Source organism: Sarcophilus harrisii, chromosome 2 (assembly GCF_902635505.1).
Source record: "Sarcophilus harrisii chromosome 2, mSarHar1.11, whole genome shotgun sequence".
Lineage (NCBI taxonomy): Eukaryota > Metazoa > Chordata > Mammalia > Dasyuromorphia > Dasyuridae > Sarcophilus > Sarcophilus harrisii.
In genome coordinates this window covers 140,763,580-140,907,758 of record NC_045427.1, presented here as the reverse complement: position 1 = coordinate 140,907,758, position 144,179 = coordinate 140,763,580, and the positions used below count along the sequence as shown (strand labels likewise).

At 37.5% G+C, this 144,179-nt stretch overlaps 5 protein-coding genes across 14 annotated transcripts in view; 3 read left to right on the top strand and 2 right to left on the bottom strand.

Annotated features, from left to right (window-relative positions):
- The window catches only part of MIS18BP1 (MIS18 binding protein 1), a 66,056-nt gene extending 61,900 nt beyond the window's left edge, over window positions 1-4,156 (bottom strand). For 2 of the 3 annotated variants that reach the window (XM_031950959.1, XM_031950962.1), the window contains exons 1-2: window positions 4,075-4,156; window positions 1,475-1,539 (exon numbers count right to left, since the gene is read on the bottom strand). The gene's annotated coding sequence lies outside the window, so the exon portion shown is untranslated. The remainder of the gene's footprint in view (window positions 1-1,474; window positions 1,540-4,074) is intronic. The other variant, XM_031950961.1, reaches the window with a different exon arrangement.
- Window positions 4,157-9,455: 5,299 nt separating this feature from the next.
- LOC116421432 (zinc finger protein 2-like) lies at window positions 9,456-24,204 on the top strand. 3 transcript variants are annotated; one of them, XM_031950976.1, is made up of 5 exons: window positions 9,456-9,535; window positions 21,565-21,650; window positions 22,046-22,172; window positions 22,776-22,889; window positions 23,452-24,204. In XM_031950976.1, the coding sequence occupies exons 2-5, from the start codon at window positions 21,618-21,620 to the stop codon at window positions 24,183-24,185; spliced, it is 1,008 nt and encodes a 335-aa protein (XP_031806836.1). In that variant the 5' UTR covers window positions 9,456-9,535; window positions 21,565-21,617; the 3' UTR covers window positions 24,186-24,204. The 3 variants fall into 3 exon arrangements, with proteins under 3 accessions (XP_031806836.1, XP_031806838.1, XP_031806837.1); XM_031950978.1 differs by having other exon boundaries at window positions 22,004-22,172; XM_031950977.1 differs by having other exon boundaries at window positions 9,465-9,956.
- A 279-nt stretch (window positions 24,205-24,483) lies between these two features.
- Window positions 24,484-40,994, top strand: LOC105749079 (zinc finger protein 2-like). 3 transcript variants are annotated; one of them, XM_031950974.1, is made up of 5 exons: window positions 24,484-24,571; window positions 36,411-36,506; window positions 36,894-37,020; window positions 38,738-38,851; window positions 39,775-40,994. In XM_031950974.1, the coding sequence occupies exons 2-5, from the start codon at window positions 36,474-36,476 to the stop codon at window positions 40,770-40,772; spliced, it is 1,272 nt and encodes a 423-aa protein (XP_031806834.1). In that variant the 5' UTR covers window positions 24,484-24,571; window positions 36,411-36,473; the 3' UTR covers window positions 40,773-40,994. The 3 variants fall into 3 exon arrangements, with proteins under 3 accessions (XP_031806834.1, XP_012395537.1, XP_031806835.1); XM_012540083.3 differs by lacking the exon at window positions 24,484-24,571 and adding an exon at window positions 28,247-29,146; XM_031950975.1 differs by lacking the exons at window positions 24,484-24,571; window positions 36,411-36,506 and adding an exon at window positions 28,247-29,146.
- A 25,226-nt stretch (window positions 40,995-66,220) lies between these two features.
- Window positions 66,221-143,975, top strand: LOC111718641 (zinc finger protein 184-like). Its single transcript, XM_023494810.2, is given in 12 exon segments — window positions 66,221-66,571; window positions 66,924-67,050; window positions 68,154-68,267; window positions 68,893-69,799; window positions 95,403-95,561; window positions 96,310-96,644; window positions 106,808-106,896; window positions 108,912-109,038; window positions 113,803-113,916; window positions 115,196-116,008; window positions 120,936-120,948; window positions 139,972-143,975. Coding segments are annotated over 12 exon segments (3,753 nt in total). The 5' UTR covers window positions 66,221-66,463; the 3' UTR covers window positions 140,819-143,975.
- On the bottom strand, window positions 82,801-96,580 carry LOC105749077 (zinc finger protein OZF-like). 4 transcript variants are annotated; one of them, XM_031950965.1, is made up of 6 exons: window positions 96,349-96,580; window positions 95,390-95,817; window positions 93,242-93,330; window positions 88,522-88,648; window positions 88,054-88,149; window positions 82,801-85,956 (listed from the first exon to the last, which is right to left on the bottom strand). In XM_031950965.1, exons 2-6 carry the CDS (start codon window positions 95,439-95,441, stop codon window positions 84,380-84,382), a joined length of 1,941 nt encoding a protein of 646 aa, XP_031806825.1. In that variant the 5' UTR covers window positions 95,442-95,817; window positions 96,349-96,580; the 3' UTR covers window positions 82,801-84,379. The 4 variants fall into 4 exon arrangements, with proteins under 4 accessions (XP_031806825.1, XP_031806824.1, XP_031806826.1 ...); XM_031950964.1 differs by having other exon boundaries at window positions 95,390-95,777; XM_031950966.1 differs by having other exon boundaries at window positions 95,390-95,777; window positions 96,485-96,578.
- Window positions 143,976-144,179: the final 204 nt, after the last annotated feature.

Sequence of the window (144,179 nt, the reverse complement as noted above, 5' to 3'; positions counted from 1 at the left end):
TGATCAATCAAGTGAATATTGTATGATGTATTTAGACAAGAAGCCATCTTAGAAATCGTCTAGTCCAACTTTAAATTTACAGATGATAAAACTGAGGTTTAAATGAGTTTTAATGACATGCATAAATATGTTGGAGGCTTCAACACAGGGCATATATATTATATCTTTAATTCAAATATCTTTTTCAATGTGTGTGTGTATCAACAATTAAAAACCAATTTTGACCATTCCTGTTGAGCACAATTCCCTTGTAATCCAAAAACCACAGAGAGCTTCTAAAAACCTATGTTGTTTGTGTCTTAAATAGTATTTCTGAAATTTTGTGAAAAAATTTCATTCAGTTATAGGAATTGAGAGAAAACCTTATTATATCGTTTGACTCCAGCCCTGCATCTGAGAGACTGGACCATTTCTACCTTTCAAGGAATTACACCAGTTTGTTCTTCTTCACACAACTTGAAAAAATCACTAATCTTTCTTCCAATTAGAAATTCAAATTATCCATTTTAACTAACTGTCCATGTTTGATTGTTGTAAATGTATAAATTCTGTCTCCCCTTGTAATCCAGGTCTAGTACCGAAACTGAGGAAGGCTAATGGTCTGGATTTGTTAAGCAATTGGCATACATTGCTTAATAAGTTGAAAAGCTTAGAAGTTACAAATTGTTTCTTAAGTCATTTTGTCTTTCACCCAACACAAATGCTGCCTCTTATCTTCTTGCTGTTCTTCCTTAGTCCCCTCAAGATTCTATATTTCTCCAAAAAGGAAACACTGAAAACAAGGGAATGCCCGCCATGTTTTTGATACCCAGGTCTTAAATGAATTGTACTTTTTTTTTCTCTTTTTCTCCTGAGATGCAATATTTTTCCAAAGCATAGCATCTCTTCTCAGCTGGGTCATATCCAGGAACCAGAGTACAAATTCTTTATGTCCCCCAGAAATTGCATTTATTTGATTAATTTGTAAGTTTTATAGTAAACATCCCTGCATTTATTTGATTAATTTGTGAGTTTTATAGTAAACATCCCTTATGGATAAGAGAGCCAAAAACCCAAGAAAGTATATAAAATACTGCATGATCCAGGGGACTAGAGAAACAGTGTTGGCAATTAGATCCAATTAGGTAACTTTTCCTTAGTTGAAAAGGTTTCTATTTGTTTCTGTCTATGGCCAACATAATTATCAATTATCAATTAAAGGCTGCTGAACCTTTACAAATTAATCTGTCACAAGACTGTGACTAAATCCCAAGCACTGCTACCCAACCAGCAACTAGATCCAAGCACAAAATGATCAGGAGATAATTTTCACAGCATTTAGCCACTGAAATTAGCCAAAAGTGTCACCAAAAAGGAGATAAAAGACTGAAGATCTCGTTTTAAACAAGTGTGGATGGAGGTCAAGAAGAACTTTGTATTGATCTGCAGAAAGTGTGCTGTATTTCTACCCATGTTGGTACCAGGTCACACTTACATATGGTGAAATTATCTGGAGAAACATTTCTATTCTTCAGTTTATCTGGGGGAATGAATTCTTTACTGAAAGAAAGAAAAGGAAAAAACAAATAAGAGAAAGGATATGAAAAAAATGGAGAATTCTAACCTATGTTGGGAAGTAAAGGAGTGTGATAGAGAAAAGGAAGAGGGGAAAAAAAGACCATTGAATGTGTGCAGTTAATCCATTATGTGTGTTGGAGAAGGGCCTGGACCATCTCAAACAGCTTGGGTACCAAAGAATAAAGTTAGAGATTCACAGGCTGCATCAGCTTAGAGATCAGGCCCCCAGCAAGAAAGAACAAATGGATAAAGATATATATATATATATATATATATATATATATATATATATCTTTACCCAATGTACCCAATGCTAATGGCAATGTCAGGCCATTGGACAAAATATAGTCTGAGTGAGCCCCATATTTTAACTGCAGGAGACAATGAGGTCCTCCTTTAAACTGTCACCTGAAAATTATTCTCATCAGCAAATTGCCTGCAGGCCAGCATCCAATCACCTGAAAACCATTACCAGAAAACCTCATTTCCCAAAAATGCTATAATGGAAAGAGGAGGAGATGACACTTATTTCCTCATTGAAATGTCTACCAATCAGGATTGTCTTATTCTCATATGTAAATTGTTCTACTACTCTACAAAAGCTGCCCTGGTGCCAGTAAACTAAAATCCTTTTTGTCTTTATTTCCTGACTGCCTTTAATTAACTAAAGTGAGGCCTGAACCAGAATTTCCCTATCATACTGGAAAGCAGAGTGAAAATCAAAAAAAAAAAAAAAAAAAAGATTTTGACACTTTAGAGCACAGGGCTGAATTTATTAATAAGATGAAAAATTTAAAAGAAAATAAAAAGTTTTGCATTTAGGTTCAAAAATTCAGCTTCTAACGATACAGTGGTTAGATAACAATCTGAGAAAAATATCTGGGGTATTTAGTGAATGTGAGACTCAATAAATATCAACAATTTAATAGTTATTGTGAATCAACACTGTGTGCAATGTATGGAAGCAGTGTGATACAGTGAAAAGGGTATTTGCTCTATGGTCAGAGAGCATGGATTCAAGTCTTGTCTCTTACTATTTTTGTGACCTTGGGTTTAATCGACCTGGACTTCAGTTTCCTCATTTGTAAAATGAAAGGATTGTTAAATCTAAATAGTCTTTGAGGTACTTTCAAGTTCTAAATCTTTGAATCTATTTGTATGATGCAATGCAGCAGTTCCCCACCCAAACCTTTAGAGGGCATAAGTTTCTGAAATAAGGAAGTGATAATTGAACTATCTTCCTTTTGGTCAGGCTGTATTTGAAGTTGTTTTTTCATTTCTGGGCATCACTTTCTTGAGAGGACTCAATAAGCTGTAGAGCACCCCAAAGATGGCAGCCATGTAGGCAAAGGACTTTGAACCCAGAGACAAGTAGGGAGTAGGAACTGAGGATGTCTGGTCTGGAGAAGAGAAGATTCAAAACCGGGAGAGAGGGGAGCATAACAGCTATTTCCAAGTATTTGAAAGGCTCTCACATAGAAGAATAATTTGACTTTTTCTAGGTAGACCCAAAGGACAGAACCAAAAGCAATTAAAGAGATAAACTTAATGATCAGAGCTGTCCAAAAATAGAACAGGGTAGGAGATTCTTTTCCTTTGGAAATCTTCAAGCAGAAGGTGTGGGACCATTTTTCAGATATGTTTTAGTTTGGGGGGGAGAGTATGTGTGGGAAGGAGGTCTCCTTTTGGGTTTAATTTGGAATAGATTGCTTTCTGAGATTTCCTTCTAAGATTCTGTAATTCTCTGGGAAAGGTAAGATATGTGAGCAATTAGACATCATGATTAGTGAAAACTGATTTTCATCAAAAAATGTGTTATTTAATCATTTAGTCATGTGTGATTCTTGATGACCACATGGACCACAGCACGCCAATACTGGCCATAGAGTCTCCTCAGCAAAGATACTGCAGTGGGTTTGCCATTTCTACAGTGCATTAAGGCAAGCAGAGGTTGAGGGACTCGACTCAAGAGTCACACAACTTGTAAGTGCTTTAAAGGTCAGATTTGAACTCAGGCCTTCTTGACTCCAGGCTCTACCTACTGAGCCACCTAACTACCTCATCAAGAACACATCATACAGAATCTCAATTGTTTTGGACACAGTAATATTATTTATAGAACAAGATAATACTTTAGATATAATATGCCTAAATTTCATCAAAAAAAGAATTATAATGTCACACATCCCCCAAGGAAGCAAAACTCATCAGTCAACCTCTATAGCCTGTGCCACATTGCAGATTAAACTAAATTTATAGGATTCACAGATAAGACTGAGAACTTACATGTCAAGGAGTCAGGGACATCTGAGACACTTATCTAAGGAATACTTAAGGCCTTAAATAAATTTCACATTCCATGGGACAGATTTTGATCAAGTGAAGTTACTATTAACTAAAAGTTGGAAGAATAAAAGGAAATTTAAAATTCTCATGACAATATAAAATGTCATATGACTAGATGAGCATGAGATTCTGGAAAGGGGCTCATGGGTAGAGAAAAGGATGAGGGCATACCTGTCTCATTTCGGAGTGATGGTTAACGTTATTTAGGTCTCTGCAGAGCTGAAAAAAGTTGAGCCAGGAGTGGAGTTGTACTAATTCATTCCTTCAGTGAGCTTCATAATAGGCTCTCCCAAATGCTTACATCATAAAGGCTGAGTTTACTTTGTGTCTCTAGAGCAACAACTGAAGGAAGAGGAGGAGAGGAAAGCGAAGTATCTGACACAATTTCCCATACTATGTTTATGGACTAGATAGGTAACTGTAGGCTCTATGTTAGTACAATTAAGTAGAGTGGACATTGTTTGAAAATGACCAAACCCAAAGCACCTGTTGATGGATTAATATTATCAAGGAGGGAGATAACTTTTTTCCTTTATTTTTTCTGGTTACACATGTATATTAACTTTTAAAATATACATTTCTTTATGAATTATGTTGAAAGAGAAAAATAAGAACAAAAGGGAAAAACCATGGGAGAGGAAAAAAACAGAAAAAAGAAGTGAACATAGCATATGTTGATTTACATTCAATTTCTCTCTGGATGCAGATGACGTTTTCTATCCAAAGTTTTTTGGGCTTGTCTTGGAACACTGACTTAATAAGAAGAACCAAGTCTTTCATAGTTGATCATCATATAATCTTGCTGTTACTGTGTATTATGTATTTCTGGTTCTGCTTCACTCATTCTGTTTTCCTCAGCATCAGTTCGTGTAAATCTTTCTAAGTCTTTCTAAAATCAGCTTGTTCATTTCTTATAGAAAATAATATTCCATTACCTTCATATACCATGACTTGTTCAGCCATTCCCCAAAAGATGGGTATCTACTCATTTTCCAATTCTTTGCTACCACAAAAAGAGCTGCTACAAACTTTTTGTACATGTGGGTCCTTTTCCCCAAGGAGGGAGATTTCAAATGGTTTATTCTGGGTCCTCTGCTATTCAACATTTTTATTTATAACTCGAATGAAAATGTTAAGCAGGACTACACTGGACCTTCCCTAAGGTTCTCCAATATTCTTAAGGAATCTCAGGAGTATATAATTTTTTGACATGGGTTCCAGCCCTGACTAATGGCACTCTGCTGTTTGCCCTATTTTTACCCTTTCCTTACAGTTTATTTTTCTACATCCCACCCTATTTCTTCCATAATATTCCTATCTGTCACCATCCCCTTTACTGAATCTATTTATCTTATCACTCTTTTAGTTATACTTATGTTCTCTGATCACCTTACCTAGTATTGTCAGCATTCTTCCCCCATCTCTGTCCCTTTCTCAATCTTCCTTTCACATCTCTTAGTCTCTTTTCAGATTACAATTTTGTCTTTTTAGTGGTTACCCATATGTTGGATGCCTCATAGGTTTTTTATTTTATACTTCATCATCTACTTAGAGGACATTGTTTTTCTTGGTTTGCTTTGCTACTATGGAAAATAAATTTGTATTGTCTTTTGGTTTCAGATTGGGATAGTAGGCCTGAGACTCAAGAATCAATTCCAAAGCAGAACATTTCTAAACACATAGAATCATCAGATTGATCAAGAATATAGACTGCAGAAACATAGAGAAATTTCTCAACCTGGGATAACATGGAAAAAAATCCTTTTCCCATGAGTGAGGTATCAAGGAAGTATTGATATCTGTCTTCTCTGACAAAAAAAAACCCATGAAGAAGAGATACCATGAATATAATGAATGTGGGAAAGTTATTTTTAATAATTTATCCCTTCTTGAACATGCAAGAGAATCATACTAATGAAAAACATTACAAATGTGATGAGTTTGGAAATGTTTTTATTGAACTGCTTATCTACTCAACATTAAAGAATTCATACTAGAGTCCCTATGACTGTAATGAGTGTGGGAAAATCTTCATCTTGAAAGGTATTATTAACATCAGCCAACACATGCTGAAGAGAAGCTTCATTAATGTAATAAATCTGGGAAAGCATTCTTTGTCTTCTTATCCCTCTTCTGATATTAGAGAATTAATGGTTGAGGAAAATGTTATAAATGTATTGAATGTAGGAAAGTCTTCAATCAGAGAAGCCATCTAATCATCAGCATCTTAAAAATTCATACTTGATTTGAATATGCTGCTATAAATATTTTGGAATATATGGGGACATTCTTCTTATCAATGGCTTCCTTGAGACTTAAACTCAGTAATGGAGTCTTTTATTCAAAGGGTATGAGCATTTTAGTTACTTTATTTGCATAATTTCAAATTGCTTTCCAAAATGGTTGTATTTCATCCCCCCACTAACAAAGTATTAGTGTCCCTATCATTCCATAACCCATTCAACATTGACTATTGCCATTTTGGGAGGGAGAAGGTCGTCTTTGCCAATTTGCATGGGATAAAGTAAAACTTCTAGTTTTAAACTAAACTAAAGTTAGTTAACTAAAGTTAAAGTAGTAGACTACTTTATTTTGTGAAAGACTTTTTTCTGCCTCTATTGATATGATCATGATTTTAGATCTTTGGAGATTTTATTTTATTAATTATACCGATTACTTTAAAATGTTGAACCATACTTGCATCTCTGATGTAAATCTTCCTTAGTCATAATGAATGAAATATTGGATAAATTGTTGTAGTCTTTAGCTTTTATTTAAATTTTTTGAGTCAAGGGCAGCTAGATGGTGTAGTGAATATAGCACCAGCCCTGAAGTTAGGAAGCTCTAGTTCAAATCTGACCTCAGATACTTAAAATTTACTAACTTTGTGACCCTGGGCAAGTCACTTAACTCCAATTGTGTCACACACACACACTTTTTGTGTGTTTACTAATAACATTGGCTTTCTTTCTGTGTTTTATATTTCCCTGGTTTAGGTGTTATTTTCCCTCAGTTATATGTCAAAAATTTGTTAGCATTTATTTTTACAGTATTTTGAGTTTCAAATTTTTCTTTCTTTCTCTCTCCCCTTCTCTCTTTCTAAAATGGTAGTCAAGTTGATATAGTTTATATATGTTCTGTCATATAAAACATTTCCATGATAGTCATAGTTGTGAAAGAAGAAATAGATCAAAGGGGGAAAAATTTGTGAGAAAGAATAAAGTGAAAAAAAATGCTTTTATCTGTATTCAGAGTCCATCATTTCTGTGTCATGACATGGATAGCATTTTCATTATGGGAATTTGTGTTGATTCTGCGTATTTATTACAACAATTTTGTTTTTATTTTATTTTTTTTAATTTGGGGGATGAGCTGTTTGGAGAAAGATAAATTAGGGATAAAGTATATATTTTTTAAAAATAAAAGAGGGTCACTGAATCTTTTTATTTTTCAAAAATACACAGAAAGAGGTATGTACAGGAATAAACCTTTACATAGTGTCAACTACTTGCCAAACACTGTGCTAAGTGATTTTTATGTTTCCAAATATTATATGATTTGTTTTTCACAACAACCTTGGGAAACAGGTGCTGTTATTACTTGCATTTTATGTCTAGTTGAGGAAACTCAGGCAATGACAGATAAATGATTTGTCAGGATTATATAGCTAGTAAATGTCTGGGGCTAAATTTGAACTCAGATCTTCCTGATTCCAGTACAGTTGCTTCTAAGAGAACAAAAGGAAGGTTGCCCCCACAGTAAAGTAGATCAGCTTTGAAATTTGCATGCTAAATTTTATTCTGCATTTTAAAAGGAACACAAACTGTATGTAATAGATATGCAGAGTAATGGGTAATCCTCTTTCTATTCTGTGTATATGGAATGCCCATTTTATTTGATGTTTCATTTCAAGGATAATAATGGTTAAATTTAACAATTTCAATGACAAGCAATGAATTCCATGAATGCTTGGTGTGGAAGGGGGAAAGACCTCTAAATATAAAGGGAAGGAAGTTTGAATGACCCAAGATTATTCTGCACCCACTAGAAATCATGAAAGGAAATGGAATAACATATTCCAATATCACTCTAGTCTAAAAGCCCATTTCCCCCTTTTTTTTTTTTTTTTTTTTTTTAAATTTAATAGCCTTTTATTTACAGGATATATACATGGGTAACTTTACAGCATTAACAATTGCCAAACCTCTTGTTCCAATTTTTCACCTCTTACCCCCCCACCCCCTCCCCTAGATGGCAGGATGACCAGTAGATGTTAAATATATTAAAATATAACTTAGATACACAATAAGTATACATGACCAAAACATTATTTTGCTGTACAAAAAGAATCAGACTCTGAATTATTGTACAATTAGCTTGTGAAGGAAATCAAAAATGCAGGTGGGCATAAATATAGGGATTGGGAATTCAATGTAATGGTTTTTAGTCATCTCCCAGAGTTCTTTTTCTGGGCATAGCTGGTTCAGTTCATTACTGCTCCATTGGAAATGATTTAGTTGATCTTGTTGCTGAGGATGGCCAGGTCCATCAGAACTGGTCATCATATAGTATTGTTGTTGAGGTATACAATGATCTCCTGGTTCTGCTCATTTCACTCGGCATCAGTAAGCTTTTCTTTTGAGTGATTATTTATAATATTTTCAGCATCAGAATGACCAGTTTTACATAAAGTTTGTGGACATTTATGTTTTCTGCCTGTGGTGTACCCGGAGATGTTTTATTCATTAAGACTTGCAGAAAAACTCACCTATTCAACATACAATTTGCAAGAAGTTTGGATTACAGTGAAAGTTTGGTTTTTCCCCTGAGGCAATTGGGGTTAAAAGACTTGCTCAGGGCCACACAGCTAGAACTTGTTAAGCGTCTGAGATCTCATTTGAACCGAGGCAGCTCCTGACTTCAGAGCTGGTGCTCTATCCACTGCGCCACCTAGCTGCCCCAAAGGGAAAGTTTATATCGCTAAACACTCATCAATTCAAGAAAGACCGGATCAATGAATAAGGTATACCGCTGCAAATAAAAAACCCTGGGAAAGTAACGGGACAAAAGCCCCTAGCTAAACATCGAAAATCAATAACCCCAAAAATCAAAGGGATGATTAGCAAAACTTTAAAAATTAAATTAATAAAATTAAATTAAATTAATAAAATTTTAATTAATTAATTAAAAAAATTTAAGATAAAAAAAAAAGCATAAGAACCACAGAATTTACCGCTTAAATGAGGTGGTTGTCTATGCATTTTTAAAACGCTTCATTGGCCCTTTTCCATTTGTGCATCCCTACTATCACCTTCTCCAAACCTGTTGGGTACTTTTGCATTTTGGAATATCGTATTCCAAGATCTTTGGATTTACCTTCTTTTAGAATGGACACTGCCTCCTTCAAATAAAACCCTATTCTTATAACAAATACACACAACAAAACAATCCCGTGGTAAATTCCGAGTCTCCACATATCACCTCCGCCGAGAGAGCTCCAGCTGGGACCACATTTCCCAGAATCCCTCAGAGAGCCAGTTTCCCAGAATCCGTTTCGGCCGAAGACTCCCGAAACGGAAGCGGCGCGGCAGGTGCAGTCAGGGTTGGCCTCTGAACAATCTTCGTTCTGGAGGTAAAGTCCGTTCTGCGTTCGCGGACGTCTCGGGGTGATTGTGTCACGCGGGGCCGCAGGGCAATGGGGCGCGCCTGCCTTGAGGCGCGGCGTGGGGCGGGGAAAGCCCGCGAAGCCTCTGCGAGCCCCGCCCCCCCCCCCCCCCCCCCGGGAGACCACCGACACCGGGAGCATCCCGTGCCCCGCGGCCGCAGAGGGAACCGGATCCGGATCCGGGGGCGCGGGGTCGCCGTCCTCCGGCCTTCGGGCCTTGACCGCCCCTTGCCCCATCCTCTCTCTCGTTAGTAAACGCTGCTTTAGCGCCTCTCGTTGCTAAGCCCCGGCGATACAGAGAGAGGCCAAAGACACGCCCTTGCCCTCGAGGAGTTTGCAATCTAAAGGAACAAATTCGGGATTCTCCCGGCTGTTGGAAGCTAACTGGGTAAATCCTAAATGATGAACCGAGAATTGGCGCTAGAATTGAGAGAGGCTAGGGAAGGGGGGGTTTAATGCGGACTTGTAGGAAGCCAGAACGTGGCAGACGAGGAGGGAGGGCGTTCGTGGCGCGGAAGAGCCAGAAGCTGGGGTTCCTTGTTTGTGGAGGAGCCGGCGTGGCTCGTTGTGAAGACTGCGTGCGGGTACCGGGCTGTGAAAGGCTTTGAAGGCCCGGGCTTTTTGGTGTTGGTCCTGTGGGGGATGGGCACCCACTGGCGTTCCTTGAGTAGGGGTGGGTGTCATGGTCGAATTCGCGATTTAGGATCGCTTGTGGAGGATGGACTGAAGCGGAGAGAGGCTTCTCTGCCCCGAGCGTTGCCAAGTTTTGTTTTGTTTTGTTTTTGCTTCTTTAGAAGGTACTCTCACTTCTGAACTATTTTCCTTACTGTCGGAGGCAGGATCGTGGATAGAACGTGGGAGCTGTGGAAGCAGGAAGAGCAGCGTTCAGTTCCCTTCTCTAATACAACCTACCGGTGTGAGGCTGGGCAAACCACCTTAACTTTTCAGGGGTCTAGTTTTAAACGCTTAAATTTGGCAATAGTAAAAGATGTCTGAACTTAATAACCCAAAATTAATTCAAAATCAAACCCACAATGAATCTCAGGTGTGTCTGGCGGAACTTCCCTAGAGCCTTGGTTCTGCGTACACAACATGCTTTGCACTTGGAATGCATAAAGCCTGCCAGAAGCAGCTTGGCTCAGATTCAAGAGGCATCATATAAAAAAATCTGGGTCAAAAAGGGGCTACCAGTGGGAAAAGTTTTCAGAAGCCTAATTTAGATCACCTTGGTTTCTCTAATCTCTTCCACTCTCAGCCCATACTAATATTTATACATTCAATAGAGCGCTGTGGAGGTTGAGTCCATCCTGGAACCTTGTTGTTGACTCCGGCGGTAGTGGGGAAATCTGTTTCAGAAATATCAGTTTGGCGGCTATATGATGACTGGAGGCATTAACTAATGTGAAGGCTATTGCAGTAGTCTAGACAAGGGGTAATGAGGACCTGAAGTAGTATGAAGACAAGGAATAGAAATAAGAGTTGTTAAGGTCATATTGAGATCCAGGGCAAAACCTTGTCTAGGAGTGGCAATTTTCAGAAGTTACCAAGGATCCTAGTTGGAAAGGAGACCGCTCAGAAGCAAACAGCAGCAATATGACTCCAACCCTATGTGTGGACAGGTGCCTGTCTCCCAAATGCACTAATCAGAGACATCTTAAGGTACAAAGAGAATGCATTTATTTAATCCCTGCAGGGAGAAGCCCAGCCACACACTTGGGAGCCATCTCAGCTCCCACGCTGTACTCATGAAACCTGAGAAGCTTTGGCCTTGTCAGGATTTAAATAGCAAGACACAAGATTTTTCATGGGATAGACTAAAAGGAAGTAACCATCCTTGACCAAGGATCACCAATATTGTCTGCTTCCTGTGGGTCATATCACTTCCTGTAACTTCCTGTCACTTAGGTCTGATCTTTTAGAGATCATGTGACTTCATGTAATCCAGGGCCCAAGACCTGATCTTCTGGCTCTGGGAATGGGAATCTTGTGATTTAGGTCTAATTTCATAAACTGAGAAAACTTCATCCAACCAGTCCCATTCACCTAGGAACAGAGCAGGGTCTCTTGTTACGTAGACCCAGATTTAGGTCAGAAACTTGCAGAGTTCAGACCAGCAGGGCAATGCCAGACATCGTCCAGGGTCAGACATTGGTCTGACTTGGGAGCACCTGAAATCTTATAGATCCTCAACCTGAGCTCTCCTTGGGATAATACAAAATTCAGTGTCCCAAGAAGACCATCTAGACCACCCCCGCAGAAGAGCAAAAGCCTGGTCCTAACATCATGTCAGAAAATAAGCTGGAAGAATGAGCAAACAAAAGAACAAAAAAGTCTCACCCTGAAAAACTATCATGGGAACAGGGGTATTGAAGACACTAACCTAGAGAAGAATATGATTCCAAGATAACCATAAACAAAGCCTCAAAAAACCCCCAAAAAGCTCAGACACAAATTAATTACATGAAGAGATGAAGCTAGACATTTTAAAAGTTCTAAAATGTTTTTATCAGTGAAATAAAAGCACTAAAGAAAAATATTGGAAATTAAATGAGAGTAATGGAAGAAATAATTGGAAAGAGAATTAACAAGAGATTCAAAACCTTGCCCATGCAATAAACTCCCTCAAAAATCGAATGGATTAAATAGAAGCTAATGATTCCATGAGACCAGAAAAAAATAATAAAGTCCAAAGGCCAAAAAAATTTAAGAATCATTAGACTACCATGATCTGAAAAAAAGCATAGATATTGTACTTAAAGAAAAAAAAAATTTAACTGTCTCCATTTCTTGGAACTAGAGGATAAAATGAAAATTTAAAAAAATTATCAGTCTTCTAAAAAAAAACCTTCAAAATTAAAATTCTGAGGAACATAATTTCAAAACTAAGAGCTCTTAGGTCAAAAGAAAAAAGAAAAACAAACCTGTACGCATCCAGAAAGAAGGAATTGAGGTACCAAGTAGTCATAGTTGGGATCACACATGATTTAGCAGCCACACTCTAAGGAGCGGCAATCTACAAATATTATATGCCACAAAAAAAAAAAAAAAAAACAACAGGAATAAACAGTGTTAAAAGACTAAACAAGAATAAACTGTCTCTATTCTGATATGAAGAAATGATACTTAAGATTTTTCTGAACCCTGGCATCTTGAGGAGTTCTAAAGAGAACTTAAGTCTAATTGAAGTGGTTCTGTTATGTTAATGGTTTTACAAAGAGAATGAAAAGGGGGGGGGGGGGAGGGAAGAATATACTAAATGGGAGGAGGCTAAAGGGAAAGAAAGACTGGGGAAATTATATAATCAGGATGCTCAAGGAGACATCTGTATAAACAAAGAGTAGAGAGCAATTGACATGACCCACATTTACTTGAATTGGACAGAGAGGGAAGAACACAGAGTTGGTTACAGAAATATTTCACTCAGTAGGGAGTAAGAAGGGAAAGGAAAAAAGGGAGAACTTTGAAAGAACTAGAAACTCTCATAAATATAAGAAATAAGTACAATTCCAGAAGACTAATGATGAAATTCACTACCTGCTTCATGATAGAGGTGAAGGAGACATATTTTTTGGACATGATCAATGCTGAAATTTGTTTTGCTTGACTATATATGTTTGTAATGGGGTTTGTCTTCCTTTTGTTCTGTTTGGGTGGGAGGAGAGAGATTTTTACTGATTGAAAAAAATTAAATACAATTAAAAATAGAAATGGGGAAATTTGGATAGTAGATTTCTTTGGGGGAAGATGAGTTCCATTTTGGACATGTTGATTTTGAAATGCCTGTGGGACATTCAAATAGATAAGTCATCTAAGCAGTTGAAGATGGGAGTCTGGAAGCTTAGTAGAGACTTTAGGCTAAGAGAGAGATTCGTAGATAGCTTATCTACAAAGAAATGATAATCTAATTCATGGAACTTGTTGAGATCACCAGAAGTGCTTAAGGAGAGAAGAGGAATCAGAATAGAATCCTTAGTATGACTCCAGAGTGAGGAAGATGATCCACCAAAGGAAACTGAGAAGTGGTAGTCAGTCAAGTAGTAAGAGAATCAGGAATGAATAGTAGTATCACAAAAAGAAATTATCTTTTTTTTTTTCCTATTTATTTACTTATTTTTTTTAATAGTCTTTTATTCACAGGTTATATGTATGGGTCACTTTACAGCATTGACAATTGCCAAACCTCTTGTTCCAGTTTTTCCCCTCCTTCCCCTCACCCCCTCCCCCATATGGCAGGATGACCAGTAGATGTTAAATATATTAAAATATAAATTAGATACACAATAAGTATACATGACCAAATCGTTATTTTGCTGTACAAAAAGAATCGAACTCTGAAATATTGTACAATTAGCCTGTGAAGGAAATAAAAAATGCAGGTAGACAAAAATATAGGGATTGGGAATTCAATGTAATGGTTTTTAGTCATCTCCCAGAATTCTTTTGCTGGGCATAGCTGGTTCAGTTCATTACTGCTCCATTGGAACTGATTTGGTTCATCTCATTGCTGAGGATGGCCAGGTCCATCAGAATTGGTCATCATATAGTATTGTTGTTGAAGTATATAATGATCTAAAAGAGATTATCTAGAAAGGGATAATGAAACAGCAAAAATTTCAGAGACTACCCAGGATGAGAAATGAGAAAAGGCTATTGGATTTAGCAGTTTAAGAGTAAGTTAAGAGTAAGAGATCATTGGAAGCCCTAAAGAGGACCTTTCAATCAATAGGTAGAACTGAAAGCAAGGTTGCCAGAGATTGAGAAGTTAGCGGTAGTGAGGCAGTGGAGGAAAACATTCCTAAAAGGTTGGCCGTGAAGTAAAGGATAGTAGCTTGAGAGAATAGCAAGGTCAAATGAAGACTTTTAAATGATGCAAGGGAGACCCAGACATATAAGGGTCATGAAAAGAATTAGTGAACAAGAATAGATTGAAGATGAAAGTAAAAATGATAAGGGGTGGGTGCAAGTTCTCAGAGGATACAAGAGGGAATGAGTATCAAGAACACAGGTGGAAGGATTAACTTTGGCAAGGAGAAGACTAGCTTTTTCTTTAGAGAGGAGCAAAAAAAAAAAAAAAAGATACAAATGAGGAAGTGTAAGAGTTTTAACATAGAAATAGAAGGAACTCAAAGTGTACACCTCTTATAAGGAAAGTAGGAGGAGGTGAGATCCTATCTGAGAGAGAGTTGACAGGAAATGTGGATGATTTGATGAGAAATTTGGAGTAGCCAATGTAGAGTGTAGTAGAGAATCCGATAAGGATAAAAGGACTCCTGTGCTGCAGTGAGTGAGGGACAAGTTAAGATTAGATTCAGTCAGCAGATTACATGATTTGCTCCAAGATCCTTTAATGGATCACAAGTATGATCAGAGAAAATAGTTGAAAGAAGCAACTCAGCTTTCGAGTATAACAAGGCATGACTGGAATAAAACAAAAGGGCAAAAACCTTGGTGGAAATTTTGACTTAATATTTGAAGACAAGTGCAAGAGATAGAAACATTTATTTAATACTTATCCTAGTTAGTTACTGCCTCTTTGCCCGTTTAAGCTTTAAAGATAAGAGATGCAGTAACACATATCCTCTACCTTAGGGGTCTTAGCTTGGCAACCATATACTTATTAATTTTTTTGTTTGTTTAGTAGCTTTTTATTTTTCCAGATACATGCAAACATGTTTTCAACATTCACCTTTCCAAAACCTTGTTTTAAATTTTTCTCCCACTGTTCCTGACCCCTATTAGAAAACATGAGAAAGTGGGGAAAAAAAGCAAACAATAAGAAGAAAAAAAGGTTAAAATACTATATTCTGATCCATATTTAATCGTTTCCATAGTTCTTTTTCTGGATGCAGATGACAGTTTCTATCATGTCTGTTGGAATTGCCCTGAATCACCTCATTGTTGAAAAGAGCTGAGTTCATTACAGTTGGTTATCACACGATCTTGCTGCTGTGTATAATATTCTCTTGGTTCGCCACTTAACACCAGTCATGAACTTATTTTTGAAAAAAATATTTTGATAATAATGGTAACTAAACATTTATCTGGTGCTTCCTATATGCCAGGCACTGTGCTTTACAATTATTATCTCATTTAGTCCTCACAGCAACTCTTGAGAGGTAGATACTATTATTGTCCTCATTTTATAGTGGAGGAAACTGAGATAAAGAGATTAAATGACGAGGCTATGGTCACAAAGCTAGTGAATGTCAAAGACTGGATTTGAACTTCATTCTTTCCGACTTTGGGCCCGTGCTGTATTTACTGTACTTACTACCTAGCTGCCTATATTTTAGAATAGTTGATTTCCTAAGAAGTGGTACGTAGGCTTCAACAAATTGCCAAAAGGAGCAAACGTTTAGAAATCATGTCCTATTCTTTCTTATCCTTTCAGTTTCTTTATGTGCAATAACACAGAATCAAAAGGAAGTTGCCTCATGTAAGTATGGAAGACAGAATTTTGATGTACTCAATACCGCATAACACCTATATAACTACAAAATCCAAATTTTCTTTCTAGAAGGGAAAGTGAAAAGTATAAATTGTTCTTCAAGTTCTTACTTCATTCTGCATCAGTTCATAGAGATCTTCCTAGTTTCCTAGGTTCTTCTGGAACCATTCATTTTGTCATTTCTTATAGCATGATATGCCCATGACCTTCGTATACCACATCTTATTTAGTCATTCCCTAATAGACTTTAGTTTTCAATTTCTGACTTATGAAATGAGTTCCTATAAATGTTTTTTGTGCATATGAATCCTTTTTTTAATGTGGAAGGGTAAGAGAAACTGGTTTCTAATGTTGCAAGTTATCAGATTGAAGAAAATGTTTCTCAAAAGAGTAGAAGAAATACTCTCAATGAAGAAATGGGAAAAAAGAAAGTGAAAAAATAGGAAAATTTCACCTAGAAGTTGAAGAATAAAGAAATCTAGTAGACAACAAAGAAAGAAGTGCCAAGGAGAATACCATTAAGTAATTGGGGCTACATGAAGCACAAAGCTGTCCCTGAAGAGGGAAGAATTGGGCCATATTTGAAAAAAAGTAACATTTGCTTCCAAGAATGATGATAAGATCTGTAGGTACCTTCATTTGGGAAGTCATCCAGTAATGGTGAGAAAAAGAAGATAGCAGTGGTGTTAGGTGGTACTCTGCTGAGGATTAGCAAATCAACTATTTATCAATTTAATATGATGAGTACAAGAGTACAATGAGTACAAGAAAGATTTGTTGTCTTCCAAGAGAACATATGTAGGACATGATAGAGCATTTTGCTCTATTTGTTGAGCCTGATGACCATTCTCTATTTTTGGTGATTGATGTGAAAATAAATAATACTCCATTCTCTCTCACCCTCTCAACTGAAGATTTCTCCTCATGTTATACTAAAAAACAAACAAACAAACCACATGTGGTTGGTTCTTTATGTATGCCTTCTCTGCTTCTCTACATCTCAAAATACGTCATCTCACATTCTCTTCTTTGTTTTAATCTATCATGAACGATGACTCTGCTTATTAAAACGTCTTAACTCCAGTTAGACATTTCCATTTGACTTGGAAATTTTCTATCTAGATATTCTAGAAGCATCTTAAGCTTATCATGTCTGAAACTGAACTCATCGCTTCCCCCAAACTATACATATATTCTTGATTCTGTCATCTCCTGTCTTCTCTGGTAGATGAAATATGTAATCTCTTTCCAGTCTTTAGGCTGTCTTTATTTATTAACTCCTTCCCTGTTGCCTAAAACATATTCCAGACCCTCCCTTCCCTCCAAAAAAATCTCACTAGATCTTAGCACACTCTTTTGTACAGTCACACACTACTCTTACCTTTATTTTCTGTCCTTTCACTCACTTCTTGACCCTTTACAATTTATCTTCTAATTTTGATGGAAATTACTCTAAAATTGCCAATAATCTCTTAATTGATCAAACTGATGATCTGTTCTAAGTTTTCATCCTACTTAACCTTTATGGTATATTTGGTACTGTTCTCTGTGTTCTTTTGTGAAATTCTTTGTTCTTTGTTAATTTTTCTTCTACCCACCTGGCTTCCTCAGTTATCTTTGCTGGTTCCTCATCAATATCATGCCCCTTAATTGGGTATTCTCCAAAGTGTCTTGAACCTTTTAAAATTTTTTTCACACTCTCACTCAGTGACCTAGTGAACTTGTAGGAGTTTAATGATAATTTCTAAATATATATGACTCCTAAATCTATATATCTAGACCTATCTCTCCTGAGTTTCAATTACACATTTTCATTTGCCTGTGCGAAATTTCCAACTGGATATTTCATAGGCACCTCAAAATCAATATGGCTAACATTGAACTAGGTACATTTTGCCCCAACCCATCCCTTCTTAGAACTATTTCAGTGCAGCTAGATGGATAGAGCCCCAGCCCTGAAGTCAAGAGGTCCTGAGTTCAAATGTGGCCTCAGACACTTAATACTTCCTGGCTGGATGACCCTGGGCAAGTCACTTAACCCCACTTGCCTCAGCAAAAAAAAAAAAAAAAAAGAACTTCCCTATTTCAAGCAGGGCTTCTAAAACTTGTAACCCTAAGTAACTAAGTATTAAAAAATAGCTATACAAATCAAACATTTATTGATAATAAATCATAATTTGCAACTCATTAATGTTCAGTTACAAGACCCCACATGAGGTCACAAACCACAGTTTAAAAAGCTGGGCCCTAAATAACATCAGGTATCTTTCTAGTGAGATTTGTAACCTTGATGTTAACTTTGAAAGTTCACTCTTCCCATCCATTCATTTGCCAGTTCATATGATTCCTTCTCCCACATCACTTTCATCTTTTCCCTTTTTTCCATTCAGAGGGCCCCTACCCTAGTTTAGCCCTTATTATCTCTTGCTTCAACTTTAGCAATAACTTTCTACTAATGTGGCTCCCTCCCTCAGGATTTTCCTCTCTCTAATCTCTTCTTACAGTTGCCAAAGTGATTTTTCCAGAATACAGACTATCTCATCCTAGAGCCAAAATGGAGAAGAGATTTCTGTTTGCAGAGATAAAAGATCCACAAGTATTTCATGTGTTTTCAGATTTTTTGCTATATTGCATTAATTTTTCTTCCTTTTTAAAAATTTGTTATACAAGGAAGCTTTTTAGGAGTGAAAGGGAAAGGATATTGAGGGAAACTATACTGATATACAAAACAAAAGACATTAATAAAAGCTTTTTTTTTTTTAAGTAAATATAGAGAAAAAAAATTCCAAGCTATATATAATGAAGATTTGTGGTTTCATATGCAGTTGTATATTCTATAGTTAAAAGATAATCCTTGTTAGAGATAAAATATCAGACTAATCCTTTGTCCTGGTTTATGTGCTTCCGTATCATATTCTTCCTCAACATGATATCTGAATCTTCAAACTCAGGCCTGGATATAAAGCTTGACATTCGTACATTGAAGCAAACAAAGCTTCAAATGTTGATTTTTCACTTGATACAAGTCTGAACACAACGAGGGCTTCCAGTATCTATCTTCATCATTGTCAGCTTTTTTTCTTCCCTTTCAACCACAGGAGCAACTTTTTGTTCTTTCTTGTTGGTGGTTTCCCACTCAAGAACCACTATTACCAGTCACTCCTAATTCCCAGGTCCTCTGAAGAATCTCTGTCTAGTACAGTGCTTATACCAGTCTTACCTCAATCAGAGGTCTTTAGAGCTCTCTGGCCACCACTTCATCAGCGGTGGTTTTATGTACAAGGACAGTCACATGCAAGCTTAAGATCTTTTATTCCACATGTACACATCCTACCCTTCTGACCTGCTCACTCTTAGTGAGCTCCTGACTATCTCCTAGTAAACTGCTAGTAAGAAACTCCACCTACTTCCTGGTCCCCACAGCTTATATAGGGTGTATGAGGTCACACGCACAGCTAATCAGAGAAGGAGACACCTCCCATTGATTCACATCTCAATGCCACCAGAGTTTTCACTCACAAGGCAGTCCTGCTTTACTGTAATCTTCTGGTTCTATCCTCTGAAGGCAAGTAGAATACATCTAATCTCTCTTCCATGCAAATCCTTCAAATATTTGAGGACAGCTGTCACATCCTTCCTAAATTTCCTCTTTTCTAGGCTAAACACCTTATTCATTTCCTCAGACCTTCCTCATGGGACAGAAAATCACATCCAGGGATCTCAGGCTTCGAGGTCTTAGTACTTCCTGATTGCACTGTCTGTGTTTCCTCTTTGGACCCTTACACTTGCTAAATTGAACATTCACCATAACATACAAGGACTCTTTTTTCCCCCTTAGTAGTATTTTATTTTTCCTAAAACACATATAATTTCATACATTCATTTTTGTAAGACTTTGTGTACCAAATTTTTCTTCCTGTTTTGTTTCCCCCTTCCCCAGGACAGCAAGCAATCCAATATAAGTTAAACATGTACATTTCTGTTAAACATCTCCATATTTATCTATACAAATGTAGAGAGGAATTTAGGACCTTGGAGATAGCATATAAACTAATGGTGAGGTAGTCTAGGGAAGAAGTCAAGAGACATCCAAACCAGATAGGTGGCCCTCAGCAATGTAGAATCTGGCAGTCCAGAAGACTTGCCATCCAGTATGACTTTGGTGTTAGGTTTCTGCTTTCAGAGCCTGTCTTTCAGGTTCAGGATTGGGAATCTCTTTAGAAAACAGACTGAAAAGGAAGCTGGTGAAAAGGAGAGGAGTTATTTGGGGATGGAAAGTGGTGAGGTTGGAGGAAAGTGAAACTGGCACTTGTGGCCCAACAGTGGAAGGAAATGATTTTCTCTCTGTTATTCATATTCATTGTTTCTTACCACACAATCATAATATATGATTTTTAAAACCTACATAAGAATTTATGGTTTCATACGAAGTATTTTTTGGCTTTTTTTGTGTTAGAATCTTTGTGTTTAAGTTCATAATAAAAAAATTTAAAAATCACTAGAAAAGGTAGAGACCAAAAAACATGATGGAAAGGAAGAGGGATTTCAGCTATTCATATATTTGCTTATTGTATCCACAAAGGTCTAGAGAACATGCCATACAAGGAATAATTGGAGGAACTGTTTTAAGAGGAGATGTGGAAAACTCTTAGTGGAAAAGGATTAGACTCATTCGGTTTGGAGAAGCCAAGGAACTGTAGGGTGGGAGTTATAAAGAAGCAGATTAGTAAGGAAAGATAAAATTCCAATGATTGAAACTATCCAGAAATAGAATAGGTTGCTTTAAGAGAGAACAGGTTCTTCCTTACTAGAAGTTCTCACAAGTTGAGTGATTGCGTGTCAGGTATGCTTTTAAGATATTTTTGGTCAAGTACAAACTGAATTGGATCACCTCTGAGTATCTTTTCCAATTCTGAGATTCACTGTTTCTTTGATATATGAGCTATTAGTAAAAATAATGAAACAGATTTGGGCAAGTAGTTTCTGTAATCGTTCCTGTAGCTTTTTTAGTCTCATTTCATAGATAACAAATAAGCTAAAGGATTTGCCTTTGGTCACATAGATAATTACTGGCACAACTATCCAATTTACTCTTTTATCTTGATGTCTGTGTGGCCACTTTGGAAATCAAACTCTTGATTCTTTATATCAAGTGTGTGAAACAGGAAAGGGAATGAGAATTACTCTCCTTGAATTAAAGGAAGTTATCGGTACTGAGATGTTGCTGTCTAAGTTTCAAATCACGTAGCCAGTTAATAATAGCTCATTCAATTTAAGGCATGTTTCTTGTGTCAGAAACCACCCCCTGTTCCTTGTAATATTCTACAAGCCTGGGAACAAGAATTGGCAAACCATAATCTTCTTGATCCTTTCTTGTGTCTTACCCAAGGAAAGGGCAGGACAACTCTGTCTGGGCTCATTCAAATCTATCTTCTGTGTGATGTGAAAAAGATAGGAAAATCACACCAAACAGTTATTTATAGTGGTTTAGCCTGTTGATCCTGGGAATTACAAGATCAGATCCCTCATGTCCTCTTTCTTCCCCTAGCCCTGCATTCTCTTGACTTTATCTATCTCCAAGAGGGGAATACAGAAGAAGAAATGGCTCCTGTGTTCCTGACAACCAGATCCCAGGTAAATTGATCTTTCCTAAAACGTAGTTACAATTTCTAGAATGGCTTCCTTTTTCTTCCCTCATTATGAAGCTTCTCTGCTCAGTTTATCCATCTAGGAACAAGATTCCCCAGTTCTTCATCCCTAAGAAACTGCCCCCCATCTTGGTGCATGAAAAATTATGTAAGGAATGTTTCCTCCTCTGTTGCCTTCCCTCAGTGTGGCTTCTCTCAGTTGACTTGGAGACAAAATGCTTTCAGCCTTATTTCTTATTCACAGTACACAGGACGGAAATCCTTAAACATTATTTGACCTACTTTCTTTCTATCCCATCTAACTCTTTTAAGTGCTTTTTATCAACTCCTTTTCCCCAGGAGTGAGGAGTCCATGGATGAACAAGAATGTATTTGTTTCAGGAATCAGTTACATTCAAGGATGTGGCTGTGAACTTCACCCAGGAAGAGTGGGGGCAACTGAACCCTGCACAAAGGGAATTGTACAGAGAAGTGATGTTGGAGAACTATAGAAACCTTATGTCATTGGGTAAGGATAACTTCATCCTAAATTTCAGAAATATAGGGAGGGGCCACCATCATGACAGTTCAAGGGATATGAGTGTCTCAGAGGAAATTGCTAAGACTTGTGCGGCTTTTCATTTGCTCATCTGAGTTTTACTTTGTGATTCAGGTCAGAGATTTCTAATCATTTTTGAAAGATCCATGATGGATTGGGTTGAAAATAAGTGGTTTCATTTCTTATTCCATCCTCTTGTCCCATTTTGTTCCTTTACTATTCTCCATTCCCAGAGGTTCTGGAAATAAGCCTTGAGCCTCCTTCAGAAAATCATTCAACTCCTGGCTTTGCTATCCTGTCCTAACTCAGTAGGGTGGTAGCAAGTTATGGTAGAAAAAGGGAGGAGTTAGAAGAAAATGGATTCATCCCAGTCAGTTCTTGCACTTAAATTACTTTGTTTTAGCATTTGTTTACTCATATATAAAGTAAAAATGTACTAGATTATATAGTAATTTTCACATTAGATAAATATATTTCCCTTCTCTTTGCAGAAAAAGGGCTGGAATTGACTTCTGTGAAAATTCTGTGTCTCCAGGACAAACTGCTAAGTCTCATTCCCTTCTCTATAAACAGGACTCCCTATTTCCAAACCTGATGTGATCTTTCAATTGGAGCAAGGACAAGAACCTTGGATGCTTGATGTGCAAGGAACTGAAGGGAGAGAAGTCCCAAGAAATACCTCTTTGGGTGAGTAAGAGATAGCCAGTGATTTTAGGGAAATAATAGCTTAGGTGTTTAGTGAGAACTCTTGGTGACATTGAAGCCTGCTGAGATTGTTTTGCGATAGACCCAATCAGGGATATTTTTTTCTCACCCTGTATTGGTGGACATGAGAAATGCGTTTTTCCTTAACCATATTGCTTCTGCTTCCTCTCATTTTAAACTGCATACCCCTTATCTCTCCATATGTTCCAAATCACATCCTCATCCTTATGTATTCCTTGTTATTCTTATTCATCAAGTTCCCCCACTTTTAAGGATGCTGAAATGTTAACTCTGTTTCTAAATAAGCTCAATAATATTTTTTGTTTACCTTGCTGATTATTTTCCCCTTTCCTTAATTCTTAGCTCTTTGCATTATCCCAATTCCTTAATTTCAATCCTATTGATGCTTGCCCAGTGACTCTGTAGACATTTTTAGAATCAATATTCATATTCTATCAGATTATTATAAACAGCACAAAATAAATTAATTTATGTTCTTTATTATACTTATTATTATTATATTAATTTATATCTTTTCCTTTAGTTTCAGGCTGGGAGAAAAAGCCTAAGACCTATAAGTCAGTTCCAAAGCAGAACATTTCAAAAGAAATGAAATCAACAGAGATATTAACAGAAAAATCCACAAGAGAAATTACAGTACCTGAGGTTAGATTGGAAAACTCAGAAGAGAAGATGTTGGAAAATTCTCTTTCCCAAGAGAAAAATTTCAAGAAATTTTCAGTAAATGCCTCCAAAAATTCCAATAAGGACAGAGGCTCTGAATGTAATATATGTGGGAAAACCTTCAGACATATAAGTAGCCTTCGGAGACATCAAATTACACACACAGGAGAAAGACCCTATGAATGTAATGAATGTGGGAAAGCTTTCTTTGACTGTTCATCCCTTACTATACATGAAAGAATTCATACTGGAGAAAAACCTTATGAATGTGATGAATGTGGGAAAGCCTTCTTTGACCGTTCACATCTTAATCGACATCAGAGAATTCATACTGGGGAAAAGCCCTATGAATGTGATCAATGCAGGAAAGCCTTCTTTGACCGTTCATCTCTTACTCAACATCAAAAAATTCATAGTAAAGAGAAGCCATATGAATGCAGTCAATGTGGAAAAACCTTCATCCAAAAAAGGAACCTTAAACGACATCAGATAACTCATACAGGAGAGAAACCCTATGAATGTGGTGTATGTGGGAAAATTTTCAGTCACAAATCATCTGTAATCCAGCATCAGCGACGTTATGCCAAAGAATAACCCTGGGAATTTTAGAAATTTTGGGAAAACTTCAGCCAAAATTGTCACTTTATTAAATGCTAAAGGATCTAGGCATGATGAGAGACTACATAAAAAATTAGGGTCAATCTCCCATATTTTAAATAAACCTATTATTTAAACTTAGTACTATTTTTGATTTAACTTTTCTCCCTTTCTCTGCCAAGCAAAAGAGCAAGTGGCCTGTGGGTAGCATATCATGAACCTGGTGTCAAATACTAAGTACAAAATGAACTGAAAACTTTTCCAAAAACTGAATCTTCTTGGCCTTGTTGGGCCTCATTCTGAGAGGGACACAGATACTCAAGAGGAAACTTAAGGTCTTCTTCTCTTCCTAAAGCATACACCTTCCTTGGCACGATGTCCAGGTAGGTCATGTTTTCTTAATGAATAACAGCTTGATTCTAAGGTTGGGTGGTCTGGGGCCAGCTTGACATCTCATATAAGGCTGAATCAGTCAGCAAGCATCTGTGTTCTAGACACTGAGCTAAATCCTGAAAATGCCAAGAAAGGCAAAAAAAGCCCTTGCCCTCTGGGAGCTTAATTCTGAAAGAGGCATTATAGGTACATGCAAGATAATATGGGTCAGATAGAAGTGGAGAATGTATCAGAAACTGGGAGGTCCAGGAAAGGCCTCCTGAAGATAGGAACAGGCTTGAAAGAATCCAGGGAATAAGGAGGTGGGGGTGAAATGGAGGGTAAAGCATTCCAAGCATGGAAGCAGCCATTGTAAAGACCCAAGGCAGGAGAGAGCTGGTAGGACAGTATAGCTGTTGCATCCAGGGGAGTAAAGTGCGGGAAGACTAGCATAGTAAGTAGGGGCTGGGTTGGGTAGTGTTTTATTTTATTTTATATTTATTTATTTAGCTAGCTAGCTAGCTGAGCCAATTGGAGTTGAGTGACTTGCTCAGGGTCACATCTAAGAAGTGTTAAGTGTCTGAGGCAAGATTTGAACTCAGGTCTTTCTGATTCCAGGGCTGGTGCTCTATCCACTGCACTACCTACTTAGGCTTTGTGTAGCGTTTTACACACCAGAAGATTTATATTTGATCCTGGAAATAGAGAGAAAGGAGAAAACTCAACCTTGAGAACTGAGTGGAATATGAATTAGAATATATTCTCCAATGGAATTAAATAATTTATAGCCCAGTAGTGAATGTAATGTTGCCCTCTATCTCTTGTGGGAGTTCCAGATATTTAAAAAAAAAAAAAAAAGCTGTTAATTTTCACATTAGGTGTAAGCCCATTAACTTTGCCTTTGATGCCCTTCTGTTAGCCAACAACTTTACAGTCACTAAGCATCAAATCCAGCTTCCTTGACCTAACATTCGAAGCTTCCCACAATTTGGCCCTATCTTGTTGAACCAATCTGTTTCTTACTTTTTTTCATGAATTCTCCACTTCAGCCAGACCTACCAACTGTGTTTCCCATTTCTAAACCTGATGTGATCTTCCTATGAGAGCAGGAAGAGATGGATGCATGGGATAAAGAGAGAATTCCCAAGAAATATCCACTAGTCATTTAACATGTTTATAAGAACTAGGCACATTCCTCCTACTTTTAACCCCAATGCAATTCTTTTCTTCCACTTCCACCTTTCCTCATTTTACAGATTAGTCTGCTTTTGAAAGATGCTAATACAGTAGTAATTTTCCGTATCATTTTTCCACTTTTAGCATTTGTCAACTTTTGGCCTTTCCAGGCCATATTCTAGTCTTCCTATAGTAGGATCATGCACACTTTTGATTGCTGTTCTCTTTAGCAGCCATGCCAGAGATGTGGATAGATCCTCCATCTTCCATCTGTGAGGAAGAACACGCCATCTCCTCCCCCTTCTACCTCTGCTTCCTCATTATTATTTCCTTTTCCTCCTTGGTGGACCCTGCCTAGTGTCCTGTATATCAAATGGTAGCTTAATTGGCAAGTAAGTTGGACAACTCCTATAAGGGAAGTGGATAAGATATTTGGCATTCCTGCTGCCTGAGACATGTAAGGCTGAGCTTGAGGGAAGTGAGTATCAGCGATTTTATCAGAGCTGTGACCAGTTGTGGTGATGGAGTCTGAGCTAGTAGAGTAGCTGAGCATGGATAACCCAATTGGGGATGTAGGGGAAGGGATTCATGGATTGGCACAAAGTTAAACTAGATGACTTTTAAGTTGCTTTTGAACTTTTAAGAATACGTGATTTTGTGATAGTTAAAATTTTATGAAATGTTTTTATTTCTATATCTGTTTGCAGTGTTTTAAGTCACCATTTGAGTGGAAATAGGACTGCAGTTTAATTTTTTGCTATTTTATCTTTAATTTGATATTAATCTTGGCACTGAGAAAAACAAATCAGAATCTAGAATAGTATCAAGTTCAGTGTTGCTTTGGCAAACTAAATGAACTGCAATGTACTTTATTTCTTATAAAGAATCTAGAATGTAGATCTATCCCCAAAGGGACTCAAGATCTTACAAAGTAATTACATCACTATGTAAAGGCCCAGACAATGTAAAATGGACAGGTGCTACTACAAAGCAAACCTATGGGATTGCTGCAGATAGGAGGAAGTGAGATAGATGAAAGATCCTCAGTCTACCCGCCTACCACACCATGAGGCAATTGTGTGGAATCAAACATGAACAGGTCGTTTGACATACTTAATTGTACTGCAGAAATCTTAAAAACCCTTTGAAATTATTATAGTACTTTAGACAGGATGGTAATGTCATTAAAAGAACAACAACAAACAAACAAACCTTGAGGTTTTAACTATAATAGTTCCAAGAACTCAAAAGTTGTTTAGTTGTTTTAGTTGTGGCTGATTCTTTGTGACACTTTTGGGGTTTTCTTGGCAAAGATACTGGAATGATTTGTTATTTCCTTAGCTAGCCTATTTTACAGATGAGGAAAGTTAGGCAAACAGGGTTAAGTGACTTGCCCAAGTCACACAGCTAGTGTCTGAGGCTGATTTGAATTCAGATCTTCCTGACTTCAACTCACCACTCTATCCACTGTACAACTTAGCTGCTCTAGTAGTAATGTCATGTTAAATTTTGACTGTTCCAAGAACTAAAAACAAAAAATTCCTACTAAGAGGACTATTAAAAAAAAAAAAAAAGATCAGGTCATATGTGCATACTTAAGTGTTGAATTTTAAGTTTTTAAAAAAATTCTTTGTAAAAACAAAATAAAATTTATTAAAATATTACCCTATCTGGACTCCTCATACCTTCCTACCCCCTATATTCCTACCCCCTATATTAAGTTCTATCAGCTTGATCTTGGAAAAGAAACATCTCTTGTATGTATATGCTCCCATTTTCTATTGTCACTGCCACAACTCTAGTCAATCATTCAATCTTATCAATCTTTGTTAAGCAGCTACCATGTGCCAGGCATTGTGCTAAAAATTCTGGATACAAAAAGAGGTAAAAGGCAGTCCCTGCCCTCAAATATAATGTTATGGGGCAGACTGTATGCAAACAAATATATACAAAGTAAGCTGTGTGCAGGATAAGTAGGAGATAGCTGCCTGAAGAAAGCAGAGGTCTTTAAGACCTCTTTAAGAGGGCTTAGAGAAGGCTTCTAATAAAAGATGAAATTTTAGTTGAGACTTAAAGGAAGCCAGGAAGGTCAATAGTCAACATAGGAGGAAGAGCATTTTAGATATGGAGAAGAGTCAGAGAAAATGCCTTGCGCTGAGAGATGGAGTGTCTTGTTTATGTCAGTTATCACTGAATCAGTGTGTTTTGGGGAGTAGGAAGAATGGAAAGGTAAGAAAATGCTGGCTTGTGAAGGTCTTTGAGAACAAAACAGACTCATCCCCCAGTATCTGGGCAATTACAGGAGCCTGCTGTCCTGCCTGAAGGTTCTTCCCCCTCCAGGCTGTCCTCCACTTAGCTATCCAAGTGCCACCTCTCTTTATTCAGTAAACTCCTGTTGTTCTCTTCTACTTTCAGGACCAAATATACAATCCTCTATTTAAGGCCCTGTAAAGTAGGGCCAATTTCCAGTCTTTGTAAGCTTTATTCTCCATGTGCTCTCACAGTCCTGTCACACTGACTTTTTCTCAGGCATTTTCCCTGGAAAAATTTTCCCATCCCTTTTGCCTAGAATGCTCAGTCCTGGTCCCCAACTTCCAACTTTCCTGGCTTCCTTTAAGTCTTAGCTCAAATTCCAGTTTTTGTACAAAGTCTTTCCTTAGAGTCCCTAAATGTAGTATTCTTATATCCAAGTTATCCTATAAATATCTTATTTATACATAGTATTTTGCATATTGTCTCCTCCTTGACTATAGTGAGTTCATAGAGACAGTATCTTTGACTTTGTATCATCTGCTCTTAGTACAATGCATGGCATGTAAATGCTTAGACTTGACATATATATTTGAATGGGAAAAATTCTTTAAATGGGCTAGTGATGCTTTGTTAATAGGGAAAATAGGAGTAAGCTGAATAATTCAAGTTCTGAAATGCAGCCCCTATACATTTGAATCTGTGAAATCTAATTACACTTTAGAGTTGTTCCATTTCCAGTGGTTGACTTTAGGTCGCATACCAATGAAAAGATGTCCATTACAGAAGAATGTACTTGAAAATGTTAAGATATTGCTGCGACTTCTGTGGCTGAGTTTCTGTGACTTGTCAGGCTAAGGCACCATTCTTAGAAATGATCTCTCACTAACAACCTTCCACGCCCAGCTGCTTCATCCTCAAGGTAATGCAAAGGCCTTGACAGAAATAGAGACTACATTTCCCAGAACTCGTGGAGCTACATGGCCTCCCATTCAGACTCGATTTCCCAGAATCCATCTTCAGGACGGACTGGGGCGGAGCCCTCTGGGAAATGTAGTCCGAGAGTGGAATTTGGGGCGGCTTGAAGTGGTAACGGGTGCGCAGGCGTGATAGCGTGTTGGACCCGAAGTGTAGGACTTTGGACCATCCTAGGTCTAGAGGTAAAGGCCGCTCCGTCGGCGCGCGCTTGCATAGGTGGGGAGATTGAGATTGTGTCTCGAGAGGCCTGCGGGAAGCCGGGGGCGCGGAGCCTTAAGGCTGGGAACGGGGTGGAAGGTGTAGCAGCTGGGGGCCGGGCTTGCCCTCTCTCCTCCCAGGCAGCAGTTACGACTTCTCTCGTGCCCACCCTCGTACGTGTTCTTGTCCTTTCGCGGGTCACCGTGGGTGGCGTCGTGCGTGCAGGTTCCAGTGTGGGTCTGGGTATCTCCGCACCCTTCTGGGCTCCAGGCTGCCCATGCGCAGGCAGTTATTTAGCGCTTCCTGAATGCGGGAGCCCGCGCCTAGAGCCGGGAGGGTCAGCAGCGTCCGCAGGGGCTCCTGCCCCTCGCCTCTGAGTCCCCTGCCCCCGCGCTCCTTGGACCAATGAAACACGTAGAATTGCCCAAGAAACCGATGAATAAAGATTTAGTGGCTTCCCCCTCTTCCCAGTTCCCCCGTTTCACCCCAGTCCCGACCTCATCACCGCCCCTGCCCGGCTGGCCTAACTGCCCCAATTACCCCCACTCATCCCCTTCTATTCTGAGTTTTATCGCTCTTAACTCCGGCGGGCGGGGGTGATTCTGCCTTACCGCTCACTCCAGCCAGGGGGCAGGGTGGGAAGCGCCCGGACAGACCGGCCCGCCTGCCACAAGCAACGCCCCCGACCCCTGCAGGGGCAAGCCTGCGGGCTTGTGCCCAGGAGTCCTTGTCGGAGAGGTGTCTGCACAGCCCCTGTGCCTGCTTTCGGAACGCATTTTATGTTAAATGAGATGTTTGTAAAGCCTTCATACGGCGCCTGGTACGGAACAGGGGTTGGATAAGTGCTTGGCTTCTTCCCCGGGTCATCAGACGCCTTTTAGGCATTGGGGATACAGAGGTGAAAAAAGAAACGGGCCCCCCCCCCCCCAGGAGCTTTCGTTCTCCTCGGGGTTGTGTGGTCAGTGTGATCTTACACCCGGGGAGAATCTCAGTATTTCTCACTTTCCCAGCTTACACATCCACCCAGCGCATTCAGTCAGTGATCTGTGAATTCTGTACGGATCAGCAGTCTGAGACGCAGCCCAGCGGCTACTCTTGGGTTGTCATTGGTGGGGAGAGCACCGAGAAATGACGCCTGCTGCGATAAGGGGTCCTCTGCCCTGCTTGGCCCACATCTGGAGCATTCTGTTCAGTTGTGGACGTCCCATTCTAGGAAAACATTGATAAGCTGGGGAGCTTCTAGCCAGAAGGCTTAACGGGACACAAGGAGATTTGTTGGAGGATAAGAGATATTTGTGTTGGAAGAGGGAAGGATTATCATATTGAAACAGGATTAGTGAGGGAGAAACATTAAGTGCCTGCGGTGCCAGTCACTGTCAAGTGCTTTATAAGTTTTATCTCCTTTGATAAAGATAAGGTAGAAGTTGCAAAAGAGTACAATAAAGCTCATAATAATTAAAATGAACCAAAAGTAAAATAAATTCCTTGGGAATGAATGAGCTCCCGCTCACTGAAAATCTTCAGAGATGGCTATGTTTGGATATATAGTATAGAGAAAAGTCTTAATTCAGAAATGCATTTGACAAGATGGTCTTTGAACTCAGATTCCGGATTTTGTGTGGATATATTTCTTTTCAAAAGCCTTCCTTCAGACCTCAGCTCAAATTATCCACGATGAAGCCGCCTTTTCCCTTATGAAGCTTTTTTTTTTCTTCTCTCGTTGTTCATTTTACCATCTTTCTGAAATCATACTATTTTTATGTAGTTGTGTATTCTGTAGGAGAATGTAAGCTCCTTGCAGGTAACAATTGTCTTGTTTTTGGCTTTGGTTCTTTGGTGTATTGACCATATTCATTTAATAAATGTCTGTGGAATTAATAACAGAGTGATAGATTTCAGTTCGATGAATAAGAATTGCCTAAATTTTACATTTTACCAGTCTTTTAGTTTAAAAAGAATTTAATTTTTGTAGGAATTGAAGTGAAACCACCAACCTATAGTTTCTGGATTCCATACTCTTCCCTTTTTTAAAAACCAGGATGTTAGCTCATTGAGTTGTCTTCCTCTTATTAATCTTTAAATGGCATGAAGTTGAAGCTTCTTGCCCTCTTGCTCTTCAAATGTCACCTCTTTTTCTTCATCTTCCCACCTGAAAATATGACTTTATATTCCCTGAAAGGGGGAGGAAAGGGAATCTGTGTTGGAGTGGCAGCAGAAAAAGAAAAGGAGGAGACATACTATTGATTGTTCTCATCATTTTAACTTTTATCATGATTGTCATTATTGTCCTCAGTTCATATCTCTAAATAGATTCTAAACTCCAGGAGAACAAGGACTTGTATTTTATACTTTCTTGTATTTCAATGCCTATTTCTTCATTGATGGATTGACTACTTACTAGTCTTTGAAACTCTTCTCCTGGTTTCTATGACACTGACTTTCCTGGTTCTTTCTTCCTTCATCCCTCTCTAAAGTTTCCTACTCTGCCTTCTGTTACTCTCCCCCACTGTCAGTATTCAGTAAGGCTCTGCCTTCAGCCTTCAGAGCTTCGCTTTCTATAGTTGTTTATGGTAAGAACATCCATTGTAAATGGCTTTAATTATGGTTTCTATGTTGATGACTCCCCAATCAACACTCCTAATTCTCAACTTTTTTCACTGGAACGCTAGGCTTTTGATGGGGGAATGGAGGAAGAAGGCTTACTATTGTGGAGGAAGACATAACCAAGTCACAGAGTTGGTTGGGGAGGACTGCTACTAAGAAAAGAGGGCAGAATTGGATATAATAAATTTGAATGGCATTCTTTATAGAGGTAATAGTTGAATAGATGACATTGGAAACAGATGAGATATCTTTAGCTGATGGCAATATAAAAAGACTGAAGGCAGAACCTTGGGAAACAATCCTATTTGTGGCACATACAAGAGAGCTCTTAAGTTCACTGTTTATATCGAGGACAGCATTATCTTGGAATCACCCAGATTTGCAACTTCAGAGTTGTCCTTGATTTTCCCTTGTCCCAGTATCCAACCAGTTACCAGATCTTATTTTCAATGTCCATAACATCTGTAGCATTTGGATCCTTCTCTCCATTCAAATGACCATACCCTAATTCAGGACCTCATCATCTCTTGTCCAGATTTGACAATGGCTTCCTAATTGATTTTCTTCTCTTAAATTTCTCCCATTTCCTATCCATTAACCACACAGTTGCCACAGTGATATTTCTTAAAACACAGGTCTGATCTATCACTTCTTTCCCTCTGATTGATATTTAATGTCTTTCACAAATTAGCCTCAGCTTACTTTTCCAACCTCATTATATTTAGCTCCCTTTCTTGTGCTCTGAAGTCCAGCCAAACTGATCTTTAGTCAGCCAACAAACATTTATTTGTTTGTTTGGCTGAGGCATTTGGGGTTAAGTGACTTGCCTAGAGTCACACAGCTAGGAAATGTTATGTGTCTGAGATCAGATTTGAACTCAGGTTCTCCTGAAGGGGGAGGGAAACTGTGTTCCCTTTAAAATTATCACTCTGATACTGTGTTCCTCTTTGATCTCAGGCCCTCCTGGGGAAGGCATATCCCTCTGGTTAAGTTAAGTATAGTTATTCAATTAGAAATCTTGGTCCAAAAGCATCCTTTTTATCTTTTGAGGATGCCAGACCCTTTGAATTCCAATCTGAGATCTGGGCCCAGTATAGATAAACATCTAGGCCTGGGAACTTTGTCTTCCTTTTCAACCTGAAATCTGAGCCTCAAAGATTCTTTTTTAAAGGGCAATTTCTGAACTCACTCTTTGCAGAAGGTCCAAAGCAGCTTGCTCTGCTCCTAGGACCTGCCAGCTAAAAAGGTTTTCTCTTCTCAGTATCAACCTCCATTTCCCTAATAGGACTTTGCCACTAAAGAAGTCAGTCTCTTAGCAAAACTAGCTTCCTATCCAACAGTAAGCTTCCATTTTTACCAATTAATATTTCGGGTTTCATGAATTCTTTCATGAAGAACTTGTGCCTGCTAAGTGAAATGAGCAGAACTAGGAGATCATTATATACCTCAACAACGATACTGTATGAGGATGTATTCTGATGGAAGTGGATTTCTTCAACAAAGAGAAGATCTAACTCAATTTCAATTGATCAGTGATGGACAGAAGCAATTACACCCAAAGAAAGAACACTGGGAAATAAATGTAAACTGTTTGCATTATTTTTTACCTTCTGAATCCAATTCTCCCTGAGCAACAAGAGAACTGTTCGTTCTGCACACATATATTGTATGCTAGGATATACTGTAACCTATTTAACATGTATAGGACTGTTTGCCATCAGGGAGAGGGGGTGGAAGGAAGGAGGGGGAAAGTCAGAACAGAAGTGAGTGCAAGGGATAATGTTGTAAAAAATTACCCTGGCATGGGTTCTGTCAATAAAAAGTTATTAAAAAAAAAAAAAAGAATTTGTGCTGACTAAAAAGGGATTTTAACAACTCTCTGACTGCCACTAAACTCATCACCACTAATCTTATCACTCCTGACTTCAGGGCTGGTGCTTTGTCCTTCTGCTGCCCTCAACAAACATTTATTAAATGAATACCTGTTATGTGCCAGGCACTACAAACATGACATTTTTTTCTCCTGTCTCTGCCTTTGACAGTCTATCATGCTTAGAATAAATTGACTCTTTACCCGAGTCTTTTAGAATCCCTTGGAGAGTTTTTTAAATCTCAACTTGGATGCCATGTCCTGTATCTGATCATTTCTACATTTTTGTTGTTGTTGTTGTTGTTATAGCTGCTCGGGTTAATCTTTCAAAATGACCTTAACTACTCTGTACGTATTTTGTTTATATGTGTAAATCTTGTCTCTCCCCCCCCCCCCAATTAGAATATAAATACTTTGGGTTTAGGAATGGTTTCATTTTTTTTTTAAATTGTGTATCTCCATTGTTTTTTGGTACTTAATAAATGCTTGTTGATTGATTAATTGATAATTTGAAGGCTTAAATTCAAAGAAACACCAAAAACCTTCTAGTAAAGGATATCAGCAAGTTTCAAATGAAGTGGAAAGGCAGAAATGTAGTTGTACTTACTAGTCCTTGGCTATCATAGTCTTTAGGACCAAACCTGGAGAATCAATGATGATCCCAGTATCAACATTCAGCACAACATCCAGTTCCCCCAAGCTGGTACAACTTCTGGTTCACATGTGGGATAAATGGCTCCTTCATAACCGCCATACCATGGCAGTTCAATGTTACTTACAAAGCCATTAGTTTTAAAGGAAGTCCATTTATTTCATATGTTATATAGGTAACTTTTTGGGTATAGGTTGGACTTGATTGCCATTAAGACCCTTCTGAGTCTATGATTTTCTGAAGTCAGCAAGTTCTTACTGAGATGCGTCTGAGAGGTTTCCTGTCTCTGATGTTAGAGGCAGGAAAATTCAGAGTATTGACCTGCAAGGATCTGGCCAGATAAGTGTGGAGCATGGAAGTTTTCAGAAAAAGGCAATGTACTATACATGTTTAGAGATCTTAAAAAACAAACCAACAAACCTAGAGATCAATGAAATTCAGAAAATGGGAAAAGAAAATGATCTTGATTAGTTAAGAAAGAAAGAAAGAAAGAAAGCTGCCAGAAGAGCCATATATGGAAATTAGTCCCTCAAGTCAGATTTTTAAAAGACATAAGAGCCAGAATGAGATAAGGACAACTAAAAAAGTTAAGAACTACACAAAGGATTTTTTCCCTCAGTAATGTTGGAGGCAAAATGAAGATCAAAGAAGGGAAGAACCTCTTTGTTCAGGAAGAATAGAATTACAGATAACAGACAACAGTGATAAACTTGGACTACTCTACTCTTACTTTTTCCCATTTTTCTTCCAAGGAAGACACTTTTTGAACTGGGAACCCAATAAAAAACTGGTTCAAAGGGAATAAAAATCCAAATCAATTGATTGTCAGTGTTGTAGAGCTTTGGAAGATCATGGAGAAGAGCAAATGTTTCAATTTTCAAAAAAGGGGAAAGGATGGATTTTGCAAAATGTGGCACAGGGAAGTTAATTTTGATTCCTGACCCAAAAAGCTCTAGAATGTATTATTAAGAGGATTACATGAGAACAATTAGAAAGGGAAACAGGGATCACTGAAACCTAGCATGGCTACAGCAGTTCATGCCAGCTTTCCTTTTCATATGGAATATCTGAGCCAGCATATCATGGTGGATGTGACCATTCATAGGAAAGCCTAGATTCAAATATGATTTCTGACACATTCTAGCTGTGTGACTATGGACAAGTCACTTGAATTACTGGAATGTTTTTAGTACCAGTCATTTTTCATACAGAAGTTACAGGTGTATAATTCTATTTTTCACCCTACCAAAAAGAATGCTTGAACAGGGGAATTATAAAGCTATTTTGTATGCTGAAATTGTTGTAAAGCATTTAACAAAATCTCTCATGATGAGCTTGTAGAAGATGGAGAAATGTAGGCAAGATCCAGGCTTCTCAAACTGTGGTTTGCGACCTCATAAGGGGTTCTCATAACTGAATTCGTTGTGAAATTATGATTTATTATCAGTAAATGTACCTTTTATATATGCAAAATTTTCTTGGCTGAAAAAGGATTGCAAGTAGAAAAAGTTTAAGAAGCCCTGGGCTAGATAATGATAGAGTTATATAGATTTGCGGAGCAGAAGTGAGTGCAAGGGATAATGTTGTAAAAAATTACCCTGGCATAGGTTCTGTCAATAAAAAGTTATTTAATTAAAAAAAAAAGAATTATATAGATTTGGAAGTGGCTGACTGGCCAAAGAGTACTCTAATAGGGTAATAAAAACTTATAAGAAGTTTTCTCATAATTTGTCCATGGCAGCTGGGGAAGTCGAAACATTTATTCTTTATTTGTCATGTGAAATAGGGAAGAGAGTGGGAAATATTTTCCCTTGAAAATGGTAGAAAAAGTTGAATCTTGTTAAAAATCACATAGCTATCTGTCCTGATTCAGAAACAGGGCTTTTTCCCCTATAGTACATTGACACAGAGTCAAAGTCCCAAATATTAATATTCTTTATTTACCCTTTTCTCTGATGTTGAGATTGGGCAAGACAGCCACACGTGTGCTCATTCTGGCCTCCATCTTTAGAGAGTGTGGAAAAGGTGATAAAGTCCCATTCACCTGAGGTTTCTGGCTTGGTGAGCTTAGGAGTAAAAAGATAAAACCACACTCCCTCATGTCATCTTTTTTTTTCCCCAGCCCTGCATTCTCAAGACTGCCTTTATTTAAGAGGGTAATCAAGAAGAAGAAGGAGGAGGAGAAATGGCTCCCATGTTCCTGACAGCCAGGTCCCAGGTGACTTGGACTTTATCTGTTGAAATTCAGCCCCATTTTCCAGAATATATATACTTTTCCTTCCCTCATCAGGGATCTTTTCTATCAAGGCTGTGGCCCATCTGGGGATCAGTGTCCCCGGTATTCTTGTCTTGGAAATTGGGACCACTGTAAGAAGCATTCCCTGTTGAGGTGCCCCCCGTTAGTGAATCCCAGTGATGGGCACAATGACTCAGAGACAGGATGTTGTTTGCTGTGGGTCACACGCCTTTATCTTATTCCACACTTCACAGGACTTGTCCCTTATCTTCCTCAGAACCACCCATGTGTCTAAACTATATAAATGCCTTTAATTGACTCCCTTAGGAATGAGGGGTTTCCCAGTGAACCACAATTTTTTTGTTCTAGGAATCAGTTACATTCAAGGATGTAGCAGTGAACTTCACCCAAGAAGAATGGCAGCAACTGAACCCTGTCCAGAGGGACCTCTACAGGGATGTAATGCTGGAGAACTACAGAAACCTCATTTCACTGGGTAAGTCTTCCTCCCATGATTCAGAGTCTGCCCTCTATTAAGAAAATGCTCTTCATTAAATGGAAGTAAACATTCATTAATTAAGTAAGGCCCTGGAGATATCAAAACAGTCAATGCAATTTAAGGAGGCCTGCTGACTCTATTGCAGGGCTAATCTTAATCTGTATCCAGAATATGAGGAAGATAGTATGTAGATTAAGTTCTGTTTTACAAGGACTGTAGATCTTAAGGGTAAGAATGTGTGAGAGTTACTTTTTTTTTTTTAAATACTTTGAGGATTAGTGAAAGTGTTGATGTGGGAAAGTACTGTAGGACACCCAGATCACAAGCCTTCTAGAGATTTGTATACCTTATTCATGAGTCTCTATAAGCAACAAATTCAGTCGTTAGTCAACAAATTAATGAAGAGGCTCTCCAAACTTAGCTAGCCTGATCCTTGACTACAGCTGCTGATTCTGCCAACAGGCCCCTTTTTGAAACCTTTTCCATCTGGATACAAAGCCTGTCAGTCTCTGCTCTATTGGCCTAGACCTTGAGAACTCAGGATTAGCTCTGTACTTTGATGAAAGAAGCATGAAAAGTCTTTAGTGGAGAAGTGTTAATAGATGTTTATAGGAAATGTTTTGAACTATATGACTGTTATCTGTGAAGGTGACAGGTCCTACTGTGTGCACAAAAACTAGGTAAAGAATAGGTTCTTGGAGAGAAGGATGCTAAAAATTTTGAGTGTTTCAAGAATGAAAACAGGAGGATTAGGATACCCTATATGGTAGAAAAGGGCATCTAGGAGGTTCAGTGGATAGAGCACTAGGCCTGCAGTCAGGAAAACCTAAACTCTAATCTGGCCTCACTTATGAGCTGTGTAAAACTGGGCAAATCTTTGACCCTGTTTGCCTCTGTTTCCTTATCTGTAAAATGAGTTGGAGAAGAAAATTATCAGCCACTAAAGTTGCCCAAAAAGTGGCTTTTCTTTGCCAAGAAAATCCCAAATGGGACCATAAAGAGTTGGATACAACTGGAACAACTAAGTAATAAAGTGCAGAAAAAGCACACAAATTTAGAAAAACTAGCAAGTGATCAGACCTGGGAAGAGACAGGTGAAATGACATATTACAGACATCAAGAACTCTTTCAGATACCTCAGATGTGAACTGGACAGACAAAATGCGACAAATAATATCCAAGGGACCTTGGAGGGAAGTTATAGAACCTCTGTAATAGTCTATGATGAGATAATAGAGTAGAAAAAACTAGATTTTCTTAGACCAGAGATGTGGGGAAAAAATAAAAGTAGCTAAAGTATCTGTTCCTACTTGCAGTTTATGGGGAAATCTGGACCCTAAATAAAAAGGGGCTTCCTATTCTCAGAACCAAATAGGAGGGAAGAAGAGAGAAAGGCATTTTACAAAAAGCTGTGTCACCAAGGTTTGGGGCAAAAAAAGCTACACTAAAGAAAGTGTGTGCTTCTAAAGGAGGAATTGTGCTTAAAAAGGGAGAATAATAAAATACCAGGTAAGAATGGAATTGGGCAAGGCCGTGTCCTCTGTCCTATCATGTTCTGAGGTAGGCAACATGGACTAAATGGGACAGCTCCTTCAAATTCTCATGTTATATAAGCCTATATTTTCCCGTGTCTTTCCTTGTAGAAAAATGGACATAGGACTGACTCTAGGGACAGATTCAAACTGTTTTGTTCCATTCCCTTCTCTCTAAACAGGGCTTCCCATTTCTAAACCTGATGTGATTTTCCAATTGGAGCAAGGGGAAGAGCCTTGGATATTTGATTTACAAGGAACTGAAGAAAAAACAGTTCCAAGAAATACTTCTCTAGGTAAGTTAAAGGAGGAAAGGGAAGGAAAATAATTATTTATATGGTACCTACTATGTGTCAGGCACTGTGCCAAGCACTTTTCTACAGATATTTTGTTTGATGTTTACCTGGTGAAGGAAGTACTTTCAGTTTTTTTTTTTGTTTGGTTGGTTTTTTTTTACAGTTTTACAGTTGAAAAAACTGGGGCAGACAGATTAGGTGATTTGGCAGGATCACACAGGTGACTGAGGCTGAATTTGAACTCAAGTCTTCTTGTCTTAAAACGCAGGTTGTGCTACCAGCTGCCTGTGAATGAGATCCAGATGGATGGGACTCTGTGGAAATAATAACCCAGATGTTCAATAAGGAAGATATTAGTTACTCCAAGGATTGCTGATATTGTTATTATAATTGACCTAATCAGCAAAGGTTTTTTACATTTTATGACTTAAGAGGATAGAGGAAAGTCTCTTTTTTCCCTCAGATGTTATTCCCGTGTTTTTCCTTTTTGTGTTGTCAGCTTCCAGATTTCTTCCTCTTTATCTTTTCCAAAGACCACCCTTCCTTATTCACTCAAATTGTATCTTCTCATATCCATTCTAATTCTTATTTTTTCCTTGATATTTCTATCATTATTTTCCCTTTCATTTAAAGATGACCACAATAATATGTTACCATATTCCTGAATGGATTTCCTTATATTTTCTGTTTACATTGATCAGAAAGACAATCAATCACCTATCCCTATCTCCAGGCTTCCTGATTCTATCCTCTGCTTCCCTCTCCTCTCCTTTTCCTTGACTTTCCACAGTTTACATGAGCAGTTTGGAGATTTGCCTAATAACATGAATACTCAATACTCATTATTTTTGGTTTAATTACTATATCTCAACTAGAGAGAATACTCTGTCTTTATCATATATTACATTTGCATGTTCTCTTAGTTTCAGGCTGGGAATATATTCCTGAAATCCAGAAATCAGTTCCAAAGCAAAACATTTCTGAAGAAGAAGGATCACCAGACACATTAACAGAAAGAATTGGAGGAGAGATTTCTGTATCTGAGGACAGATTTGAGAATCAAAGAGAAAACTTTGAAGGAAAGACAAAAGAAAAACCCCTTTCTCATGAGAAAAGTTTCAAGCAAATATCAATAACTCCTACCAAAATAAACACTAAAGAGAGAGGCCATGAATGTAATCAGTGCAGGAAATCCTTTTTTGATCGTTCTTCCCTTAATCGACATCAGAGAACTCATACTGGGGAGAAACCTTATGAATGTAAAGAATGTGGGAAAACCTTCAGCCATAGCAGCAGCCTTCGGAGACATGAGATGACCCACACAGGAGAAAGTCCCTATGAATGTAGTGAATGTAGGAAAGCTTTCTATGACCGTTCATCTCTTGCTGTGCATGAGAGAATTCATACTGGAGAGAAGCCATATGAATGTGATGACTGTGGGAAAGCCTTCTTTGACAGATCATCTCTCACTCGACATCAAAGGATTCATACTGGTGAGAGTCCCTATGAATGTAATGAATGTGGGAAAGCCTTTAGTCAAAAAAGCATACTTACTCGACATCAGCTAACACATACAGGAGAGAAACCCTATGAGTGTAATGAATGTGAAAAAGCATTCTTTGGCCTCTCATCCCTTATTCGACATCAAAGGACTCATACTGGAGAGACTCCCTTTAAATGTAATGAATGTGGGAAAGCCTTTTTTGATCGCTCATCCCTTACTCAACATCAGAAAATTCATAGTAAAGAGAAGCCCTTTGAGTGCAATGAATGTGGGAAAGCCTTCAATCAAAGAAGTCATCTTAACCGCCATCAGAGAACTCATACTGGAGAGAAACCCTATGAATGTAGTGTATGTGGAAAAGTTTTCAGTAGCAAGTCATCTGTTATCCAACATCAACGACGTTATGCCAAAGAATAACCCTGGGACTATTATGAATTTGGGGAAAACTTCATTTATCCTTTTCACTTTATTCTATTACCAATATTTAAGTTGACCCCATTGAAATATTAAGATGGGGCGATCTATCTTAAATGTTTCTTAAATCTGCTACCTTTTCTGGCTACTGTTCTATTTTTTCTCCTTTCTTTTGCCTCCTAATTTCTTGAACAAATGGCATAAAGGTACCATATCATAAATTGAGACTGACATTTTTTTTTTTTTTTCTGAGACAGTTGGGGTTAAGTGATTTGCCCAGGGTCACACAGCTAGGAAGTGTTAAGTGTCTGAGGCCAGATTTGAACTCAGGTCCTCCTGCCTTCAGTCAGGCCTGGTGCTCTATCCACTGTACCACCTCATTGCCCCTAGACTGATACATCTTAAAAGCAAAATGAGGCTCTAAGGACATCACCAAAACCAGTCTTCTCTAGTCATTGTTAGGGCTCATTAAAAAGGGAAAAATGGTGAGAGAACACAGATACTGAAAGAGAAATTCCTTATAAACATACATGTTTCCTTATCTGATCATATGTATTGAGCTGCATACTAACTCATGGGCTTAGAGCTCCAAGCTTTAAGCTTGGAAGCCTCCACCTAAAGCAGAAAGCATCAGCCCTTTAAGAACCTGGAAACTCTTACATCAGGACTATAAATACTTTCAGTCCATTGTGAAAAAGTACTCAGTCAACATCGGAGTTTTCTAGCTCTTCTTATAACTTTTTTTTGCTCTAACTCAACAACTATCTTGGGATTTAACTCTTGATTCCCGATTTGGCTCTTTTCATATGCTTGTTCTTAGGATGCTTAGGTTTTATTTGGACTTTGGCCCTTTTAAACTTCAGTTAACATAAACTTCATCTTTCAGAACTACTGTTTAACAGCTTCTAGGCCTATTCAGTAATGGATATGATATAAGCTGAGCAATTGCCTCTAATTCCTATCTATTGCCTCTAGATTCTTATTACTCATTCATATTTTAACCCTTTATGCTCTACTAAAACTTTTAAAGTTTAACTGTGATTTTCTTTTATCAAAAAAAATCCAGTGGCCTATTATATTATGTATTACCTGCTGCTTCTCTACTTCATATGACACTTTTAACTGCTGCTTTCAAACCATACTTTCATGCCTCCCATGTTAATGGGACACTGTTCTTTTTTCTTTCTTGCTTATAGCTAGTTTTTCTCTAAAGGTTAGCCCTTAGTTTCCTCTCTCCAAATTTCTCCCTTAGGAAATACTACTTAATGATTTGGGTCAACACCACCATGTGTATCATTCTCAGTTCATCACTGAGGTTGCAGTCCTGCTAATGAACACAACAAGTTAAGAGATTCATCTGGCCAGGCAACCAAGCCTGCCAATAAACCAGCACTCTCCCTGTTCTCCACTTGTTCTGTACATAGAACTTCAGAATTTCCAGTCAATCTCACTGAAAACTGTTTTGAGTTTGAGTTCATTTTCATGCTCTTACACGTGAATTTTGGCCAAGTGTAGGTTGCAAGGGGCACCAAGCTGCCAGATCCAAGGGGACAGACAAGAGAGCACATCCATGAATGTGAAGACAAGTCCAATGGGGCAGGTGAAAGTGGGAAACCAGATATATCAAAACCATGAGGTGACTGGTTTGAAGAAGATTCTTTGTTCTTTATAACTGATATGAGTTGGCTTGTTATAGGGCCAGGTCATTGTGGCTTTCTTTTAAATCAGCAGGATGGGGTGACAGCCATTCCTCCTTCTGGCATCTTAAAGTTAAGTCTTTGTGTTCTACCTTCTTGATCTCTTACCTGTGCTCCTGTCATCTACTCCTAACTACTGAGGTAAACATCAACCCCTTAATCATTTTAAACCCAGAAGACAAAAACTCAGATTTCCTGGAATATTCTTTTGTGAAACAACTAATACTAGAAATACAGGTTGGCAACTTCTGCACTTGTAGAAATAGTAATAGCTAGCATTGATATAGCACTTTAAGGTTTACAGAATACTTTACAGATATCTCAATCCTCACCACAATCTGGGGGTGTAGGGGCCATTATTCTCTCCATTTCACAGATAAGGAAATGGAGACAAACAGGTTAAGTGGCTTGCCCAAGCTCACGCCACGGCACATTTGAATGCAGATTCTCCTGACTCCAGTAGTGCTCTGTGCACTATTGCACACCTAGCTGCCCCAGAATACCAAGAAGTTCAATGGTACACCGGGCTCATACAGCTAGCTAGGATGGATCAAAGACAGGAGTGGAGCCTAGCTTGTCTTAACCCAAATGCCAGTTCTGTCCACTATGCTGTGTTTCATTTCATTATTAATCTAACAAACACATCAAAACCAAACTTGTTACCTTGGATGTCCCAAATCAGTCTGACTTCCCAAATAACCATTTCTATTTCTGGCCACGGTGTGCTATTTCCTAGTTCAAATGCTGGGTTCATTTTGGATCAAGGCCAAGTTCTTTCCTTGCATTCCAATAAACACTGCCCAATTAAGGTTCTTAGTCCCTCATACTGTTCTATTGTGGACTTACTAAATTCTTTACCTTGAGACTCCCAGTCTATTCATATAGCTGCTTGGTTAATTTTACAAAACACCACCAAGATTATTCCTCACAAATTCAAAAACTTTCACATGGCCTTTTCTGCCTATAAAATTAAGTTCTGACTCAATTTAATATTCAAGTTCCACAATCTGGTGCCACCCCACCTATCCAATGTAATTCCTCCTCTACCTAGAGCTCCATGTTAATCCCTGACCCTCCTCCCCTGCACTGTTTCTGATTTTTGGTTCACAGGAATGGATGTTTCTTTTGCCTGGATTGTCCTCATTATCCCGCCTCTGCCCACTACAATCTTGCTGCTCCAAGATTCACTCCGAATTCCAGCTCTCCATAAAACCCTTCCTGATTCCTTCACCTGAAAACAATTTTTCTCTCTTCTGCATTATTCTAGCTTTCATTTGTACACAGAAAGCCTTATTTGTATTATTCCTCTTATAGAGGCAGTGTGGCAAAGTAGAGAGTTTTATACTTGAAGAAGATCTGAGTTTGAATCTTGTCCTTAACACTTTCTACTTGCTGGATGATCAGTCACACTTAAGTCACTTCCCTGACCCTCAGTTTGCTTATCTCTAAAATGTGGGGAAGGAGGTAATAATATTTATTTCACAGAGCTATGAAGCTTGAGTGAGAATGTATATAAAACTTTATAATAAGTATCATATAAATAAATGGTATAGCCTGTCTTTATTTTTAGTTATTGTTATACAGAAGACCATAGATTTAGAGCTAGGAAAAAATCTTAGAGACTGTCTAGTCCAATCCCTTCATTTTACAGATGAGGAAACCGGCAGGCTCCAATTCCCATATCAGTCTTAAGTAACAAGTAGTACAGTATTTGAGTGTCAGTCAGAATACCAAGTCCTTTAATTTCAAAATAATCTGACTAGAAGGAGTCAGGACTTTGTTGTTTTCTCAGTGCCTTGCAAATAGTTGGTGCTCAATAAATATTTGTGGAATAAATGAATGACTTGTTGCTTTCATATCCAATTGGCCATCACTTCCATTTGACCTTGATTTGCTTATTTCTCTGTTTTTCCTCTGCCACCAGCACAGAGCCTTTTGGTTTCCCTGCTTCTAATTCTGTCCCCTCTTCATGTGTTTTACACATAGCTAACAGACTGATTTTCCTAAAGTACCAGTTCTTGGCTTAAAAGCCCCAAATGCTTCCTTTTTGTCTGAAAAATCAGATCTAAAGTCTGCCTGCCATCTAAGATCTTCAATTAGGCCATATCCTCTCTAGGCCTTATCTTCAAACACTTCAGCCCTTTAGTCTCTTCACTGCTCCTCTAAATACTATATTCATTCTCACTTTTTCCTCCACTTGATTCCAATGCCTACCTTGTTCCCAATTTCTTAAGTAGCTTGTCTCTGATTTCTATCAAACCTCTTCTAAAGACTATCCCATTCTGCTCTATCTAAATTCTCCATCAGTCTCTCAGCCCTGGTCCAAGATCATCTGGTACTTTTCTACTCCTTTGGTTCCTTATTATTTCATAGTAAGATATAAATGATTGACACCTCATGACACAATATAATATTCCTTGTTTGTTTAATAATCCCCCTCTGTGGTAGAATTTCAAGTAGTCTAGGGTAGATATTTTTAGGCAGCAGGGGCTTCTTAAGACCACTATTCCTATGTGGAAGTTGCATCAGCAAGCACCTTGGGTTGGGTAAGGAAGAAAGGGGCAAAGACAGACTATGATTCCCCTACCCACATACACACCTCATTTTCCTCACCTGGAGAGAAGAGTTAGCTCTACTTGGTTTTCGACCCTGAAAGCTGCTTAGTTGATGGACTCTGGCTCCTTTTTAGTGACTGAGCGTCCAGGCAAGATCCTGTTCAGTCAATCCTCATTCTTTGAGGGTACAGGAAAATTTCACTTACAATTGCTTCTGGCTGTATGCTTGGGAATTCTAAGCCACAAAAGTTGTTGATGATTACTTATACCTACAAAAATATTTACCTTCCTTTCAGACTTCTCCATTGTTCAGTCATTTCAGTTGTGTGTAACTCTTTTTGAACCCATTAGGGGTTCTCTTGGCAAAGATAGTGTAGAAGTTTGTCATATTCTTCAGTTCATTTTGCAGGTGAGGAAACTGAGGCAAGCAAGGTTAAGTGACTTGCCCAGGGTCACACAACTAGTAAGTGTCTGAAGCCAGATTTGAACTCAGGATGAGCAGTTTTCCTGAGTTCAGTGCTCCATGCACTGAGAACCCTAGCTGCCCAAAGATGTTCAATCGTGTCCAGCTCTTGGATACCCTATATGAGGTTTTCATGTCAAAGACAGAGAATTACCTTCTCTTCTACAAGTGACAATGTTGAGTCTAGCTCTAGCATAAATAACTAAATGTGGGAAATCCAGTTTCAGTAACTCACTCTGGTCTTCCCCTGAACACACCTTGTTGCTACCATCCACAGGGATAAATACAGTGAAGCCTCCAGACCTATCCTAAAAAAATCCATATCTAAGGCTCATGCCCATGGAGTGGTCAAATATTCCTCAGAGGATTCTTGAAAGTATGGAGCTTTTCCCTTGGATCCCAAAGGTATTAGCTAAGTATTCTGGTTGAGTGTCTAGATTGTTCCTATTCACTTCCTGCCTGAGTCAGGCTGGGACCAAGGAGTGGGAAGAGCAATCATTGAAAAGTGTCCTAATCAGCCTGATCCTGTTAGGAACATTGGAAGGAGACTGATATTGAATTTCCGCTCAGATCATTAATCCATATGCTCTCATAAAAGAGAAAACTGACCATTATTTAGTAATAACATGAATCTGAGGATCTGGAATATGCTTATGGGTTTCAAAGCCAAACTTACTATTCCTAGGCCCATGGATTCTGATCGCCTTTCATATGTCACCCCAGTGTGACAGCCACCCTCACCCACTCTAATACCCTTCCTGATGTGCTAATCATAGCATCACGGATGTAGAGCTGAATGACACTTTAGAGCTAGTCCAGTTATACCATGTCATGGATGGGCAAACTGTTGGCTAACTGGTTTGTTGGCTTTTCTTTGGTAGACATTCTTGATTGATTAATTGATTAGAATGGTAAAACACTGTGTGAGCTCTTTTTCCACTTTGTTGCCAGCTCAGAGCCTTTTATGGGGGAAATCATCAGTGATTTACAAGTGTCTTTACTTTCCACCTTTCAGTCAGTCAACAAATATTGTTTTAGTTCTTGGGAATACAAAGTAAAAACAAAGTTGTGGCTCTCAAAGAACTTATATTCCATCTTTATGTTCTCTAAGAAAGTAATTTTTTTTATATTTGTATGTTTTTGTGCACAAAACATAAATATGCACACAAAAAGAATATTCCTACATTGTCAGTCACTTAGAAAGTGATGATTAACATTCTTCCTTAGAAAGAAGTCAACTCGATTTGCCTTCATGAAAGGCTTACTATGTGCCAGATACTGTGATACCAGAAAAAAAAAAATCCCTGCCCTCAAGGAGCTCACAATATAATTGTGGAGATTACATGTAAACAACTATGTACAAACAAGATATGTACAGAATAGAGTGAAGTGGGATAGTCTCAGAAGGATGTTACTGAGTTTTAGAAAGGTTAAGAAAGTAATTTTTAAAGAAAAATTCCTGTCTTTCTATTCTAGATATCTCCTCTCTCAGTGTCTTATCCTCTGTCAGTTCCTTCACCTTATGATTTTGATTTGAATTTCTTGTCTTTTGCGTAACCCTTCTCCTTTTGGTATTTATTTGTTGTGAATTTCTTGTATGGTCAATGTGGACTAAATTTGGAAGAACAACAAAGAATGGTCTTGCACAAGGAACCTAACCCCTCTAAAATGGTTTTGGTTTTAATAATAATAATAACAGCTAGCATGTATATAACACTTCTAGGCTTGCAAAACACTTTATATAATATAGTAATTATAGATATGGGCTTCCTTCTCCAATTCCCTCTGGTATTGTTGAGCCATGTCACCAAAGTTTAGCTATTGCTTCCCCTTCGGGATTATAGATGTAACCCAAAAGGATTATCTTTTTCTCTAGTACTATGGACTCAAGCCCTTCTGGTGGGTGTTCCCCTTATATGAATCACTGAATGATTAATGCCTCATTTTGACAAATGTCAATATCTCCCCAGTATCCTTTAATTGGTTGATGTCAACCTTGATATCAATAATAGGACTAACATCTTTTACAAAGAAATATTTACTGAGAAGATAAGTACAAACAAAATTGTACACCCTCTGTCCCTCAATGGGATACAGTGTTTCTTGGACACTTATTGAGTTCAACTTTAAATTGTTTCAACTAAACACTTACCCCAAAAAGTTTACTTCCAAGTATATCCTAGCCACTGGGAAGTGGCTCCCTTGTATGCAGAGCACAGTATTTTAGTTATCTGGCTGGCTAATCAGCTGCTGAGCTGAATTGCTCCTCAAGACTGAGCTAAATTATTGCACAGACCAATTCCTAATTTTAAATCCTGCCCCCCCCCCCATCACAATGAGCTATTTTGAAAATTCCATTTTCACATAGGAAGAGGGAGAAGTCTGTACAGACTAAGGGGATCTAGGCTGGAACCTTTCAGTTCAAAAACTGAAGAACTTATAGCCATGAAATCAGACCAGAAAACTCCTTTAGATCCTTCTGATACTGACACTGTTCTGGCACTGTGGGGGAAGGAAGAAGAGGTACCATCTGGCAGCTCTGTGGCTCATACCCAGAATAAGCTATGGATGGTGAACCAGGGACCAGGGTAAGGAGCAGGGAAGTGAGGAGCAGCTTTGTGACTCTGACAATGAACTTTGTGGTTTCTCAAATCCAACCTTGAGGCTAGCATGAAGCCTTCAGTGGAATAGCCTGGGCAGAGAGCTCAGAATAAAGGGAAACCTAGAGTTCTATTACTCTGAATATGCAAAACTTTCTACATAGCTGGGGACAGCCGAATGCAACAGTGGTTTATCAGAGCTCCAACCAAAAGCGAGCCCACAGTTGTATTGCTCAGACCCAAACTCACTTCAGAAGTTTACAAAGCTCAGAAGAGGAAGGTAGCCATTAGACTTTGTCCTGGATTAAACTGCGGGGCGCACTGATAATTTACTGGGTCTTCGGAATCTCTGAACAACATAATTTAGCATCACAAGAAAGCAGCTACAGGACTTTACAGGACACAAAATAAGCCCAAGCATGAACCAAACTTTCTCTCAATAAGTGCACAAAGCCTATTCCTAATGCAAAATCTAAACTGGAGAATGAGCCATCCCTTCCCAAATCCTATTATAATATTACATATTATATGTATATATATATAATATAATATAAATTATAAAGAGCTATCAAGATTACAGAGATGCCCAAGAACTAAACCTATAATAAGAGAACTTCAAAATACCCACAAGCAAAGCCTCAAAGAAAAATACATCCTGAGCACAAACTAAACTAAAATTCCCAAAGGAAATGAAACAAAAGTTATTTTTAAAAATTTATTTTTAAAACAAAATGAAAGTATTTAAAAGAAAGAATTATAAAAGAAATAAGAAATGAAAGAATTGTTTGGAAAGAGAATTAACAGATAATCACAAAAGGTACAAGACCTTATATAAACAATAGGTTTGTTGAAAATTAGAAATGAACCAATGACTCTTTAAGACAAGAAATATTAAAAATAAAGCTAAAAGAATAAAAACAACAATAAGAAGAACAGCACCATCAAAACTGACCTAAGAAACAGATTAAGAGTAAATAATTTAAGGTTCATTAAACTATCAGAAAATTTTACTAACGATAGTTTAGACATCATATTTCAAGAAATGAAAGTAAGACTTCCCAGTCTTAGAGCTACAGGGCAAAATGAAAATAAAAAGGATCCACCAATCATTTCCTAAAAGAACCTCAAAATGAAAACTTTGGGGAACACGACATCTAACACCCAGAACTTCTAGGCAAAGAAAAATACAGCAAGCAGCCAAAAATAAAGAATTTAAGTAGCAAAGAGACACACATATCATCACATACAATTTAGCAGCCATCCCTAATAAAGAGCAGAGAGTTTGTAATATGACATTCTAAGTAGAGGCAAAATATATAGGTTTACAACCAGAATAATTTACCCAGAAAAAGAATAATCCTGCAGAAAGAAAAATAGGTCATTAATAAAATAGGGCACTTTCAAGCATTCATGATGAAAAGACCAAAGCCAAGAAGAAGCTATGAAATTTTAAATAGGAGAAAAAGATAATTAGACATGAGAAAACATAGGGGATTAAACAAGGAGGATTATACCCTAATGGGCATATATACTTATCTTCTCAGAACCCTAATTTCATAGAGAATCTAGATAGAGGAGGAGGGAGGGAATAAGCATTTATATAGTGCCTTTTCTGTGATCCTTACAATAACCCTGTAAAGTAGGTGCTATCATTATTCCTATTTTACAGTTGAAACTGAGACAAACAGGGTTAAGTGACTTGCTCAGGGTCATGTAGCCCTAAATGTCTGAGGTCAGATTGGATCTCAGGAGGATGAGCCTTCTTGACTCTGGGTCCAGAGGTTTGTACACTATGGCGCCACTACTTGCCCTCAAGGAACTTTCATTCTAATACAAAACATGAAGGTAACAATATTTCATGTGAACATGACTTAAAGGAAGCCAAAAAATGGGGCGGAGTAGAGGCAGGGATGGGGGCTAGAGAGGGAAGACAGGAAAGGGTACCAGGATGGGGGGCAAGGAGGGAGAAGTCCACAGGCAGGGATGGAGCCTGGAGGGGAATGAAGGAGTAGAAATGGCTGGCCTGGTGCTCCCCTAAAATGCTCTGGGAGATCCTGGCCGGCCGGAGGAAAGTACCCCAGGGATCTCCTGGCAGAGGGAACTCCTTCCACAAGAAGGCTTCTGGGACTTGGTGGTAGAGAAGGCTGCAGGGGTTTGGTGGTGAAAGAAATGTGTCTGGTTAGTGGAGCCCAGAGAGGAAAGCAGATGTTACCCACCAAGTAGTAGTCCACTAAAGCTCTTCCTGACTTTCATAGTCTCTGCACATAATTCCTTTTATCAGGCTGACATCCTGAATTGTAGGAATGTCTTCCCCTGCCTCAATGGGACAATTTGCTCTTGTTCTCAGGTCCTAATTATCAGCTAAGAGCTGATAATTTGGAATATTGCCAAAAGATTAAATATATATGTGTACATAGTACACACACACACATATATATATATATACACATTAATTTTAATATTCCAAATTCATGATATATTTCAGTTTTGCCGGTCTCTTTCCTTGGCACTAATTAGATTCAGAATTCAGGATTAATCACATAATTTTAACAATGGAATTAAAATGCAAAAGAAGATGTAAATTCTTCTCCCTAGAGTGTGTTCCCTCCTCGATCTTTAGGGAAGACAAAAAAAGTCCTGAGCCCAAACAATTCATGGCTGAAAAGGAATGGGGGAGGGGATGTAATGGTGTTTATTCTCCTCTCCTCCCCCCCCCCCCCCCCCCCCCCCCCGTGGATGGAGGGAAAATGGAGAAGATGATGCCTCCTGGATCACTAGTCTCCTAATAAAAATAGTAGTTGGCAGATCTCTGATGATCTTGGACGAGGTTGACTATGGCATGGTGTCTGTTCTTCACTATCCAGTTCAGTTCCGAGCTGCCACTCAGCCCCCAGTGCAGTTCCCTCAGGACTTTGGTGAAGGAATTGTATTTTTTTTTTTACTGAGCTAGAATCTCAACATCTCTTCTTCTAGCTCCCCTTTATGAATAATTTCCTTGCAGCCTGAGAATCTCCATAAAGACAAAAGGACTTAGCAAGATTAACCTGGACTCCACTATCTTTTTAATAAAAATTTTTCTTAGTGATGCTGTTTAGTTGCAAATTTGTAACATTACAATTTCTCAAAAATAAAAAAAAGTTTTGGATAATCAAAAACGTAATGGAGAGATTCATGGTGGGTACAAGAGGTTAGAGAATGTTTTCAAAGATGACCTATGTACAAATCATAGCATAGGGAGATATTATGGTATGGTAAAAATATACTGTCAAAAAAAGGAAATCATTTGGCAAAAATGTCATATAGCTGGTCCTGTCCTGGTACCCACAAAATGTACAAAATAAAAAAGACCTAGAAGAAGGCATCTAGCGCAATGAATGTTTCTCTGCATGAACATCACCAAGAACTGCACAAGTGAGAAGGTATAGATGATTTCAATTTATATCAAGAGGTAGAGTCAGGATGGTAGAAGAGCAGGAAGAAGTATAACAGAATTGCCCTTCTGAATTCTTCCCAAAATGTTTATTTGGAAAATGTGTCAAACTTATCTTTGTTAGGAAATCCAATAAAAATATCATAGTGAGTTATTTTTCCTTCCCAGATTGACAAAAAAAAGAGATAGAAAGAGTGTCTATGGACACTGGGAAGCACATATACTGAGTAGGCATCAACTGTTTGGCTTTGACCCTAGGAATGGAACAAGGTCTCATTTCCAGTTTTTAGCTTAATCTGAAGCTCAAAGAGGAATAATCAGGGCAGGATTCCCATAACAAAGAGAAGCCTCTCATTCTGTCACCCTGAACTTGCAAACTTCCAATTGGCTTGTAGTGGCTGAGTCTGGCAGAAATCTACAGGCACTCCAACCAGGGCTAAGCCTATAGTTTAATATTGGCCAGATCCCAACCCAGGTCAGAACCTGCAGAGCTCTGACCTGGACAGTGATCAGACTTTGCTCTGGGTCAGACCCCTTTGGGAGCATTGAAAGCTTACCGGTCCCCATCCTAACCTGTAGATCCTTAGATCTCAGAATAAAAAAAACACTCAATGACTCAAAAAATAACACCAGGACCCCAGAGAATTTTAACCTAAATATTCCTTTCAGAGTATGTAGAGCCAATCTTAACATCAAATCTGAGATTAGGAAGTAGATTGGAAGAATTAACAAGCAACAAAAACAAAAGCAAAAGAATCCCATGGTATGTATATATATATATATATATATATATATATATATATATATACTGCAAAACATCTAGAAGCAAAATAGCAAAATCTTAAAGAAAAACACAGCTTGAGCACAAGTTCAGCTAGAATTTCTAGGAGAGATAAAGCAAAAGTTTTAAAATATTTTTATAAATGAAATAAGTCCTGAAAAAAAAAAGAGAAAAGAAATGAGACCCATGAAAGAAAGAATTGGAAGGGAATTAACAACTTGATACACAGATAATAAACTTTACCCAAGATACAAAGTTCCTAAAAGTCAGAATGAATTAGATAAAAGATAATGACTATAAGAAACAACAAAAAATATTAAAGCAAAGCTAAAAGGCTGGGGAAAAAATAGAAGAAAACATGAGATATCTCAAAGCAAAAACTGACCTAGAAAAGAGATTATTTAAAAAATCATTGGACTACCTGAAAACTCTGAATTGGGGGGGGAGAGCCTTGATATGATGGAGAGGGGAGCAGAAGGAGTGGGTGACAATTGAACCTCATAGTATGGTAAAAAGAAAGAAACACACTCACAACTAGGTAAGGAAATATTTCACTTGACAGGGCATTGTCTTTGTTTGAAGACTTTTAAGATGCCGCTAAGGTCAGAAATTGGAGAATTCTATGAGGGAACTTTTCCAGCCCAAGAGATAGCAGCATTCAGAGCACTGAGATTTCCCAAAGAAGCATTATAAACAATATGATAAAAGCAGAATTTGCCCTCTCAGTGGTTGCAGTAGGGTAGGACATGAATGATGCTTATGAACCCAATGTAAAAGGGGAATAGTGAATGTTTTAAGTAGAATGAATTCAGAATTTAGCTGTCTAGTCCGAAAATGGAAATTTCTTGGGCAGTGTTAGCTTTGGGAGTGCCCCATAGGTAATCCCCAAATCACAGACTTTGGGAGGAGAGATCATCTCAGCAGCATGCTTCTTGGAGGAAGAAAATCTATCTAAGTAGTTTATGAGCAACTTTTCTACTTGTCAAGCAAAACTAGCTAATTTAACTAGACAGGTCAGGTTCAATTGAAAAGGGATTATTTGCTAATATCCCCTAAAGTATTTTTACCTTCTAGAAGGAGTATAAACTACCAGCTGATCCCATGAATATGAGAGAGGGATTTGTTTACGACCTTGAGGAAAAGAGGAACCAGGATGCTAAAAGGTTTTCTCCCCTCCCCACCCACACCCATCTCAAGTTCATTTCATTACCAGCAGTAAGGCAATAGGCTATATCTCTTTACGGGTTCTTATTAGTCCTTTGTATGGTCTGTTCTCACTGTGGGATGAAATAAAGGTTGTTTCATGCATGATTTGTATTGAGTGCTTGTACAAGCACTCTATTTTGGGGAAATCTAGATGTGAGTTTTATTTGATCAATATTTGTAAGTGACTTCCTATAATAACTCCATGTGGAAGCAATGAAGGATGAGAAAAATTTTTTTTACCTTTTTAAGTTAAGCTGTCAGGATAAAACCTTGTTTTTGAGAGCTCAGCACCTTGTGTAGTGGGGTTGCAAAAGTTGCAAAAATAATGCTTCAAAGAGGTGTGTGTAAGGGAACAGAGGGGAAGGTTTGTGAGAATGCATTGATGTGGAATGTTGTTTTCAGAGAATAGCTAGCAATCCTGTCGGACTAGATAGTAAGAATACATGAAGCATAAATAAGGCTGGAAAAATTGATTGGAGCTAGACTGTGGAGTTCTTCAAAGTCTGGCAAAGGTTTGTATTTTATCCTATTGGCAATAGGTAGCCAAAGAAAAATTTTCATTAGAGGACTAGGCAGGGCTATATTGGATTTAATTTAAACACTGGTTGGGGAAAGTCAATTTTTAAATTGTCAGTGTGGACATGTACATCTGGGACAATAACAAAAATTATTGTTTTGTTGATTATCTAGGTTTTAGAAAGTGATGGAATAGACATTAATGATGAAGATTAAACTTAAAAGTATCTCATACATAGATTTTTATTTCTGGGAAGCCAACTGAGAAAACATTACCAGCATAATATAGGGAGCACTGTTATCAAGCCATACTCATTAGGAAAATTATTTTGGCAGCTATGTGGGATATCAATTGGACAGTCTAGAAGTGGGATCCCCATTAATTCAGTTAGTCAACAAGCATTTGTTAAGAGCTTACTCTAAACCAATCCTTTTGTTTACTCCTGGATAGATTCAAGAAGAGATTAGAATTAAATAAAAGAAACTTTAATATCAGAGGATGAATTGTGGAGGGGAAAAGAAAAAGAGAAGGTTGGGGAAGGAGATAAAAGAAGGGAAGAAGAGAGGGGGGAAAAGGAAAGGGAAAGGAAGATAGGAAATAGAGGGAAGAAGAGAGACTGATTTGGGGGTCTTAGGGAGGGGAAAAGAAGATAGGAGAATAGAATCCAATTGTATCAAACATTGCACTAATATTAAGCATACCCCTCTCTCATTATTCTCTTCAAATTCACATATTGGTAGTGTCTTTATTAAGAAGTTGTTGGGGAGTCAAGGAAAGGAAAAAGCATAAGAGGACAGGAAGGAGGGAAATGCATAGTGAGCATGAATGGGATAGATTGATCTATAAAATGGAAGAGGATATTAGAAGGGATTAGAAAGCAGAATCTAATATGTTATTTACACATTTGAAAACAAAGATTCACACAGCCTTCATAGGGGCTAGAGCAAAATTAATTTTACTTCAGATGAACTTAAAAACAGAGGTAATAATCATTATCTGAGGAAACAAAAGTAGACTGGATTAAAAGAGATAAACAGGGAAACTATCACACTATGGACAATGAATTTAGATATTGATATAGATATAGATATACACATTGAATAGCACCATATCCAAATACCTATAGAAAAAATGAAATGACTTATATGAAGAAGTAGACAATTAAACTTTTATAGTTGGGGGATTCAAAATATATATTTAAAACTTAGTCATATCAAACAAAAAGGAAAACAAGAAAAAAATTCAGGTCCTGAATAAAATTTTAGAAAGGTTACGTATTTTAGCTCTCTGTTAATATCTGATTTGGAATGAAAAAGAGTTTACATATTCAAAACTGTGTATGGTTCCTTTAAATTGGCAATGTATTAGGATTAACACATTGTAGCAAAGCATGATAAAATCATATTCACAGCATAATAAAATGATATTCAATAAAGGGATTTTAAACAAAGCAATAAAATTAATTGGAATTAAATTCCAATACTAAATAATTGGGGGATCAAAGAACAAACAAATCTTAGAAAAAAAATTTCATTATAGAAAATGGCAATAAATGAGAATCTGGGGAAAGCAGCCAAAATAAATCTTTAGGATAAAATGTATATCTTTTAAAATCTTTTTATTTTCAAAACATATGCATAGTTTTCAACATTTACCCTTGAAAAACCTTGTGCTCTGCAGTTACCAAAACCATTTGGTATTGGCTAAGGAATAGATTAGTTGATCAGTGGAATAGGTTAGGTTCAAGGGATAAAACAATCAACAAATATAGCAACCTAGTCTTTGACAAACCCAAAGACCCCAGCTTTTGGGATAAGAACTTACTGTGTGATAAAAATTGCTGGGAAAATTGGAAACTAATATGGCAGAAACTAGGCATTGATCCACACTTAACACCATACATCAAGATAAGGTCAAAATGGGTTCATGACCTAGGCATAAACAATGAAATTATTAATAAACTAGAGGAACACAGGATAGTTTACCTCTCAGACCTGTGGAAGGGGAAGGACTTTATGACCAAAGAAGAACTAGAGATCATTACTGATCACAAAATAGAAAATTTCGATTATACCAAACTGAAAAGTTTTTGTACAAACAAAACTAATGCAGACAAGATTAGAAGGGAAGCAATAAACTGGGAAAATATTTTTACAGTCAAAGGTTCGATAAGGCCTCATTTCAAAATATATAGAAATTAACTCTAATTTATAAAAATCAAGCCATTCTCCAATTGAAAAATGGTCAAAGGATTAGACAGACAATTCTCAGATGAAGAATTGAAACTATTTCTAGTCATTGAAAAGATCTCCAAGTCATTATTAATCAGAAAGCAAATTAAGACAACTCTAAGATACCACTACACCTGTCAGATTGGCTAAGATGACAGGAAAAAATTGATTGTTGGAGGGGATGTGTGGAAAACTGGGACATTGATGCATTGTTGGTGGAGTTGGAAAATCAACCATTCTGGAGTAGTTTGGAACTATGCTCAAAAGGTTATCAAACTGTGCATACCCTTTGATCCAGCAGTGTTACTACTGGGCTTATCCAAAAGTTATAAAAGGAAAGGGACCTGTATTGCACGAATGTTTGTGGCAGCCCTTTTGTAGTGGCTAGAAACTGAAACTGAATGGATGCCCATGGGTTGGAGTGGCTGAATAATTGTGGTATGTGGTATTATGGAATATTATTGTTCTGTAAGAAATGACCAACAGGATGATTTCAGAAGGCCTGGAGAACTTACACGAACTGATGCTGAGTGAAATAGGCAGGACCAGGAGATCATTATATACTTCAACAATACTATATGAAGCCAGTTCTGATTGACCTGGCCATCCTCAGCAATGAGATCAACAAATCATTTCCAATGGAGCATAATAACTGAACCAGCTACATGAAAAGAACTCTGGGAGATGACTAAAACCATACATTGAATTCTCAATCCTATATTTATGCCCCTGCATTTTTGATTTCCTTCACAAGCTAATTGTACAATATTTCGAGTCTGATTCTTTTGTACAGCAAAATAACAGTTTGGTCATGTATACTTATTGTATCTAATTTATATTTTAATGTATTTAACATCTACTGGTCATCCTGCCATCTGGGGAGGGGTGGGGGTAAGAGGTGAAAAATTGGAACAAGAGGTTTGGCAATTGTTAATGCTGTAAAGTTACCAATGCATATAACCTGTAAATACAAGGCTATTAAATTAAAAAAAAAAAGAAAAAAGAAAAACCTTGTGCTCCAAAATTTTTCCCTCCCTTTCCCCTACACCCTCCTCTAGATGGCAAGTAATCCAACATAGATTAAACATGTGCAATTCTTCTATACATATTTCCACAATTATCATGCTGCACAAGAAAAATCAGATCAAAAAAGGAAAAAAAATTAGAAAGAAAACAAAATGCAAGCAAACGACAACCAAAAGTGAAAATACTATGTTGTGATCCACTCCCTGCCCTCTCTCTGGGTGCAGATGCTTCTCTTTATCACAAAACTATTGGAACTAGCCTGAATCACCTTGCGGCTGAAAACAGCCACATTCATCAGAATTGATCATTGTATAATCTTCTTGTTACTGTGTTCAATGTTCTGTTGGTTCTACTTACTTCACTTAAATCAGTTCATGTAAGAGTCTTCAGGCTTTTCTGAAATCATCCTGCTGGTCATTTCTTAATGAACCATAACATTCCATAACATTCATATACCTTAACTTATTCAGCCATTTCCAGCTGATGGGCATCCATTCAGTTTCCAGTTCCTTGACACTACAAAAATGGCTGCTACAAATATTTTTGCACATGTGGGTCCTTTTCCATTTTTTATGATCTCTTTGGGATACAGACCCAGTAGAGAATCAAAGGGGATCCACAGTTTGATAGCCCTTTGAGCATAGTTCCAAATTGCTCTCCAGAATGGCTGAATCAGTTCACAATTCCACCAATAATATATTAGTGTCCCAGTTTTCCCACATCCTCTCCAACATTTATCATTATCTAAAATGTATATATTTGAACATTATCATCAAGAGAAAGAACAAATGAGTTGGGGAAAACAAGAAATGCAACAAATTTAAAAATTATGGCTAAACAACAAAGTGAAAATTCTAAAAAGCAAAAATAAATCACTGAATTAATAAAGTGGGATTAAAAAAAACAATAAAATGAACTATTAGCTAGTCTAATTAAAAAAAAAAAAAGAAATTGAGTATGCCCATCAATCTAGCATTGTTAAAAGTAATGGAATATTATTGCATGGTAAGAAATGACAACAGAAGTGGTTTTAGAAAAACCTGGGATGACTTGTAAAAACTGATGTAGAATGAAGTGAGTAGAACGCAGAGAACAATTTATATAATAACATCATAAAGAGCAACTTGAAAATCTAGTGAATACAATGATGAACCATAATGCTGGGGGACTGATGATGAAAGATATGACACATACTTCTTGAGAGAAAGATGATTAACTTAAGATACAGAATGAGATGTATCATTTTCACACGTGGCCAATATATGGACTTGTTTTGCTTGACTTTGCGTATTTGACACAAAGATTTTGTTTTCTTCATTTCCTTATGTGTGTGTGTGGAGAGATTTGGGGGACTGAGAGGATAGAAGGCTAGGATTATTTAAATGAATCAAAGTAAAAAAAGAAAGGAGTTGTTATGAAATAGTTTAAAAATGCACAGATCCATTATATTATCCCTGCTTTTTGAGTCTACCCAAAGCATAATAAATTCTCTTTCGTTTCCCATTTTGGTGGCATGTGAATTCTTTGTGTTTCAGGGTTTCTAGTAAAGAATATATGGTTGACGTTTTGGTCATGTATACTTATTGTGTATCTAAGTTATATTTTAATGTATTTAACATCTACTGGTCATCCTGCCATCTGGGGGAGGGGGGGGGGGTAAGAGGTGAAAAATTGGAACAAGAGGTTTGGCAATTGTTAATCCTGTAAAGTTACCCATGTATATATCCTGTAAATAAAAGGCTATTAAATAAAAAAAAAGAATATATTGTTGGCTGGGCTCTTTGAGATGATAGTCTCCTCCAGCCCTGGGACCAAGATCCATTTAATAAACTATTGAATTGGTCTCTAAAATATATATATATATATATATATATATATATATATATATATATATATATATTTGGGGAGGGGAGAATAAAAAAATGCACAGATCACAGAAAAGGTCAGTGGGAAATAGACAAGTCAGGAAAGCTTTGAAAATAACGTGATGCATTTGTTATATTCAAAAACAAAAGTTATGACAAAAGGCTTTCTATTCACTCCTGCGCTGTGTTAATTTGTGCATCATCTGTGGTGTTTAAGTTCACAATTAGGAAAAAAGATCATTGAAGCTGTTTTCTTTCTCTTTTTTCCCCCTTTTGTGTGTCACTATCAGCCCCATCAATCCCTCCCTCTCCCCACACCCCCACCCCCACTCCCAAGTCCTTCCTTACAACCAATTAGACTATAAAGCAAAACAAAGTTACGCTTTGGTCTATTTCAGTACATCCCCTGACAGGACTATATTTCCCAGAATGCACAGAGGCGAGCTCAGGTTACGCCTTGGTCTATTTCAGTACATCCCCTGACAGGACTATATTTCCCAGAATGCACAGAGGCGAGCTCAGGTTACGCTTTGGTCTATTTCAGTACATCCCCTGACAGGACTATATTTCTCAGAATGCACAGAGGCGAGCTCAGGTTACGCCTTGGTCTATTTCAGTACATCCCCTGACAGGATTATATTTTCCAGAATGCACAGAGGCGAGCTCAGGTAACGCTTTGGTCTATTTCAGTACACCCCCTGACAGGACTATATTTCCCAGAATGCACAGAGGCGAGCTCAGATCCCTTTCCCAGACTCTCTTTCCAAGCCTTCCCGGGAGCAGGCCGCCCCTGAGTTCTTTGGGAAATGAAGTCCGGACGGAGGAAGCGGAAGAGGCCCGGAGAGGGCTGAGGGAGCTTGGCCGCCCGCGTGTGCGCAGGCGCAGTTCTGCGTCCGGCGCCGCGCCGAGGCTTTGGAGCACCCTGGATCTGGAGGTAAATCCCGCGCCGCGCTGGCCGCCGGGGACGGTGTCGGGAGGAGTTGTTGCGGGGGAGCAGGGAGGGCTCCCCGCGTCGCCGAGGACCGGACTTTTCCTGCGGGCTGCGGCGGCGGGAGCCCGGTTCCGGGCTCGAGGAGCGTCCGTCCGCCGGCGTGAGAGCGGAGGCTGGCGTTTCCTAACGCGCCTACTGTGTGCCGGGCTCCGGGCTAGTGCTGGGGAGGCAGAAAGCGGCCCTTGCCCCAGGAGCTTTCATCCTCGCAGACAAGCAAACAGACAAGCTACAGACAGGATAGATAGAAAGTAATCAATAGGCAGACAGAGGCACGGTCAGTGTTTATTAGACGCCCTACTGTGTGCGCGCACCGGCTAATTTCTGGGTGTGCACACAGAGGCGGACCTTGCCTCCAGGAGCGTCCGCCGGCGAGCCTGCGGGAACAAACACAGACCGGTACAGAGGCAGTTTGGCAGTTCGCGATTGCGACGTGATACCTGTTAGATGCCTGCAGTGGGATAGGCGCGGGGCTACGGTAAACAGCCCGTTCCCTTCCACTTACACGGGGGGAGGGAGAGAAACGGCGCGCAAATCACCGTCCGCAAACGTCCTGTGTACGGGACAGAAGGGAAGGCGCTAGCCCGGAGAAAGTCCTAGGGGGGTGAAGGAGAGAGCCGGGGAGGACGCCCGCAAATGGGGAATAGCGTACTGGAAGGGGGGAGAGTAGGAGGGGGCTCGGCGATGAGAAGCTGTGAGTGCCCAGCAGATTTTATATGTAAATTGGAGACAATAGGAAGCCCTCACAACGCACTGAACGTTGGGGTGGGAGGGAGACTTGGTCAGACTGGAGCTTTAGGGAGTTTACTTTTGACAGCTGAGTGGGACATGAAAATAAACATTTATTAAGTTCTTACTAAGCCCTGGGTTACAAAGCAAGGCAGAACACAGCCCCTCCCCAGTTCTCAGGGGGAAGACAATCTGTAAAGTTAATTGTACCTATAAAGTAAATGTGGTGTGAATGAGAGGCGATTTCATAGGGAAGGGAGAAGAGGGGATGGGACTGGAAAAGACCTTTTTTGAGCTAAGCCTTGAAGGAAGCTCATTGTGGAGCACTGTGTCTGCAGGCATTTGTGTGGAAGCTGGTCTGGGTTTCTCTGAATGGGAGTGAACCAGGAGGGCAAAGGCTGTTTTTCGCTTTTCTTTGCTTCCCCAGTGCTTGGCACAGTGCCTGACATATACTTAATAAATACTTGTTGCCGACTAAATAACCGAGTTGGATTCACCCGAAGAGTCCGGCATCCTAGTTCTACAGGCTTCCAAATAGACATCTTGTAAATTTTGACTAACCCCTGGTTCCAGCCTGTCTGTTCAGTGTGTTACCAAGTCTTGTTATTTTTACCCTTTAGAAAGTTCTGCAGTTTGACAATTTTCCGTTCATTTCCGTTGCTGCCTGGTCCAACATTGATTAACACATCTCCCCAGCTGGTGGTCTTGCCGCCAGTCTGTCCCGCCATCTTTCTGAATTCAGTATCTCAATACGCAGCTTGAATCCACAGTGGGACCTCGATATTGACTTCAGCATGTTCAGACCTGTGGTAATGGGATATGATGGAAAGAGGACTGGATTGGGAATTAGATCTGGACTGGTGTCCTTGTATTTCTGCTTATTAATTGTGTAATATTGAGCAGCTTCCTTTTTCTCAGTTTTTAAAGGTCTTATTATAAATTGTCTATTTTCTTTATTCAACAATCATTTATTATGTGCTTACTACATGCTAACCACTGGAAATATAAGGCCAGAACTCCCCAAAACATCAACCCTGCCCTCAAGGAGCTTGAATTTTACTTGAATGGCTTAGGACTGAACAATTATAAGACCTTATAGGTAAGGGGAAAATAGAACACTGATCATCTCCTCGTGGTATGCTAAGGAATTGTAGTCTACAAATATCCATTCTCTTTCCATCTCTCAAAACAGTCTGTCTTTTTACTGGCTCTAGAAAAGGCTTGGATTTTTTTTTTTTTTTTTTTTAGTAAAAGTATTGTATTAATCTGTTTATCATGTGCCATAATGATTATGTATCTCATTAAATATCCACTGATATTAATTGGTATAAATTTAAGTTGTTTTCATATTCTTTTCAAGGAATGTTTATTAAGTGTTTATTATGTATGGTATGGTGCGACCAAAAGTTTAAGTAAAACATTTAAGTGGTTTTACAGTGAAAGAAAGGGAAAACACTTGAAAGAAAGGGAAAACACTTGAACGAAAGTAGGGTTTAAAAAAAGCTTATTTAAGATGTCTCACAAAAGACCTATAGATGCTTAACAATAGAAGGAAAGAACCTATAGAGAAGAATAGATTAAAGATTCAGGAAAAGAAGAAAATAATTGTGGGACTGAGATCTCAAAGTAATAGAAATAGATAGGATGATGAGGTAGAAAGGATAGCATTAGAGGAAAAGGAAGATCACCCTTCCTGGAAATTGTCTAGAGGAAGGCAGCCAAGAGAGTGAAGGTATTATATAAAGATCAGAGACCAAGGAATGTTTAGAGCCTCTAGATCTAGTAGGGATGCAGAGCCATGATTGCTCTCGGTTCCACAGAATAAAACCAGTTAGCAATGGGCAGAATATAGAAAGAAGGGAATTTAGGCTTGATGTCAGAAAAAACTTCCTAACAAATAAAGCATTCCCAGAATGGAACAGGTTGTTTTGAGCAGAGATGGATTGGAAGACTTTAAGTAGGGTCTGGATGACCACTTGAATATGTAATGGTTTTCCTTTTGGTTGTGGATTGGACTAAATCAGTGGTTTTCCAACTTTTGTTCGCAGTACCTTTATACTGTTAAAAATTGTTGAGGCATCTGTGCAAAGAATTTTTATTTATGTAGGTTACATGTATAGATATTTACCATATTATAAATAAAAACTAATTTTAAATTTGAAATGATTTCAGAGACTCTTGGGATTCTTTGGTCCACATTTTGAGAACCATTGGAGTAAATGGCCAATTGAAATTCCTTTCAGCTTTAAATTTTGTAAATTCTCTGATTCTTCTAACACCCGAGGAAAGACTGAAAGCACAGATGTAGAATCTATGAAGACATCAATAATTAATTCACAATGTATGGTCAGAAATACTTTCCATTAAGTATATATAACACAAAGACATCCATTGAGGAAAGATATAAGAGTCAACACAACAAGTCTTTATTAAGTCCCTGTTATGAATAAGACACTGGAGCCACAAAGAAAGATAAAAAATCAAAAGCAGAAAATAGTATCTGCTCTGGAGTCTAATGGGGAACTCAATATAATAGAAAAGACAACATGCAGGCAGTAACATCTTTCTATTCTCTTTTGTATTTTTAATAAAGCATCGACATTCTTTTCTAAGTTATCAAAGGGAGCAGAATGGAGTTCATACGGGCAAGTGTTTGGAAACAAGCAGGTTAGTGTTCGGACTATCATTTTAATTTAAAAACAGAGAAATAATGGAAAGGTCTACCTGAACTGATGCAAAATGAGGGAAGCAGAGGCAGAAAACACACATAGTTTGGAAGAAGAGATATAAGAAGACACTCTCCCTTCACCCATTTGCAGAGGTAGGAGGTCCAAAGCTGTTGAACATTTTACATAGTTTCAGACTTTTTTGATGAATTAATTGGTAATGTTAGTTCCCTCTCCACCTTTTGTTTTTTGTCTTGATAAAATTTTTGTTATATGAGATGGATGTTTTAGAGAGGGCAGCTAAAGGATATCAAGGGAAACTATGGTGATATTAAAAAAAAAAGACTAATAAAAATTTATTTTAAAGATTAAATATATAGACAAAACTATGTGTGCAAAGATTTGTGGTTTTAATATGTAGTTCTCTTTTTCTATTTACATACGGGAAAGTTCCTATTTGTTGACATTTGTCAAGTTTATAATAACTAAAAGAAAAAAGTGTGCCAATTAAAAAATAGAATTCTAAAGATATATAGAAATTATTTTTGTGAAGAATAAAAAGGCAAGCACCTCCCCTCCCCCCAAAAAAAATCTGATGTGGTCCTCTAGGGTACTCATTAACAAACTCATATTTTAAAAAGATATTTAGAAGATGGAACTTCAGAAAAAAGGAGCTAGTAGTAACAATTCTATTGGGCATTCTCAAGCCCAGAATGAATCTGTCAGGGGAAGCTAAGGACAATGAAAGGGGATTTATTTATTTGCGTTAGCTATGTTGGGGTCAAGAGGAGTCCCAAAAAAAGTATATAATTGTTTTTTGGAACAGATGAAACAACAGAAAACAAGTGAGGGAGATGAAATACTCAGATATTATTTTGCTTTTCCTTTTTAGGGGCAACGGTCTTTGGAATGGGAAAGTAGAAAAAACATTTTTTTATCAGGGAGTAGAAATCAAAGATAAATGAGGAAACAATCAACATCTCTCTGCCCTCAAAAAATTATATCCCCAAGCCCAGAAGAATTACATCTTAGACAAAAAGAGAACTGGTGGAACTGAATCGATACATATGATTCTTGAAAGTTATTTGAGAATGAAAAGGTTGCTAAAGGATACTAAAGTGTGTACTGATGGAAAGCAGAATATATGATGGATGAAGGGTCATACACTCTTTAGACATCTGTTTATGATATCCAGAAAGGACTAGAAAATATTCCATACAAGAATCAATGAAAAGGAGAGATGATATGGAGGGCATATGGATAACTTATGCTATAATGTTCTAGTAACTTATTCTGCTTGACTCCTGGCCAAGGAGACTTGGGGAAGAGCTGTGAGAAGGCAGACTTGGGCATAATGTGGTGGAAAACTTCCAACAGAGCTGTCCAAAAGTGGAATGGAGTGCCTCAGGAGTTCCCCCTCAGTAGAGGTCCTCACAGACTGCATGACTCTGGTATACCTGTGTACCAGACAGGTATATTCTGGAGGGGATTTCTGTTCCTTCATTGGTTCACTAATATAAAATGTCTGTGAAAGTCGTGAAACAGATTTTGGTAAGTGGTTTCGGATATCACTCCCATTGCTTTTTGGGTACACATCATAGCCAGAAAGCTGATGAGGAGCTAAGGTCACATAGATAATCAGAAACACAGCTCCTTTTTTGTTTTTTTGTTTTTATTTTTATTTTTTATTTTTTTTATTTAATAGCCTTTTATTTACAGGATATATGCATGGGTAACTTTACAGCATTAACAATTGCCAAACCTCTTGTTCCAATTTTTCACCTCTTACCCCCCACCCCCTCCCCCAGATGGCAGGATGACCAGTAGATGTTAAGTACATTAAAATATAAATTAGATACACAATAAGTATACATGACCAAAACGTTATTTTGCACAGCTCCTTTTTTGATTCTGTGTCATGTGTCCATGATTTTCAAGTCAGAGAAACAATTCTTCATAAAACATATGAGACAAGGAAGAGAAAGGGAAATATCTTCCCTCAGTGTATTTGGGGGCCATCACGTCCCACTATCTTCACTTTATGGATAAGAAAACTGAGGTCCAGAGAGATTAATTAACTTGCCAAATGTCACAGTTACTATGGGAACCCAGGTTCTCTGACTCCAGAGCCAAGTGACCTCTTTTCACTGTAGTACAGTGAACCAGTGTGGGGACAGAGCTATTAAGTCAAGCTTCATTTTGACTCAGAGAACTGTTCTTGGTCATGAACTACAAGCCTAGAACCAACATTTCTTTTTTTTTTTTTTTTAATTTAATAGCCTTTTATTTACAGGATATATACATGGGTAACTTTACAGCATTAACAACTGCCAAACCTCTTGTTCCAATTTTTCACCTCTTACCCCCCCCCACCCCCTCCCCTAGATGGCAGGATGACCATTAGATGTTAAATATATTAAAATATAAATTAGATACACAATAAGTATACCTGACCAAAACGTTATTTTGCTGTAGAAAAAGAATCAGACTCTGAAATATTGTACAATTAGCTTGTGAAGGAAATCAAAAATGCAGGTGTGCATAAATATAGGGATTGGGAATTCAATGTAATGGTTTTTAGTCATCTCCCAGAGTTCTTTTTCTGGGCATAGCTAGTTCAGTTCATTACTGCTCCATTAGAAATGATTTGGTTGATCTCGTTGCTGAGGGTGGCCTGATCCATCAGAACTGGTCATCATATAGTATTGTTGTTGAAGTATATAATGATCTCCTGGTCCTGCTCATTTCACTCAGCATCAGAGAACCAACATTTCTTGATCTTGATCTTTTTAACTCTTCTCCCTTCTCTGGAGAGGGAGCAGGGCAGTTGTGCCTGGGCTCCTTCTGACCCTTCATTATGTGTGGTATGAAGGAAGTGGGAAAAACCATACCAAGCTGTTACATAGATTCTGGGAATTGCAAAACTAGTTCAGGTGGCTCATGTGCTCATTCTCTTTCAGCAGCCCTCCATCTCTGGAACTTGACTTTCTCCCCGAGGGAAATATAGAAGAAGAAATGGATCTTGTGTTGCTGACAGCCAAGCCTCAGGTGAATTGATTTTCCCTCTGTCTTTCCTGAAATGCAATAACAATGTCCAAAATATGTGTACTTTTTCTTCTCCCATCATCTCTGTCAGAAACAAGAGTCCCAAATTCTTCATCCCTAGGAAGAAGATTTCCCTCTTTAGTGCTTTCTCACAGTGTGACCCAGTGACTTGAAGACAAGATACTTTCTGCCTTAGGTCACAGGCCTCTGTCTCATTCCAAAGGACACAGTAGTTAGAATCCTTAATATCATCACACCTACTTCCTGTCTACTCCATCTATCTCTATAATACATTTAATCAACTCCCTTTCCCCAGGAGAGGGTCCATGGGTGAGCAAGAACGTATTTGTTTCAGGAATGTGTGACATTTAAAGATGTGGCTGTGAACTTCACCCAAGAGGAGTGGCAGCAACTGAACCCTGCTCAGAGGGACCTCTACAGAGAAGTAATGTTGGAGAACTATAGAAACCTCATCTCACTGGGTAAAGATAGTTTTATTCTTCAATTCAGAATCTATACAGTATCAAGAAAATGGAAATAAATTAATTTTAAAATTAAGTGCTAATACCAAATCTTAAACCATACTACAAAGTGGTAATCATCAAAACAATCTAGAACTGAATGAGAAAAGAGTAGTTGATAAAAGGAATAGAATAGGTATATGCTAAACATAAGTAAATGAACACAGTAACCTAATATTCAATACTCAAAGATCCTAGCTATTGAGGCAAGAACTTATTGTTCAACAAAAACTGCAGAAAAAACTGGAAAGCAAGTTTGGAAAAAATAGAGATCAACATCTTGTACCATATACTTAAATAAGCTCAGAAGGGATACATAATTTAGACAAAAAGGATGATATTATAAGCAAATTAGTGGAGCGTGGAAAAATTACCTGTTAGATCAATAGATAAAGAAAGAGTTTATAATCTAACAAGACAAAGAGGATCATGGGAGTAAAGTGAATAATTTTGATTACATTGAACTAAAAGGATTTTTACACAAAGCCAGTGCTGCCAAATTAGAAGGAAAGCAAGAAACTGGGAGAAAACATTTACAGCAAGTAAAAACCCTTGATAAGAATAGGAAATAGATTAAAGAAAGCTATACTAGCTTTGCCCATGAAAAAAAAAATCAAGGGAAGAGGAGAATAAGGCAAGATCTAGAGAAGTAGTTATATAAAGGGAGAAAGGTCCTTCAAATTGAGCAGCAGTTAAGGTGCAGGAATACCAAAGAGAATTGATAAAACCTGAAGAGCCTCTGAATTGCTCTATTGTGTTTATGATTCAGACCAAAGATTTCTTTTTGAAAATTCTACAGTTATTGGTTCTGTAGCTAGACACAAGCAGCTTCTTTTGTAATCTTTCCCTTCCCACAACAGGTACCTTTCCTGTCCTTTTCTCCTCAAAAAGAAGAGAGAGATTATTTCTATGGCTGTAGAACTCTGCAATTTCTGGTTTTCCTATTGTGACTCAGTAAGGAGACAGCAAGGAATAGTAGAAGGAAAAAAGGTTGATCGACTTTTGGAACAGTTTTTGTGTCTCTAGAACAAACTGCTGGGATTCATTCCCTTCTTTATCAACAGGGCTACCCGTTTCTAAACCTGATGTGATCTTCCAGTTGGAACAAGGAGAAGAGCCGTGGATGCTTGATCTACAAAGAATTGAAGAGGGAGAGATCTCAAGAAACATGTATTTGGGTGAGTAAGAGAGAGACTGAAAAGTAGTGTTTGAAGAAAATAATAGCGCAGGTTTTTGTAAGGGGTCCTTCTCAGGGCCCCCAAAGCCTGCTAGAATTGTTAATACCCTAGACCCATGCTGGAATGCTGCTTTCCATTTTGTGGCAGTGGGGATAGAGTTGTTTTTCCTCAGCTGGGATCCTTCTGCATTCCTTTTCATTTTGTTTGCCACCAACTCTTTTTCTCTTTTTATCATTTCTAATAATCACTCTTTTTTCTATCAGAGTTTTATCTTTCCAGATCATGTCTTCATCCTTATTCGTTCCTGGATATTTCTCACCAACATCAACATCTCCTCATTAAATCCCTCCTTTTTTTTTTTCTCCCTGATGAAAATCAGATTACCTTAACTCTTGTATAGGCTTGATCATATTTTTTGTTTACCCATCTCTTTATCTTTCCTTCCTTCCCAATTCTTTATCTCCTATTTTCTAGCCTCTTCTCAGTTTACAAGACTATTTAGAAAACCATCCTAATAATGTGGGTGAACTAGGAAACATTTTTTATCTTACCCACTTTTTGCCAGAAATTTTCCTTTTAAAAAAATAAAGGGAATGCATTAATTTGTGTTTTCTTTTGGTTTCAGACAAGAAGAGTAAATCTGAGACCGAGGGGTCAGCTCTTTTAAAGCAGATCATTTCTGAAGAAATAAAATCATCAGGGACATTAATAGAAAGATTCACAAGAGAAATAACTGTACCTGAAGTTAGATTGGAAAAGAAAAGAGAAAACTCTGAAAGGAAGATAAGTAGAAAATCTGTTTCCCATAAGAGAAATCTCAAGAAAATGTCAATTAATGACAAAAAGAATCCCAGTAAGGAGAAAGGTCCTGAATGTAATATATGTGGGAAGACCTTCAGACACAGAAGTAGTCTTCGGAGACATCAGATTACCCACACAGGAGAAAGACCCTATGAATGTAATGAATGTGGGAAAGCTTTTTTTGACTGTTCATCCCTAACTATACATGAAAGAATTCATACTGGAGAGAAGCCCTATGAATGTGATGAATGTGGAAAAGCCTTCTTTAACTGCTCAAATCTTACCAGACATCAGAGAATACATACTGGAGAGAGTCCCTACAAATGTAATGAATGTGGTAAAGCTTTCAGACATAGCAGTAGCCTTAGGAGACATCAAATGACTCACACGGGACAAAGACCCTATGAATGTCACGAGTGTGGGAAAGCCTTCTTTGATCGTTCAACTCTAATCATACATGAGAGAATTCATACTGGAGAGAAGCCCTATGAATGTGATGAATGTGGGAAAGCCTTCTTTGACAAATCATCTCTTACACAACATCAGAAAATCCATAGTAAAGAGAAACTCTATGAATGCAATGAATGTGGGAAAGCTTTTAATTTGAGAAGGCACCTTAACCGACATCAAATAACTCATACTGGAGAAAAACCTTATGAATGTAGTGTATGTGGGAAAGTTTTCAGTCGCAAGTCATCTGTTATCCAGCATCAACGACGTTATGCCAAAGAATGATCTTGAAAATATCATGAATTGAGGGAAAACTTCAGGCAGACTTGTCACTTTATTAAATACTCAATACAAAGTGGGAGCACAGAACTTATTAAACACTTGATATTGGCTCTCCTAATCAAAATAAATCTGTTGTTCAAGCTTATTAGCATTTCTGCTTACTATTCAGATTTTCTCCTTTTTGCTAATAGACTCTTTCAGTAAGTGGTCAGTAGGTAAGGTAGTATGTCATGAATCTGACCTCAAGTTCTCTAAATACAACATTATATTACAAACCTTTCAAGACAGGTCTCTCGTTGTCCTTGTTGGCTTCAACTTGAGAGAGATGCAACTCAAAAGGAAACTTTAATTTCCCTCATCCACCTTAAGACATAAATCTTCCCCTACTTGATTATAAATACTTTTTCTCTATACTCTCTACTAATGATTTAGAGCTTCAAATCAAAGGAATCCTATAGCTAGAAGCATTAAATGCACGTCAGACTTTTTGATTATTTTAGGCCATTGGAGTATAGTTTATAATGAACATTCAGATCTGTAGGACATAAATCTGACCCCAGGCTGTGCTTTTCCTCCCAGTCAATTATCTACCAGGATGTGCTTGCACGCCTGATATCTTGCCATTTTTCCTGCCCCCCCTTTCTCCTTCCCCAGGTGAAGCTATCCTTTCCAGACTAGGCCAGCCACGCCCCAGCAGCTTCTTCTAATAGCAATGTTTAGAAAGGTTGGTGAGATTAATCTAGGAAAAGTGGTAAGGAGAGCTTGGAGTAGATCAGATCGTAAACTAAGCACAGATAAGGAGCTTAATTAAGGAGATATCAGTGTGAATGGGAAGGATGTATGTAAGAAAATTTGTAAATTAAAAATGGACAAGCTTTGTTCCAAAATGATTCTAAGGTCAGGTTTGAAAAATAGGGATACAGATGAACCCACAAAGAAATGGGTCACTTGGAAAGAGAAACTGATTTGGGTGAGGAAGGTAAGTTTGATTATGATGTATTACATTTAGGAGGTCAGAGGTACAATCAAAAGATGTCTCATAACTGTAGATTATATGGACCCAGGTTCTCAGTCATATATTCTTTAAAATGCTGGGGTGTGGCAATCAAACTTTCCTTCTCTGATTTAGGGAGAATGATCTGGACTTGCCACTACAGATTTAGGTGTAGGGCAAGCTTTTGCAGGATAGGATCCGGGGAGAGATACACATAAATTTAGTGGTTGGTTACTTGTCTAAATTAATCATTAAATTTCCAGCACTCTATTGCAGGGCTCTGAAGCAGCTGTAGATGTAGAATCATTAGCATAGAAGTAATAACTAAAACCATGAGAATTAAGCTTTTTCAAGGAATAAGTGCAGAGATATAAAGCCAGGGACTGAGACTTAGGGGAAAATCGTTTACGGAAAGAAGGAAAAAACTCACTGGTTAGAGAGATAGAAACAAAGGAGAGTTTGAAGGAGTTAGTAGTCAAAAGAGTCAAGTACAGATGTAGGCATGCATGCTTGTGCTTAATACAAACACGTGGCAAATATGAAGCTCTTAAAATGTTTTTTATTCATTCACTTATTCAATTATGTCAATTCTACCTCTGTGGCTGTTAGCTCTACTTCTCTTAGAAACTTGCAATAACCCAAAGAAAAGAACCAAAAAGTATAATAATAATTTTTAGAGAACAATGAAATGAAGGCAAACCAAATAATGACCACTTTTGGCTGAAAGGATGAATAAAATGCATATCCCTCCTTTCCTTGAAGAGATGGGGAACTATGGATACAGAACACTGGATACAGCATACACTATGCCAGTGTGGAGACCGTGTCAGGTGGTTTTGCTCAGCTGTTTTACTTCGTCATAGGTGTTCAGGAGTGTAACGCTGGATATATTCAAAAATAACTGATGTAAAAGCAAAAGGCACCCAACACTTTTAAATCAATTTTTAAAAATCACTAGTATCCATTAAGAGAAGTCATAGTCAAGGGCAAAAGGTTAACAAGTAAATTAAAAAGTAGAGGCAAAGTTTGTGGAAGGAGTAATGGGTTTCTAACAATACCCACAGATGAGGCTGGAAAACCTGCTTGGATCAGAGGGACAACTAAGCATTCCAACAACTAGAATGCAAGAAGATCCAAGTTAGGAGAAATGAACTGGATCCAAGGCAGCTTTCTAAGAGAAGAGGAGTTAACAGCCACAAACAGATGGAATGGACAAGGAGATGAATAAGTGAATGAATTTTTAAAAATCATTTTAAGGGGCAGTTAGGAGGTGCAGTGGATAAAGCACCAGCCCTGAAGTCAGGAAGACCGGAGTTCAAATGTGACCTCAGACACTTAACACTTCCTAGCTGTGTGACCCTGGGCAAGTCACCCAAATGCCTCAGCAAAAAAAACAAAAAAAAAAAAAAAAAGGTATTTTAAGTCCTAAGTATTTGCCATATATTGTGCTAGGCACAGGGGAAAAAAACTCAATCTGCCCTCAAAAAGTTTATATTCTAATAAGTAAAAAAAGTTTTTTCTCTGATTAGAATATAATTTTACATATATGCACATATACACGTATAATTTATATATAATAGTGTAATTTATGTGTGTGTACACACATACACACACACAATATTGTGGGGAGAAGGGTGATCTGGGAAGTCACAGATATTTTAAGTGGAGGTGTAGGGACATCAATTGCCATTTCCTTTCCTATGACAAAGGTATATTGAGTTGATTACTTTCCCAGAGCAAAAGGTAGAAAGAGGGAGTGGAACAGATAGCAATCATCTGATTAGGGATGACAAAAGGCTGACCAGGATGCAAAGCCTCAGGTAGAGTCAGGTGTATTTGCACTCACCAACATTTTTGCTTTCTCTTCATTTTAGACTGGGAGAATAGATTTGAAACCAAGGACTTAACTCTAAAGCATAATTATGATTAAGGGAAGAATTCATAAATTTATAACCAAAGAATTGACAAATAGAAAAAGATAAAACAATTTTGGCTATAAATTAAATATTTCACACAAAATCAATACAAAAAACATATACATGAAGCATTGAGAGAAGTATGGGAAGACTTACATGAATTGATGCAGAATGAAGTAAGCAGAACTAGGAAGACAGTATATAGAATAACAACAATATAATTTGAAAGAACAAAGGAACTGAATGCTATGTGATTATAATGAAGTTTGGAGAAAAACTGAAAGAATATATTTCCCTTCTTCACAAATGTGAGAGATTCTATATATAGAACACTGCAGAATCTCTCAAACTGAGTTGATTTTGCTGTACTACTTTTCCTCATCTTTTAGATCTTTGCTATGAGGGATATCTTGGTGGGGAGGGTGAAGGAAGAGATATATTTGAAAATGAAGGTGATATAATCAATAATAGTTTTTGCCATTCTAAAAATGCTAGCAATAATATAAGAAAAATTAAAGGCATATAGATAGACAAAGGGCAGCTAAAACTAGCTTTGCTGATCTGATGGTTTACTTAGAAAAATCCTAGGGAATTATCAAAGATACTACTTGAGATAATAGCTTTAGCAAAGTTGAAAATCATAAGATGAACTCACAAAAAGCAACACTTTCTATATAATAATAATAAAACTCAAGAGACATGAGAGAAAAAGAAATCCCATTCCAAATAAATACAAAATAAACTGAAATATTTGGGGACCAATCAAAACAGCTTTGATACTTGGATAGATTCAAGATTCAGTTACAAAATTCTTAGGAATATTTAGCTTAATATTGGCTTACAATATAGCTGGAGGAATATTTAGAGCTCATGAATGCATCATGCCAATATAATAAAAATAACAATACAATACAGTTAATCTAGTTTTAATTCTATTCCAATCAAATCACCAAAGAGATATTTTATGGCACCGGATAAAATCATAAAATTATAAATCATAAAAAAATTTGAAGAAACAAAAGATATAGAATATGAGAGAAATAATTTCAAAAATTTAGAAATGAAGGAATAATAACACTTCGAGACCTCAAATAATATTATAAAGCAGCAGTCAGTGACAACCATTTGGTACTGATTAAAAAATGAAGAAGAAAATCAGTAGAATTGACTATACAAGGGAAAATCAGAATCAATGGAATTCACTAACCTAATGTTTGATCAATCTGAAAACATGTAACTTAAGAAAGAACTTCCTATTTGATAGGAACCACTGGGGAAAATGGAAAAATAGATAGAAAGTAAGCTTAGACTATTACCTTGTGCCATATTTCATAATAAATTCAAAATGTACATGTGATCTTAACATTAAGAATCATGCCATTAAAAAAACTAAAAAAGAAGCAGATAATTTGTTTTTCAGTTATGGGTAGGAGATATATTCATGACTAGACAAGGGATAGAGGTCATTACAAAAGATAAACTAGATTATTTTGATTACATGAAATTGAAAAACTCTTACACAAACAAAATTAATATATCTGGGATAAGTCAATGGTTGAATGAGGAAAAAAAAACTTTATATTAATTTTCTTGAATAAGGATTTGGTATCCAGGATATGTAGATAACAGATCTAGATCTATATCAATACAGTTATATACAATTACACACACACATATATATATAATATATATGGATAGATAGATATCCAAAAGCCATTTTCCAATAGGGAAAGGAAAGGGAATAAACATTTATGTAGCAGTTACTTTGTGCTAGGTATTCTAGATTAGTGGTCGATTAGATTAGTGGTTGAAGAATATGAAGACATTTTTCCCCCCTGAGGCAATTGGAGTTAAGTGACTTGCCCAGGGTCACACAGCTAGAAAGTGTTAAGTGTCTGAGGCCAGATTTGAGCTCAGGTCCTCCTGACTGCAAGGCTCATACTCTATCCACTAATCACCTAGCTTCCCCTGAACAAATAATTCTTAAAAGAAGAATTGCAAATTATTAACAACTATATGCAAGAATCTCCAAATAACTAGCAATAAAGAAATGGAAATCAAGAGAACCCTGAGTTTTCACTTCACACCCTTTGAATAGATAAAAATGATAAAATGCTGGAGAAATTGTACATTATTTGTGAAGTGTATGAATTGGCATAACTATTTGGAAATCAATTTGGAATTATGCAAATAAAGAGATTAAATTGTCCATACCCTTTCTCAAAGAAATTCAACTAAGCATTATACTCCAAGGTAGTTATAGATAAGGAGAAAGTTCCCATATACATCAAAATATTTACAGTAGAGCTTCTTATGGTAATAAAAATAGGGAATAGTTAAACAAATTGTGGTACATGAATGTAATGGAATATTACTGTGGTGTAAGAATTGCAAAGAATAAGAATTGCTCTAAAGAAAAGATATAAGCAGATACCTCCCTTATGTCCTTTGTAAGAGATGGGGGGAGGGGGGGGTTATAGACTTAAAATGCTTCATATATTTTCAGATTTTTTTTCAATATATTGATCAGTTTTCCTGACTTTTAATCTTCCTTTAAAAGATATTCTTGCTATATGGGATGGCTCTTTGGAAAGGGGAAAAGAGATGTGACAGTGAAATTTAGGTAATGTAAAAGCAGAAGATATCAATAAATACATTTTAAGTAGTAATAAACCTGGCCAGTAAAGGACAAAAAAAATGAAGAAGTTCCCGCAATATCACTAACTATAGAAATTATGACAGCATCAAACCCTGACACAGACTACCTTTGTGAATTCATTTACTAAATTTTGGACATTCTTGTTTTGGTTTTACAACTTTTACCTTTAAGGACAAATATAAAACTATTGATCACTGTTCACAGTTATTTATAATAAAGTAAATAATATATAATTCTATAACATTGCAATGACTATAAAGTTATTTTCCCCCTGACTTCTGTGGAGCCAAGTGACCCAAATACTCAAAAGGCTGGTCCTGCATGTTGAAGGGATGGTTGGGATAAAGAAGGAAAAACATGCAGGTCAAAAGTACATGGATACATTGGCTTCCTTATTTATGTCCATAGCTAGGAAAAAACCTCCTTCTCCAAATGCCTGCCCTTTCAACAGAATATTTAAGTTCCAGCAAATGGGGATGTTACTCCATGATTAAGAGAGGACACTTTGGTTTGTAAAATAAGATGAGTCCCTCCAACTTTCTGAAGTAATAAGTCCAAGTTTTTCTCTTTGAAAATCAAGGCCAAAATAGTTCTATTTTAACATTTTAGATAATGTTCAAACAAGTTCTGGTAGCATTTATCCTTGTACATTTCTAAGCTAGGATTGGGCGGTATCAAAGATGGAGATATCAGACCCATGGGGAAGCTGTGAACAAGCATGTACACCCTGCCACAAGTCCTGGCAGCCAGGGCTCTTGTCCACCCAGATCTGACCAACGGGGCATTGGGTAAATGTGGAATTGTTGTCCCCTGTGTATCTGGGGCTGTCTTTGCTGATAGGAAAGATGCTCACTACCACCTCAGTGCCCAGACACTGAGCACCACCATGAGCACTCCTGGGAGACTGCAAAAATCATTCTGTTCTGTTCAAAAAGTTAGTATTTTGAAAAGCAAAAGCATTCAGGTTCTCAGGCTCCTCAGAACTGAGCAATCACGGGAAACGTGCCAGAAGCAACCTTTCAATGGATTTACCGCTAGGTGTAAAATGTAGCTTTTAATAAGAAGTTGGGTTTCAAATGAATGTCAGAATTCTACATGACACAATATTTTCTCAAACAACTAATTTTAGACAGATATGGGGGCTAAACATCTCTTAGGATTTAAGAGTAGTGACTATAGTGACTAATAGTTATAAAAGTTTTTCTCGACTGTGAAGTTAATAATTCCATTGTGTCAAATGCTCTCTTATGTAATAAATGGTAAGTTACTGCAGAAAGGAGCAGCTAGGTGGTGCAGTGGTTAGAACACCAGCCCTGAAGTCAGGAGGACTTGAGTTCAAATTTGCTCTCAGATACTTAACAACACTTCCTAGTTGTCACTTTACCCCATTGCTTAACCTGGGCAAGTCACTTAACCCCAGTTGCTGCAGGAAAAAAAAAAAGTTACAGAAAGTTTGTATTTCTTTGTTCAGTTACCAGTGCTGTTGATCCAAAGTAAAAACCAGTCCAAACAAAAACCTTCTTTGAAACCTACCCAACTCAGTTCTCGTTAGGTGTAGATGCTGTTCAGATTTTATAAAATACATATAAATGCAGTACATACACGCACACGTTAAAAACAAAAACCACAAATTATTATTGTGCTTCATCTTCAGGACCGGAGTGCCGGGTCAGTTGCTGCTCATAAAAGGTAATGGCAATCTGCGGACATTTCCCATTTGTTCTTTGGCCGACCCCAAGTCAGCCTCGGAATCTTTCGCCAATGATTCGCTCTGGATCCAGGCCCGGTGGGAAGCCCCGAGGCTTCAGCAAATTGGGCTCCTTCTTGGACTCGCTGTCATCTGACTCGCTGTCGGGTAATGACTTTCTTGGTTCCACCTCTTTCCTCTCCTCTCCAGCAACGCTGGCCTCGGGGCCGGGCGCGGCAATTGCGCGGAGCTGGACCGGGCTGAGCTGCTGCCTCTGCTGCTGCTGCCCGGCGGACGGTTTACGACTTCAGGGCAATCTAGCCCCCTTCTTTCCTTCTATTCCATCCTAGAATCATCTTGTTACCTTGTAATCTCTAAGAGATCTGTACTGTTGAACGAATTCAATAAGCTGTCCGTCTCATTGCAGATCAGAACCTCTAACCTTATTTATTATTTTATTGTACACCTCTCTAATGCAATTATCATGGAATATTTTGCCTTGGTTACTTATGTGGTGCATCCTCTTGGTATACTGTAAGGGTGTTCTAGGTGAGGATATTAATGAGAAATAAGCGGATAAACTCCATCTCTACCATCACATAATTGGATGATAGATGTAAAAGCTCCAATGTTTAGTTCTTGCTGATTATGAAAAAACCACCTTAAAAGGTCTTTTCCAAAAAGGTAGATCTTACCCACACATCCAAAGCATTCAAGATTCCTTAAACCATCTAACAGAAATAACTTTTTTAAAAAAAAGAGCCTGTTGAATGACTAGAATCAGAAACATCAGGTGAAGTATAAAACAGAGATACATACTTGCCAAAGGCATTCTACATTGTGGTAAAGGTGATACAATACAGAATCTGATTTGAAGATGGATTCTTAGTGGATATTGAGTACTACAAATATTCTTGTTTATGTATGATATTCTACTGGTAGTAATAGAAATGTTCAGAAATACTGCAGAGATTAATGAAAGAGATCCATAAATACCTGATTTTGAACTGACCATCAAAACAGATTGCCCAGATTATGATATATAGTTAGATGAACAATCTATAGAATTTATCCATCAATCACCTACTTACCTACCTAGCTACCCCTCTCTCTCCCTCTCCTCCTCTCTCTACTTTTCTCCTTACTCTTCCCCCTCTCCTTCTCCTCCTCTCTTCCTTTCATTTTCCCTCTCTCCCTCTCCTTTTCCTTCTCTCCCTCTCTCTCTCTTTTCCTCTTCCTCTCCCTGTCATTCTCCCTCTCCCCTCTCTTTCTTTTTATCTATTATCTATCTATCTATCTATCTCCATCTACATGCAAGATAAAATCATGGTTGATTTTCGAGATGGGAATGAGATGAGACAGTCATGGGTCATAGAACTTTAACAAAAGGAAGTTTACCTAACAGTATGGAAAGGATACTAAACAAGGATACAACACTGATACATTAGGGCACAATTTTATTGCCTCCAGAAGTTTGAACCTTAATCAGTAGTGTGTGTCAAGTCTGAGGAACCAATATTCTTTAAAAACCTTAATTGATTTATGAGGTATTAATATTTGTTTAATATTTTGTTTTCACTAGTCATTAGTGAGATTAACATATACTTATAAAATTTATCTGTGTCAATTTTAGAAATCAAAAATATATTTGACTCCTAAATAATTAAGTAGAATGTTACTCTTCTGTGTACATGTGTGTCATACATCTTAAAATATATTTATTTAGGTATTAATTATTCTCTGAATGTTTGAAAAAGTCTTGGGTATAGTTTATATGCTTCCCATCTTCAAATATAAGGTTGAATAATCATTTTTAGAGATGTGGTAGAAGTTATTCTTGTATGGGGCAAGAGGTCTAACTAAATAACTTCTAAGTTTCCTTTAAATTCTAAGACTACATGATTCAAAAATACCTGAAACTTCATGGTTTTGATTCTAATTATTTGTACCACTGTTAACTATTTTTGTGGAAGTATTTTTATTATTATCATTTAATTTTTAATTTTATATTGATCCATGTACTATGAAGAGCCTGGCATATAAACATATCCCCTTAAATTCATGAATTTACAAATGGGTAATAATATGTAGAGTTAGTCCAAGATAATATGTTAGATAGAAACTTCAGTGAAATAAATGAGCTCTAAATAGGAAGAAATGAGAGGAAGTAAACTAATCTTTTTTACCCTATAGGAGGAATAATTATATCATAATTATACTTCTTTTCAGCTTCCATTAGTCAGTCTAAGAGAATGGTTTTTTTCCCTTTGACAAGAGTTTGCCAAAAGTGACCCCTATTTTGCTTCCATTTTTGGCACGATGCACTTGAGGAGAGGGGAATTTGATGCTATTTGGTGATGGTGTTGCAGTCAAAAAAATTAGTTGAAAAAAGACCGGTTGAAATTTTACTTTAAAAGTTCAAACACTATTATTGTATCTGTCTCATCTTCAAAGGACATAATGTTGGGAAACAAAATCAAGACAAAGAGAATAGCATATAATATGCCTTTTTATTTTGTTCATAGATTGATGTTATTCAAATGACTAAATGCTAAAATAATGATTGTCTTCTTGTTATTTGGTTTTAGGATGAACTGAAGTCTATCCTACTGTAAATACAGACTGCAAAGCAGTCACAAAGAAAATGGCTGAAGGATTTTTGTTATCAAATTACTGTTAGCAAGTAAATGATTGCTGAAAGCCTGATTTCAGCAATTAAGGTCAAGATTTAATTGGGCATTTTTGTAAGTAAAGCCAACACTGAAGTTTCAGAATGGAATGTACATAAAGGCCTAGAAAGAGAATACTAGTTGATACAATCAGTTACTCAGTCCACAAGCATTTCTTAAGCTCTTACTACTACTGCTGCTAGGCACTGTGGTGAAACTTTGGGGATATTAAGAAAAGTAAAAACATCGTCCCTACCCTTAAGAAGCAATTAGAAAATGTCCCTGTCTATGACAAGGAGTTTTTTTTTCAATCAGTTCTAGGTGGATTTGGGAGCGTTTCATATTCTTTGGGTAGCTACATGACACAGTGATAGAGCATGTGTCAGGGATGATCAAAGTTCAAGTCTAGCCTGTTAACCTCTGTTTACCTTAGTATTATTCTCACCTGTCTTCCACAATTGTCAAAGGTTCAAGTTAGATAATATGTCATACATACATATGAATATATGTTATATAATACATAATGTTATATAAACTTAGTTATCATTATCATTGATTTACTAGGCAAACATTAAAAACCCCCAATTAATGAGTGAGATAATCTAATAGGTAAGATACCCCAGCGGGACAGAGGTCCAGAATTTTTTGAATGAGCAGCTGTGAGCTATAACCAATGACCTCACTCATCACTGTTGACTTGAAAATTCAAAGAATCAATAATTCCATTTGCTGTTTAGCCTTGAAGTCATGCTGCAGATTCTCAGACTGGAAGGACAACTAGTCACGATGAGCCTTTTTTGCCTATGGTCCCATTACAGAAGTCTGGGCCTGTCTCAGGATGCTGTAAAGTCTGTGCTGGGACTAAGTTATTGATACATAAATATTTATTAAACAATTATTATTAGCCAGGCACTGTGCTAAGTGTTGGAAATACAGAGAAAGACAAAAATGCAGTCCATGCCTTCAAAGAGCTCATCTATAAGCAATTATATATGTAAAGACACATACTGGGTATACAGGAGGTAATCTTAGAGGGAAGTTACTAATAATAAGGGTGTGGTGGTTGGTGAAAACAGTTTCTTGCTGGTGAGATTTGAGATTATACTAAGGAAGCCAGGGAACATTGGAGAAGGAGATGGAAGGGAGAAGGGAGGGATTCTAGTAATAGGAGAGTCATTAAAAAAGCTGGAATTGGGAGATGAAGAATTCTATTGTTCAAGAAACAATAAGTAAGCCAGTGTTACTAGATGGTAGAATACTCAAAGGGGAGTAAGATATAAAAAGACTGGAAAGGTAAGAAGGGGCCAGATCATATAGGACTTTAAAATTCAAACAAAGCATCTTATATTCGATACAGGAGATAAGGAGTCAATGAAGTTTATCCTTTTGACAGCTGAGTGGAGGAGGGAATGGAGTGGGGAAAAATTTGAGGCAGGGAGATGAATTTATAAGCTATTGCAATAATTCAGGGGAGAGATAATGAAAGGAAGAGAAAGAACCACTTAATTAGAATAAAACTTTCATAACCACTGTAAAAGTCTAATCTACTCATAAGTGGGATAAAATTAGATATTTGGCATGGAATAGAAATTAGGGAACATTCAAACCATTACAATTGTCCAGATGCAATATGTACAAAAGTTTGAGATGATATAGTTGCAGAATGTGATCTGATTTTTACATTGAACAATGTTCTCCAGGTGAGAGTTTTAGTTACTCAGAATATCTATTCTGTAATAGCTATGGCTAAAGGGAATCAGGTTATCTACTGATCAATAGAAAACATTATACTACTCAAACTGAATCACTTTGCATATATGTGAATGCTGAGTTTTATCTCCACCAATTGCATGGTTTCTATGTCTCAATTCAAGACAATGTTCTCACATTAGATCACTTGGCATAGTGACAGTGTTCTAACATAACATTTCATTACTTTGCTGGATTTTATAATCTAATAACAATCTCTAAAGAGAACTTATTTTGGATCAATAAATTATGCTTCAGTACAAAAATGGGAGGAATGTGGAAACATATGAAAATTCTCCCTTTTAGTCCAAGTGAAAATAGAAAACGGTTTCAGTTTAAAGTCCTCTCCAGAATTTTCTCTTTAGGAAAATGTGTAAAAGATTAAAAATAAAGGCTCAAAACCTTTAATTTTAGTAGTAACTAAATTTAGAACGAGAACTCATCTAGTTAAGTTCTTTGCCTTCTTCATCCCCAGAAAGGATGAGTTATGATTACCTAAGAGCCCTGCCCTCTTTCCCCATTTTATAGAGATTGATTTGGTAAGGAGGGAAGTGGGCACTTTACTTCAGGGAAGCTCTTTTAAGTCAGGGAAGCATAAATGGTTTTAGAAGAATGAGTCCCCAGAGATCTTCAGGAAAGATTAGGTGACATTAGATGAAGTATGTTAAATGCAATGTTTTATAATATTGTGGCAATTTTTTTCAGGACATCTATGATACATACAAAATGTCTTGTGCTAGGGGACTCTGGCAGTTTCTATCTAATTTCCTCCCAAGCAGCTAAAGTTTGAAGAATGAAATAAAAATGTAAAAACTTTCTGGCAGATGCAAGGTACAGTACATATGTATACATATATACATATCACAACCTATGTGTGCATATAAACATATTCCCCACCACCACTTTGTAAATCCTTTCACAAATTTCTGCATGTTAATTTAACAGGGAATTAAATCGGGAACTTTATGGTAATATTAAATAGAAATGCCTATTAATGAAAAATTGCTTCAAAAACAAAGAATAACCAATTTGTTCTTCAAAAGATTGATTTGTAGTATGCTACTCAGTCCTATTCCAAGATCCCAATATTTTCCTTATTGCTTCAAACAGAAGTATTTCCCCCATTCCTATACTGCCCCTAAAGTTTTATATTCTCTTTTGAAAGAAGTTTTTAGAAGAATTTTTAGGTGCTTTAGATAAACTATAGGTCTAGAGGCTTCCTTCAGGAGAAATCTTCCATATTCTCTTTAGTATGGTTAGACAGAAATAAAAAAAAACACATTATAATGAAATTCTAGTCATTTTTAAGTAGAATAAGAAAATGGATGCAAAAACCATGATATTTTATTTTCATAAAGTTTGGATGCCAAATCAATAAAGTTGTGCTGAGCACTTATTATGTGCAAGGCACTGTGCCAAGTGCTATGTGAGCTACAAAGACACATAAGACAGTCCCAGGTCTCAAGGAGCTTCATGTGTGAAAAATTAAATAACATTTAAGTATTTAAATAACAGTTCAAGTCAACAAGACACCACAATAAAGTACATGATTACCAATAATTCATACAATAATTTTTATGAGTTCAGAGTAGAGGGAAATCACTGAATTTAGGAGGAGGTCAAGAAAGTCTTTTAGAGAGGTGGAATTTGAGCTGATTTTTGTAGAAGTGATGGGAAAAGCATTCCATAGCATTAGCACTGAGTAACGGAACTCAATGAAAGGTGAATCAGTGGCAAATAAGCAAACCAGATGGGTTGAAGCTAGGAGTAAATTAATAAGATGAGATTAGACTTTTATCTCTGAAGGCCAATGGGAAACCACTAAAGGTTTTTGAGCAGAGGAGTAACTATGACTAAGCACAAGAGGTATTTTTCCTCATTTTCACATCTACTCTCCAGTGGGATGTGTCTGACATATAAGGATAAATTATGCCCAAGGTTGTTCTATAGCCATTGTTAATAATGCTGCCCTTCCGAATTCTCCAATATGCAGTAAGGATTGAAGTGATTTAAGGATGGCATAGCAAGGAAGGGCTTCAGTTTCGTCTGTGAACGCAGAAAAGCTGAGGGGGTTTTCCGGCTTGCTGACAATGTCTGCAGCCAGCACATACGAGAGGAGAAATGACAGACTCTCACTTTGTGTCTGAAGATTGGTCCTAGTCATAGCACAAGTGCAGGGCTGATGGTGTTAGGAGGGAATGAACAAGAGATAGGTGAATAGGATCTTGCTTAATCACAATAAATACAAGTGGAGAAAGTGCTCTCAGATGTTTTTATGGGTTTCCTTGTGCTGTGACTGTCCCTCTCACAAATTTTATATGCCAAGCCATGCTGTTACACAGAACCTCAAAGAGAGGTGGCTCTGATGAGTCTGTGACACAAGGTCAGCACAGCCTACATTCTTGGCAGAATCTTCTGATCTATTCCCTTTCCTTTGGGGCACCTTGGTCTCAACCACGACAAGGAACCAGGACACTAAAGATTTTACATACATGGAACTCATACATGAAGCAGCACGGGTACTGGAAAGTTCACTGGACTTGGATGTTAAGGGACCAGGATTCAAATTTTGGGTCTGATATTCATTACCTGTGTGACTTCAGATAAGTTACTTAGCCTGAGTCTGTTTCATCCTTAAAATGGGGACAATACTTTACTACCTACTTCATAGGGTTCTTAAGAAAACAATCTGCAAACCTTTAATGCTATATGAATGTGAGCTGCTATTACCATATATTTTAATTCATGACAGTTTTATACAGTATAAGGTAGGGGCAGTGTGAGACAATGGAAAGAGCAAAGGCCTGGGAGTTGAGAACCTAGCTTTTAGTCCTAGCTCTGCCATTTATCAGCTGGGTGACCCTGAAGGAAGCAGACTACACGACCAAGGAGGTCTCTTCCAATGTTAATATTTTATGATTCTATGAGTTCTCTGATGTTTAAAAAGGGATGAACTCTGGCTGAAGGCTTTTCCACATTCATTACATCCATATGGTTTCTCCCCAGTATGAGTTCTCTGGTGTTTAATAAGGGATGAACTCTGGCTGAAGGCTTTCCCACACTGATTACATTCATAGGGTTTTTCTCCAGTATGAGTTCTTTGATGCTTAATGAGAGATGCGGTATGACTGAAGGCTTTCCCACATTCACTGCATGTATAGGGTCTCTCTCCAGTATGACAACTCTGGTGTAGTGCAAGAGATGAGCTCTGACTGAAAGCCTTTCCACATTCATTACATTCATAGGGTTTTTCTCCAGTATGAGTTCTTTGATGTTTATTAAGGGAAGATGTGTGACTAAAGGCTTTCCCACATTCATTACATTTATAGGGTTTCTCTCCAGTATGAGTTCTCTGATGCTTAATAAGGGATGAAGTATGACTGAAGGCTTTCCCACATTCATCACATTCATAAGGTTTCTCTTCAGTATGAATTTTCCGATGTTTTGTAAGGAACAATATGTGACTGAAGGCTTTTCCACATTCGTTACATTCATGGGGTTTCTCACCGGTATGAATTGTCTGATGTTGAGTAAGATGTGTTCTTCGACTAAAGGCTTTCCCACATTCGTTACATTCATAGGGTTTTTCACCAGTATGAATTCTCTGATGTTTAACAAGGGAGGAGGTGTGACTGAAGGCCTGCCCACATTCATTACATTTATAGGGCTTCTCTCTAGTATGAATTGTCTGATGTTCAGTAAGGTGTGTACTCCGGCTGAAGGTTTTTCCACATTCATTACATTTATAGGGTTTCTCTCCAGTATGGATTCTCTGATGTTCAGTAAGGTGTGTACTCCGGCTGAAGGCCTTTCCACACTCATTGCACTCGTAAGGTTTTTCTCCAGTATGACTTCTCTGATGTTTGACAAGGGATGAGGTGTGCCTGAATGCTTTCCCACATTCATTACATTTATGGGGTTTCTCTCCAGTGTGAAATCTCAGATGTAGAGTAAGGGATGAGCTTTGACTGAAGCCTCTCCCACACTCATTACATTCATAGGGTTTCTCTCCAGTATGAGTTCTCCTATGTCGGGTAAGTTCTGAGTGATAACGAAAGGCTTTTCCACATTCATTACATTTACAAGGTTTGTTCCGCAAATCAATTCTCTGATGGCCAATTGTTAGTGGATTTTGTCGGAAGTTATTTCCATTTGCATCATATTTATAGGATTTTTCTCCCACAGGAACTTTGTGTTGTGCAACAAAGATAGAACTTAAATTGAAACTTTTTCCAAGGTCATTACGCCCATGGTCTTTTTCCCAGATTGGAGATTGCTTGTGGTTGACTGCCACTTCCCTTAAATGTGCTTCCTCACTTCTTTGCTGTCCCTGTAACCAACTTTCATGTTCCCAGGAATCACTTGATTTAGAATTCCAAAGATTATCTCTTGTGAATCTTTGTATGATCATTTCCTGAGACAATCCTCCTTCGGAGACATCCTGCTTTGCAGTTTCCTTGATTTCAATCCTGGTTCCCAAGTCTGGAAGAAATTTAAAAAAATCAAATGTCTCTTGTCCTTTGTACTCAGGATGTTGTGACAAAACTGAAAATAACATATATGATATATATTTCTTTGAGAGCTCAGAAATAGTGTCTTGTAATCTGTGAAGGAATTAGGAAATATCAAGAGAAAAGAAATAAAAGAACAATAGTGTAAAAATTAAGCCCAGATGAGGAGAACCCATCAGGAACGATTACAAGGTCAGAATGGTAAGCATGAAACCAAACTAAACAGAGTATATCAGGATCCAGGCTACCACTACTTATGCCTAGACTGTAATAGGTTTCTAGTTTATTTCTCTACCTCTTCCACTTTAAATCTCTCTTGAATATTACCACTAGATTAACCTTCCTCATCTGAAACCCAACATCTACAAAATAGAAATCATTATTTCAAATCCATCTCATTCCAAAATTCCCAATTTCTATTAAAGAAATCACCATTCTCCCAGAATCTTAGGTTTACAACTTTAGTGTGATCTTCAAGTCTTCATTCTATCACATATAATAATCAGTTGCCAGATCTTAATGTTTCTACAGTTCCGTCTGTCACACCTGACCCTTCCTTCTCTCTGAAGATGGCTTTCTCCAGCTTGGTTCAAGTGCATCACCTCTTGCTTAGACTCTTGCAATGACCTTTTAATTGGTTTCTCAGTCTCAAATATTTCCATACTTCCATCTCAACTTGTTTTCTACATTACTGCCAGTGCTTTTCTTTAAGTGCAGATCAGAACATGCTACTATCCTGTACTTGAACACTGGCTCAAATGGCTTCCAATTGCCTCTAAAATGAAATATAAATGCCTCTATTTGGCTTTTAAAGACCCTTACATTTGGCTTTAACCTTTCCTTTTCCCCTCTTCTTTCTATAGTACAGCCAAATTAGCCTCTTTTTGTTTCTTACCTTTGGTAGGCCATTTACTTTCTTCACCTACATCAGAATTCTACTCTTTCTGATTCCCTCAATTAATTGGGCCTGTGTCTTCCCTAACTACCTTGTATTTACTTTGTAGTATATGTATACATATACACACACACAACTTATTTTATTTTCTGTCTTTAGGTATATATATATATATATATATATATATATATATATATATATATATATAAAAAGCACCTTTTTGTAGAATATTAGTGTGCATATGACTTCTAAATTTGTATTTCCAGTCCTAAAGCTCTGAGCTCTGGGCCTACATCTTCTATTACCTATAAGATAGATTCCCCTGCACGTCCCACTGCCCCCTCAAATACATGTCTAAAATTAGGCTCATTATATTTTCCCTTGAACATCTCCCCTTCTTTTGACTACAATTTCTGTCATGGGAACTACCATCTGTCCAGTTTCCCCAGTCAAAAACTTGATGTTATCCCTCTATTTCCTTTCCCTTATCTCTTCCAATGAAACTATCACCCATTGCAAATATTTCTACCTCCTATCCTCTGTCACTGCTATCATCTTAATATATAGGCCCTTGTTATTCCTTGTCTGGATCACTGATAGTCTCTTCAAAAGTGGTCTTCTTTTTAATTTTTCTATTGTTCATTCCCTGAATTCTGTTCTAGGGAACAGAATCAAAATAAGTCTTAAAATGCATAGGGGGAAAAAAGCCTCTTAGCCTTACATCAAATCAACTGATCACAGTTAACTTTGGCCTTGTAACCATCTCATGATGGTTCATCCCAAACTGTTTGATTGCCCTTTGCTTATTATTCCGTTTTTATAGCTCCACACTTCCTGATCTTGCTTCTTGGTCCTAGCTAGGCTAAGGAACTCCCTTTATCCCAAATGGAATGGAGCTCCCAGAGTCAGATGAAATCCACTACAGATTAAATGATTTACTTTAAGAGAGATACATCTTCCTCTGATAAGGAAGGGAATAGGAAGCTTGAGGGAGATTATCAATGTTAAGGAAAAAAGAAAATATTTGAAAGTGCTTACACTAAATAGCCTCAGATTATTCCTGGTTTCAGGATTTGAGGATGGCTCCTGAATAACAGCTGAATAGTTCACCCTCCCTGAAAGACCAGATAAAATGTTACTTGTAATTCATCTATTTAGTTTTCACTCACTCACCTAGGCAGATGCCTCTTGAGACTTCTCTTTCCACCACCCAGGGTTCTTCCCCTTGTTCTAGCTGGGAGATCACATATGGCTTAGAAACTGGAAACCCTGTTCAGGGAGAAAGAAATAAGACTTGTTTGTGCTGGAGACAAAGGCAATTATACAGACAAGTTCTGGCCCCTTGATGTGAGGTGAATGACAAAAGATAATATTTGAAGGGTTTAAGGGTGATAGGAAGTCCTTTAAAGTTAAGGTGGTTGAAACATCTGGGATAGCACAATGAAGGCCTACTTTTTATTCTATAAACAGCAGACATTTCATCTGAAAACAGGGACCACAAATACCCTGTCTTTGGGCCCTAAAGAGATTATAAATCATTGAGCCCCTGGTTAAAACTTGGCTAAGTACCTTTATAAAAATCAGGGAAGCAGAGATGGTCCATTTGAAAGAGTCTTGAGTATGGGGAGAAGACATCCTTACCTAGTGAGACCAAGTTTCCATAGTTCTCCAGCATCACATCCCTGTACAGGTCCCTCTGAGCAGGATCCAGTTGTCCCCACTCCTCCTGGGTGAAGTCCACAGCCACATCCTTGAAGGCCACCGATTCCTAAAACACCAAACATATTTCTGCTTACCCAATAAGCCTACTGCATGTGTGGTCCATAGATGATTTGTCAAGTTGGTCATACCAAAATAGGCAGATGGGATGTGCAGGACTTCTGAAAATGTTTACAACTACTGATATTTTGGGTATGATTCTGACAAAAAGGGAAGGAATTATGGGGGAAATGACAGGAACTTTGGAAAGAAACAGTCATGCTACCTTAGAGAGTTCATGGTAATTAAGAAAGGGAATACTAGGCATAGTCTGACCTTTAGCCTAGATTTCTGAAGAGTGTATTTCACAGTTCAGGGAAAGTTTGGATAGGATCCTGTGGCTTTGAATTTTATGAGGGAAGCTGGCTCAAGAGACATGATACTTTTAAGAATTAAATTCTGAAAATAAAAATACAAATGATTCTGATGAAGAAAATGAGAAAGATGAATATGAAGATTAATTTAATTACAAAGACATCTCATCAATTAATTTAAAACTATAAAAAATATATAAAACACATGATGGAAAAAACAGAGACTATAAATAGAAAATAGTGACACAGTCTTGCAAGAATAGTGTTGGGCAATCATCCAAGATAATTCTAAAGGACTCAAGATGAAACATGCTCTCCACCTCCAGAAAAAGAATTTAGGAATTCTGAGTACAGACTGAGGCACTTTTTAAAAACTTTCTTTATTTTTCGTGTGTGTGTGTGTGTGTGTGTGTGTGTTTTTTTTTTATTTTTTTTTTTATTTTTATTTTTTTATTTTATTTTATTTTTTTTATTTTTTATTTTTTTTGTGTGTGTGTGTTTTATGACTAATATAGAAATGTTTTTGTGACTTCACATATACAGTCATTATATTATTATTTGCTTTCTCAAGGGGTAAGGAAAGAGTGGGAGGGAAGAAGAGAATATGGAACTCAAAACTAAAAAATTGAATGTTTTTAAAATCTTTTACATGTAATTGGAAAATATTTAATTAAATAAATAAAAGTTTAAAAAATAGGATCAAGAAAACTAAAGAATATAAAAAAATCTAAGAGAAAAATCTTCAAGACGACAAAAAGAGCTTTTTAAAAGCTTTATTTGGAGCCAAAGTCTGAATAAGAGAGTCCAGGATGTCTGCTTAGAAGGATAAACACAAGGGTCACAGGCAACAACAAGGAAACATAAATATTTAATTCCAATTTGCTTCTACCAAGGAGAAAACTGATCTGAGGATAAAACAAAAGTGACCTAAAGAAAAGTGAAACAATTAAATGAAGAAATAACAAAAAAGCAATTGGTTGGTCTCTGTGAGTTCAATCACCCAGCACAAGTAAAAGAGATACTTACTTCTCAGAGACTTGAAAGAATTTACAGATATGATTGATATCAATAATCTTTATAAAAGCAAAACTGGAGAATAGGAAAATTATCACAAGACTAGACTATGAAATCTTTCTTTTTTTGGAGAGGCAATCTGGGTTAAGTGACTTGCCCAAGGTCACACAGGTAATAAGTGTCAAGTGTTTGAGGTTGCATTTGAATTCATCTTAGCCAATGCTCTATCCACTGTGCTACTTAGCTGCTCCTTACACCACCAAATTTTGCTAAGTTTTCAAAAAGATTAATCAGACAATTTTTCAAACTGTAAACCAATGAACTACATATCAACTTCTGCAAAAGTCTTAGAACAAGAACTAGAAGACCAAATTCTGAGGAATTGGCAGAAGTTCATTATTAAGTCATTACTTCATTTATAATTTTTACAGGGTTTATTAGAAACAGATATATCAACAAGGCACATGCCATTATTTCATGAAATCCTTGTCCATAAAGTGGAGACTGGACTGAATGATAGTTCAACTAAATGGATGTGGAACAGGACAACTACTAGTACCTGAAGAATGGAAATTAGGGGAAACTCATCAACAGGATGAAGGTATCTAGCAGTGACTTTGGTCTCTGTCCTTGATCCTATTTTGTTCAACATTTTTATCAACGACTGGGATAAAAACTGGACAGTGTGCTTATCAAAGTTGTAGATGACACAAAGCTGAGAAGGAGCGAATATACTGGATAATAGAATTTGAATCCAGAAAGATTTCAGTGGTTTAGAATGATGGGGAAAAAAAATCTAATCAGAAATTTAAAAGTGATAAATGTAAAGTTAGCAGCAGTATGGCAAAGTGAATAGAAGGTCAGCCTTAAAAATCAGGAAAACCTGAATTTAATTTCTACTTCTAACATATATTATTAGCTATGTGCCCACAGACAAGTTACAATCTCTCATGCCCTAGATAAGAGGTGTCAAATTCACCTTTTAAATTAAAATGTAATTGGGAAACACTTAACAAAGCAAATAAAAATACAATATAATGTTAATTGGCGATTTTCTAAAACAATATATAGTCTGCAGGGATCCATTTCTACTTGAATTTGACACCATTCACCTAGACAAATACAGGATAGGAGGGATTGGCTAGAGCAGATCATATAAAAAGGCCCCGGAGATTTTAGGTGACTGCAAGCTTGATATGAGATTACAGTCTAATGAAATAGCCAAAAAAGTTAATATGAACTTAGCCTACATCATCAGAAATACAGAATCTTAATCAAAACATACATTTACACACACACACACAGAGCTAGTTAAAATTCAAAACCAAACAACCTACTAAATTTAATGGATCCTACTGCCTTTACTTTCTATACTTCCTCATCAACGAAAAAAGAAAGTGTTTTAATTTTTAACTTGGCATTGATATATCAAAGGTATGTGTTAAGAAGTGTATAACCTTAGGAAATGTTATATCTAGTCTGTCTAATGCTAAGTGACATAAGTAATTAAATCAGAGAGATGCATGAGAGGAAAAGGATTAAGAGCTAGTCAATGGACAGTCAGCCCCCTTGATCCATTGGTATCCACAATGTCAAAAGAAGGATCCCCTGTGGAGAATTGTGGAAGGACCTGGACAAGAATCATACGGGATGAGAAGGCTGTGATCTGCATTTCTGAAAGTAATATCCTCACTAATGAAATCTCAGAATAATTCAAATACTGTGATATCATCAAAACAATCTATTTCTGGGCAAAAAGTAAAAATGAACCACTGGAACAGAGATAAAAAAAATAAATATACAGTACCTAGAAATTGAGTTGTTCAAAGACTAATGATTTTGCAAAATAATGATTTTATGTTATTGTGGAAGTATGTTTAAAATTACCTAAACTGGATCAATGATCATCGAACTTTGGTATTGTGGACAATAAGGTCATTAAAGTTCCATTATCTCTTATTAACATTTATATAGTATTTAAAAGTTTGCAAAGCCCTCTACATATGTAAGCTCATTAAAATCTCAAAACTCAGTGTGGAAGATTTCCAGAGGACTTAATTGAAACTCAAAAAAGATTAAGAGAATTGCTCATAGTCATCCTGCTAGTGTCAGTAGTAGGATTTGAACACAAGTCCAGTGTGCCTACCACCTTCTGTTGCCTCTCATTTTACCAATGTGAAGTTTTCTGGTGTTTTTTTTTTCTTATCCCAGAAAACATAAACATTTCATTTCCATTAATCAATCAAATGAACTATAATCTCCGACTTCTTGAAAAAGACTGACTAGGCCCAGACAGAACCTGGGAAAGAATCTGGGGAAGAAACTTGTAGTCAAAACATGTCCCCATGAGTTAAATTTTGATTATTTCATCTTTTATAATGGGTATTCCAAGTCTCAAACATATCCATCTTTTTTTACAGGAAGCCTTACTTGTCTTCTGGAATGACAACTCTAAAGTTTTTAGACTCTTCTTCTCATTCAGATCTTAAGCAGTTTAGAACACTTTATCTTTAAAACTATCTAATAACTTTTGGCATACATTCTAAACTGGATGGCACTGAAAGCTTTCTATCATGTTGTAATTCTACATATTTAAATTTATTATTTATTACTTCTCAATAATAATTCCTTTATATCAAGCCTACTCTTTATTGGTGCATGTGAATGATAATTTTGCCTGAGTTTCTGTCATATTGTTCTTCCTGCTTACAATGTCTCCTTCTTTTATCCAAAACTTTCAGGATCACCTTAAACCTTATTCCTTTATCTTTCCCGATCAATTCAGCTTATACTGATCTCACTCTTTCATAAACTCCAAAACACCACTTACATATACTACTTATCTTTGCACTCATTATCATTATTATTATTATGATATATCATTGTACTTATATCATTAATCTTTGATGTGTCATTATATTATTATTGATAATACTGTCAGCATATTTAGTGCAAGCACTATGTCTTATTTTTACTTTATCAGTGTAATTTAACATATTAATAATTACACCCAAATGAATTTTTAAATGAATGGTGTTAAACGGGAAAGACAGGGACACAGAAGGAGAATACTCAATAACAGGGGAACATTTTTTATGGAGTCATTCACTCTTATGGATCCTATTTTTCTGGGAAGAACTGACACTCAATTGCTTACATGAGAATTCCTTGAAAAAAGGTGTTTTCAAGAGAAGAGTAACTGTATCCATAATCTAAGCATTTGGTAACTGTATCTACAATCTAAGCATTTTAGACAGGAAAAAACTCCAATTCACCTGGGTCTTGGCTTTCAGGAAAAGAATTGTCATTTGCTCCTCTTCTGGGTTCCCCTCTTGAGAAAAGCCAGGGTTCTGAGAAGATAGAGCTGGAGGGATAAAAAAAGTCATGAGGGTGCCTGATTCTTTCTTAAAGTTTTCATACTTAACAGGTTATAAACTCCACACACTAGTTCGGCTGGATCCCCATATTCTAAGAAAGAACTTGTTCAAAAAGGGATCAAAATAAACCTGCCAAATTAAAGGTCACAGAATGTATGACCACTGTTGCTGAGGATCTCTCCTCTGTGCTCATGGCAGATTCCAAGTGAAAGAACTGCACTCAAGAGTCAGAATACAGGTAAGGTCACAGATGGGAATAACTTTGAAGATCTCTATTGCTTGGTTTTCTCCCTCCTTTGTCCTCAATTTGTTAAGGAATTCTATAATAATTCTTTTGGAGAAAGCAGCTATGTTGTCATACCTATGACAACTTAACTAACAGACTTGCCCAATGAAAAAACACTGAAAAGAATGCTACATGGAATAATACGAAGAATACTAGACTAGAGGTATGGAAACCTGGGGATTCTATTTCTGGTTCTTTTATTACCTGGCTCTGTGACCTTTGGCAAGTCACTCAGTACCTTTAAACCTTAATTCCTTATTTAAAAAATGAGGATAGACTCAGTAATTTTTTAAGGTTGCTAAATTCTGACTTAATTAGTACCGTAAATGATATGCTAGTTCTAGCTGGCACTAAATAATGCTGCAACCTTAACCTTAAGTACTATAACACTTACTTCACTGAATCAGTTTCAAATCTTATAAAACAAATACTGAAGCTCTATTTGCCTTAAAGTGTTCTTATGAGGATAAAATAAAAATGTTACAGTACTTAATAAAAATCCCATTGACAGATAGATAGTACATAGAGAGATATGGCACTGAGAAGAACTGAGTTCCAATCTCACCTCAGACTTTAGGGCTTAGTTTCTTCCTCTATAAAATGGTTGGTATTCCATTCTGGAGAGCAATCTGGAATTATGCCCCCAAAGTTATCAAACTGTGCATACCCTCTGATCCAGCAGTGTCTCTACTGGGCTTATACCCCAAAGAGATACTAAAAAAGGGAAAGGGACCTGTATGTGCCAAAATGTTTGTGGCAGCCCTGTTTGTAGTGGCTAGAAGCTGGAAACTGAGTGGCTGCCCATCAATTAGAGAATGGTTGGGTAAATTGTGGTATATGAATGTTATGGAATATTATTGTTCTGTAAGAAATGACCAGCAGGATGAATACAGAGAGGCTTGGAGAGAATTACATGAACTGATGCTAAGTGAAATGAGCAGAACCAGGAGATCATTATATACTTCAACAACGATACTGTATGAAGATGTAATCTGATGGAAGTTGATTTCTTGAACAAAGAGACCTAATTCAGTTTCAATTGATCAATGATGGACAGAAGCAGCTACACCCAAGGAAAAAAAAACACTGGGAAATGAATGTAAACTGTTTGCATTTTTGTTTTTCTTCCCGGGTTATTTCTACCTTCTGAATCCAATTCTCCTTGTGCAACAAGAAAACTGTTTGGATCTGCACACATACATTGTATCTAGGATATACTAGGACATATTCAACATGTATAGGCCTGCTTGCCATCTAGGGGAGGGGGTGGAGGGTGGGAGGAAAAAATCGGAACAGAAGTGAGCGCAAGGGATAATGTTGTAAAAAAATTACCCTGGCATGGGTTCTGTCAATCAAAAGTTACTATTAAAAAAAATGGTATTGATCGTCTCTAAGGTCCTTTTCAGCTCTAAATCTATGATCCTATGCTTCTGTGATCCATTGACAAGGTGGAATAAAGTACTGGAGGGAAAGGTTAAAATAGTCAGGAAACTGGGCTGCTCCCTCCAAGAGAGCAGTGCGGAATGTTCTATACTTAATAGTCTGGATGTTTTGATATAAGGAGCCTGAATATGTTGAAATCTCAAATATTCTAATTTGTTAATCCTGTGACACTTTAAGATTGGGAAATCTTTTTCCTAACTCTTTGGCCAAACATACTTTCACTTGACATCTGTTTTCCCTTTTCCCATAATGAGAAAATGGCTTCCTCCCTACCCCTTTCTATCTAAACATTTATCTTCTGCCTGATCAAACCTTACCTTTCCCCTCAAGAATCTGCGTCAGGTGCTCCATGGCCATCCACTGTTCCATGCTCTCCGTACCCCTTGTGTGGTACCCAGATGCCGAGCTCCCCTCTCACAGGAACCCGTCCAGATCCATCCGCTTCGGCGGGGACTCCGCCGGCTCTTCTCTGAAGCTCTGCTGTCAGGCGCAAGTCTGGGCTTCTCCTTAGGGAGAATCCCTACCTCCCGGGAGGCTTCTCCGTCCTCATTCTCAGCGGCCAGACTTAGCGCCGGGGGTGGGGTTCTTCATCTCGGAGCTAACGTGCCCTCAGCGCGGCAAGCGGGCTGTCTGTCTCTCCGGGGGTGGGGCCAGCTAACCCTGGGGAGCAGGAGACGTCCATGGCCTTCGGTCCGGCCGCGGTAACTGCGGAGGAGGGAGCGTCAGGGGGAAAGGGAGGCACTGTCTGCCAAAGGGGGAAAAAGGGTTCCAGGATCTGGCCGGGCTAAGTGTGTGTGAGTGTGTGTGTGTGTGTGCACTTCGGGGTAAGCGCGCGCACACACTCACACACTCACACGCACGGACACACTCACCTACACACGCGCACACACACGTGCACACACTCACACTCGCGTGCACGCACACCTACACACGCGCGCGCACACTCACACGCACGGACACACTCACACCCACACACACGTGCACACTCACACTCGCGTGCACACACACCTACACACGCGCGCGCACACTCACACGCGCACACACACACACACCCCCAGATGTAGTTACACAGATACACGGAGCTGGGTGGGTGTATACATGTGGATACGGAACTAATGTATTCACACACACAGACATGCATTTACACACGCGTGTGAGGCGCGCTGTGGGACGCGCACACACACACAGACACGCGCGCAGACTTTCTCCCTTCTCTTCCCCACTGTCTCACCCGCAGGACCCGGAACCACACACTGCCCGGAGCCGCCGGACTCACCCCGGCGCGCCGCGGCTGGGAAGGGAAAGCGGGCTCAAGCCGGTCCATTCATGCCCCGGGAGGGAAGAGGGCTTTCTCCCGGCCCCCGGCGCCCCCTGTCCGGCCGCAGAGCCCTCCTCGGCTCGAGGACACGCACCCCAATAACCGGCTTCCTGCACTCAGCTGTCGGACCGCCCTGCGCTGGTCCGGGACCCACAAAGGAAACCAGTTTCCAGACCGGAAGGAAGCGCTGGCTTCGCCGACCGTTGAACTGCGATTCCCAGAAGCCCCTGGACGGCGCTGCCGCTTCCGTTTCGGTCCCTCGCGGCACATTCAGTAGTGGTTGGGAACTAGGGGGCGGGCCCCTAGAGTGGTGATTGACGTCCCTTGGCAGCCGCTCCCCCCCTTCCTCCGATCCGGAACGGCGCTTTTGCGCGAACTCATTCTGGTCCTTGTCAGCAGCTGGACTCTCCCCTGTAGTGCGCTGTTTGGGGATGGCCCTGCGGGAGGGCGGGGACACGATCTAGGAGTTCGGGCGGCTTGTACTTCGTCTGGGCGATGCCGACGCTCCGAGGTAAAGGGGCGCTGTAGGAGGAGAATTGGAAGTTGGGACTGAGTCGCTTGTTTTTGCTTTTCTTGGTGTCCCCTGCACTGATAACTGTGCCTAGTCCAGCGAATGAAAGAGCATTAATTGGCCAGAGGTAGTTAGTTAGAAGAACCTTTTTACTCCCCTTTACCTCTTCCCCCGACTTTTATCCCCCTCTCTCTGAGATTCTCATTTACACATCTTGTATTGCCTGGTCATTTGTATATATATCTAATTACTAATTAGATATTAATCTAATATCTGTATATATATCAACTAATTATTACATGTATGGTTCTGGCATTACCTAATAACAGGTATCTATTCGGTATTATCCATTTATATTTTCTCTCACCTATTCCAATGTGAGCATTTGAAAGCAAAGACTTTTGCCCTTTTTTTGCATCTCCAGGGCTTGACAGAGTGCTAACACATAAGTGCTTAATCAATGCTTTTTGATTAATTGATGAGAAATAGGTTAGGGAGCAGGCAAGCATTGTTGAAGTATGATGGGCACAATGAAAAAAACTTTATCCTATAAATCAGATATGTTTTTAACCGATGATGAAGCTTCATCATTAGCCCACTTCCCAGGAACATTTGAGAGGTTGTTCTTTTAGGAAGGAAGTGTTTTAGAATCTGATTTTTTAGAGGATATAATTGTGGATTTCATATCAGAAAAGTAGGGTTGAGTGAGTTTTAGTACCATGCTTCTCTAAAGGCGTCAGAATCTATCACACAATGCAACAAATATTAAACACCTATTATGTGCAAGACAATGAGGATATAAAATCAAAACTAGTTTTGGTTCTTAAGAAACTTAGAGTTATGGGATGGGTCTCCATAGGGAATAGACTATATAAACAATTTTATACATGATTGAGGAAGGAGAGAGCACTAAAAACCAGGGAGATCAAGAATGACTGCCCATAGAAGTTGACACATGAAGCGAAACTTAACAGAAGCTAGGGTATCTCATAGGCAAAGCTGAGGGAGTAAATTTCAGGCTTGGGAGATACATAGTCTATGCTAATATATAGGAAGTCTCCACCAAAAAAACCCAAACAAAATTCACAAATATGGAGAATACAAGACATATGGTATGCTAGTCTTTACTTGAAAGGCTATACAAAAAGATAAGACTTATTTTGCTTTGCCAAAAAAAAAAAAAACAACAAAACACACACACACACACAACCATGCTCCCTCCCCCCCAAACAAAATAAAACCAAAAAAGCCACAACAGAACTTGAAGCAATAAAACATAAAGATGGGGTGAAGTTTTAAAGGGATCATGGAGAATAATATTTCAAATCATTTTTAAGGAAATACTTCTTCATAGAGCTATCCAACAGCAAAAAAGTAATGATTTCTTTTTCATTGAAGGATCAATGTCAAATTATCTGTGCATCATCAATATACTCTGGTCAAGTGGTTTGATTGTTCTCCCCTAATGTATGTCAATCCTTTGCTTTTTTTATTCCCAATAAATTGCCCTCCACCATAGTCTGTGTATTTCTATAAGGCATATGTAATTTTTAAATGTTACTCAACTCTAATTTCAATTATTAAATACTTCATTTGAACAAGGCATATAGTGCTAGACATTGGAAAAACAAAAAGAAGAAAAAAAGTTCCTACCCTCAAGAAGTTTACAATCTAAAGGGAAGACAACACACAAAAGGAAGCTGAGCAGAGAGAAGGTACTACATGTGAAGGAAAAGTCAGAGAAGTGAGAAATGAGAAACTTGCATAACCTAGCATAGTTTCTGGGGTGGGTGGATGTAATATCTGGGTTAGCTTTCTTGAGGATATCTGGACAGGTCTTGGTCATAAAAGGAGAGTCACCACAAGGATGGTCAGGGATAGAGTCTGGAGTCTTTATTCTTGGGTCTGGAGTCTGAGCTGGAGCTCACTCTCCCATTGTCTTCTGTCCTCTCAGCCCAAAATACTTTAGTACAATTACATCACTAAAGCACACTGAGCATGTGCCAACTCTAGAACCATTACATCACCATACTAAGTACTAAGTATATGTGAACTAGAGAACCATTATCTCATCAGTCACACTGAGTAAACACCCTGTTACAAGTATCCTTGTTTCAAGTATATCTTTCCAGAGTTCAGTCCCTCTACAGGTGGAATCCTTGATACTTCTGTTTTCCTCTTAAGATCTTAGAGCAAATCAAGTCTGACAAAATTAAACATCATGCTGTTTTCTGTCTTCAAATTTCTTGCCATCTTGTATTCCTTCTCATCACTTTCTAAACCCCAACACTTCTCCCTTAATTGGTTTTCTCTCCTTCTCATATGCAGTTTAATATTATTGGAGGAAGTCATTTGTGCTGATTTCACTACAAAACTATTAACAAATCTCAACAGAGTTCTCACTGTTGCATAGCAATAATTTTACTTTTCCCTAATTAATTTCCTATAACATCATAATGTTTGTTCCAACCTTTTTCTTCTTAAGCTAACTATACTATTACAAATGCATTAATAATGAAGCACATATATTTACCACAAATTTTTGATATTTTGATAAATATATTTCAACATAGTCGGTTTCATTTGTAATACTATGTGTTTTACTGTGAAGATTTTAAAGTATTTAGAGGAGTCCAAAAACTTCATCAGACTGCCTAACAAAAACTTGGAAGGATCTGGTATAGTAGAAAATTCACTGGATGTGGAATAAGAGAATTTGAAGTCTTGGACTCCTTCCTAGTTTCACGATCGGGTCCTCAAGTCCTTCTGAAAAATGAAGCCACTTCTCCCAGAAAAAGGTGGAAGAAAATGGCATTACTAGCGGAGGTTGTTACCGTGGTGACTAGCCATCTTTTAAACAGACCCTGACATCTACCTAGTTTGACAGGAGCCAAGGGAACGCGCTTGCGCAGACGAATCCTCCATTTTTAACTCTGGAAATCCTTTTGACTTGCTCTGAGACTCAATTTCCCAGCAACTCTGCCTAAGTCAGGCTCCTTTCTACGTGCCGTGCGGCTCCTGAACTTGAATAGCTAAGGTCCCGAGGGCATGTAGGCTGGGAACTGGAAGTGATGCTTCCCGAAGGATTGCTGGAAATCGTAGTTCTAGGAGACTCTCTTCTAGGCTTAGTGTGGTTCCACATGGGGTCCGTGGCGGCTCCGGGCAGAGAACCGGTTTCTCTGGGTCGGGGCGAAGAGGGTCAGCCGGAGAGGTGAGGATCTGAGCGAGCACAGGTGTCTGAGCAGCTTCGGGGGAAGGAGAGGGAAGGTCTGGGGAACATTCGGGGTACCGGGACAAACTCCTCTGAGATGTGCGGGGTGGAGTCTGCCCGGAGGCCAGAGTCCATCCATCCAGGTGACTTTTGCCCTTGGGTAGCAGCCTCGGATCATTCTTTACTCGCCCATTCACAGGTATAGGAGGGGTGACCCGGGTGAGAAGGACACAGAGCCTGCCAGTCTGGCCAGGGAGATGACCTGTTCCCAAATGATAGCAAAAGGAATCAGAAGCTAAGCGTTTTCCAGAAGAGATGGTCTCCCTTCCCCCCTTCTCTCCTCTCCTCTCCTCTTCTCTTCCCTCCTCTTCAAATTAGTTTTCTCCTGTGTAAAAAAAAAAAAAAAAAAAAAAAAAAAAAAAAAAAAAGACCTGAAGTTCTTGGGGTGCATGGGGGAGTCTGTGAATAGATTTCTGAGGCCTCCATGAACTTGGATAGGGAACTTCATATTACACACACACACACACACACACACACACACACATTTACTATCCTTTAGTTGTCTTTGTAGTCCTATGTATTGTATTTTATGCATTTAAAAACATGGTTCAGAAGAGGTCTGGAGGCTTCACCAGACTCCCAGAGGGTCCATGATACATAAAATAGTTTAAAACCTGTAGACTAGAGGATCATTAAATGTCCTCTAGTTCCTAAGAATTCCATAGTGAAAATGTGAAAAGAGAAACAAGTCGGTTTTTCCCTGGCCCAAAGGTGGCACTGGGTAGTCAAGATGGTGGTTCCATCCCCACCCTTTTACATACACACATTTCCCAGTGATTTCAAGGCTATAGGGGAAAAGGATCTTTCCCAGGTGAGGCAGGTGATGCGATGTGTTCAAATAAGGGCCAATTCCTGTAAAGACTGGAAGGAATGTGAGAAAGGAATCATAGACTGTGAGTTCCCCAGTGGAAAGAGATAATAGATTTAATTCCAAAACAAAGGAGAGCAGTATGACAATTAAAAAAAGTCCTTTGCATTTGGTGGGATGGGAGAGGTGTCATGGTTAACCTGGGACACAACAGTTTCTGTAGAATGGTTAAGAGGGGGGCAAAACCAGAAATCCTCCTTTCCCCATCTATCTAATAAATTCAGAAATACACTATTTTAAATATCAGTGAAAAAGGTAACTGTACTGTGCTTGTTTGGCTGTTATTGCCCCTCTTCAGTCCAGCAATTTAAAAACACATTTTGAGGGAGTCACAAGGCAATTTTTTCACAAGTATCCTGTGAGACAGACACAAATATTATACCTTTTTTTTTTTTTTTTTTTAAAGATGGGGAAATGGGTTTAGAAAGGTAGTGACTTGCCAGGGTTATACAGTTAGTAAGTGGTGATAGGAGTATTTGAACCTTGTCTGATTCTTTCTGTTTGCTGGTGTTTTGTGTTTTTTTTTTTTTTAAAGCCTGTCATTTTCATAGGGAGTTGTCACCCTGTGTGTCTGACTCCAAATGAGCCTTGAAATTAACAGAACAATCTGTCTTTGTTATTTAAGACATTACATACCCTCACAGCCTCACAAAGTACATAGAACTGAAATATTCTAGTATACTGAAATCATCCTTGTCCTTCCAAAGCAAATGATGCCAAATATCTTGCCTTTTACTTTGTAATATTCTTGTTAGTGTGAACATTTGTTGTATAATGTTACTCATTAATGGAAAGCTTTCAGTTACTTCCAGGCCTCCCACAAACAAATGCTTTGCTTTTGTTTCCTTCACAAATCTTTTATTAGCAGCATTGCCAGTTTTCTTGGGAATAATAAATCTTAGAATCTTAAAGCTAGAATGAACTTTAAGCATCATGTTATCCAATGCCCCATTTAACAGAAAAGAAAAAATTGAAGTCCTGAAGGATTTTCTCATGATCACATAATCACAGTAACTAAACAAGGATTTTATGCCAGGTTTCCTGTCTAGAAGAGATCTCCTTTGTATCCATAAAAAAATGTGAATTAGTGTACCCTGACTTTCCCTAGAATGGTGTTAATTCAACTCTTTTCCCTAATTGAGTGCTGTAAATTAGGCACCTGTGGAATAACCATTTAGTGTAGGGACTCTTTTCTTCTAAATCTTGCCTTTTAGCCAATTCCTTACTCTGTAGAGTCTGACCCTGGAATATTTATGGATCCCAGCCTCCTCTCTCTCATAACCTGCAGACCTGTATTTTCTAGTTGCCTACAAGACAGCTCTTTTTGGATGGCCCTCTAGCACCCCAAACCAGTATTTATAAAATGTAGCTTCCCCATCTCCCCTGCCTGACTTTGCCATTTTTGCTTTTCCTTCTGATATCACAGTTTTTTTTTTTTAAACCAGTGAAACTACAGTTCACCCAGTCTTCTCTGTTTAAAATCTTATTTACTTTGATCCTTTCTTATCTGTCATTCAATCAGTTACCAAGTTCTGTTGATTTTACTTCCAAAATACCTTTCACATTGATTCCTTCTCTCTTTCCTCTGCTTCTTACAGTCTTAAAATCATAGAATTTGAGACTTGCAAAGGACCTCAGAGCTCATCTAATCTAATCTATTCCTTATCAGGAAGCTTGGCAGACAAGTGCTCATCATGACTGCCTTCCTCTGAATCCTTAATAAATCTCTTAATAAACCTGATATCCAGATCTGAACAGAACTAGCCAATCAACAAGCATTTATAGAGGTCTTGCTAGATGTACTTGGATGTACAAGACCAAATTTAGATCCCCTATTATCAAGGGGAAATTCTGCTGGGGGAAACAACATATTCATAATAAGTATATGAAAAATGTATATACAGAGTAATAATATTCCAAATGTGGTCCAAATACTTGAATGCCTTTGGTGGTAAAAAGCTTACTTCCTCTCACTAAGCTTTCTGCTTTGCCAGAACTGAATTCTGCCCATTATCCCTGGTTCTACTCTTAGGAACACTATCTTGTTCTTCATGAAAGCCCTTCAAACTTTTTTTTTTAATTAAATGACTTTTTATTGACAGAACCTATGCCAGGGTAATTTTTTACAACATTATCCCTTGCACTCACTTCTGTTCCGATTTTTTCCCCTCCCTCTCTCCACCCTCTCCCCAAAGATGGCAAGCAGTCCTATACATGTTAAATAGATTACAGTAGATCTTGGATACAATATATGTGTGCAGAACCGAACAGTTTTCTTGTTGCTCAGGGAGAATTGGATTTAGAAGGTATATATAATCTGGGAAGAAGAACAAAAATGCAAGCAGTTTACATTCATTTCCTAGTGTTCTTTCTTTGGGTGTAGCTGCTTCTGTCCATCCTTGATCAATTGAAACTAAGTTAGATCTTGTCTTTGTTGAAGAAATCCACTTCCATCAGAATACATCCTCATACAGTATCGCTGTTGAGGTATATAATGATTTCCTGGTTCTGCTCATTTCGCTCAGCATCAGTTCATGTAAGTCTCGCCAATCCTCTCTGTATTCGTCCTGCTGGTCATTTCTTACAGAACAATAATATTCCATAACATTCATATACCACAATTTACTCAACCATTCTCCAATTGATGGGCATCCATTCATTTTCCAGCTTCTGGCCACTACAAACAGGGCTGCCACAAACATTCGTGCACATACAGGTCCCTTTCCCTTCTTTAATATCTCTTTGGGGTATAAGCCCAGTAGAGACACTGCTGGATCAAAGGGTATGCACAGTTTGATAACTTTTTGGGCATAGTTCCAAATTGCTCTCCAGAATAAGCCCTTCAAACTTAACCATCACATTTCTGTTAAGTCCTGCTTTCTCTGGGCTGTATGTTCCTACATCCCTTAGCCAAGTATTTTGTAGCATAGCAGTGCCCTCTTTTATCATTCTGTTCTTTGGAAATGTCCCTGTTTGCAGACCTAGATGCAAAACGTCATATGTGGTCAATTCAGAGCAGAGTACAGTGGGACTAGAATCACCAATCCTGCCTTATTTCAGATGTTCTTGAAATCTAAAGGAAGTTTAATGACTTATCCACTAGTTTTAAATGGCAGAACCGAGATTCAGACTCAGATTTTTTGATTCGTACGTTCAGTGCCATTTCTACTTCACTAGGAATCCTTCTTATCCAAGGTAGTCAGAGTTATAACAAGAGAGGTGGGAAGCCAGATGTAGCTACTTCTACCTTATCCTTAGGAATGGGTGACTGGAGTGTAGAGAAGGGGAGGTTAGTAAATTTCACAGGGCTGTGTCTCTTCCTCCAAGTGATCCTGCCTGTTAACTGCCGTCAGTCCTATTTAAAACCTTAATTAGTCAGCTCTCTCTACCCCAAGATAAGTTTGCTCAAGGGAAATGAAAATTTATCAGGTTTCTTTTTTATAAGTACTTTCATCCTTCCTACAAAAAAGTTCCAAAATTAAGGAAGGGGGAAAGAAATGTTTCTGTCTCTGAAGTAGAGCTAAGTCTAATAGGGTTCTCTCCTTCTGCACTCTTCTTCATAGCTGGTTAAAAATCATCAGCTCTGTCACTCCTCTGCTCAAACACTTTTGATGGCTCCCTGGTGACTTGGGATCAACTGTAAATATTGCCCCCTTGAAATTTGAGATGTCCTAATTTAAACCCAAACTGCCTTCCCAGCCCCAGCCTCATCTCACACTACTCTTCTTGCTTTATTCTGTATTCAAGCCATCACTGTTTCCATATTTTTATGCTGCCCATCTTATATTCTACCAGCTTTACTTATGGTTAAAAATAGCCCATCACTTTTCTCTCATGAATATACACTGTATGTGATCTAATTTTCCTCATTTCTGTGGAATCCAGAGGACAAATAATATATTTTATGGTTTTCTGGTTGCTGACTTTATTCCTATCTGTTCTCATTTGATCTTGGTAGAATCTATTAGGAGTTTAATCTGGGCAAGCAGAAGCAATTCATTTAATTGACATTTATGAAATATTCTATTTATAATGCTTACATTTTACAGATATAAATTGGATTCCTGAGTAGAAATACTTCATCTACAACGAAAATTCACCCTAGGACCAGAAGTATTCATTGGATCTTTAGGTACTTTCAATTCCAGGAGGAAGCAAAGACTTGAAGGATGCTCAATAACTCTAATAATAGCCCTGGCATTCATGGCTGAAACCTGACATTCCCTAAAAGGAAAATTTCCTATTGTCCCTGGAGTTGGAGATATTACTGACCATTCTGCCTAGGGAAATCAGTATTTGAATAGAAGTATCATGTCAGAGAACAGTGAGGAAGTAATTTCTCATGGATAGTGTGACCCATATGCATGAAAAAGTAAGTAAAGGTGATCAGAAATTGGGCAGAGATGTAAATGGTTGACCTTTTTCAGAGAGAAAGTTGAAAACATATTAAGTTTACTTATTTTACCCTCACAACAACCCTTTAAAGGGGGGGTTAATAGTAGTGGTCGTTATTTCCATTTTACAAATGAAAAAACCAAGAGTCAAAGAATTGAAAATGAGTTTGTTAAATGGTGGAACTTTTAAATGGAACTGTAGCTCCAGTGTTGTTTTTTGTGCTGTTTTCCTTCTATCAAAGAAGATTGCTTGTATATATAAGTTGGAAATATATATTCATATATATATATATATTTATTACATATATATTATAAATATATATATAAGCTTGTAAATATAAGCTGGAAAGAAGAAAATTGGCTTGGTTGTCACTGTCCCCTGCCCTTATTCATTGAGTTTGTTTGTGATTTCATCATAGGGCTCGTTATCATGTCTTCTAGTTCATTCCTTCTTCTTTCAGTTTTGCAATGTTTAACAATGTTTAATCTAAAGCTGAGAAGAGACTGATGATTTCTATCTTTCACTCATGTGGAAAGTGAACAAGGATGTAGAAAATAACTTTCTCATCTCCCTGTATCCCAAAAAATGCATTTTTCAAAAGGTTTATGAGTTTCCAGAATTGTATGTCTGAGAACAGGGCTAAATAAAACCAAGAAGACCTTATGTATATATGGTACTTTTATATTTCATATGCTTTCTCATGTTTTTCCCATCTTACCCTTTTAGAAACTGGTATGGTACAGAGTATGTAAGAATGATTATTATGAAGTAATGAAACTAATATTCATGAGTTCGCTCATTATTTCATTACCAACCCCATTTTATGGATGATAACACTGACATCTAGAGCTGTTAAGCAATTTGCCTGTAATAGTCTAAATGGGACAAAGCGGTACAAATTGAATGGTATTTATTCTGTCAGTTTCATGTTTCTTCCAGTGTATCATGATGTATTTCTAATACTATTATATCTATGAATCTGATGGATTTTTCCAAATAAGAAAATGGATTCTTCATACATTTTTGGAGGCAAGATAGGACACTGAATTATTTTCTTTTATCACATAGTTACTTTTGCATTATGAAGTTATATGTTCAAATTGAAGACAAAGGTGTGAATTTTAACTATTTTTGACTCCAGGAACAGAGCTGTCTTGTGTAACCTGCTATGAAAACAGAGACAAAGTCAGTCCTAGTCATCAATGTCCACAGCTATCCCCTCTGATTCTGGGAGAAGACAGGATTTCTAAGCATTTGCCTTTCTTATTACTGACATGGAAGGTGCATGTTTAATTGATATGAAACAATTTCTGGCTCATTGAGTCTGCCATAAATCAGATTAGTCTTCCTTATGTACCTTTTTCTCTTTCAGCCATACTTTCTCAGAACTCTTTCTTTTCCCAAGAGGAAAGCATAGAAGAGCAGGGAATGGATGCTGTGTTCCTGATTGCCAAATTCCCGGTAAAATAGATTTTTTTTTTAATGCTTCTGTGACATCTCATTTTTTGGATTATGATTCTTTTTTCCTTTGTTCTGCAACTTCTTTGTTCAGTTGCTCCAGTCACCAAAGCTTTGCTTCCTCATACCTAGAGTGTTAGTTCTATTCCAATAGATGATGGACTTTCTATGGTCAAGGATTCTTTTTATTTTTTAAAATTCTTTTTATTTTTTACGTAGTCCATCATAATAAATTTTCTATAGTGACCTTATCTAAAAACAATTGTCTTATTCTGTATTTTAAGTCCATCACATCCTTAATAGGATTCCTACCTCTTGAAAGATTTCAAAACCCTGCTTAATGCAATAATAAACCACTAATTCAGAGGGTTGAAAATTATTGCATTAAGCAGGGTTCTGAAGTCTTTCAATTATTTTCCCCCCTATAATATCGTGTAAATTGTTTTCTCAGTTTTCCTCAATTTAATCTGCATCAAGTCATAGAGGTCTTCCCAGTTTCTTTTGAAACCATCCATTTCATCATTTCTTATGGCAAAATAATAATCCATTATGTTCATATGCCACAGTTTTTAGCCATTCACCAATAGGTGAGCATCCCCTTAATTTCCAGTTTGGGACTACTATGAAAAGAGCTGCTATATTTATATATATATGGGTACTTTTCCTCTTTACTTGATTTCTTTGGCAGTGTATACCTAACAGTGGTATAATTAGGTCATTGGGAATGTTCAAATTAGTTACTTTGTGGGGCATAGTACAATATTGCCTTCAGAAATGTACAGTTCCATCAACAATGCATTAATGTACTCATTTCCTACAGACCCTCCAACATTTGTTACTTTTCTTTTTTGTCATCTTTGCCATTCTAATGGATATCAGAACTTCAGAGTTGTTTTAATTTGTATGTATCTAATTATTGATGATTTGAAGCATTTTTTTCAGATTATTAATAACTTGGATGTTTTCCTTTGAAAACTGTATTCATATTCTTTGTGACCATTTATATATTAGAAAATGACTCGTAAGTTTGAATCAATTCTTTATATATGTTGGATATGAGATCTTTTTCAGAGAAACTTACTGCAATGATCTTTCCCATCTATCTGTTTCCCTTTTAATTGTAACTATTAGATTTTTATTTGTGCAAAAAATTTTTTAATTTTATATAATTATAATTGTTTATTTTATTTTCTGTGATTCTCTACTGCTTGTTTAGTCATGGATTCTTCTTTCCATAGATATGAAAGGTAATTTTTTTCCTAGCTCCTCTTATTTTTTTATGATGTCACCTTTTCTGTTTAAATCATGTATCCATTTGGAGTTTATCTTGATATATAATTTGAGATGTAAGTTTGCCAAACTGCTTTCCACTTTCCCCCACAGGTTTTTAGTTTATAGTGAATCTTTGCCTCAGTATTTGAGTCTTTAGTTTAGTGGATATCAAGTTAGTATGTTACTTGTTATGTAATTGATCTAGTTAACTGATCAGCCTCTCAATTTTTTATTTTTACCAAATCATTTTGATAATCAGTGTACCAAACTATCAATACCAAATCATTTTTATTAATTATTGCTTTATAGTTAATTTGGGATTTGATACTAATAGATCTCCTTCCTTTTTGGTCACAAGTTCTTAATTTTTTGTGTGTAATTGTTTGACATTATATCCGTCAGAGTAGTTTTTAAATATATCACACAAAATACATCAGATTAGAAAGAAAAACAATTATATCATTTATCAATATATTTTTCAAAAAAGCCCCTGTAATAGGGAATATTATTTGTTTAATTTTTGTTTTCCTTCAAAAGTGAACTGCTGATGAATACAATAAGAGAGAGATAAGACCAAGAACTGTCTACTTCAGGTCACTTGTCTTAACAAAAAACATTCATATCTTTAGTTCTGCCAGTACTTTTTCTGAAAAACAAGCTTCTCTCAGTGCTTTTTATCTTTACTTCTTTTCTCTAGGCCACAGAGAGAAAAGGACCATGGGTGAACAAGAATGTTTGTATTTTAGGAATTGGTGACATTCAAGGATGTAGCTGTGAACTTCACTGAGGAAGAATGGAGGCAACTGAGCTCTGTTCAAAGGGACTTGTACAGGGATGTGATGTTGGAGAACTACAGAAACATAATTTCACTGGGTAAGGATGGCTTTGCCATAAGATTAAAAATCTCTGTTTTTAGAAAATATTTATTTCTCTTCCCTCAGTGGGTAAAAAAGTACATCTTGAAGACTTCTAGAGAGAGAACCAGAGTTACCTTTAAATTTTGTGGTCCCATCCATGCTTTAATGTCACTGTATGTCTTAAGTATGTCACGAAGCAGAAGCCTGTTGGAGTTACTCTGAAACTACAGTAATGTTTGTGCAACACTGAAATTGGAAGTTGTTTGTGTCAGGATTAGATAAAGGGAATGATTTCTTGAGACTGTAGCATGTGTCAAGGCTAAATAAATAAATAAAACAGAATAGGCCCTGGGCAGAGACTCTTATCTATTTATCAATGAAAATAAAGACTAGAGAAGCAGCAGAGAATAAGGAGAGATAACTAGTAGTGAATCCAAAAATGTCTGATCGAGAAAATAAGAGTGGGTCTAGAACTCCTTTGCATAGCTCAGATGAAAAGCAGAAAGGAAAAAAAAAACAATCAAGAGGGTCACTGAGCGACATTGAGGAATCTGTTTCAGAGGCTTCATGGAGAAAGAGACCGTCTAACAGGAACTTTATTAGCTTTCTCTGCCCTCTGCAGTCTTTAAGATTCCCCATTCTTCTTGAATTCTTTCTTCTGCAGCTTTCAGACCCATCCAATAAGTAGTTATTAAGTATCTTTATGTGTGTGGGACAAAGATTGAAAGGAAAGTTGATAAATAATTATATGTATAGGTGATAATTGGAAGATATTTCAGGGATGTGGTCATTTGCTTGGTCTTCTACCTTTCTAACTACCCTGAAATCTCCTTATTTTTTCCCTTAATGCAGATATTTCTCCAAATCTTATTCTTGATCCTCTTTTCTTCTCCTTTTATATTGTTTCCCTTGGCCATCTCATTTTTTCCTATAGATTCCACTGTCCTATTTATGCAGGTGACCACCAAATCTACATTTGCTAGCCTGAGCTTGTCTTTTGAGAGCCAGATCCCCATTTTCATCCAGAAACAAATCATTTCAGACTAACTTCATCTTCTTTTTTAGTAGATATATAAGATCATGGGATTGAGGTAGATATAGTTCAATTAGCACAGCATTTGACAAAACCTTTCATGACTTTTGATTAAGATAAAAGTACAGTTGGGAGGATTCATAATGGCTAACCCCCAAAAAAGCCATTTTGATGGATCAGTGTTAACACAGATAAATATCATCTAATCAACATTGGGAGATACATAGTATATGTATGTATATACAGTTTTTTATTTAGAAGTTATATGCATGAGTAATTTTATAGCATTGACAATTGCCAACATTGCAATAAATGTTTTTTGAATTATTTTACTTTTTTCTTAATAGTATTTGATTTTTCCATTTATAGGTAAAGATCGTTTTCAACATTCATTTTTGTAAGATTTTGAGGTTAAAATTTTTTCCTTCTCTTATCCTCTTCTCAAGACAGCAAGCAATCTAATATAGGCTATACATGTACAATCATTTTAAGCATATTTCCATATTTGTCATGTTGTGAAAGAAAATCAGAACAAAAGGGAAAAAAATACAAGAAAGAAAAAGCATCTATAATCAGTCTCCATAGCTTTCCCTCTGGATATGGATGGCATTTCCCATCCTATTTCTATTAGAATTGTCTTGGATCACCATATACAATAAATGTTTGAAAAAGCAATTATGAAAAAAAAGCAAAATAAAATATTTAATCAAAGAAATATATCGCAAAAAGAATAGATTAGTCAGTGGCAAAAGCAAGGAATAAACAAAGATAACCCATGTGTTTCATAGTATCCTCAGTGTCAAAAGAAAGCAAAAAAAGGCTCTATCATGATGGATGGACACCTTGTGTTGAACTTATAGAAAGATATGGACAAGAGTCATATAGGATAAACAGGCAGAGATAGGTTGAAATTCTCTTTTTTGGAGGGAATACCCACATTGATAAGATCACAAAACCATTTGTGAAGCAGAGTTGTGTATATAGGCATAAAGACTTATATGATTTCAAAAAAATCAATCACATAATCACAGGATGGAAAACTCATGGCTAATTATCAGTATGTTTTAAAAAGATCTGAGAATTTTAATAGATTGTAGGCTTAATATGCATCAATACTGATATAGCAGCAAAAAACCAAAATAAAACCAAAAAACAGAACAACAACAAAAGCCAAAAACACACTAAAAAAACCCCTTAAACTCTTAATCTTAAATTGAATTAAGAGAGGCATTGTGTTTAGGACTAGTAAAGTGACATTATTTGTCCTCTGCTCTGAGTGAACCAAATCTGGAATGTTATATTCAGTTCTGAATGCCACATTTTAATGGAGTTGTTAAACTGGATATTATCAGGATGGTAAAGAGTCTTCAAATTATACTATATGAGGAATGAAGAAAATGCAGATGTTTAACTTAGAGAAGAGAAGACTTCAGGAAGACATGATAACTCAACAAGATACTTTTAAACTATATATCTCAGTTTCTTCATCTGTAAAATAAGAGAGCTGAATTTGACGATCTTAAAGATTGTTTCCAAAAATACACAGTCACTTAAAAGATCACTTAGTCATCTGTATGGAAAAAAACCAAGTGGATGAAGAATATTACCCAATTTTGACAAATAGTTAGATGGGTGACCCATTGCATAAGTCTGTTGGTTTTTTACACACACACACACACACACACACACCCCTACATGTATTATATATAAATTTAATAGCTTTTGTAGTTTAAAATTACACTAAGACTTTTGGGAAACCATCTGTTTTGGATAAATGTTGCAGATTGACAGTAAACTGGGCTCATAGCTGAATAGAAAGAGAATAAATTGGATAACACTTTGGAAACTGTGTACTGCTTTCAAGTTGCTTCCAGCCCAAGTCCTTATTCTATAATTCTTTTTTCAACTGTTTTAGCCTAAATCAATCTCTAAGGTTCCCAGCCACCTGTACAATACTGTGATTCTATGACAATGTACCCCTTTCCTTTTAATTCCAAGTTAAACCATAAATTTTTTATAGCTTTTTATTTAGAAGTTATATGCATGGATAATTTTATAGCATTGACAATTGCCAAACCTTTTGTTCCAGTTTTTCCCCTCCTTCCTCCCATAATGGCAGGTTGACCAATACATGTTAAATATGTTAAAGTATAAATTAAATACAAAATAAGTATACATGTCCAAACAGTTATTTTGCTGTACAAAAAGAATCGGACTCTGAAATATAAACCATAATTTTTAATTTTAAACTAGTTTTTTTTAAGGATATATTAAGTGGTTTGACTACATCTCCATTGATACATATTTTCTTCCTCAATTTACTTAATCATTCCTAACTGTGTAATATTTCTGATTGTGAGGAATAGTGGGAAAATAATGTTCTGTTTCCATAGATGTTGTAACTTAGCTTCAAATATAAGGAATTGGAAGGGGAAGTCAAACAGTGGTCAGCTATCTTGGCCAGCAGTAATGCTTGTAGTTACAAAAGAATTTATTCAAACAAAAAGTCAGTATGAGGATTTTGTAAGAGGCAGATAAGGAGTAACTGATGAGTTTTTATTGCTCCACATTCATCAACTGGACATGTAGTTTGGAGTGGACCATCAATAATTCAAAGACCACAAGATATGACAGACATTCAAAACCTCACTCCTGCCCCATTCAAACTTTGGTCATCGTGTTCTTGCACACAATTAATTACTCATTAATATTAACTTTTCCTCTGCAAGAGGAGCTTATTGTTCATTAACATGATCTATATTATCTGGGAGGGGGGACATAATAAGGAGTACACATAGATGATATATAAGGAAGTGTAACCCAGAAGAACTCTGACAAACTAGGACTCTGAAGGGAGAAGTAGGACTAACCTTAGAGTATAAACATTTGTTCTTGCTTCTGTATTGCTCTGTGAATTCACATGGAGTTTTCACACTCATTTATTCAGAAAAAAGTGAAAATTGAAAGTGTAAATTGTTTCACTTATCCTGAGTCTGTTTATTCACTGCACCCTTTTTGAGGTTTAGAGTGTTGTTTCTAATATGTTGTTCAGTCTTTTGGCTCTGAGATGAGAATTCCCAAACCCCACTATGCCTCAATGCAGATGTTTGTTTATTCTTCCCATTTCTAGGTGAAAAGTCTTCACTTTATAGAGTTGAAAATAGGCAGCTTCATTGCTCTTTTCCTGAGACTGTACATTCTCATTCTTTGCTTTCCCAAGTCAGGGATTCTCACTTAAAGCTTAAGTTCAAATAGTTTTATACTTCTGCAATTTCCAATTGTCTATCATTGAAATCATAAATGAATCCCAATGAACCTGCTACTTACTGGTAACATAGCCTAATTCTCCTTTAGAGATCTCTGTACCTCCTTCTGAGCTTTATGATATCCTTTTTTACTTTTCTATAGACTAAAAGGACTAAAGGAACAAGCCTTTATTAAGTTAATACTTTGTGGCAGGCACTATGCTAAGCACTTTCCAAATATTTTATTTTATTTTCACAACTGTAAGGTGTTATTATAACATCCCTTTTTTGATGAAAAAAACTTAGGCAGACTGAAGTTAAATGACTTGCTCTGGATCACACAGCTAGTAAGTGTATGAAATTGGATTTGAACTCAGGTCTTCCTTGGCTCCAGGCCCAGTATTCTGTTGTTCCACCTATTTGCCCAAGGGGTAGGACTGAGCTGTGAAACAGCTGAATGTCCTCAGCAAAAACAGCTACATTTCTTTTATTTGTTAATTAGGTTTTTCCATTTCTAAACCTGATGTGATTCTCCAGTTGGAAAGAGGGGAAGAACCATGGATAGTCAATCTAAAGAGACCTGCAGAGAGATTGAACCCACCACATACCTCTACTGGTAAGTTAAAGAAAACCTGGCAAATGAGATTCACTAGAAGTAACTAATGAGGTCTAGATTTGGGGTACACAAATGAAAATGAGGTCTAGTGGCAGGTTTGGGGCACAGGGAGTCAAATAGAGCTCCTCTGCAATCCCTTTGGATTCGGTGCAAGGATAGGGAGTTAAATGAGGTCTAATAGTGGCACAAGAGTCCCCTATAAAGGAATTTACAGACCCGAAAACCTAGATTGATAAAAGTTTTATTATGGCATTGGAAGTAAGGTTAAAGTCTAGTTAAGGAAATAGGTGAGGATAAAGAGAAGAGAGCACTGGAAACAGTATTCCAGTGGGCAGAGGTTCCTTGGGATGCCAAGCATGGCATAGCTGGCATGTTTGGAACCTCTGCAAAGAGAGGATTTTAGTTTGGCTCTTTTATAATGAGAGATTTAGCTAAAGAGGCCCATGGGTGGAGTCCCAAGTTGGCTCCTCGATGGGTTTTATCGAGGGCTAGAATTTGCTTAGTGGGGGTTGGGAAACCTGAACAGATCATTAGACTGGGGTTTGGGACAGCCCAAGTTGGCTCAGATCCAATGGGGGCTTGGAGAGCCCGGATCTCCTATTGGAATTCAAAGGAGTGCTTTTGACTAGGATTTGTGAATCTAAGGTCCTGACTTCTTGAATTGATAATGCATCAGCTAGGAAGGATTGGGAATCAGGAATAAATCAATCTGAAAGGACTAGTTTCTTAAAGGGGCCACAACCCACTTCATAACAACTCAGCAATTCATTTGGGAAGCTCTGAGGTTGGAAGGTATGCTGAAATTATTGCCTCGGGCCCATTGGGAGTTTCTTTTTCCTTTTTTAGGGAGGAGGGGGTGCCATTATCCCCTCACATTTGATTCTTTTGCCTCTATCTTCATGAAATCCTTTCCTAACTAGGAATTCTTGCTCTTTGAAGGGGCTACTTTTTTTTTTTTATTTCCCAGAAGTTCTTTTCCTAAGCTACAAGGTATTCTGTAATCATTTAAAAAACTTCCTCTGGTTATTGCTTTCTTCTGCAGGATAAATTCTCTCTGTGTGTACCTTATTTAATGGGTTATGTATACCAACCCACCCTGTTCCCTATTTTCTTTCCTTTCCCAAAACTGCAGAGCCTGCCAATGTCAGAGATATATAATTAGCATCATTTTAATCTTTATTATTCTTTAATATAGCAGTTTCCATTCTTCTTACATAATCTAATCCAGTAAGCATGGGTTAATAGGGAACACTTGAAATTTATGCTTTCTCTGTTTTAGATTGGGGAAATAGGCCTGAGACTGAGGATTCAACTCCAAAACACAACAGATATGAAGAAGTTGAATCCCCAGATATATTAATGGGAAAAATCAGAGGGGACATTCCAGTGAAGCTTGTATTTGGAAGAATTCGTGTGCCTGAGAGCAGAAGGGAGAGGCAAAGGGGAGACACTTCAGGGGAAACTTGGAAAAAAGTTTTCTCCCAAAAGAAAGGACAAGTTACCATGACTTGCAAGAAAACTTCCATGAGAGGGAGAGTCCATGCATGCAATGATTGCGGCAAAACTTTCAGTCACCATTCAACCCTTGTTCGTCATCATATAATTCATACAGGAGAGAAACCTTATGTATGCAGTGAGTGTGGAAAAGCTTTCAATCAGCACTCAGCCCTTATTAGACATCATATAATTCATACTGGAGAGAAACCCCATAAATGTCATGAATGTGGGAAAGCCTTCTTCATCCGTTCTTCCCTTATTCAGCATCAAAAAACTCATACTGGAGACAATCCCTATGAATGTAATAAATGTGGTAAAGCCTTCTTTGGTCTGTCAACCCTTACTCGACATCAGAGGACTCATACTGGAGAAAAGCCCTACCAATGTAATGAATGCGGAAAATGCTTCTTTGATGGCTCATCTCTTACACGACATCAGAGAATCCATACTGGAGAGAAGCCCTATGAATGTAGTGTGTGTGGGAAAGTCTTCAGTAGCAAGTCATCTATCATCCAACATCAGCGACGTCATGCTGGTGAATAAATGGGAAGACATAATGAATTTGAGGAAACCTTTAGTCAAAGGCTGCCACTTTGTTAAATTCCTAACAATCAAGTTGGAACCAGACATTTCATAAAGCTTTTAAAAAGATTTCCTATATTAAATCTATTGTTTGAACCTGCTGCCTCTCTATGGTTACTATTCAATTTCTTTTTTGCTACCAAACTCTGCCCCCCCATATTTAAAATTTTATTAACATCTATTGTTTTATACAATCTTCATTTCTAAATATATATATCTCCCTCCTCTTGTAACAAAGTATAAAGAGAAAAAGTTTGGCAAAATTAACCAACTAAGCCTGATGACAGACAGGTAAGTTACATCTATCATCCCCAACATCTGCAAAGATAGTGTTTGGTGGTGCAAACAAGATTTTCTTAGCTCTTCTTCAGGGACATGTTTGGTCATTGTAATTAATAGAGTATTCAGTTTTTTTTTTCTATTTTGGTATCGTTATATGTGTGTGTGTATACACATTTACATGTATATATGTTTCTATTTTTTCCTGCTACTGGACTTTGTTTTTTCATGTCTTTGCATTGCCTCTCTGATTTCTTCATCATTTTTTACAGCTGAGAAACCTTTAAGGTTTTAGAAACTTCTTTTACTCAAACAGCATGGAAAGAACAATGAATATAAAACATTTACTGAAAAAACCCCAAAATCCAAAAACCAAAAAAAAAAAAACAAAAAAACAAAAAACCTGGCACATTCTTTCCCAGAAGGATAAACAGCCTGGAAATAGAGTAGAACTATAAACAACTGAAGTTTATTGTAGGATAGTGCTTTAGTAGTACCCAATCTTTTAGTTTTGTTTCAGTCTGAAATTTATCTTATATATAGTCTTTATACACTTTTTACCATATTTTTCTGATAAAATGTGTACTCCTTGAGGGCATGTCTTGATATTACAGTGCCTAGCACAGAGTAGATGCTTAATAAGAGTTTGCTGATATTGATTGCTTTTATGGTTGCTTATATCTAGGTTCATTCACCATTCACCATTCCATTTATTAAACAAAACATTGTTAGTTTCCAACAAAGATAACAAATGAAATTCTTTTAAAATTTTTCATTTATTTATTTAAAGCTTTTTATTTACAAAACATATACAAAACATAATTTCTCAACATTGAGCCTTGCAAAATCTTCTGTTCCAAATTTTCCCCTCTTTCCCTCCTCCCCCTAGATGGCAGGCAGTCCAAAACATGTTAAATATGTTAAAGTATGTGTTAAATCCAATATACGTATGCATATTTATACAGTTATCTTGCTGCACAAGAAAAATCAGATCAAGAAGGAAAAAAAGACTTGAGGAAGAAAACAAAAATGCAAACAAATAACAGAAAGAGTGAAAATGCTATGTTGTAGTGGATAGAGCACCAGCCCTGAAGTCAGGTGGATCTGAGTTCAAATCTGACCTCAGATACTTAACACTTCCTAGCTGTGTGATCCTGGGCAAGTCACTTAACCCCAATTGTCTCAGAAAAAAAAAAATGCTATGTTGTGGTCCACACTCAGTTCCCACAGTTCTCTCTCTAGGTATAGATGGCTCTCTATCACTGAACAATTAGAACTGGTTTGAATCATCTCATTGTTTAAGAGAGCCACAATCATCACATAGTCTTGTTGCTGTGTATAATGATCTCCTGGTTCTGCTCATTTCACTCAGCATCAGTTCATATAAGTCTCTCCAAGCCTTTCTGAAATCATTCCGCTAGTCATTTCTTACAGAACAATAATATTCCATGACATTCATATACCATAATTATTCAGCCATTCTCCAGTTGATGAGCATCCACTCAGTTTCCAGTTTCTTGCCACAAACATTTTTGCACATGTGGGTCCCTTTCCCTTCTTTAAGATCTCTTTGGGATATAAGCTCAGTAGAAACACTGCTGGGTCAGAGGGTACACACAGTTTGATAACTTTTTGAGCATAGTTCCAAATTGCTCTCCAGAATGGCTGGATGTATTTACAATTCCACCAACAATGTATCAGTGTCCCAGTTTTCCCACATCCCCTCCAACATTCCGAATTATCTTTTCCTGTTATTCTAGCCAATCTGACAAGTATATAGTGGTGTCTCAGGGTTGTCTTAATTTGCATTTCTCTGATTAATGATGATTGGAGCACCTTTTTATATGACTAGAGTGAGTTTCAATTTCTTCGTCTGAAAATTGTCTGTTAATATCATTTGACCATTTATCAATTGGAGAATGCTTGAATTCTTATAAATTTAAGTCAATTATATATTCTAGAAATGAGGCCTTTATCAGAACCAACAAATACAATTTAAGACATGGTTCCTTTGTCATTGAGCTTACACTACAGCAGGAGGAGGTAAATCACAAAACATTAATGTTGGGGTGAAAGAGTTAACTCCAAAAACATAATGGGGTTTTGGGAAGTGTTGCAAGATATCTCAAAGGAATTTGTAGTTTTAGAGCATTTTCAAATTAAGAGGCAAAGATTTTATTACACTGCTGGCACCTAATTTCCAAAAAGGAGTGTTAGCCATTAACAAGGGGAAAGATGCCAATGGAGAAGGAGGCAAGTTTTTAATGAATTAGCTATAACAAGACAGGTAAATGTTCCTCAGGAACTTGCTGCCATAGGGTGGGCAGTTCCTAATGAACCTGTAAAGAAGTGGGCTACAAGTAGATACTTTCATAGGATAAAAGTAATCTGGCGGTTGACATCTATAGCTCAGCCTTCTTACTGAATACAGTAACTGTGGGGTCTTGATAATTTTTGTAAATGCAAGGAATTCAACAAAGACTCAAAGCAGTAAAGGCTCACTTAAGGATAACAAATCCTGTCAGTATGCTTCTCTGCTTGCCTCCAGGAGTAGCATGGACAGTAATTCTAGCCCTCTCTTCCATTAATTAAATGCTCTTCCCTGTGACCTACCTGGGGTCTTTATTCACCTCTATCACTAATCTACCACATAATAGGTTTAGTACAAAAAACAAGAGCATGATAGGTAAAAAACACTTTGAACATTGAAGAAAATATTCATTTGGAGGATTTCTCCTTTTCTTTTGTCAGACTACTTAACAGAGAGCTTGCTTTTTTCCCTACCATAAGGTGGGGGTAGCCTCATCTGATAGACTGCTTGAATCTTAAAAATTGTAAGACTGAGTCATTCACTCTTTTTTGCCATCTTTTTGGTTGAGCTTTTTTTTGTTGATTCCTATCTTCTGGTCCAATGTGGGTGCCATAAACTGAGAGGGGAAAAACTTCCCTTTTCCTTCCCTTTCTTTTATCCCAGCTTTGAGAAACAGATCTAGTATTGCTTCTGGTATGTATTGTTTGTTCCCAGTTTCAGTACTGGAGATGATCACTACAGAACAAGGAATTTGGGCTATGTTAAAAATGAAGCCTGGATCCATGCTAGGCTGCTGAAGCTCAGATTACAGAGGATTATGACAAGAATAAGTTAGAAAAATCAGAAAAACTACTAGAAGTCCAAAAACTAGACTATAAGAGTCAGCTCTGAGGACTGACCCATTTGGCCTGCCCTAGTAGTGGAATCAACCAGGTAGCTATGACACTGTCTCTTGCCTGCAAGGGAACAATTGCTTATTCCATACCCAAAGATGAATCTGGAAGAAAATCTGTGGAGGGAGAAAAGGATTTTCAGAGCCGAGTTCTAAGCCTACCCTCCTATCCCTGGGAGGTGGGGATGTTTGTAGGAATTACTTTTGAGTCTATTCTCCCCAAGGATAGAGTGTGATCCCAGCTGTGTCTGTATTTGGTCATTGCTATACTTTCTTAGTAAATATCCCTTTGTAAAAGCTAAGTGATGTTGAGTGATAGTGGGAAATTGTTTCTTTTTATTGGGAATTGGGCTGTGGAAGATGGGGGCTCATGACAAATAGTATCAGAAACTACTTCCCACCTCCTCAGGGTTACCCTCCAAACTCCTTAGGTAGAGATGTAGTAGTCATGCTCTAAGGAACCAAACTATTATGAATATCGCGATTTCAATCCATAGTGTATATTATATATTATACCCGATTTGACAGATGTTTAGTGACAGAAAATTAACCACAACATAAGGAGAGGTCTTTTATAAGAGGATCCTGCTGATGAACCAAGAAAATGGAGAAGTCAAAGAACAGATTTTAGAGCTGTGGTGGTTGGCCAGACAGACTTAAAATGTTCTCTCCTGCCTCTTCTCGATGAAAAGAAAGAAAAAAACCCAAAGGAAATGACAATAGAGTTCACTGAATCCAGCTCCCTGATGTCACTGATACTGACTTAAACGCCGACATAGATCAAAGCTAATGTGTATTTTTGACACTTTTTTTTCACGCCAAATTACCCTCTATTACGCTTCTTGAAACCAAATGTCTTATATCCCCAAGTGCCTTGGACTAGGTAGGCGAGTCACAGATGTTGGATTATAGGTTTATTGTCCCCATTTTTCATGAGGTCATTTGAGAAGTTAAAACTCCAGATTAGCTTTAGAAGGTTTAGTTGGTGAACTAGCTTTGCCCAGAAAAAGAACTCTGCGAGATGACTAAAAACCATTACATTGAATTCCCAATCCCTATATTTATGCACACCTGCATTTTTGATTTCCTTCACAAGCTAATTGTACAATATTTCAGAGTCTGATTCTTTTTGTACAGCAAAATAACGTTTTGGTCGGGTATACTTATTGTGTATCTAATTTATATTTTAATATATTTAACATCTACTGGTCATCCTGCCATCTAGGGGAGGGGGTGGGGGGAAGGAGGGGAAAAATTGGAACAAGAGGTTTGGCAATTGTTAACGCTATAAAGTTACCCATGCATATATCCTGTAAATAAAAGGGTATTAAATTAAAAAAAAAAAAAAAAAAGATTTAGTTGGGATTCCAATCTCTTTATCCGCTAGGTACAAACAACAAACAGGTAAAGGGAAGAGAGGACAATTCACTTTTGCCCCAGGCCACTCTTCCCAAGGAGCCGGGAAAAATAAGTTTCTCCGCCGGGATGCGGGGCTGGTTTCCATGGTAACCGTCACCCACCTCCAGCGTCCCGCGACGCGTCTTTACTTGCTGGACCGCAGCTGCGCAGGAGCAGTTCCTATGATCCAAGCAAAACTTCCGAACGGGTCCTGAGGCCGGGGAAGGCAGAGGGATTAGATTTAACGCGAAGGAGCAACCGGACATCAAAGAAATCCTTCCCAATTTCGCCTCGCTGGGTCTTTGTGGGACATGGGAAGATGGGAACCGGAAGTAACTTAGCCGAAGCATTCTGGGAATTGTAGTTCGGGCAGATAAGGGGGGGGGAGTGTTGTGAAAGGGGGTCCTTAGAGCCAAAGGCAATTCCGTTTCCGGTCTCACGTAGGTCCTTTTGTTAGTCTGGTCCGGCTCCCGCGTGGGAGGTGAGTTAAATCCGGAGAGTATGTAAGAGGGTGTGTGTCCTCGAGATGGGGGAGGAGAGAGAAAGGGACAGAGATCGGAGGAAGAAGCTCCTGCTTTCCCCTTGTACCGGTGAACCAGGGCTTAACCTCCGGCGCCGCGACGGGAGCCTTTGGCTCTGATTTAGTGCTTGGGGGAGGGGCTGAGCGTGAGGATGTGCGCAGGCGCCGTGCGCCTCCCTCGTTCCTGGCATGTGCTTGCGCATGTGTTACGGGACCGCCTTGGGGCGTAACTGCTCAGTGTGCGCTGATACGAAGCTGTGTGGCTGCGTTTGAATTAGTGCGGCCGCCCCGCGACTCCCGGGGCCCGGTGTGGGGACGTAATGACCACGGCGGAAAGAGAAAGAGTAATAAGTTCGGAACCCGCCAGCCTGGCCAGCGGGGTGGTTCCGTGGCGGCTGGAGTCAGGGGGACCCGAGTTCGAATTCAGGCCCATCCCGAGCCGAGGGACCCCGGGCAAGTCGCCTAACCCAGTCCGTCCCCGTTTTTCCTTCCGTTAAATGGGGCTCAGAGTTGCGCGTACCTCTCGGTGCGAAGTGAGCGTTGTCTAGATGTTACCTGTGGTTATCCTTGTTAGTGAGGTATTTAGATCCTGCCTCTGTGCGGCTTTGTGATGAGGTTGCCCAAATGAGATTAGGGTTCCTGGTGGGCAGGGAGTTACACGGTAAGGTCCAGCGGCAGCTTCGGGGTTCAGGGAACCAAAGGGAGAGGTTTGGCTCCCCGCGCCCCCCTTGGCACTCGGCGCGAGGGTAGGGAGTTTTGGGGCCGCAGAGAGTCTCCCTCCGTAAAGGAATGTACAGACCCGAAAACCTAGATTGATAGAAGGGGATTGGAAGCATACAGTCTGGTTAGGGAACTAGGTGAGGATAAAGAGAGAATGGCCCTGGAAAAGAATGTTATCCAGCGGGCAGATCTTTGGAGAATGGAGTTTTGCACTGAGAATGCAGCTCTCAGTGGGCAGAAGGCCCTGGCAGCAAAGGGAACTGCCAAGGTCCCTCTGCAAAGGCCTTAGTTGATGGAAAGTCATTATATTGCTCGTCTTGGTGGGGGTTGGGAAACCAGAGCTGATCATCTGAATGGGGGCTGGGACTACCCGAGCAGGAGCGGGAGAGCCCAATTTGGCTCAGATCTCACCGGAACAAGCCCGGATCTCCTATTGAAATTCAAAGGGGTGCTTTTGACCAGGATTTGTGAATCAAAAGCCCTGGCTTCCTGGACTGAAATGCCTCAGCCTGGAGGGGCTGGAAATAAAGGAATCACAGATCAATAGGAAATAGTTTTTTTTTTTTTTAATTGTTATTTTTATTTTATTGTTTAGGTCTATTCATGAACACTATCTCCACAAATATTTAGATCTCCCTTTATTATTATTATTTTTTTATCTAATGAGTCTGGCAGATTTATTTATTTATTTATTTTTGTGAGTGTTCTATTTTTTTTTTTTAATAACTTTTTATTGACAGAACCCATGACAGGGTAATTTTTTTACAACATTATCCCTTGCACTCACTTCTGTTCCGATTTTTCCCCTCCCTCCCTCCACCCCCTTCCCAAGATAGCAAGCAGTCCGATACATGTTAAATAGATTACAGTAGATCTTGGATACAATATCTGTGTGCAGAACCAAACAGTTTTTTTGTTGCTCAGGGAGAATTGGATTCAGAAGGTAAAAATAACCCGGGAAGAAGAACAAAAATGCAAGCAGTTTACAATCAGGAAACAGAGTTTTTTAAAGGGACCACAACACGTTTCATTTGGACAGGTCACGAAATCTCTGTAGCATCTCAGTTTCCTTAGTTATAAATATGAGATTTGGCTTGGACCGCTTCTGAGGTCCCTTTCAGCCCAAGATGTAGGATGCTATGATGGCTTGCCAAAAGAAGAGTTTGGAAAGTTTGTGTGTCTTGATATATGAGTGCTTGTGCACCTATTTTATAAAACAGTTGTAGAAAAAGTGCCTTTTGTGGTACAAAGTCTACCTTTGATGGGATTTTAAGGTATGCAAAGTACTTGACCTATAATCTGTTTTGAGCCTCATCCAACTATCATGTGATGTAGATGCTTTGCTTTTATTATCCCCATTTTACAGATGAAACAGTCTGGTTAAATAATTTACCTCGGCTAGGGTCACACAGAATTTTCAGAGTTGTTGCTAGCCATTGCATGGTTACTTAAGCACTCCAGAATGTGACCTACATTATCAGTAAGTGATATACATGTATTTTCCACAGTTCTACAGATGACATACACGTAAACATCTCTCTTTCACTCTCTCTCTCTCTGCTCTTTGATGCAGTGTTTTGGGTAAGATCAAGTAGGATATGTTGAAAGGAAAAGGTACATTTTTAGTAAAAGGAAAAAAAATGACAACTGTTAAAAGGATCTTTAGTATAGTCATTTATTTCAAATTGGGAGAAGACAATTTTCTTTATCAGTTACTTAATTAGCACTTGTTAATGTTAAACTCCAATTATATGCCTTATTAGATGAATAAAGAGAAGTGGACGAGTTCCTGGAATTATTCTAGATTCCTGGAATTATTCTAGATTGTAAAGAGATTATAGAAAGGGAGATAGTGAGTGAAAGAGATGGTATCACAAAGTGGAATCAGCTATTTTCACTCCAGAATTCGCTTTTGGCAATAGTAACTGCCTGAGGTGGTATTCAAACTCATGTTTTCCTAATTCCGTGTCTAGAGCATTAGTTAATATTATATCATGTGCGTTTTTGAATTAGCTCTCGTATGTCTGTTTGAAGACAGTTCCTGGTCACTTGATGCTTTTCTTCTCGTTTGTGTGTTCCAGGATCTCTGGGCTACCTCTTCAAGCGCCATGGATAACACTGATGGATAACTTTAGTCGACAATGTCCTGTCATGAGCAACTTTCTTAATCCTCCTGGTAGCTCTTGATAGAAACCAGGAAGACCAGTTTGGGTATTCCACAAAATTTGACTAACTGCAGGAAAGAAATGTGAACTTCAGGAAAAAAAAAGCCTAACTGAAGAAATCTCCTGAAACTACAAAATCCCCATCTCAGATGGACAAATTGGAAATTTAAGAATGAAAGTAGAATATAACCTTCACAATCATAATTCTTCCTAGGAAGGAGACATACCTGACTGCTAGAAACAGCAAGTTTGGCACTAGAGAAGGTGTTTTTTTTGTTTTTTGTTTTTTTTTTTTTTAAATTACATCTGGGAGATCAGGACTTGAATGAAATTAAGCCAAGGCAGCAAGAAAGGGTGACCATGGAAAAATTACCTCAAACTCTTGGAGAGAGAGGTAAGAATTGAAGGATGTTGTTGAGTAGAGCAGGATTTATCTTGAATATGGAAAGTAGAAAACACTTCACAGAAGCTACTGGGTATTGTAAATTAAAGACTAGGAAACTTGGTAAGTAGTATGTTAGGGATTTCCAATGAGTTTCACTTTTCCAATTTAGTTTTACCTTTTTTTTTTATTAGCATACCATGTTGTACTCTCCTAAGTTCAAGGATGAAGACTGTAGTTCATTGGTTAGTTACACTTATACTAGATTTGGAAGTCAAGGATACTTAAGTCATTCTGATCCTTTCTAAGCTTTTTACTCCAATAGGGAATTAGTGATTCTCTGTTTTAGGCTAAAATACAAACACCTCAACTTGGTTAGTGTGTCTCTAGTCTCTATTTTCCAAACTTATTTTGTATTACTTCTCTTTATGCACACAGACTTCATGCTAGGCTATATCTATTTTCAGTAGGCCTTGAGAAATGGTTTAGAACAGCCTCATCTCTCTCTTTCAGTGGTTTTCTTCCCCTTTCCCTGCTTGAACTCATCCTTTAATGACTAACATTCTCCTATCTCTCTTTATACTCTCCCCATTACAGTGATACAGATATTGAATGTCGGCCAGATTCTCACCAAAGCAAGACAATCCTTCAACTTTCTATAATTGATTGTTTATTCATTTGTACACAGCATCTATTCCAAACCTTTTAAGTTGCCCAGTGCATTACCTCTCTCTGCCTTCTCAGCTGAGAGCATTATTTCAGACTTCACTGAAAAAAAAGTTCATTTGACAAGAGCTTCCGCTTCTCTTTCTCATTTCATATCCATCGTACATCTTCTACTTTTCATTCCAATCTTTAATGAAGCAGTGGTCTTTCTCATTATCAAGGTTAGCTCCTTTATGTATACTCTTGATTCTTTTCTCTTTTACTGTCTCTACCAGTTTGTGTGCCCCCATTATTATACAGAATTTGAAAATCACGAAATTTAAGTATTGGACTTTAGTGGTCATTTATCCTAACTTATGCACAAAAGGAATCCTCTCCATACCATATCTTACAAAAGATTGTCCAACTTCTTTCTAATCTTTGGTCTAATTCTTAGTCTCTTTTTAATCTTCTTTAATCTACACTGTCTCCTTTCTTGATACCTACAAATATCCCTATGTCTCTTTCATTCTTAAAAGATACTTGATCCTACCAACCTTTCTAGTTATCCTTTATCTTTCCTTCCCCTCTCAGCTAAACCTGAAAAAGAGAACACTATGTGGTACCTTGCTTCCTCTGACCGCTCTTATTAACCCTCTGCAATACAGTTTCTAATCTAGGCGTCATCTGAAAATTCTCTCCAAAGTTACCAATGATCTTTTAGTTGGTTTTTGCTTAATCCTTATCCTTGAACTTTTTTGAACAGTTTTTTACAGTTCACTTTCTCCTGGATGGTCTCTCCAGATTTTTATAACACTGCACTCTGGGTGGTTTTCCTCCTACCCAGCTGATTGCCTCTTCTTATTCTCTTTTACTGTTTTATCCTCTGTAGTACACCCATTAGTCATGGGGTCTTTTTCTTTCGTACTATCTTACTTGGTGATCTCTTCAAGTCCCATGGGTTTACTGATCATCTTTATGTCGATGACTGCCAGATCAATATATCTAGGCCTAGTCTCCTGAGATCCAGTCCCATATCCCCAACTGCCTTTTAAATATCTTGAACTGTATGTCTCATGAGCATCTCAAATTCCACATATTCAAATTAAACCTGTCCCTCTTGCGTTCCCATTCGCTGCCATTATCCTCTTTATTCACCAGATTTGCAACTTGTATGTCATCCTCAATGCCTCACTCATCCTACACATAAAATCCTTTGTCAGATCTTTTTGTTAATACCTTCATGGCATCTCTTGTCTGTTTTCTTTTCTGTACTTACACAGCAATCACCCTAGTTCTTAAGTCTGACCATATTACACATGCCACCTTCTCCCCTCACTGAACTCTATTGGATCCCTATTATCTGTAAAATCAAATAGAAAGTTATTTGGTTTGACGTTTAAAGTTTTTCACAAACGGGTCCCTTTCTGACTTCCAGTCTTATTTGGTTTGGCTTCCCTCTAGTATTTCACAGTCTAGTTATACTAGAGTACTTGCTTCTCTTTTCCATAATATTCCATCTCCTGTCTTTCTGCCTATACGCTGGATGGATCTCATGCCCATAACATTTTTTTTCTTTTTCTTACATCTGCCTCTTATCCCTGGCTTTCTTCAAGTCAGCTCAGATGTTATCTTCTGCAGTAGGCTTTTGTCAGTTTTCTTAGCTGCCTGAGCCCTTTCTCTTAGATAACCTACATCTATTCTCTATGAATCTTGTATGTATTTATTTACATCTCTTGCACCTCTTAGAATGTGAGCTCCTTTTTTTTATTACTGCCCTCCTCTCCAGTTTTTACCACAGGACCAGCACATAGTAAGTGTTTAACAAATGCTTGTTTACTGACTGGCCTCTTAGAATCCGTTTCTTCCTTTAAAGTTCATTGCATATACTTCATCTTATGGCAAGTCTTTTAAAAATTTTAGAATTTTATTTTTGGAAGGAAACTCGGCTATCTAGACCAAGCCACACCCAAAGGAATCCTGACCATAATTTTGTACTTGAAAAGGGGCCATTTAGCCTCTGCTTGAAGAAAACTACTGAAGGAAACTCCATTTATTCCTATAGCACCTCATTCTGATTTTAATGTTCTCTCCTCAGATTTTCTTGTATTTAGTCATCTGTGTACATATTATATCCTTCAGTGGAATATGATCCTCCAGAAGGCTGAGACTGCTATTTTTGTTTTGGCATTTTTAGTATTCAGCACAATTGGAAGTTTTTATTACATATTGTAGGTTTTTAATAAATGTTTGTTGAGTTAAATTTTTATTTGTCAAATTACTCTTATATTTTGTTCTTATCTTACCCTTATAGAAATTCATTGAGGTCCATTGGGCATCTATCATTTCTACTTTACATGTTAGGAAGTAGGTTTGAATAGATGAAAGTCATTGCAGATATTACAATAAACATCCTGTGAGTGGTAGCACTACCAACAGTATGTCTATATCCCAAAGAAATCAAAGAAAGAAGAAAATCCATATGCACAAAAATAAATATAGCAACTTTTTTTGTTGTTGTTGTTTTAGCAAAGAATTAGAATCTAAGGGTTTGTCCATTATTTGGGAAATGACAAATTATGGTGTATGAATGTAGCAATATTAAGAAATGATGAAAGGGACTATTTCAGAGAAACCTGGGAAAAGAGCAGGACTAAGACCAGGAGAAAAATTATAATACTATAAGTAAAAACATCTTTGATAAACTTAACTGTGATCAATGAAATGAATAGTCATGTTTCTAGAGGAGTCATAATGAAGTATGCTACTTACTTGCTGATACAAGTAATGGACCCAAGATATAAAATAAGACATCCATTTTCAGACACATTCAACACTACGTGGGTATTTGTTTTACCTAACTGCATATCTGTTGAAATGGCTTATTTTTTCCTTCCCATTTTTGGTATCTATGATATAAAGGGGACTAGTATAGTGAAGAAAAAAAACAAAAAAAAATTGAAGTGTCTTTAACAATGTACAGAAGAAAACAAAAAGAAGGCCAGAAAGAATCAGACAAATAGAGCAGCTTCTAAAATTACATGTTGATTTTATGTATTTGAAAAGAAAAGTAAACCATAAAACAAATTGAGATCCAGTTTCACATTTTTTCTACTGTATGTATAAGGAAGTGCTACTTTTATTTTAGGTTTTAACTTCAGAATTTAAAAAAAAAAAGTGTTTTTTTTTGTTTTTTTTTTTTTTAAGATTCCATCATTTGTTAATGACAGTCTAGACTGGAATTCATGGCTTTTTAAACTATTTTTAATAGAAAGAACATAATTTTATTTCTATAATCTGCTCTTTCTAGAAAGGCATTTTCTTAAGAGTTTCACAAAGTAATTCTTTGCATATCAATATCCAAATCTCAGAAAAACATAAGTATGTTTTCCTTCCTTAAGGAGCATAGTTGAAGGATATCATACGTATATCATACGGCAGACAGGAGTTAGAAATGTGACTTTACAACATAGGTCCTGATTCCTAGACCAGGACTGAGTTGTCTTAAAGGAAAAAAAGGTTTGGTTGATGATTTTTCTGAATAGAACCTTTCCACCACCACATCTATACCATTGGAATCACACCCTCTCTTGTTAGAAAGAAAAACGGTTAAGAAAAAATAACAGATACATAAAATAAAAGATACTGGGACCATGTCTAGTTAGGAGAAAAGGAACTGCCTCAATTCAGAGGATTCCCAGGAGCAAACCTAGACCTCTTTGGACATTAGTGTCCTCTAAGGAGTTTGTATTAGGATGATTTTTGATGGCCCTTCTGGAAAGAATGTTCTGCCCCTCTCAACTGTGGAAAGAAAGTATGTTTTTTAATCAGTTCTTTTGGACCAAGATTGATTATTGAAATCAGCTAGAGTTTGTGTTCTTTTCATTACATTATTATAGTTATAACCTATTTCATTCTCCTTCTTTCACTCTGTCCTAATTTTACTTTTACCATGAGGATAAGGAAAGAATCAGAATTAAGTTCCCTTTAGTCAGCATTCATGGTCTCTAATCCTAGGAAATGGTGGGATTCATTCTTTGGCTTCTACGTGACTTCCCTCTTTAAGAGTATGGTAGTGAATCAGTTAGCATTTATAAAATGCTATGACTATGTGACTATTACACGTATGATTCCTACGTGTGCTAAGGATACAAAAACAAAAAGAAAAAGAGAAAAGTTTACTTTCAAGAAACGAATTTTGCTAGGAGATGCAATGTGTCAACACGTGTGTGTGTGTGTGTGTGTGTGTGTGTGTGTGTACAAATTTGAGGAGGGAAGCAGAGAGCACTAATTCCCAAAGTGATCTAGAGATTTCTTCTAGGAGATGACTTATGAAGTGAGTTTTGAAGGAAGCTAAAACCTCTGAGGAGGGAAATCTTATGTATGAGCATGAAGGTGACATGGAATGCTGATTTCTGAAAACAGCCAACAGCTGAAATATAAACTCTAAGAAGGAAAATGTTTCTGTATAAAAGATCTTGAAGGGGAGGCTCGAGCCACATTATGAAGGGCTCTAAATCCCAAACCTAAGCATAGATATTCCAATGTAGAGGCAGTTGGGAGCTACTGATTTTTTCTTGAGCAGCAGAATGATGTGGTCAGACCTGTGCTTAAGGATTTTTTTTTTTTTGGTGGGGGCCACCTGTGTGGAAGTTGGAACCACCTCTAGGTAAAGAGACTAGAGCAAGGAGAACAACTAGGAGACTATTGCAATACATCAGAAATGACTCCTATTACACATGGTGATTTCCAACTTAACTTTGGAGCTATTCTTAAAAGCTTTTTCTTTTTTCCTTTAGCTTTGCCTTCTCAAGATTTTGCCCTTTCCCAAAAGAAGAACTCAGGGGAGGATAGAATGACTGCTGTAGTTCTGACAACCAAGCCTCAGGTGATTTATGATTTCTCTTCTTTCCTGAAATGCTTTATTTGTTTGAAGAATGGATATGTTTTCTTCCCTTGCCTGGCACATCTCAGAGAGCCCTAATCAAAGAGCTTGGTGATAGAAAATATATTCTATACTTGAATAGTGGTTCTGCCTTCTTCCTTTAGTGTTTCCCTAACCAACATACACTCATTCTTACCTCCATAAAGCCATCTAGAATTCTATGCCCTGCCCCAGATTTCAAATTATACTTCTTGTGTGTATCTTGCATTTCAACTTTTATCTCCCCCTTACTTCCCAACTCCCTCTAGAAGAAGAATGTTACCTGTTTGAGAGCAGGAATGGTTTCATTTTATCTTTGTATTCCCCACACACTTCTGATTCTCTCCAGGGTCAAACTTAATTCCTTTTACAAGGGCTTCTTAAACTTTTTCTACTCATGATCCCATTTTGCCTGATAAATTTTTATATTACCCTGGATATTTGGCTCTATGAAATAGACATATAAACTAAATATTTACTGATAATAAATCAAAATTTTGTGATCCCTACATTCAGTTACAAATTCCTATGTGGAGTTGAGACTCACAGTTTAAAAAGCTGGGCCTTAGTAGAATATGCATTCATTCAGTAGCTGTTGAGTTGAATCGGACAGATCGCAGTGTTTCATTCCCACGTGTTTTACAGGTCTATTTAGGTTGTGAGAAAGAGAACATAAAGGACTGGTTTTGGAGTTAGGAGGACTTGAATCATTCCTCTGGTAAAATAATGGATAGGGCATTCAGCCTTTTAGTCGCTTGGGCAATTTTCTTAGAATTTCTGTATCAGTGGAGGGAATTTCTATACTGAGGGTTCTATATTCCAGCAAAATGACGTCTGAATTCCCCACCCCTGTGACTTTTATAAAAATTTTAATGTAAAGTGAAGATACTATCCATGATTACACATTAAGAGTTATCGTCTTCAGTAGACATTTGCTTCTCCATATATAGGACAATGCTAGATGCTGAGAATATGAAGTAATATGTGAACACTTTTTATGATGAAAGGGTGTTGATTTAATTCTCGTCATATAGAAATTTTGCCATCTTTTAGTAGCACAAGGAATAAAAAACTGTCTCAAAGATGATAAATTTTTTATATCAAATTAAGTATATTTGAAACCATATGTTTTCCTTTTTGTAGTCCTGCTCTACCCAAACATAAATTCTAGTGTGTGACCAAACCCTAGAAATCATTTGACCTAATTAAGTTTAGGGTGGAAGTAAACATCATCCATTTCCGACTAATTTTGTAACATCTAGGATATTACAAATCCTCTAGAATGTTCTTAGTTGTCAGTTCTTTCTTTAATGTGGTCACCTAAGTGTCATCCAAACATATCCAAAGTATAACTTCTGTTTTTTCAAATACTATTTAAAGGATATTGAAATCCTTTCAGATCCACAATTTTTAGTTATTTTGAAAATAATCTTTTAATAATTAGTAAGATGATACTTGTTATTAGTAAGAATTACCAATCAGTTCTTACCTGCTTTATAAGATAATATCAATTTCTGAACATTCATAATTATATAAGCTCTCTGCACAAATCTTATAATTTATGTTTCCAGAATGCTTCTTTAAATGTCTTTGAATTTAAAAAAAAATTCTTTGCATTGTTTTTCTCAAGACCTTATCACAACCCCCAAATGTCATTTTTCTAAGTAACCTACTATGCAGTAGCTATGTTTTGCTTGACCTAGAAGTATGAGAGATTGACCTACAATGTGAGCCTAGATTCTTTATAAGCTATATTATGCATTCTAAATGCTTTGCTAGAGAAAGTGCCATGTCTCCAAAACAAAACAGTTTTATGCCCAATACAGTATTATTTGCAAAATGTATATTTTGATCCCAGATTTAATCACATTTAAGATTGATGATGACAAGACAATGAGCTGTTATTTAAGCATTTCTGTGTGCCATGCACTATGCTAAGTATAGGGGAATACAAAGAAAAGCAAAAACACAGCCCCTATCCTTAAGGAACTCGAATTCTAACAGAGGAGAAAACATGGAAACAGCAATATTTACAAAATATATGCAGAGTAAATTGGACATAATCTCTGAGAAAAGGTACAAGGGAAAGGTGAAGAGGGTGGGCTATGGGACTGGGAAAGACCTGTTTATTTCACGTATTTATCTAGCATGTTATTTGTAGTGATTATCTTCCCTTGTGTAACGTAAGTACTTTTCATGAGTTAAAAGATATGTATTTTTTTAAATGGTGCAGTTGCAGTGCTAGGGCCCATTTTGCTAGGACTAGAAAAAACCTTTGAGACTTTCTAGTTTCAAGCTCTGATACTGTGATAAATAATTCTTGCCTACTATGTTGGGATGGTACTTTTCCTAGTTATAGAAGGGAACAACCCTGCATCTTTGCTTTTTAAAATAGTAATATAAAAAGATAATTAATATTATTAAAGGTATACTTCATTCTGCTTCCTTGCTTTATACAGTTCTGCCTCATGGAATCTGTAAGCATTTATTTGCAAATTACAAATTCTTGATAAAGACTTATTTGTTCTTATAGAAAAGTCTGAGAATTTTAATGTTAGTCAATGAATTTCACTAGAATAGGGATTTTAAGAGAAAGATGATGGGGGTGTTCTAGCTTCCAAATATGCTCACCTATCTTGGAGTTAGGATTAGCACTTGGGTACAAAATAAGGTCTTCATTTCAAATCTATCCTTTTTATACTCTGCATACCTACGTAGTCTGCCAGGAGTCACCGAGTCTGGACTCACTTCTACAGATCTGGGTATCTCAATGACTGACTTACATGATAGGATCGAGCTCTAGGGAAAAATGAGTTTAGGAAACCACTACTTACAAGAAATCACTTGATATAGAATTGTGAATTTAATAATTTATTGCAAGAATAAAAATGGTCAGCATATACCTTGTAATGATAATGACCCCTTGTCTGCGCTTTAGTGAATCTGTGACATTGATGTATGCCCTCCTATCCTAGTGTATTCCTTAATCCATTCAGGCCTTCTTGTCCTGTGTGATTCTTGTGCCTGACTTTTGTGAAATCCTCCATGTAGGACTTGGCTAACATGTTGAAGGCCTTTTTTAAAGTCTTAGGACCCTACAGAACACTGGATTTTCCCCACATATTTAACAAATTATTTTAGCTTATGAGTGACTGTGTGGTGTGGTACTTAAAGGGCTGTTTTAGAGTTTGGAAGAAATCATGTCTATGGCGCCTAATGACACTGTGACCATGGGCAAGAGGCAATTATTCTCTTAGTCACTCAGGCTAGAATTTCTGTATCAGTGGAGTGAATTTCAGGGGGTCCATAAAATCAAAATTATTTTTATAACAATACTAAGAGATGATTTTCCTGTTAAAGTATTCTTTTTTCAACTATATATCTCTGTGAAATTGGATAGCCTTCATTTATTTCAACTAGAACAACATTGTAAGAGACAATGCAAAAACAGATATGAGAATCCAGCTATCTTCTGTTGTTATTAAGATTTGCAGAAATATATAAAGCACTTCTCACTGATTTTTTAAAAAGAGAGGTAATTTTTATTTGAGTTAATATCTATGTTAACATTTATCAGCTTTAATTTTTGGTGTGGAAAATGTTGATAAAAACTCTTTGGGGTCCTCAGTAATTTTTAAGAGTATAAGGGGGTTCTGAGATCAAATAGTGTGAGAACCATTGCTGTAGGTATTAACCTTTTTGCTGTCATTAGAAAAACACCTGCATTGTACCTTTGTTCTGTTTGTTCTCTTTGCATGAACAAATCATCTTTTTTTTCATTCATACATTTGCCTGACTTTGTCCTTTACTCAACTTTTTGCCTTCAGGTCATTATTTGCAAGATAGTGCAGTTTGCTTCAGAGCCATCCTTTGAAAGCTACCAAAGATCTTTCTGTTGTCCTTTTTATCCAGAATTAATTGTTTGAAATCACAGTGATCTAGAATTTACATACTGGCATGTTAGAGAGAATATTGGTATTAAGATCAGTTTGTGCATCAGCAACTTGTGCTCATTGAAAGTGTCATGTAACATTCCATATGTGTTTCCTTTTTCCTCTTCAGCTTTGGACCCAAGCCATTGTCTAGTACTTATACAAGATAATATATACTGATCAGCTGATAACTCCTAAGACTTCCTAGTCAGCTATTCAGGTTACTATTGAGACCATGTGCTTCATTATTGGTGATTAAGCTTTTCTTTTTTTGTTTTGTTATTTTATAACTTTTTATTGACAACATATGCATGGGTAATTTTTTACAACATTGTCCCTTGCACTCACTTCTGTTCCAATTTTTCCCTTCCCTCCCTCCACCTCCTCCCCTAGATGGCAAGCAGTCCTATACATGTTACATATGTTATAGTATATCTTAGATACAATATATGTGTGCAGAACTGTACAGTTCTCTTGTTACATAAGAAAAGTTGGATTCAAAAGGTAAAAATAACTGGGAAGAAAAACAAAAATGCAAGTAGTCCACATTCATTCCCCAGTGTTCCTTCTCTGGGTGTAGCTGATTCTGTCCATCATTGCTGAATTGGAACTGAATTAGATCTCTTTGTCGAAGATATCCACTTCCATCAGAATACATCCTTATACAGTATTGGTGTTGAAGTGTTTAATGATCTCCTGGTTCTGCTCATTTCACTCAACATCAGTAAGCTTTTCTTTTGAGTGATTATTTATAATATTTTCAACATCAGAATTTTTCTTCCATTTGGATTCTTAATAGTATATCCTCTATAATAAAGGCAATATAAATACATGCATATCCCTCTGTTTTATGCTTTGCTTTATGGTATCCTTGTGTCTGCTCCATCAAGGAATTTTAAATGATCTTTTACATGTGCATGAGAAATACTTTGTTGGGAACTGTATTTCCTCTACTGAGTCAAATGCTTTTTTGTAAAATGGCACAGTAGGGTCTCATTCTCATACCTTTCAGTTATTTAGCTAATGACTTAGTCTGAAAAAATCTGCTTGTACCTTTCTTGTTTTCATCATAGAACTCTTGGTACATGTGTGGACTGTTCCTAAAGATTTTTTTAGAGATGGAAAATGTTTATAAAAGAAAAAAAATTATAGCATAAACAGGCAACAAGAAAGGGACTATAGTAAAAACTTTTCTAACATGAAGTTCTGACTTTAGGTGTATTAATTTTTTCTTTTTTTTAATCACATGCCTCACTCTTAAATCTCAATATATTTACTTGTGTTTTTCTCAAACCTTACATGTAACTGGAATGCTTTCTTGATAACACCTTCCAGCCAAATTCTGATCCCACTTTCTAAAAGACTTCTTTCGTGACCATTGTATTTAGATTTCTTTAGAATCTCCATAGCATTTTTGCCAATATCACACAATTTGCACTTGATTATCTACGTTATGTTGCTCTGTTCCACACGTATGTGTTTAGCCACAACAGGATTATATGCTTCAGAGTTGGGGACCATGCCTCATATTATAATTGTATCTATCAGACAGTCTAGTACAGTGTTAATTGTGTAATAAATAGGTGCTTAGACTTAACTTGGCATATAAAAAACTCTGATAAAAAGCATTTTGTGCTTTGTGCCATATCTGGTGTTGGTTGCCAACTGCAAGAATGTATTTGATCTTTCAGAAATCATTGACATCAAAGGAATTGGCTGTAAAATTTACCCAGGAGGAGTGGGAACAATTGGACCCTTCTCAAAGAAACCTGTACAGAGATGTATTGTTGGAGAGGTATAGAAACCTGGTCTTATTGGGTAAGGACAATTTCCACTTGTGAATTTATTCATTGTGCATCCTTATTTCCATAACAGCTGGGGCTTAGGATTTAGCTGAATTTTGGCTTGCTTTGGGATTCATGAATCATTTTACGTTTTCTAATAAGATATAGGAAATTTATTGTGCTACTCCTTGGGTTGTAGCATTTTTGCATAGATGCATAGATCTGAAGAAGTTATGAGAGACTTTCATCCTTATAACTGGGAGGCTAGGAAACAATTGCTTTCAAAGTGCATAGCAATTCCCCACCTTTTTTGTGAATGGATACCATTCGAAAGTTCTTGCCATTTACCCCATATTACTCCATCATGTTCTCTTTTTCCTGAATATTAAGTGGTTGTGTTACCTTTAATGTAAATTTTTTGTGGTTATGAACAGGGCTTCCAATTTCTAAGCCTGATGTAATCTCCCAATTGGAACGAGGAAAAGAGCCATGGATGCTGGAGAGAGAAGACTCCAAAGGTGCCCACCTAGGTGAGTGTAGGGATAGATAAGGGAAGTCATTGGGAATAACAAGCCAACTAATTGGTGAGGATTGTAGCTTTGAAATATTTTGGGAGGAACTCTCATTGGATTCTCCTGTCTGAGGAGAAGTGAAAATTAAGATGTAATGAATGTTCTCATATACTTGGCTGAACAATTTCTTCTTCCTTAAACTTCTCATAATACCTTGCCTGGACTTTTCTTCTAAACTTATCACATATTTATATACATTTTTTCCTATTCATTCCCTCAAGGAAAAGGTCTGCCTGGAACATTGTAGGTATTGAATTGAATTAAATCATTAAATGGCAATTTCCTCTGTCCAATTCAGAGCCTTCTCACTCCTGGCATAGTTTGCTTCAGTAATTCCTAGCTAATTTTCCTTACTCCCATCCGTCTTGCAGTCCTGTATGCATGCTATGTTCATGCTAATCTAGGTAAATATTACTTTCCTAATGTTAACTCAATCAATAGCATAGTCCCTGTTGCTTTTCTTACTTGTTTGATAGTCTGCTTTTTATCATGTAGTTATTTTCTCAAGTCTACAAGTTATAATTCTTCTATGATGCCTTCTCCAATGTGATTCTGTCCACGTCTTAACATAAGTCTTTATAGAGTCCTGGGAGGGCTTCTGCTTTTACTCTTACTGTCTCAGAGGTACCAGTGTGCCAGTTAAACTGAGTGTTTGTTTTCTCTTCCTTATCATATGACTTGTTTACCTCTATTTCTTGTTGTTTACTTTATAAAATCTAAAGTCTTCAGTAGTAATATTCAAGTTATTCCTAGCTAGGTGGTGCTGCAAGGGATGGCGTGCTTGGCCTGGATTCAGGAAGACTGAGTTTATATCTGGGTTCAGACATTTAGTACCTGTGTGATTTTCAGCAATCCATTTAGCCTTTATCTGCCTCAGTTTTCTCATCTGTAAAGTGGAGATAATAAAGCCCTTATCTTCCAGGGTTGTGATGAAGATAAACCTTTAAGCACTATATAAACGTTATTTTTATAATTGTTGTTGTTTTTAACCTGCTTCCTACCTTAAATACTCACCTTTTTTCCCCCTCATTGCTATCTGACTTGAAAATCTATTATCTGAGTCTTTAACTATTCTGTCCCCCATAACAAAAGTCCCTCTCCTTTTCGCCTCTTCATCTTCTTATTTTTAAAGATCCAGATTAAGTGCCTGTTCTTTAAATCTTTTTCTCACTTGTTCTAGGCTAAATCCCACCTTTCTCAGAATTCCTATTATATACTTGTAGTTTGTGCTACAGAATATTTCTCTTGATTATATACTTAGTGGTAATCTTACTGTTTTATGTAGAACTGTGCTAGAACCATGTAATTTTAGAGTTGGAAGGACTTGAGGCACACACTTAACTTCTCTAGCATCATACAGTGAGTTAGTAGTCACATAGGAATTAGTCAGATATTCTGACTCCAGTTCAGTAGTCTGCTACTATAATACACATACATTTGTTGTGATAGTCTCATTCTAATACTTGTACCATAAGCTGGAGAGAAGCAATTATGTCTTATACTTCTCTTTCGAGTTCTGGGCATATAGATTTTGAATAAGTTATTGATTAATTTGGTACTAAATGATACGAATAACTTTATCTTTGGAACTTTTTTTTTTTAGCTAGTAGCCCTAGTTCTTCCTCATCTTACCTGACAGTTGCTTTTTTTTGCCAGCTTTATGCATAGTATTTTTGCCATGTACTTGGGAATTATATAGGTAATGGAGGCCCAAGTCTCTGTCCTCCAAAACCACTGGTTATGGAGATAAGACACATATACTTAAAACAGTTTAGCAACAATTCAAGTATACATGTTCATTGGGCCCAAAGAAATAGTGCATATATACTTTAGAAATTTATCAAAAGGTTGGCATGGGCTGGTATTGTTGGAGAAGACTTTGTAGAGTTTATTGAATTGAAAATTGTTCCTGAAAGATGCTTAGAGATCAGAAAAGTGGAAAAAAGTATTTCTGCTAGGGAGACTGGCATGAACAAAGGCATGAAGTCAGCAGGGAACAGGCAGATTTGGATGAGAGCACAGATACTGCTGGGAGGGATGGATCATGTGATATTTATATCAGGAGATAGTGTCAGGTGAGAGTACAGAAGGCTAGGAAGGCAAAATTTAAGAGTCTGGCATTATCCTGAATGTATTGGGAAGTTTTTGAGTATAATCAGATAAAAAGGTGTTAGGAGGATTAGTCTGTCAGTCAAATACAAGATAGATAAGAAGGGTTAGAGCTTAGGAGGCTGTAAATAGTAATTCCAATGGGACTTTATATTGGATTAGGTTGGTGGATTTAGGCATTTCAAAAAGACACATCCTGATCTCAATCTGCCTTTTCCTGTTACTGTTAAATCTCATATTTTTTAATCTCTAGTGCTTAAGTTTCAAATTATTTTTTCCAAATTTCATATCTTGTTTATTTTTTTCTACTTATAGCCCCTTTTACCATCTCTTCTTCACTTGGTCACAAAAATGTTACTTACAAAAATGTCTGCTCCAAGTTCAGAGAAATATTAGATTAGATCTAGATAACTTCTCATCACAGCATTCTGTTGTAGGACTCAAGTCATTGACCATAATCTCAGAAACCACAGGTGGGGGCTCCTTGCTTGTCTTAGCATTTATTGAGTTTCTCCTCTAACATTCACTAAAAACTCTTCCAAATTATTCCTGTTCCCTGTCAACTTACATACTTCCACTTGACCATCAGCACAATCACATTGCCACTCAGATTCCTTGAAGTTATGTCAGTACAATGTTAATTCTTCCTTCGACACACTCAATCAAAACACCCCATTAACACTATCCTGTGTCTTTACAAAGACCTGGGGAATAATTGACAGCTGCTTCTTCACACCACCTACCCTTGAATACACAGTCATTTCTCCTTTGTCAGCATCTTCAACCTCTGATACCCTTCCCCAAGAATGTAAGACATATTCAGATAATTTCTAAATAAAGTAATTTCCTTCTAACACAGAATATGAGGGATATTTGTATTTTCCATTTCTTTCAGATTGGGATAGACCTGAAACTGAAGAATTAGTTTCAAAGCAGCACATTTCTGACGAAGAATCATCACATGGGGTGTTAATGGAAAAACTCAAAAGGGATTCTGTCTTGGAAAAAACCTGGCAATGTGAAAGTCAGTTAGAGGAGCAACAGGGAAACTATGAGAAACACTTAAGCCAAGATACAGCTATTCACAAGAAAACTACTGGGGAGAAAAACTATCAGTGTACTGAGTTTGGGAGAAACTTTGGCCTAAGGTCTTTCATTGTTACACCACATAAAGTCTCTCCAATAGCAGAGAGACTACTTAAATGTGATACACTTGGAGAGAACTTAAAACAAAATTCAGACCTGATTAAAGACCCGAGACTTTGTGCAGGGAAGAAACCTTGGAAATGTAATGAGTGTGGGAAAGCCTTTAGTTACTGCTCAGCCTTTATCCTCCATCAGAGAATTCATACTGGAGAAAAACCCTATATATGTAATGAATGTGGAAAAGGTTTCAGCCAGAGCATACACCTTACTCTTCATCAGCGAATTCATACTGGAGAGAAGCCCTATGAATGCAATGAATGTGGAAAAGCCTTCAGTCACCGATCAGCCCTTATTCGACATCACATAATTCACACTGGAGAGAAACCCTACGAATGTAATGAATGTGGGAAAGCCTTTAATCAAAGTTCATACCTTACTCAACATCAGAGGATTCATACTGGAGAGAAACCCTATGAATGTAATGAGTGTGGGAAAGCCTTCAGTCAAAGCACATTTCTTACTCAACATCAGGTAATTCATACTGGAGAAAAACCCTATAAATGTAATGAATGTGGGAAAGCCTTCAGTGACCGCTCAGGACTCATTCAGCATCAGAGGACTCATACTGGGGAGAAACCTTATGAATGTACTGAATGTGGGAAAGCCTTTGGTTACTGCTCTGCTCTCACTCAACATCAGAGGACTCATACTGGAGAAAAACCTTATAAATGTAATGACTGTGAGAAAGCTTTTAGTGACCGCTCAGCCCTTATACGACATCAGAGAACTCACACTGGAGAAAAACCCTATAAATGCAAGGAATGTGAGAAAGCCTTTAGTCAGAGTTCATCTCTTACAAAACATCAGAAAACTCATACTGGAGAGAAACCTTATAAGTGTAATGAATGTGATAAAGCCTTCAGCCAGAGCTCTTCCCTCTCCCAACATCGAAAAACTCACACTAGCAGTAAAACCAGTAAATATGGAAATGTCTTCAGCGATCACTCAGCATTTACTCAACAAAAGAGAATTCATACTGGATAGAGATTCCACAAATGAGTGAATTCAGCAAATGTTTGAGGGTTTCCTATGTGTCTAGCACTATGTTTAAAAGTGCTGTGGATACTGTGAGACGCTATTACAAAAAGACCATGCACACCAAAAAATTATTATGGTTGATGTGTAGTCCTATATGGGATCCTGATGTAGGTGTGTTGAATATAAATGTGGAATCTTGCATATTTTAAAATGTTTTAGTGGATGACAGTGAGGGACTTCTTTGGCAAAGTCAGGCTTGTCTCTATACCAGTAATGTGATGTGAGCTATTGAATCCCTGAGAGAGGGAGTGGGGTGACCTTCAAAGGAGTAAGGCTTTCTAAGCAAGGAAATGGAATACTTTAGAAAAACTGGAGGTGAAAGAATGCAAGCTTTGGAGAAAGTGCTATCCAGAAGACATTAAAAGCATTTAAAAGCAAAGGCATGAGGAAAAAGAAGAGAAAAGAGCAGGAGTAGATAAATTCAAGAAGTATTTATTGATATAGGCAGCTTCAGGTGAATACCCATAACCAAAATAAAGGCTGTCAAAGAATTTTGTGCAGAGTATCCAGAGCATTGCTTGTATTGGTGAGGCCTTTGGTTTTCACAATAGTAAGTTCCACTTGGAAGCCAAAGTGTGCTAGACCAATGGCCAGTCTAAAGGACCCTGCCCTGGCAATTTAGGGAAATTTTAAGAATGCAACCTGGGCTTATAATTAAGAATCAGGATAGATTAATAAAAGAACTATAACTCTAAAGCTTGGAAATCAATAGCAAGATTTGCAGATTAGAAAGCAAGGGAATGAAGAATAAGGACTTTTTGATAATTTAAATGCTTCCTAGATAAGTAGCTTGAGAATGTTTTTGTGATTTACCTCAGCTGTACAGGGTTGTATTGCAGAATTTGATATAATTTTCTTGTGTGTTTGAATTTCTTATGTTCTGGGCTACAGTGGACAAGGGGAAAAAAGTATTCTCAGAGAAAGGAAAATAGAGAAAGCAGTTAACTATAGGGTAGAATTGTTTTCCTTCTCCCTTTTAACACTCCTGGATGATAGAAGAAAAAGTAAGGCCATGGTGACAGAGGGCATCATCTCCATATGGTCATTTTATTATATTCAAAGAGTTTGCATTTTGGTTGGGGGAATAACCTTTATCCATAACTATCCTGAACATCAGAGAATTCCTCTTGAAGAGAAAACTATGACTGTCTTATAGCTGTAATCATATCTTCAGGTCTTTGGCTGAGCTTGACTTCTCCAGGCAGAGCAAAAGGACCAACCTTAAAGGCTAGTCTACTGGGCCACTAATATTTTCCATGATTATTGTTAACTGCGGGTCCAGTACAGAAATCATGCCAGGCAGTGTCATAATAACAGATCTTTTCATTCTTAACTAATATGCAGAGTGGATGCTTTATATACCCCAAAATCTTATGCGTTGATCTGGTGTACAGAGCAGAAATTTTTACTAAGGGAAATTAAAGAAATAGGAAACCCTAAATAACAATATTTGTTCTCTTAAAATTCTCTTAAAAAGCACCTTTATATACATTTGATCCTCACTATAATCTTATGAGGTAGACGCTATTAATCCCTTTTTATATGTGATTGTTGAAGCTCAGATGCTAAGTAACTTGCCCATATAATAAGTGTCTGAATTAAAATTTTAACTTGGTCTTTCTGGTCCACATCTAGTGTTCTGTCCCACATCTAGTGTTCTGTCCCCTGTGCCAAACTGTTTCTAAGCTAATATCCAGTTATAAAGTAGGAATTGTGAAATGGTATCTTGAGAGTGGGATATGATGAAAGAAAAATTTGAAATGAAGTAAACAATAGTAATAATATGGCAATAGAGGTAATTGACTCTAGTTTGGTTCAAACCCAATCCTAAGAAAACAAATTAACATCGTGGAGAAAACAATATATATATTTAATCTGCTATATTTAAAACAATGTGAAAAGTTTGGTGGTAGTTGGAAGGGTTTTTAAACGTCATTGAGTCCTACTTTTTAATATTGTGAAAACAATAGTTGAAACTTTTACAGGTGTTTATGGTTCTCAAAATGTTTTACAGATTCTCTCATTGGATCTTTAAAATATTTCACAAGTGAGGAAAGAGGCTTAGAGAGGAAGGTTAAGCCTCCCAAAGTTCTGAAGCATTAAACTAGATTTAAATAAGCCAGCAAGATTAATTGGATTAAAAGCTAATGGTTTTCTAAATTCAGGGTTTAGAAAATAAACCGTCAATATTTGGTTATTGACTGATAGCCTCTAGGTTGCAGAAGATTAGTGGTAAAGAGGAAGGAGCAAGTCTGCCTTTAAAACAACTATTTACAAAAAGGAAACTGTGGAAGTTGTGCAATAGTTAAAATGAAATTTTTCTTCTGTTTGAAAACCTCTACTTCCTGACTGGGACAGAAATATAAGTAGGGAACTCAGATTCTGGAAAAGTGCCAGCTTCTTTCTTTATTGATTTAAGAATGGACACATGGTTTATAAAGGCCCCTAAGAAATTTTGTATCTCCCAATGTGGCATAAAATAACATTAATCCATTAGGACTAAGTACTAGGGACAAACTTTGGCTTGTAGACCAGAGGCAAGGTCTGGAACTTGGTAGGGCTACAAACTCAGGGGATTTATAACCTAAAAAATATCAAGATTTAATTTTAAATTTGAGTAAAACAAATTAGAGGTAGGACAAGTGGAGATGAAATCCCAGATGCATATAGAGTTAGTTTGGTGGCCTATTCTTTTATAATTATTTCTTAAAATACTTCATAAAAAAGTGATTGTTATTGCAGGTCACATTATTGTATGTACTTGGATAAACAATGTTTAAAAAAAATTGACTGGAAGTGGAGTGGATGTCACAACCAAAATGAACAGGTTCACCATCTAGTGGCAATCTTCATGGAATCTGAGGGAATATTTCCAAGGAGATAGAAAAATGAGAAGCACATGCTATTCTGACACAGGCTTACTTGAGAATAAGGTATTTTGACTATATATACTTCAGGGCATTTTATAGACCTGAGATGAAAGCTAGCCCAAAATTGGAAACTTTCTCAAAGGGTAGGAAATGTTGGTTGTTTTTGTCCCCATAGAAGATGCTGAAAGATGTAAATTACAATAAATTTGAATTCCTTTATGTTGGGAAAGATCTTCTGGGTCTTTTGGGGTCTTTTATCTAGTGGAGAACATAGAAAGGACTTTGGTTTAAATCTTGACTTTTGTTTTACCTACCTTTAAGACTCTGTGCAAATAATTCTGATAATTTGAGTGAAATGGTTATTTATACAAATATAAATTGTCTAGATTAACGCAAGGGATATAATATTTAAATGACTCTTTTGAAAAAAAAATTTT

Coding starts and splice junctions, on each gene's coding strand:
- LOC116421432 (XM_031950976.1), top strand. CDS start 21,618: ATGGCTCCTGTGTTCCTGACAACCAGATCCCAG. Junction 21,651..22,045: donor TCCTGACAACCAGATCCCAG/GTAAATTGATCT, acceptor TATTTGTTTCAG/GAATCAGTTACATTCAAGGA. Junction 22,173..22,775: donor TAGAAACCTTATGTCATTGG/GTAAGGATAACT, acceptor CTCTATAAACAG/GACTCCCTATTTCCAAACCT.
- LOC105749079 (XM_031950974.1), top strand. CDS start 36,474: ATGGCTCCCATGTTCCTGACAGCCAGGTCCCAG. Junction 37,021..38,737: donor CAGAAACCTCATTTCACTGG/GTAAGTCTTCCT, acceptor CTCTCTAAACAG/GGCTTCCCATTTCTAAACCT. Junction 38,852..39,774: donor TCCAAGAAATACTTCTCTAG/GTAAGTTAAAGG, acceptor ATGTTCTCTTAG/TTTCAGGCTGGGAATATATT.
- LOC105749077 (XM_031950965.1), bottom strand. CDS start 95,441: ATGGAACAGTGGATGGCCATGGAGCACCTGACGCAGATTCTTGAGGGG. Junction 88,649..93,241: donor TCCTGAAAGCCAAGACCCAG/GTGAATTGGAGT, acceptor TTGGTGTTTTAG/GAATCGGTGGCCTTCAAGGA. Junction 88,150..88,521: donor TGGAAACTTGGTCTCACTAG/GTAAGGATGTCT, acceptor CTCCCTGAACAG/GGTTTCCAGTTTCTAAGCCA.